Raw genomic sequence first — 144,179 nt, 5'->3', positions numbered from 1 at the left:
TATAGGGAGGTTGTAGAAAATAGGTCACTAGAGTAGAGGATGGATGAGTGAGGGATAAAGAGCACATGGAGAGCCTCCAAAAATTGAGATATCCTATGTTTTAGCAATGGAGAGTGTTGGAGAGAGAAGGAATTGATGAAGAATGAAAGTGAGATGTGTTTAGTGAAGGGATGAATGCCCTATTCATAGGCACATGAGTCACTAAATAGTCTAGGGTGGTTCCCAAGTTGTATTGGGTGGGGTATGGACACTAATAAATAATACAAATAAAGTATTTTTGGGGATCCAAATAAGACCAAAATAGGAATTAATGTAACACAATGCTCTTAGTCACTTTGGTATCTCGACACTGTTGCCTTCTTTTATAGTTGAGTATTGCATGCCACACCATCTAAAGTTGCCATCTACAACAGTTGCCTACTACACACTCAGGGAGTCTCGACCACTCCCAAAATACATTTTTTACCATAAGTTACTATCACACACATTTTTTTAATAGGAGACAACTACCCTACAATAGTAGGCGACCACCCCTGCATGCTATATTGACCTATGTTTTAAGCTATTCCGCCTTGTTTTTTGCATATTAGTGGCCATCTAACTTCACTAGTGACTCTTCCAGCACACTTGACCACATTCACAGCCATTGCATTTGTTGATTTTAAGTGTGTCTCCACCACGTGTTACTACATTTTGGTATTCAGTAGGCTGCCCTATTGGTCTTGAATTTCAAAGCATTATGCAATAGTTGGTTATCATCTTCTTCATCTCTAAAATCTTAGAGGATTGTGTTTCACTCTCTCTACTATTTCCTTCATCTAATGAATACTCCAACATTCAATTGCTTAGAGGACAACATTTTCACTTCCTCCATAGAGCAACTCTTTTTCTTGTCATTGAAACTTTTGCCCAAAGGACTACATTTCACTCCCTTCACAATGCAAATCCCTCTGGATGCTACTGCCTAACTTGTCAAGATAGTGAAGTTGTCTTCAAGCTCAACAATATTATATCATCATGATTTATACAACATGATTCAATGTTCATCATTCATCATTCTTCTTTAGTGTTTTGAGTTTTCTTTGTTGTAGTGTTTGATTCGCAGTGTTTCTCCCCCCAAACCTTTTGAAGTCACTCCACAAACTCTTGCATGGGATGACAATCTTAAAGTCTTATCCCCATATGAGAATTTCAGTTGATCAAAAGAAAAGTACATCAATTTACAAAGAAGATTAGATGTTTGTAGCTTTGTTTAAACTTTAAGTTTTATCTCCTTTTTTATCTTGTGGCATTTCATTCAAGAAGTAGACATGATTTGAAGCATTAATTAACCTATTTTCGAGATGAGTCAAGTATTGGCTCATTTCTTTCTTTTAGATGAGGTGTAAGATAACTAGTTAGGTGAGAGAAAGGATCCTAGAGCTAGGGTCTACCTTCATTAAGTTAGGTCAACTATCATCAACAAGATCATATATTTTCCCAATTGAATTTATGGAGGAGCTTGAAAAGTTACAAGCACGTTTGCATCTCATTGTGAAGATTTCTACATGTCATTATATATTGTTGTATGTTGGTTTTTAGCTATTTTGAGTAACATGTCATTAATGCATTTCACTATATTTATTTGTAGGATTGTGTCCTGGATTTCTCCTCCACACAAAGCTATGACATTAGTTGAGAGAGAGAAAGAGAGTTGGGAGAATTGATGAATTCACTTTTTATGGTCTTTGAGAAGCAACCAATAGCAACTACTGGCCTGGGACAAGTATGTTTGTTTACTTAATTTTTCAAAGTCTTACCAGAAGTGATAATTGTTAAAGATTGCATAGCTTATGTCACATTTTGCTATTTAGGTTCTAGATAACTTCTTTGCTTTTGTAGCTTAGCTTCTTTTCCTAGATGTAAAGCATCAACTTTAGTGATGAGGATTTGCTAGCTCTGTAATTCAAGTATAACAAAGTGGGAGCGATACATTGAGCTTAAGGCAAAACCTTATATAGTCTACTATCTTGACTATGCATGCAAAGATTAGTGCCCATTTGCATTTACCAAAACACTTAGTGAAAATGTATTGCTCTCAAAAGAAAGATGTATAGCTACCATGGAGTCTTGGCCTCTCACTGTCATGGGAATTTTGACCTCTAAAATGTCAGATTACATTATTGCTTGTTCATTTGCTATGGTTTTCTTGGTCCATATGATGCAATACATATGAGTTGGATTGGGATCTAAGAGAGTAGCTTTGGTCAGAGCCTCAACTATTTCCCAAAATCCACTAAGTTTATTTGCTTCCATGGCCTAGATTGTTAAACACTTGTTGATGCAAGCTAACAAGGACAAGTTTCCCCTCATGTAGTAGACACTAGCAAAGTAGAGCATCTTTATTGGGAAAAATAATTATTTGATACATACTATTGCATGGATCTTCAACACTAAATAGGGTGTCAAATCTATGTTTAGCTATTTGGGCTATTTGTCCTACTTTGAGCAAATAGTCCTAGTATTTAGATACATGAATGGCATGTTATTGTGTGTGCTATCTTCTATGTAGCATGGGCTACTTGTCCTATACCCACATATTCAGGAATTTGGGGATTTTCATAAATTTTGGGAATTCCCATTGTGATGAATATTTGGACACATAGTCAAATCTTATCCCCTTAATTGAAAGTGGAAATTTCCCTAGATACTGTATAAGTAATCCCCCCAAGTCCCACTCTCAAATATGGGATTAAGATTTAGCCACTTGGTCAAATATTTACTCCTTATTTGAAAGTGAAACTTGGGAGATTCCCAAATTATCTAATATGGTATTCTATTGTTGGGAAAGAGTAGTCCTTCCATGTTGCTTGCAATGGACTAGTGATTGGTGGATAAATCTTGGGTTAGTTGTCCTATTGTATTCATCTTTTTTGAGGATGCTCACTTTTGTATAGCATGGGTTAATTGTCCTACTATTGGGCAAGAGTAGTCCTTGTGTGTTGCTTGCACTAGACTAGTGATTGGTGGATAAATATTGGGTTAGTTGTCCTATTGTAATCATCTTGTTTGAGGATGCTCACTTACCCTATGTCTTACCTTGTTATTCTAAAGCAATGTCCTTCCATCTTTTTCCTTTTTTAAGCATCGAAAAGGTAGAAAATATTTTTCTTATTAAGGTTCGGTTTCTCTTAGCAATGGGCCCCTTGCATGTTTTCAGTAGGCTCTAGTGGGTAGTTGGGCAACTCTTTGTTTCACTAGGCAATTGCATGTATGACCAACCTATCAGTTATTAGGTGCCTAGAAACTAGCTAGCCTTATCCTCTCAAGTCTCACCCACCACTACTTATTTATAGGCTCCCACTCCTTTTTATCAACATGGAATTGCTTGGCACCCTTGGAGAGAGGGAGACTGGAGGCATTTTGTTTGGTTATCAAAGTGCTAGTTACCATATTAGTAGTGTACTCATTCTCTTGCTTTATATTTATGGATTTCATTACTTGTTCATCGATTCTCACCAAGGTTCTTTCTTATCCACTATTTTATTGTGATGTGTTTTGTGCCTTGAGCTTATTTCTTCTAGTTCCATGCTACAGTCTCACATGATATCACATGTTTAGCTCTTTGGATCTTGTGCTCTTTTTTGTTGCATTTTGGGCTATTTACAAGTCCTTATTAATTGCAATTTGACTTATGGGAGCTATTGAACCTTGTATTTCATTCTCTCTAGCATCAACTACTACTAAGCTCCTACCCAACCAATTTTCCAATTTTTTTGTTTAGGATCCTATGCTAACATTTGACTACTTTTTAATCAATGCTTGCTAGTCAGGTTGCATGCCATTTAGCCAAAACTCCTAAGCCTTACATTGAGTCAAGTCTCTACTCATGCTACTTTAGAGACATGCTAAGAGGTACATGGCTATGATTATTTTGAGGGATTTGGAGGGAGATTTTTATGTGGCTAGCAAACTTGTGGACATGTACTATAAATGTTTCTCCCTTATAGAAGCATAACTAGTGTTTGACAGTGTACTAGTTCAAAATGTGGTCACATGGAATGTAATGCTCGTCAAGTATGTAGAGCATGGGAATTCTAAAAAAGCATTGAGATGCTACAAAATGATTTTGCTACAAAGCATACCTATAGATGTTTTTACCTTTGTCATGTACTTGAAAGCTTGTGCACCTCGGGGGCATTAAGAGTAGGCTAAGAAATCCATACTCAGATTAAGAACTCAGGCTTAGGAAATGATTGTACAATAGGAAATGTGTTGGTGGACATGTATGGGAGGTGTGGTTCTATTACAAAAGGAGAGAGAACTCTCAACAGCATGTTGACACAAGGTGTTGTATCATGAATTGCTCTAATAAGGGCATATTGTGAGAATCATGAGGATGACAAGGCTTTACAATGTTTTGAGGAGATGCAAGAGTAATATATGTTTGTGGAAACCCTAAACGTTTTGTTCTCTACTTGAAGTCTTGTGGTGTTTCACATGCCTTAGATAAAGGATGACAAGTGCATGGCAAAGTTCTTTGGAGAGGGTTTGACAAGGAGCTATTTGTGATTCATGCAATGGTTGTTACATGTGGCAAATGCAACTCTCTTGTAGAAGCACAACAAGTATTCGATAAGGTGTCATTTGCAAATTTAGTCAATTCATTAGTAAAGCATAGAGGAATTCCCTCGTCCACATGTATGAGATTTGATATAGTTCATCCTTGATTATTTGCAATTGTGGAATAGCCTACTCAACCCTTGATCAGGTAAATGTACATGATCATTAAACAATTAGGTATCATAAACTCAAGGCAACTACTACTAAATCTACATAGAAAGTGCAAATAGAAATGAGATGCTACTAACAATTATGCCAGAGATTCACAGAATCAATCTTGGTATCACAACTTTACATATGAAAGCTATAGGCATTAATGTTTTGTTATCATTTGACTTTATGATTGTGCCCCCCCATCCCTACCTCAAGGCTTGGATCTCTATTATGGAGTAGTTCCAATGAGCTTCCTTCTAGCCCCTCATGTATAATGATAATGGAGGAAGATGATAATGGTTCTTCTCAATGCCCATTGAAAAGGATGAGCTCTCTAGAGGGATGGGTGGCTAAATAAATCATCGCATCTAGGGTTTTGGATGTGAGGGAGGGATTATCCCAACTATTACCAAGATGGTGGCCCATCCCCAAATATTTGAATTAACCTTGGGAGGATCCAAGATGGGGGAGAGGCATTTGGCATAGGATCTTTGTGGTGTTTGCCTTTCTGCCTACAATGTGTTTGTGTGGAAGAAGGATGCATTTGGAAAGCACCCACTTTTGGTTGGAGATCAAAGCTTTCAATTTAGGAGTAGATATAGATAAGTTAAAGGATGAACTAATATAGAAAATTCACGAGACAATCAGGTGCTGGTGGTGATTGGGGAGACAATTTTAGGTACAACAACATAGGTCATGTAGTACCTTGCGAAAGTATGGTACGCAACCAGAGAAAAAGTTGAGAGTGCCCAATGTTAACCTCAGCACAAGAAAAAGTAGAAAAAGTGGAAAAGCACAAGTCGAGAGCCAAAAGAGGCGGCCTAGAAGAAAATTGGACACAAAGAAAGAAGCAAGAAGGAAAATGGTTGAAAGCACAAGGGTGGCTTCAAAAGTTAAGTCAAAGGCAAAAATGTATTTTTAAATGCAAGGCACCCTAAAACTTCTATAAAAGAGGACGAAGCTTCCTCTTGTGCAAATTGTAAGGATAGACAGGCAGTACAAAGGAAGCTAGGAAGATAGTAAGACAATAGGAAAGAGGGCGTAATGGCCACCCATGTAAAAAAGGGGATAACTGCCCAAAAGGGAATAGGATTTGGTATATAAACTCAGAGGGAGTGTGAGAGTGTGAGAGAGTGAGTGTGTGAGAGTGAGGGATTGAGGAGAAGAAGCTCTCCATCATCCCCTCTCTTCTTCTTCTCTCTTCTCTTCTCTTGTCTCACGCGCGGCTATGGAGGATGGAGCTAGAAGGTGGAGGCTTGAGGTTGCTTGAGCTTGCATCTAGAATTGTGGAGCTACTGGGCTGCTTGAAGGAGGAGGCTACTCGTTCATTCAAGCATCAAGGTAAGCTCACTACACCCCTATAGGAACGAAGGCGCGTCAGCTAGGTGAGAGATAGCCATTTGTGCTTACTTGAAATTCTTGAAAGAAGAAGTGGTCCATGGGTCTTAACGGTTGAGTATGAACTCCCACTACATTTTAGTTTTGTTGTCGAGACCAAGCGATTCAAGCTTGAGCAGTTGTGTGCCTCAAATCGAGCGATGAAGTAAGTTCATCCTCAAACTAGAGCTTAAGATAGGTAGGAGATTTTGGGGTTTTAATCTTTGAAGCAAGTATTTTAGTTTTTTTACGATTAGGCAAGTAGGAGGAATCATTTCAGTATTTGGGTTTTGATTTTTGTTGCATTTAGAGTAGGATAGGAGTAAGATATCAAAGGAAAGAAAACTTTAGGATTCTGCTGTAAAATAGGCCCAAATAGGACACAAACAAGGAAGAAATGAGGGAAAAGAGTCCTTAGATGTGTTAATGTCTCAAGGGGAGTGATCAAGAAATTCCATTAGTTGGGCAAGGATTTGAAACCCAAGAGGACAAGGGAGAGCTCATTTGCAACAGTAGCATTGAGAGAGAGAGAGAGAGAGATGTTGGAGAGACCAAACCCTTGCAGCAGATCGATCGATTTGCTCCAAAGTTTTTTTATCACATCAAGTATATACAAACCTCAACCTTTGTCCATTGATCTATTTCAAAAGTGTTTGCCACCTAGCATGCTATAGATTCATCCCAACTAGACTCGACCACCTAAAATTCAGCCCACTTCATCTAGCCCCATCTCACTCGGCCCTCAGCCACTCGGCCCAAAAGCCAATTCGAACTAACTACCACACTCAGACCACCATATTCTGCCTGACTGATTCATATGATCGACCATTTGGCCCACCTTTCCATATGGCATTCAGACGGTGGCCCTCAAACACTCAGCCCTTAGATTCGGACCCTAATATCATTTAGTCCTAGGCCACTCAAATGGGCCGAATCTGACACTCAGACCCTGCAATTTTGACCAACTGGGCCAAATCTAGAATTTGTGTGATTTGATATCTATGGACCTTGACTGACCTGGACCATAGCCATACAAACCCCTGAGAGTGATATAGACAAATAAAACACCTTTTTGGTGCAAGAAACGAGAGAACCAATGAATTGAAAATCTAGCAACGACGCTAGCCAAATCTCTAGCTATCCACCCTACTAAGAGCACCAAATTGAGCCATAGACCCTCAATTAGACCTTGATTGTGTGACTTAGATGGTAAAGAGAGCCACTAGGATAAGTGAAAGGACTAACTTTTTATTAGTAGTATCCATTTCTCTTGGGGACTGAGGAGTGGGGGATATGCCACTAAGGTGACAATGTGTACATACCATGTCATTATCACCTCATCTTGTTTTTTTTCAAAAGAGAAAAGTCGCTATAAGTAGATTGTTGTTTGGGAGTTCATCATTTATATCTATAGTTGGTTTTCCAATCAATAATTTTGGCAAATGGTGTGTTACAACATGTGCTTACTAGGGCAAATATAGAACTCAAAGTTAAACTCATTACAAAAGAAAAATCTTGTGCCATGTTTTGTCTACTACAGGGCCTTACTTAGCAAATATTTCAAGGGTTAATGATCTAAAAGCAGTGTAAAGTATGTACGGAGATAGTGTCTAGATTTTTTACATGTGTAAGCAATTGTCAATCCTTCTTTTTTGTGGTAGAGTAGTCACATTCTAAAAAAATGAGTGTACTATAGTAAGGAATGGGGTGATCCTTATTTGGAAGTTTGGTCATGTTGGGTCAAGGATGTGCCTATAACATTGAGAGTAGCATTCGTGTGTACATGAAGAATTTTTCACTTGTCCAAGGTGATCTATATGAGGGCTTGGGTAAGTCAATTTTAAATAAAGAAATTCATTAATGACACTAGGTGTGCAACTAAAGGGGATGGAAATATTATTGAGTTTTGTAGAACAATTTCTAGAAAATTGCCTAAGTCCATATAAGTACTCAGCTAAAGCTTTTTCTTTAGGTATATTGGATGTACCCGAGAAACATCAAGAGAAGAATATTTATTTATGGATTTCTTCTTTTTTTACTACCAAGAGGAGGTGAAGGACCCCTTGGTACAAGCCATCTTCTTTGAGGCCATAGATTGGCTAATCACAATGGCCAAAAAATGGTGAAGTGCTCCTTCTGGACTTCAAGAAGGCCTATTATAAGGTTGATTAGAAATTTTTGGAGGCACCATGGCATGAATAGGCTTCTCTTAACAGTGGATTAGTGGTGCTTTTTCTCTATACAAATTGTCAACTAGTAGAGTGATCATAGGGGGTAGAGAGTGGAAAAAGTTTTTTTTACTAGAGCATTCTATTTATTAAGAATGCCTTGTATCTCCTTATCTCTTCTTCCTCTTTGTAGTGGTGATGTCTTTTTTCTTCACTCAAGACTTAGTGACCTAGAAGGCCTTGGGCTATTAGTATGGGCTAAGATAGAGTTTTTGGACTTGAAGTATGGAGACAACATGGCTCTCTATGAAGAGGATGATGAGATGACACTAGAGAAAGTGAGACTGGCACTAGAGTTCTTCTATATGATAGCATGTGAAAACATCAACTAGTGGAAATAAATTTGGATTTTCTTATAGAGCCAAATTTCACTATTGAGTGGTGTATCCACTTGGTTCTAAATGTGTAAGAAAGGATCGGATAGTTAGGTACCTTGAGTTCTAGGTGCGATTGGATATCATGGCAACTAATAAGCTCATCACAATGCTTGGTCCCATCGAATGGAAGCTAACCTTTCAAAGCATGGAACACCTCTGCATAGCAAGTTGGGCCCTAGTGCTCAACTAGGTTCTTTTAATGATAGCCTAGTACATTTGTTCCTACTAATGTTTCTCTTCTTTATATGTGCTTCAACGATGCCACCTAATGCAAAACTTTTTATGGGGGCTAACACTGATTAACGTGACTTGGAAAAGTACCACTTATCATCACTCCCAACTTGGCCTAGGGACCATTGATCAAATGTATAAAATTCAAGACCTATTGCTATCTATGGGGTCCTTCTAGGTGAGTAGGTGTAGAAAGTCCTTCAAAATGGCTTTCAAGAGTGGACCTTGGGTAGATAGGGAGTGGAGACCATCTTTGAGATGGATTTTCTCTATAACACTACCTTCACTCTATAGATCTTCTGTCATTCACAATCTCCTACTATGGGTTTGGTGGTGTATGTGTAACACCCTATAGCATGACCCCCCACATGCTAGGAGGAGATTGACAAATAGTCTATCATTTGAAACCCATAGATCCACAATCACGTCAAGTTGTATCTAGGAGAGAACTACCACATCTAACGGTCTAATTGGGAGGTTAGGTGTGCTCGCTCTATCATGATTTACAAGTATATCTATAACAAGTGCTCCTTCAAGAACTTTCTCAATATAAGCCAACTAGACCTCAATAGAAGATAGTAAGTTATAGCCTTCCCTTACATCCCTTGGAGGAGGAGTAATTTGATTAACCTCCAAGGAAATCCTAGCAATTGGATCCATACATATATAGTAGTCTGAGATCTAGGAGTGTCTTGTATTTGGGAGATCTAAGAGAGTGGCTCTTGCCAACCACTATAGTTGCCAAGAAGTAACAATGCTTCTTGGCCTACATGTCTAAGGTTGAAAGACAAGTTTTGATGCAAGTGGCATGGACTAGGCACCCTTACATAGGAGACACTAGGCAAAGCATAGCATGATGGATGCTTTTTATTAAACATTCTAGAAATTATTATGGGTCATAGTTGGTGGCCAAGGAAAATCTCCTACTTCATTTGGCTTCTCACACTTGGAGGCCTAGCAATAGGGAGATGGATGACCTTGATGCAATATGATAAAGTTTGTGAACATTATCTAGAGTAGTGCTTAGAGACTCTAAAGCATTTTCCTTTTGCTCATATGAGGCAACCTAACTAGTATGGAGAGGAGTCTACCATCTTCTCCATTGAGTTGCACCTAGATTGAGATGTATTCCTTCAAGGGCCTTTTGCTAGCAGTTAGTTTGCTAGGGCTTCCATCTAATTTATGAGGCAAAGATGCATGACACAATTTTTATCATCAGTGTAGGTTTAATTATGTTGCGATCAATATGGATGCCTAGTCTAGCTACCAGGTACTATAGCCTATGGCATCCCAATCAAGGGTATAGGAAATCATTTGGATCATTAAAGGGCGGCATATCTAGAAGGCACACTACTAGATGATTTTTTGTGGCAAGTTATCTTAATATATGTAACCCTAGCGAAGCTCTAAGCATGCAACATCACTCACTATGTGGCTATTAGGATATGTTGTTTTGCAAGACAACTCCTGAGCCCATGAAAGGAGCTCCTATGGTAGTTCATGCTAACCTAGGTTGGCCATGTCTTTCTTTTCACAATGCAAATGGGTGATCCTAGGAGGTGGCACATCCCTTCTCCCCCCCAATGGCTTCTATCCCCCATCTCCCCCAGATTACCTTAGGAGGCTTATACATTTGAGTTCTTTTGTAACTTCAAACAACTCTAGCTAGATTATTATTAAGCACATGTACTTCTTTATAAAATTCTTACGAGACTAATATAGTTTGCAACACTTTTTTCACACAAAAAAGATGGGCTACTATGTTCATCATCATGACCTTACAAAGTGTGTAAAGTAGGTTGTTGGTACTATAGTTAGAATAATTGTGTTTTCTAAGGCTAGATTGACCACTTTTGCCACTATTTTTTTGCAAAAGATATTTCATCACATGAAGTTAGGACCTCCATAATTAGGTCCAATTTTAATGCTTAATTCTTCATCATAATCTAACTAAATAAAGATAGGAGATGAATGACATCTTATTCATTGTTTTTTTCTCCAATGTTAGGGTCAAACAAGCATTAAATAGCAATGACATCTTTATATTTTCTGTTACTTTCATGTTTAATGATCTTATTCCCAAAATTTTAACCAAGACATAGAAAGTGATGTTTTATGACCTCTAGGTACTATAAAAATTACATGACTACATAGCAAATAGAATCTAAGCAAGGAGTAGAGAATACACAAAAATATCAGAATATAAATTTATTTAATTTCAAAAGTGAACTTGTGAAGCTTAGATGCCAATTTAGATAGATGATAAGGCAAAGAGCTTAAGACTAGCTGGATGAGCTCTGTGACTAGGTGAAAGATAATTGATAATGGCTTGGGAGGGGTCTTCCTTTCATAGCTAGCAAAGGTTGTCTCATCAACTTGTCCCAACCATATTATTAGCATGAGTACTCTATCTAATCCAGAGACTAGATCCACAAAGGTCACCCTTGTGCCATCTCATCATATCGACCTCATCTGATACACATGGATTCTCCTTATAATGGAGACCTTACAACTTACAACAACATGGATCATTGTTGGTACCTTAAAAGGGTGGGACATTGATCATTTTTAATACCCCCCTCAATCTCCACCCGTGTGTGAACTACATCCTCAATCTAATGTCGAGTCTCTAAAGATGAACTTGAAGTAGATCCTTTTTAAGAAACTTGATGAAAGTATCTTCTCCATTCATCTCTCTTAGATAGTAGGCAAGCTCTACTATCCCATCCTTGATCAAGTCATATACATTGTGATATTAGATCTCAATTTATTTGGTGCATATATTAAAAATTGGATTTTTGGCAATAGTGAAGCAACTCTAATTATCATATCTTAGTGCTATTGGATCTTCATCCTACACTCCCATATGCCATAGGATTCTCCTTAACCATACTATTTCACATGCAAAAAGACAAGCGGCCTTGTACTCTACTTTGCAATGCCACTATTGGTTACTTCTTACTAATCCAAGTGAAGATTCTTGAATCCAAAGAGAAACAATATCTAGAAGCTAATTACCTAGAATCATTGTCACATGTCCGATTTGAACCTCTACTCCCTATAAGAGAACTTTTAGAACAATATGTGATACCATAGTCAAGAGTTTCCTTCAAGTATGTGAGCACCCACATCCTAGCTTTCCAATGATTTTCTTGTGTTTTGTTTGAGAACTATTCAAAACACCACCAATAAGACTAATATCTGATAGGGTGCTACACAAACAGATGAGACTGTTAAACAATCTCCTATCATACCTCCCAATGACCACTAGTGCTAATGTATCCTCAATGGATAGCTTCACATTAACCTCCATAGGTGTAGTAATATCCTTACACTCGATCATGCCAAATGTTTCAAGTTCTCCCATGCATACTTCTTCTGAGAGATGAAGTTTTTGCCAATAGACTTAAATCCCTAAACAATAGTGCAACAAGCCCAAGTTTATCATTTCAAACTTAGAGTTCAAAGCCTTTCGATTCTGGTGGATCATATCTTCAAAGTCACTTGTAATAAGAAGGTTGTCTACATATTAGACAATCACTACAATATTTTCACCATCCCTATAAACATACATGTTAGAATTTGAGGTACATATTTTGAAATTTAAGCCTAAATGTATCTATCTATCAATACCATGCTCTAGGGGCTTGTTTTAGCCCCCCATACAATGCCTTCTTTAGCAAACTAACTTTTTCCTTAGAATGGAGAGCCTTAAACCCCATTGATTGAGCCATGTAAACCTCCTCCTTGAGGTCACCATTCAAGAACATTGATTTAGCATCCATCCAATAAATTGGACATTCTTGTGAGTAGACTTTGCAAGTACTATGCCAATAGTGGTCACTCTGGTAGTTGGAGCAAATGATTCTTGAAATTTAAATCCTAACTTTTGAAAATCCCTATGCAACTAATCTAGCTTTGTGCTTTTCTAAGCTGCTATCAACCTTATATTTACCTTCTAGACCCACTTGATACCAATAATGTTCCTCTTTTCTAGCTAATCCACTAGCTTCCACGTATCATTCTTCACTATGTTGCCATACTCAACTCTCCATGATAGATTAGTAAGTGCTTCTTCCAAGTCTATTGGCTCCATTACTTTTCTCATAATCTCAGCCATCAAGGCCATATTGACTATGTGAGTAGAAGCCTTCCTTTGTTCTTTTATTCTCTAAGACCTCCTTGGTCCATCTGTCTTTTTCTCAATAATTATAGGTATAGGATTACTGCGATCATAGAGTTGCTTCACCCATCATATCAATGGATTTTTTGGTGGAGTGATTATAGCTTGTTGAACTTTCTCCTCATCATCCGAAGATGATACTTCATCCTCCTTCAGGGTAAGGATAGCTCTTGGGACAAGCTCATAGTGTACTACTGGTTCGCTAGATGCTTTTTGGATTTTCCTTATTTCTCTTATCCTTTGGAACATGCACATAACATTCACATACAAAAGTTCTAAAGTGTGAGATATATGGTTTCTTACCAATATAGGCCTTGTGAAGGAGTTTTTTCCTTAGGATCCTTTATGTAACTCCCATTGAGAATGTAGATTGAAATATTAATAGCCTCTGCCCAAATTAGTTAGGCAATCCCTTGCTCTTAATCATGCACCTTACCTTTTCCATTATGTTGTGATTTTGGCATTCAAGAATGTCATTCTAATAAGTTGAATGAGGTGTTGTCAATTGACACTTAAACCCTTTCCTCTTGTAAAAGTCTTCAAACTCCTTTGAGTTGAGCTCACCGCCACCATCTATTTTAAAATTCTTCACACTTTGCATTGTTTCATTTTCAATCAGTTTTAGTCATTCTTTAAGCTTACCAAAAGGGTGAGCCTTATCACAAAGGAAGTATAACCACATCTTCCTATTGTAGCCATCGGCAATCAACATAAAATAAGATCCCCCAAGGCATGTGTAAGCATTTTACTATACAAGTAACCATGCACCAACTCTCGAGGAGTTTTTTCTTTGTTCATGCTTTCTTGTGGAAATGCCTTTCTCTATTCCTTGCCCATCATACAAGCTTCATATGGTTCCTTCATTTCAATTACTATAGGTAGGTGAGCAGCCATACATTGCTTATGCATCCTCTTTAATGTTTTACTTGTGCTTGCACCAACAAGGCTATAAGAGCACTTAACTCATACATGTTATTTCTTCTTTCTCCTTTGCCAAGAACTTTCCCAGTATTGTTGAGAATTTCTACATATGTCTTAGTGAACCTCACCTCTCACGGTCAAGATCAATTATGGAAGAAACCAATAATAGATTTATCTTAATCTCTAGAAAATAAAACACATTTGAAATATTTTTGAGTTCACCATTTGTAGCAACAAAGAAAATAGTGTATCTGTCCTCAGTATGCCATTTTATATCATTTCCATACAATCATAGTGATGGCTTCCTGCAAAGGCTACATAGAACTGTATTGACCTTCTTTGTTAGTCATGTGATGGGAGACACCACTATCCAATACCCATGAGTTAGTGATAGATACTTCATTCTCCAAGGCACGCACTTCCTCAATGGTTGCCATAAATAACTCTAGCTCTACTTCAACCATATTGGGTGTCTCCATCCGTTTAGTTTTTAGGGTGCCATTCATTTCATCTGCCTTATTGACACAATAATCTACAATTGCATGTGCAATACAAGCACTCTCTTTAACACTTTTTCTTACCACCCTTCTTCTTTGTGTCACCATTGGTAGAGGAACCACCTTTGACTTTCACATTCGCAGAGAATACAACATCTCCACTATTGCTACCTTCTTAGCTTTAAGCCACAACTCCTCCTTATTTAGCAATACACAAAATTCCTCAAATGTCAAAGCTTGGGGTCTCACCTCAATATTTAAGGTAGTTACTAGCCCATTAGACTTTCATGACAAATCCAAAGACACCTCTGAGCTAACTCCTCACTAGGCTTTTATATCCTAGTGCCATTTGTCTAGTCATGCAGATTCTTGATCCAAATGATAAACACTTCAATTAACTCTCCTTTGGTAAACTTCTCCACTGCTAGTTGATTCTCCAAGTTTAAAATCCTTGTTTGATTTTACATTTTGTATTAACTCCTCAGTGCATTCCAAGCCTTTGATGCCATTGTTGTATTCTAAATCAAGGTCAATACACTATTAGAAAAACTTGTAACTAAGGCACACAATGCATTTGCATTCCTTCATTTCCAAGTATGTAGAAGATATGCATTTGATGGAATCATAACACTTAAGTTTAATGGGTCAAGGTTGGGTTGTGGTTCTAGGTCAGTCCCAAGCACTATCTCTAGAAGCTCATAAGAATCAAGGACATTTGTAATTTTTAAATTTCACAAAGTGTAGTTTATACCATTTAACTTGTCTTCACTAAAGGTTGGTGAATGAATCCTTAGGGTTTGAATTATTAATACAACAAAGTACCATTGCTATCGCATACACTAGATGGCACTTTTTCTCTCACAATCTTCTCTTAGACTAGCCTAAATGAATACAACACTCCTCACTAATATGGCTAGGGAACTACACATGGTAGAGTTATATTCTTATTATCTATAGCATAAAAATCATAACCAATAGGACACCTTGTCTCCACATCATAGAAGAAGCCTTGGAATTTTTCAAAGCAAGTGAACAATAGAGATGAAGTAGACACAACAGAAGAAATGCTACAAAGAAGAGTTCGTAAGATTATTTTAGTACTCTCCAATTGATCCAAGTACATTAGAGGCACCCCAAGCATTCCTCCATCACATTTTAACATATTTGTTGAACCTTAGGTGGTTTAACACCAAGACCTTCAACAAATTCCACTTAAAGAGATCATTCTTATTGTATAGTGCATATAATTTTCTTTGTTTTTTAAAAACACAATAATGTAATATTTCATGTCAAGATGTTGATTCCTATAGTGTCTTGGTGTTATAACATGTTAGGGTGTACCTCTAGCATAGATTTAGTGTATCACTAGCAATGACTAGAGCACAACTCTAGCAAACACCACCATTGGCCTCTAGTAATGCCTTGGAAACAAGTATTTTGTGTTTCAATAGAAGAAACTTTATATTTAATATGATGGCCTCAACTTCGTCAAAATGGGCTCTAGCAATGCCATAAGAACAAGTATTCTTGGTTTCACAAGGACAATTTTATCTTTACTATGAAGGCCTTGGGTTCATTGAAATACCTCTGTATAGACATCCACTTCTTTAACTTTTTACAAAGTGGTTACTTTTACCTTGATAGAAGTGACTACTATAGTTGGTACTCAAACACCTACTTTATAGGCTTTCTAGGGCCATGATCTAGATGCAACAATCCACCCAGCTGTATTTGTATATAAAACTACCATAGAAGCGTTTGTAGTGCATTGTGTGAGAGTTAGGAGTGTATTTACTAAGGATTTGTTGAAGACTTGCTTTGGCAAGAGTTCTATCTCTCTATTTCATTATTATGAGGTGCTTGGTGTGTTCTAGAGCTTACTTTATCTTGGTGTCTTTCTAACTTTGTCTCTCCTCTTTCCCTTGTGTACTCTAATTTTGTGTATTACTTGTTCTATGATCTCTCTCTCTCTCTCTCTCTCTCTCTCTCTCTCTCTCTCTCTCTCTCTCTCTCTCTCTCTCTCTCTCTCTCTCTCTCTCTCTCTCTCTCTCTCTCTCTCTCTCTCTCTCTCTCTCTCTCTCTCTCTCTCTCTCTCTCTCTCTCTCTCTCTTATCTCTCTCTCTCTCTCTCTCTCTCTCTCTCTCACAGTTTGTCTCATAGGCCAGTTTTGGTCTTTAGAAGACGTTAATATAACTTTCTTTCTTTATTTTCTCTCTCTCTCTCTCTCTCTCTCTCTCTCTCTCTCTCTCTCTCTCTCTCTCTCTCTCTGGGCCAAGGTTAGTCTCTCTCAAACTCATCCCTCAGTCTCACACACTCTCTCACTCGTTGATAGTCTATGCCACTTCATGGTACTCAACCATCACTTTGACAAGGATAGATACATTCTAGTCTTACCATATTCTTTCTCTAGCTTTGCTCTAGCAAAACCCTACATATCACTCTAGTCTTGCCATATCTTTCCCCTGGCACATTTGCAAGAACTATGGTCAAGAAGAAGAGACTATATTAATGCAAACCTTGCACACTCTCAACACTCCTATATTGGAAAAACCCCAATTTGACCATGAAAAGTCATGAATGTTAGATTTTAGAATTGAGGATTTCAACACTTGGAGATTTGATTTACCAAAACTAACATGAAGAGTGGGTTTGAAGGGGTCAAAATACCTAAGTGACTAGGTTTGACTTGTCAAGTCATTAGATCATAGGAACTTCCTATCCAAGGGACAAGAACAATAGTCTAATGTAAAAACATTCCCAAACAATACCAAATCATTAAGAGAGAACTCAAGACATTTTCATGCATCCCAAAGCAAAAGAAAAAGTAGCAAAAATTTAGGGAAACAATGTCCACAAAAAAGAGGTATAAAATTTGGAGAAACACAAAAGGAAAACCAAGTTCAAAAGGGTCCAAGTATTAAGAAATGTTGAAGACATTGGCTATATAGATGGGACCCATTTAAGTTCATCATTTTCCCTTTAACACACAAGTATGGCTAGGGACAAGCAAAACCAAACTATAAAAGAGAGAAACATCACAAGGAAAACACCCACTCATGCATTTGAGGTCCCACATAATGATTATGGTCTCATCACGAACTAATGCTAGTAGAGTAGCTGGAGATTGCTCACCACTTTGACCATTTGTTGAAAACCCTAGTGCATTGGGGTCATACGATTCTTGATTGGCTTGGAATTTAGGATTGCCTCATGGTTACCTCGCACCATGATTGTGACCAATTAGAGCCCTTGCTCTATGTGCAGACTAACTTCTATAATGGATTAGTCACCTTCACAATGAAAATGAACATATGCAATACCCGCAAAATAGAGAACAAGGGATTGATTGTTGACACCACCATTGATAGACTATGGAGAGACCAGTTTATGGGAGCGGGAATGAAGATGTGTTGGTATGATTATTTGGATCCATGGGGACTTTTCCATTGAGGTGAGAACATGCAAACACAACTGCAACCTCAAACCAACTCCACAAGAAAGGAGAAGAAAGAAATTAAATCCTTCCCTTTCCTAGAAACCCATTATAAAATGATTGGTAGGAGGATTTAATCTTTGTTGAGGAAACTTGTAGAGAGATGATTGTGGAACATATGCTAAAAGGACCCACACTTGGAAAGGCCACATGGGCACCATAAACATACATTGACTTGGGAAAGAGGTGATTTTCTCGTAAGCATGTTACTAGGACAAGGACTAATAGATTGATAGCGGAACGTGTGCATTTTGAACCTTGACCCTAGACCATTGATCATACCAAGAATCTATTGGTTGATGGAAGTGCCTAAAAATAAAGACCCAATGCAACTTTAAAGGTGTAGTAACGTCCATACTTAGAGGCCCAATACCTTACATTAAGCTTATGGTTGAGAGATATTGAGAGTATCATGAGAGATGACTTCAAGATTATGTGACCCTCTCATGTGCAAAAACAAAAAAAGATTGAATAGGAAAGGAGACACTTATGACCATGTAGCCCAAATCTTGGGAAGTGTTATTAATTGAAGGAGTATCAAACACTTACATATGGCTTGTGAGGTCTTAATAAAGGCCTCCATAGATTTCTTCACAAGAATGGGGATCAAGCACAATCCAATAACTAAAATCCTAGCCTTTAAACTAGAAGACCATAAGATGGCAAGGGAGAGCATCAATAGTGTTCAAAGAGTAGAGAGAGAGAGAAAGTGAAAGACTCCATATCCATGAGCCTTCAGGCTCTCAAGCTCATTCCTTCATTTCCACACACTCTAACTGAAAAGCACACACTCACTACAAGATAAAGTGACCTAGTGTAAATGTAGACTAGACTGACTAACTCTAGTCAGGTCACTAACTGACTACTAACCCGACTTATTTAATGTAGTCACATGTAGACAGCTATACACACTAGCTGTCATAGATGTCGGTCATAGATGAAGACACACTGACGGTGAGCTTGATTTCTAACACTCCCCCTCAAGCTCAAAAACAAAACTCAAATCATCTGCATCACTCCAAGTAGCTGTCTAAAGTGAATGAACTTATCTTTACCAAGTGATTTGGTAAAGATGACTGCTACCTGGTCTTCAGTCTTCACATGCTCCAAGTCAATCTGATCTGCTAAAACCATTTCCCTAATGAAATGGTAGTGAACCTCAATGTGTTTTGATCTTGCATGATAAACAGGATTGATTGCTAACATAACACTACTCAAATTGTCACAGTACAGCTTGACTTTGATGTCCAAGTGTACTCCCAAGTCATTCAGTAACTTAGCTTCACAGGCCGCTAAGGCCGCACCACGATACTCTACTTCCGTACTGGACAATGCAACTGTAGGCTGTTTCTTACTCTGCCAACTGATCATGCTACTACCAAATCCAAATGCATAGCCACTGGTTGACCTCCTGTCATATGTGCAACCAGCGCAGTCAACATCAGTATACCCCATCAAGTCAAGGGTTTTCCCATATGCATAAAACAGCCCATGATCTGTGGTACCCTTTACATATCTCAGAATTTTTCTGACTGCATCCAAGTGTGGTTTGCGAGGCTTCTGCATGAACTGACTGATCAGCCCCACAGCATAAATCAAGTCAGGTCTAGTGATCGTGAGATAGATCAAGCTGCCTACCATCTGTCTGTACATAGTAACATTCTCAATCTCTGTCCCAACATCAATCTGCAGCTTGACATTCTGCTCCAAAGGCGTATCCATAGGCTTGCAATCAGCCATACCATATTTCTGTAACATGTCATGAGCATACTGCTTCTGTAGCAGCCATATGCCTCGAGGTGTAGAGACAACCTCAATCCCCAAAAAATATTTCAGCTCTCCAAGATCCTTGACCTTAAACTCAGCCTGTAAACATGTCTTTATTTCTGCAATCCCATTTTCATCATCTCCTATAATGATTAAGTCATCAACATAGACAACTAGAAAAACATAGCCACTATCTGTCTTCTTCGCAAACAGACTATGATCAGCATCTCCCAATCGGAAACCATGTTGCTGTAAATAACTGCTGATGCGAGCATTCCATGCTCTGGGTGCCTGTTTCAATCCATATAATGCCTTTTTCAGCCGACGTACATGTGCTGGAAATTTTGGATGTACATAGCCTTCAGGCTGTTCCATGTAAACCTCTTCGTGTAATTCTCCATTGAGAAATGCATTCTTTACATCCATCTGCCATAGTTTCCAGCCTCTAGCTGCTGCCAAAGCAATCACAGTTCTAACTGTAGCCATCTTTGCTACAGGACTGAAAGTCTCCTCATAATCAAGACCATACTGCTGCGCATACCCTTTTGCAACCAGCCTGGCCTTATATCTTTCCAATGATCCATCTGATTTACATTTTACCTTATACACCCACTTGCATCCAATAGGTGTTTTGCCCTCAGGCAACTGTACCAAATCCCATGTACAATTTTCAGCCAAAGCTGAATATTCCTCATCCATAGCAGCACGCCAATTCTCATCTGAAACTGCCTCATCAAAATTACTTGGTAGCATAATGACGGGCTGAATATCTAGTGTAAGTATACCTATCAACAGGTCGTCTGACCCTCTCTGATCTCCTGAGCTATGGCTCACTGTGAGCTTGCCTCTCATGAGGCAGCACATAACAGCTCTGTCTAGCACCTGGCGTCATAACAGACGGAATCCCCAATTCACTATCTAAGCTGTCACTGCTAGATGAATCATAACCTGCAGTGAGTGGTCCTGTTACATCTTCAAATACCTTTTCTTTTCCCTTATCTATTCTCCTCCTCACTGACATATCCGTGTCAGTGGATGCAGTAGTGCGACTCCGTAATCGTCCTGTCCAAGGACTCACTGTAGATGAAACATCACCTGTCTGACTAGTCATGGAAGTACTCTCTACAGGAGTATTTTCAGTATGACTCATACTAGGTGAGCCATCAGTAGCACTGTAATAGGATTCCCATACCAAGATGCTAACTCATCAAATACCACATCTCTGCTTATGAGTGTCTCATGCGTAAACACTTATAAGCTTTCCGTTCCTGTGCATAACCCCAGTACATACATGACCATGTGTACCTGCAACCATCTCATCAAACCACTCTCCATGCGGGGTCATGTGGTTTGACACTCCAGAGTCAATGTACCACCTGTCATCTCTGTTCTGCCTTGACGCAGTCTTGGACACATGCTGCATGGCAAAGAGTCTATCAACTGACTCATCATGAGCACCACTGGAAGATGCATAGTGCCCATGCTGTCTGCCCTTTGCCTTCATATCTCCTTGCTTCTTGTAACAATCCTTTGCAATATGCCCATACCGGCCACAATAATGACAGTCCTTGTCCTTGTTGGATTGATCAGTAGACTGCCATGAACCAGAACCACCACCTCTACCTCGAGGTGATCTCCCCCTGCCTCTAAACCCACCAGATCCACGCTGGCCTTGTGTATTTGCACCGTGCCAATTACTCTGCTGCTGCTGCTGTCCATAATGATTACGAGTGTCACCATGACCTCGAACCGAACCACGACCTCTAGATCCTCTGCCACGCTGGCTAGAGTACAACACAGTGTCTCTACTCTGAGATGCACTAGAACCTATATTCAAACCAAGTTTAACTTCCTCATGCAGCAACAAAGCAACTAGCTCTTCCCAGCTAGGGGGCTCTTCTCTGACAGAAATGGAAGTGTCAAAAGCTTTGTACTCTTTGTCTAAGCCATTCAAAGCAACAGCAATCATATCATCTTCTGATACACTTGAGCCAATAGTAGCAAGTTGATCAGCTATGGTCTTAATCTCCGTGGTATACGTCTGGATGCTCTTGCCATTCCTAGACATGTTGTTGAACTGCTATTTCAACTGGATCTTTCTTGCATGTGTCATGGTTCCATAATTTTTCATCAGTATGTCCCAAGCATCCTTCGGAGTCTCACATCCAGTGATTTGAATTACCATAGCATCAGATATACATAAGGAAAACCAATGCAGCACCTTGCATGCTCTTTCATTCCATAGCCTGTAGGCTCTTTTCTGTTCATTTGTTAGATTGTGTGTAGGCAACTCAGGAGCAACTTCATCTCCTGTACATAAATCCCAATAACCTCTACCAACCAGAAAGTTTTTCATTCTGAATTTCCATAATGTAAAGTTCTTATTATCCAACTTCTCTCCAACTATCTGAGTGATATTGTCAATCCCATGTGCATTAGCCATGATGCAATAGACAGTCTATCAAGTGCCTGACTCCCTGCAGTCCAACAAGTATGACTGACTAAGTTCAGTCCGTAACAGTTTATGACAGTTTTATGCACTAAATTGCAGAAAAAAAACCAGGGTATTTCAGCCCACTGACACCCCAAAACAACCCTCAAACAAGTGGTCTCAACTGTAGATATAACTGTCAATACATAAGCTATGTGTTTGCTTCAACTTAAGCTTCTATAACCTCACTGCCAGGGTACATACATGCAGTCTGAAAACTGTAAACTGTGAGTAACCAGCAGCAATTTCAAGTCCAAAACTGAGTGTGTCAACAAATTCAGTTTCAGGTTGCAGTCAACCAGAATTCAGCATACCAAGCTCCAAGCAGCTCCAAAATGTCTTTTGACCATGTCATACATTTACTTTGTAGTGGCAAGTTCAATACATGAGCTGTTTGTAATTAACCAGGACAGTGTAACTGCATTTATTTCAGCTTCAAAATTCAGTTTTCAATGATGCTCGTTGCTTGCTTCAATTCTCCATGCATTCAACATGTATAGACCAGTTCATATAGATGATGGAACCCCCAAGATGACCTGTATTGCTTCAGTAATGCACAGTACTTGTCATTGACTGTGTATGACAGTTTTCAGCCTGTCATTGATTTTCAGATCTGAGTATTCTTTCATTGACTGTGTATGACAGTTTTCAGCCTGTCATTGATTTTCAGATCTGAGTATTCTGTGCAACTGTGTATGACAGTTTTCAGCCTGTCATTGATTTTCAGATCTGAGTATTCTGAGCAACTATGTATGACAGTTTTCAGCCTGTCATTGATTTTTAGATCTGAGTATTCTAAGCAAAAGATCTCAGCTCCAGGACATTTGATTCAATGTATACATGCTTTGACACATTCTTGTGCTCCAAAGATGCCTTCTGAGTGTAGTACAAGGCTCCTATGTGTCAGTAATGACTGAATGCATGCTGTCCATTCATGTTTACAGCAGTTCAGAAATGATTACAGGTCTGTGTCTGTCATTCCAGCTCATAACAGTGCTCCCACACAAGCATTTACTCCTTGCACACTTCAAATACCTTCAATAGTGAGCATACATGCTCTATGAACCTGGTCCAGGTGCCCCCACTGAAGATTGACAGGTTGCTGTCCACTCAGATCAGCAGGCGCAGATTTTCAGATACAGGTTGCTGTCCATTCAGATCAGCAGGTGCAGATTTTCAGATACAGGTTGCTGTCCATTCAGATCAGCAGGCGCAGATTTTTAGATGCAGGTTGCAGTCCACGATTTCAGGACACAGGTTTCAAGAGGCAGTCCACGATTTTTAGACACAGGTTTCAGGAGGCAATCCACGATTTTCAGACTCAGGTTTCAGGAGGTAGTCCACGATTTTCAGAAGGCAGTCCACGCTAATTCCTTCCTTCGACTATGGCTACATTTGCAAGTTGTCATGCCCATTCTCCCACAGCCTCATCGATGAAGCTCTGATACCATGTTCAAAGAGTAGAGAGAGAGAGAAAGGGAAAGACTCCATATCCATAAGCCTTCAGGCTCTCAAGCTCATTCCTTCATTTCCACACACTCTAATTGAAAAGCACACACTCACTACAAGATAAAGTGACCTAGTGTAAATGTAGACTAGACTGACTAACTCTAGTCAGGTCACTAACTGACTACTAACCCGACTTATTTAATGTAGTCACATGTAGACAGCTGTACACACTAGCTGTCATAGATGTCGGTCATAGATGAAGACACACTGACGGTGAGCTTGATTTCTAACAAATAGCTTGTGAAATAAATATTTGAGATGTCTAGAAGTGAAAGCCCTCCTAGGAGAGCCTTATCTCATGCTTCCTAAACGGATTTAGAGATAAGAAACTTCGTATCCATATCTTGGAAAACAATACGCAAACTTAAATTAGTGTTCCTATGATGCTCAATAGTATGATGCCAATTGCAAACTTTTAGGCTCAAATATTGATAGTGCTTTCATTAAGTCTAGTGAAACAAGCTTGTGCATGATTTCAAAAGCCATTCCTCATCTAATCATATAAAAGATAAGCAAGAAACTAGGACTAATGTAGAATTTAGAGGTCAAAATTCTTATCCAAAGCCATACTCTCACAAGATTTGCAAGAGGCGTGCCAAAAAATGCCGCATTCAACTCGTCCAACCATATGGTGTGAGCTTTTATGAAATATGAAAACCATAGTATCCAAGATCACAATTTTAGAACTAAGGTTCCCAAGGAACAAGGGTTCTAATCGAGGCAATAAGCTCAAGCAATTAGGATTCCCTCTTTAATAGGAGGGAACCTTGAAATGCCAAGACCCATTATAAGACCCCAATAGCGCTTTTTAAAAATGACCAAAGGCAATATGTGGGCCTGACAGTCAAGGCCGCTAGGAAAGAGCTAATGTAAGTGTTCAACTATTACAAGGAGGATTATGAGTTCAACCGATCTTCATCTAGGAGTTTCAAATACCTACTTCTCAATGACTTTGACCTTCAAGTCACAACATATGTTGATGATGATAGCACAAGGAGGATCTATACTTAGGTTGGCACTAAAACCAATGGGCCAAGAAGCACAAGTAGGACCATGCTTTAAATGGGGAGGTAAGCATTGGGCAAGATATTGTCTTTTTATGAAACTACAAATAAGCATTCCAATCACACTTAATCTTGTCCTAGAGTGTAGGGTTTCTATTCAAGCCACTATCTCAAGCACTTAAGCAAGGACTACCCAAGTAAATTTATGAAGCATTAGCCCCTCCTAAGACTAGATTATTCTTAGTGCAGATCATCCCATCACCATCCCCTTCAGACAATGATGAGATAGTCTTTCTCAAGGTAATAGTGAATGGGAAATTAGATAAGTAAGAGGGTGATAGCCCATCCAAGAAAATCACTTTGCCTTCTAGTTCAAAGCATATGTGAAAATCCAAGAAGTCTTTTTAAAGATGGTACAATGCTTCAAGTCAAAGATCAAGGGTGGTTCAAATTTTCATACTAATTATGAGGACAAGGACGAAATGAAACACAAAGAGATAAGTGTATCCAAGCCAAGTTCCAAAGGATTGATGATTTTGAATAAAGAAGATAACAAGTTAGACATAGTAGAGATTACCATGGAGAGTTGGATTATTGTCAAAAACAGACTTTCCAAAGAGATAACAAGAAAATCCATGTGCATAGGAAGCAGAAAAAGGGTTTAAGTTGAACAAAATTATGATCTTTGATACTCAAATGATGCTCCAAGAACTATCAACTCAAAAACTACTTAGAAAATCACCCTTGGTGAGGAAATTGAGGAGGTCCCTTAGAAAACATAAGAGAGTCCCTTAGAAACCATTCTAGTGTTTGATATCAACAAGGATGAAGCACCTCCCACTAAAACATCACTAGAGTGCAACCAATGGAAAAATCCCAAGAAAAAGGGGTGAAATAGCTAGATTAAGAACTAGCAATCCAATCATGGAGTAAGTCATAAGGAAACTATAGTGAGAGGAGCTTGGTCCCTAGCTTTATCAATCATTGCTTTACCACAAGAGTATAACAAGTCAAAGGAGGGGGTGCCCAAGGAAACATTGCAAAGCCCTTAGAAACCCTTGAAGTCCCTAACATCAAGGACCAAGCACCACCTACCATAACAACACTAGAAGAGTAACGAATCAAAAGCTTCCAAGAAAAATCAGTGAATGTTAGATAAACAACTAACCATCCAATCATGGAGGAAATGAAAGGGAAATTGCATGGAGGAGAGAAGCTTGTGTTTCCAGCTATCTTAAGGGTATCTTGGACTAAATGGAAATCTTAACTAGGGAATTCTAGGAGAACATGAAGGATGGCAAGAGTGATGCTATTATGTTGAAACATTGATAGATTATGTGGGGAAACATGAAGCCAAATTTGATGTTATGCCAATTCCCTCCATGATCTAGATGACTCCAAGGGGTGAAATATAGTGAATGTGCAAGCCTCCTATTACATGTGACATACCTTTGTTCAATCTTTAAAAGGTGTTCAAAAAACATGGAGAAACATTGCAAGGTTTGTGAAAAGTTGAAGAAACTTACGCAAAACATAATTTAGATGACAAGATCTTGATGAGAAAATGAACAAGGAGAAAGCATATGCAAATCAACAAGATATCCTTTTAGACAAGGAAGCAAAAGGAAATGGGCTACACAATGCTTTTGGTGAAACAACTTGGAAAACTTGATTGCAATCATAGATGAGAGTGCTAGTAATTATGGCAACAAAATCAATGTGGAAAAAGTTGGGGAAAGGCCTTGAGACTACAGTAGTAGATGGGAACTTGAAAGAACTGTTTTGACCATTGGAAAGGTTTACAATCATTAGCTACAAAATAGACTATTGAGTACTCTTTTTCTCACCATTGTTGAATATGGCAAGGACCCTAATTATGAGATTATCATTGGGAGACCTTCTATGAGACAATTGGGAGGAGTTACAAAGCTTCTGCTAAAAGGGATAAGGAAGAATCTTGATAATGTGGGCTAATAAAAGCATTTAGATCTCTTTTGCTAGGAAAATGCATTGCATGTGCATTGACTGGTTGAAACCTTTCAAGATGAATGATATCATCCTCATAGTCTTCTATAGAGTCTGATTCTGTATCTGTAGCTTCACTTGTATCTGAATTGGCAATATGCCAAGCAATATTCCAAGAAGTGTTGCTATCTTTAGAATCAGTAGAGCCGTCTACACTGGAAGTTTCACTGTCATAGGAATAACAGCTTTCTCTGTCAGAGTATTCAGAATAGTCTTCTAAAGAGGTGGAATCATCATAGTGATGCATATTGACTTTGGCAGAGTTATCTTGTGCTTTGCCCTTCTTAGGACATTTGTTGGCCAAGTGGGATGAACTGCCACAAATATAACATTTGAGGTCCTTTTTTTTTAATCATTTTCATAATCTTTTGTCTTATCAAATTTATGATATGATTTCCCTCGCCTATGGCGGTGTGAGTGCCTTGAATGTCTAGAAGATCTATGGCCATAGTCTTGCTTGTTAAAGTAAGACTTATAGTTCCTATGGTGTCGATTAGAAGAATGCTCATACCTATGGCCAGTATAACCATTTTTGGTAGTATTTTCACAACTAGACTTTTCACATCCAAAATCGGCATCAAAGTTGGAGGAAGTTTTACAAATGGATTGGGGAAACTTTTGGTTGAGCTACATCATCTTCTGATGATGACAAACCTCTTTGATACCTTGGATTATTTGCTCAAAACTATTTGTGAAATATCTATTTTCATTTTTCATTTTTTGTTTGCAATAAAATGAATTTGGCTCAGGAAATGAACATACCAGATGTTCTTTCATGGAGTTGTCATGTGCGCCAAGTCCTTCATAGAGCAGATCTCTCATATAGATAAGATACTCTTTGTACATTTTGGGATCACACAATCTTGACTTGAAGAATGCCTCACGTGCTTCAAGAACATCATCAAGCTTGTTCGCTACTGATTCACCTAGTAGGAGTTCAAAGAAAATCTGAACTAGGTCTACATGTTGAACAATTGCCATTTTTACTTGTGGGTATATAGATACCCACCATTGCTTTAAGCCACCAACAAATCCTTGCATCATAGCATTTAGAATATCTATTATGTTTGTCTGGGGCTTCTCTACTATTTTTTGTCCAACATAGGCATGGAGCTTTATTTCCTCAAGGGACTTTCCATCAATTGACTAGATTGGGAATGAGCCCACTTTTTGTGGCACGCCAATTTTCTTGTAGAAGCTATTGTATGAAGGTTTTGATGTAGAAGCAGTGGATGTAGCATTTGCAGGGACAGAAGTATTAACAGGGCATAATTGTGAAGATTTTTTTACTTTTACTTACACTATGAGCATTCACTTGAGCTCGAAGAACTAAGGTAGGAGAGCTTTGTGATCTATGCAGATTTATAGGGACTAAGTCCTCTTCAATCATGCTATCACCATCCTCATCAGATGAAGTAAGTGTGTATGCAGCATTTCTTTGGAAAAATGCTTGATCTTGGTAATAGCATGTAGGAAGCTCAGTTGAGGGAACATGTGGCGGATGTTGTTCAATACTTTCATCCATAAATCTAGATTCAAGTCGTCCTTCAACATGGTGGGTGAATTCATCCTTGTGCTTGTTCTCTAGGTCAATGTGCAGTGGCATTTGATCCAAACTTTGCTATTGAATTCGACTAAGATCATGTTCATCAATCACATCAAAAGTAGCATGATAGTCTTTCTCTAACCAATCTGGAACCATGAATTCCAGATATTTAGATAGTTCTGTAGCAGTATGACCTAGCTAAAGAGTTTTCTAGAATAAACCAGAACTAGATGTAGGCTGATTTTGCAAATCTGCTAACATAGGACAATAGATGTGTTGCATTTCCTGTAACAAATCATCCGTGTATTCTTCTTCAGTGAAATCAAGATCTTCATAACAATAAAGACCTTTATCTGGAGCTGGGGGTGTCTGAATAGATTGTGAGTTGCCTTCTCATGTAGCTATAATCATATTTTATTTGCCCTTAGAAGAAGTAGAAATTTGGTGAACATTTAAAGTACATGAAGAAGGAGATGAGAAATGTGAGGTCCATCCTTTTTGCAATCTCTTGTTGGAGAAGTTTGTCCAATCTATGATGGAATTTGTAGTAGGCACAAGTGAAGTAATTGACAACTTGGATTTCAGCAATCCAAGAAGTAGTATCTTGGGGACACAAATAAGGAGCAGCCTTTTACTAATTACTATCATATTCAAATTCTTGAATTGCATTAAGAACAAATGAAGAAGAAGAAGAAGCTTTCTCTATTAATTTTCTGCAATGTTGGCACACACCATGCACAATATGTTCATGAGAACAAGGATGTGTATGTAACTTCAAAATATTTTCCTTCAATGAAGGGGAAACCTTCAATTGTGGTTGAACAAAAAGTCTTAGAGGCACTTTTTTTGGAGTAGGAGGATCATAAGTCTGTTGTTGAGGTAGAAATAGTGTTTTACCTTTGATGTTCTGAACCTTGATGACTTTAGGAGGCTCTACACAACAGAGTGATAAACAAGATACAAAGACTAGATGCTGGCAAAAGATGAAGTGAGTGAACTAAGAAAGCTTCACCTAGGAAGACCATATGATGAAGGTGAATTACTCTTTGATTGTATTCATTGTTGAATGAAGTTACAAATGAGGTATTTATAGGATTTTGGGAGAAGTTACAAAGCTTCCGTGTAAAGAGATAAGGAAGCATCTTGATAGTGCTGGCTAATGAGAGCATTTAGATGCCTTTTGGTGAGAAACAAAGATAGTTTACCATCAATATCATGGGAATATTATACAAAGCTCTATCTTTTTCTTTTACATGTGTCAAGGTGACTGTCAGGACAAAATATCTGCAACAGTGTTTTGGATGCCAGGTACATGTTCAAATGTCACATCTAAGGTATTAAAAAAGAGTGACCACCTTAATAGTATTTTATTCCCGATTTCATTGGGAGCTTTCTTTGTCAAGTATCTTGGGACATGCTTTAAGTCTTTTCGGATGGTGAAAGGAACAAACTCAATGAAGAATCTAAAAGCTTTAATAGCTTTTATCATTGTCACTATCTCTCATTGATATGAAGGATAATTTTGCTGGGTACTGGAGAAAATTCCCGAGGCATATCTACAAGGAAATAATGTAGAATATTATTCTTCATATAGACATGCTCCCCACCCTGAATCAAAGGCATCGGTATACAAGATTAGCGGTAACCCAATTGGCAAACGAAGAGGAGGAAGGTGCTTAATTAGATTTTTTATATCTTGAATGGCCAGTGTATGAATTGGTTGCCAATGAAAATTGTCTTTCCAAAGGAGAGGGTAAAGATCCTTGGAGGAATTGGCTATGTTAGGTGTGGAGGAGTTTATCCAATTCAAACATCCTAAGAATTGTTGCAAATACTTATAACACTAGTCAAGTTGTGTGGCATATCAAGGATCTTTGTGAGAACATGGTCCTGTAGTTTAATTGTGCCTTGATTAATTTCCAAGCCCAAGAATTCCACATTGGTTTGAAACATAATTGATTTGGTTGGAGATAGAACCATGCTAGCATCTTCAACGGCTTTTGCAAATTGAGTCAAATGCTCAATGTGTTCCTGCATTGTCTCAAAAGAGACAAGAATATCATCAATGTAGACCATGCAGAAAAGAAACTTTGCAAAAATGAAGTCTATCCATTCTTGAAACTTTGTAGGGGCAATTTTTATGCCAAATGCTAGGACAAACCATTGGTAGTGTGATTGGGGGACACAAAAAGCGGTCTTATTGTGGCACAATTGAAAAATGGCAATCCATTTATGCCAACAGATTATGCTCCTTCTTGGCTTACAACCTCTTACTTTATGCACTACTTCTCATGGTTGACATTACCCCCCCCCCCCCCCCTCGTAGAGAGGTGCCAATCCCATGACACTCATCATCGTAGGTAGCATCCTCCAACTTGCACCGAAGATGTCGATGCTCAAGACAACCATGTGTTGTCCTTGGAGGAGTCCTTCAAGTTGTGCATGGTAGAAACTCCTTGGCATAAGGTAAGGAGTGGTTGGAGTGAGTGGCAGGTGACATGGTTGTTCAAGTTTATGGTATTCTTGGGATTCTCTTGGTAAATTTCAATGGCGAGTCGAGTCAAAGGGCAAAACTAGTGGGTTGAAAGCTAAAGAAAGTCAAAGGGCAAAACTAGTGGGTTGAAATCTCATGCAATCTCTCCCTAGGGGGGTTCGCTAATCTTCTTTGCATCCATAAGACATATCGGTGATTTGGGAGGTGGTTCAAACTTGAAGCAATCCTAGAGTGTTGTCATGCACTTGAGGACCCAAACATTGCATAGGTTTTGGTGCAAATATTACATGAGTGCACGTACATACTTACATATTACATTGTCTAAAGGCCTTTGTTTTGGTTCCTCATAGTTGCATTGTCAATGAAGCAAGGGGATGCAATAGGTGAGAAAAATGTTCAATGCTAAGGGAAAATGCACTTGAAGGAGGTCCTAAAGACACCATTAGTATATTGGATAAGATGTATTGTAGAACCAAATGGCATAAGGCTTTGCTTGCTTTTCATAAGGCACTGCTCCTTCAATATGAACATATTCCCCAAAAAATTTTGAAATTCTACGACTCATAATGAACCTAGCAATTGAAATTGTAACGGATCTAGGCAAACCAAATTATCTTATTCTCTTACATTTAAGGTTTTTTAAGCATAGTCCAAAGAGAGCATGATAACCATTTTGTGGTTGATTGATACCCATATTATCATACATCTCTACTATTTCATTTGATTTTGCGATGCATCCTATCTTTCACCAACTCTTTGAGAGTTGTGCTTCTCAAATCTACATCTTCTAGTTATTGAAGGATCCATAAAATGTCTTTTCTATTCATGGTTTCTTTAAGAAGCTTGATTCTCTCCTCATTTTATCATATATTAATACCTAATATTTGAGGGATATATTTCTTTGTAGAATTTAGTCTCCCCTTTTTTGCCCCACCATTTCCAATTAATTTGGTTATTTTTGTTGTATGTCTCTTACATACTCTAAAATCATATCATTGTTTCTTTTAAGAATAGCAATTTCTCTTGCAATGATTGGTTACCACTTTATAAAACCCCATTCTTTTTCATCAACTTAGAAACAATTTTTTGAACTATTAACAAAGTTGTGTTGTATATGCATAAGATGTAGAATGTAATCTTATACAATACCCATGCATACCATCAAAACCATCTCCATTATATCCCATGAACATTGAAAAAAGAAAGAGGTTTTCTAGTAGAAGGGTCCTTTGCATAAATATTTGAATCCATCCATAAATATATGTGCTTCCTCCCTTGTAATCATAGATATTCTTCTCTTCCTTATCCAACAATTCTCGATTATATAAACTTCTCCAAGACTTGGTCCCATCTAGATAGTAGGCTTATGCTTACATGCACCTATACTATTTAAAAGGTATTGGGCAATATCATAGCATAATATAATTTACTAGGAACAATATCACAAAGAAGGAAAAGAAGAGCGAAAAAGGGAATGCCATATCAAATGAACATGGAGGAAGAAATGAATGTGATTTTGCCCGAAAAATCCAAGTGATACAAGATTTTGCAAGCTTTCAAAGAAAAAAGGTGACCCTTGATATGGATTCTGGAATGTAGACATTTAATGGCCAATCCTTAAATGAACCATATGTTCTCTGATAATTCACATATGAATGGCCAAATTTTGGAGAGTCCATTCTTCTAAAATCTCAAGTATAATTGCTTCAAAATAAGATTGCTAACAAAAGTCCCAACTAGCAAAGAGGAGAACAATTTCTTTACTCGTAAATATCAAGAACTATATTAGTTTGACATATTTTTTCTTAGGGTACATGTTATAGAAAATAGATTTAAATAATTGCAACAATGCATCCACATTTTCTCAATGTTATCATCCTCTTTCAGTACATGTCATTGTAATAGATCACATGATAAATGCCAAAACTACTAGAGCATTGATACCACCAATCAACAAAAAGTTGACAACAAGAGCCTCTCTAACAATTATAGCTTTAAACAATAAGTTTGTAGCTCTAGAAGAAGTACCCAATCTATTTACCAATAAAGCCTCACTTCATTGACTAATATAACATTTATAATATTCTGATCCTTATCATCATATTATGATGAGCAATGAGCTTAAATAGATAATGATTAGCTTAAAAGAAAGAAAAGAAACAAGTAACAATACTAATGCTTTAAAAGTGATCAATACATTGAATTTGGACAATCCACTTATCCAAGCAACCAACTTTGTTCTTGTACATGGAATTACAAACAATAGTTGCACTACCTTTCCTCTAACGCACCATCCACTAACCTAGATACTCATCGAGTGCTCCTTTCAAGCAAAATAATCCCTCTACATTTAGGATGAGATTGCCACATCTATATGCTTTTTTAAAGTTACAAGGTGATAAAATCAAGATGGCCTACCATGATACAAAATTATACTTGGTTAAGAAACATCACATGAAGGCCATGCACTCTAAAAATCTTAAATACATATGAAAACACTTATGGACATTCAAACTGTCATGCATTCTTCATTTATTGAACTATAGATATACTTACTCATAAAACCTCACCCCATTGACTATTATAATGCTTATAATATTCTCTCTTATCTTCATATTTTGAATGCTTACAAAGCTACGAAAGCAAGTTTATAGCTAAGTTTATTTAACAACATTACACTAATATTGTGTTGAACATTTGTGCATAAGAACAATATTATGAAATGTGTGAAGGTAGCTACACTCGCTAGGGATTGGGGGTTTTTTTTCCTTTTATTATCAATTCACTAAATGCATGCATCAATGTACTACTCTAAGTTACGTATTCTTGGAGTTCTGCATTAGACATTTGTGTAAATATTAACACACTCATTTAGACTTGGTATAGAAGGTCATTACATAAAGGGTATAAGAAAGATTGCATAAAGGATATAAGAAAGATTCATTGACTATCAGATGTAATAGGAAATACAACATTCATCAATCAACACATATATCATAAATTGATAGACTATTATTAACTCCATATAGTAAACCTTTGGTTGTGTGTGTGTGTGTGTGTATGTGCATCTCTCATGCGTCTGAGCATGTGTACTAATACTTTTGACTTTCTCTCCAAAGATCACTATAACAATCTTTATTTGAACATCTCTCTCTTCATGAGATGGACAAGCAACAATTTTGTCATTTTCCTAGTAATTTTGAGATGGGTTAGGTTCACTCTAAACACAAAGCCTCTCATACATTAATATAACTTCATTGCCCTGAATGGAGCAAATCATACGAAAAGGAAGAAAATAAAGTGAACCCCCTGAGGTAGATGGTTAGGGCTTTAAGAACATCCAAAATAAGAGACCAAAACAGGATGCTAGCAAGGGGAAATGGGTCAAGAAAGACCCTAAACAAGACAAGTAGTATTAGCAATAAATATGTTGCCTTGCTCATCAATCTCAACACTGAGAACACTGAAAGATTAAAAGCAAACAAAGATCCTAATATAGAGGTAGATTCAGAAAATTACAATGAAGAGTCCATCAATGGAACCCATTTCTTCCAAGATACCTTATGCAGGAGGATTCACTTGAAAAAGAAAATAATGAGTTTGACTTGAGCAAAATATCAGAGGATGGTGTAGAAGATCTCCAAGATGTAGACAAGTCACAAGCAGACGAGGAAACACTAGTGGTAAGGCCAAATCTTCCCAAAGCCAACATTGCTAGTAAGGTATCCCCAACACATCCCCCCCCCCATCCCCCGGGGGCCGTTTCACCAAATTAACAACTATGGTGGCAATAATAGGAGACACTCTAAGGTGGATCCAAGTGCAATGGCCCCTTTGTTAATAGCAATGGTTCCAAAGGTAAAAACTCACAGTCCAAATCAAGTAAGAAATGATGTGTACTAAATTAAGAATATTGTCACATAATTCCAAGTGTCTAACTAACCTTGCCATGGTGAGGGTAATTAACTCTTGGCTTTATTAGATAAGGATGACAAACCCACTTAAGAGTAATTCAACATCCTAAGACAAAAACAAGCCAAAGACAAAATTCCCCTTATGCATTAAGAAGGATGGGATGCTAGCAACCAATCGAGAAGAGAACTTCGGGATGGCCTATGAACATTTCTTCAAAATTTTTAGGAAGCCTAGGACGACTATGGACAAACAAACATCTGCCAACGCTAGGATATCTTGGTGTAGAAAGAAAGTAAATCCCCCTAAGCTAGTCCCCATGCTAGAATCACATATCTCTCCTATTGATCTTACTGATACAATAGACTCCCTTGCCAAGGGGAAATCTCTAGGCATAGATGGCCTCCCCAATGAATTCTTCCAAAAATATATACACTATGGGGCACTCCCCTCCTCCATAAATGAAGAGGTGATGAGGCTTGTACATAAAAAAGAAGAGAAAGACCTCCTAGGGAATTAGAGGCCAATCACATGCCTCATTTTGGTGTACAAAATATATGTTGAGACCATTGCTAAAAGGCTCATGCTTCACCTCAACAAATGGGTCAAGAAGGTGCAGGAAGGTTTCATAAAAGGTAGGTACATCCTAGATGCTATTATAAGCCTCTAGGAGGGACTCGAATATGCTCAAAAGAAGAACCAAGATTTTGCATTCCTCCAAATTGATCTTGGCAAGGTATATGGCATACTTGAATGGGAATTTATAGTCTAGTCGTTGCTTGAGGCAAAAGATTGATCAAATATGTCTCAATTCTTTTTGGGAAAGCATCAACTAGAATAGCAATAAATAGTGAAACAATGGAGGCTTTGCCTCTAAGAAGGTCTATCAGGATGGGGTGTCCCCTTGCACCCCTATTATTTGCCATTGCTACGGATGGAATTGGATGGATGATACAAGACCAAGTGCATAAAGGGAAATCAGAGGGATGCCAAGGAGATGATCCTAAACATGTTTGTAGATGACACAAATGCTACTTTTTAAACAATGATATAGAGTCCATCACAACCTTCTAGGACTGCCTAGAAACTTCTCGTAAAGCATCAGGTCAACAGTCAATCTCTATAAAAACAAGAATCAAAACACTAATCAAGGAACCCCCTAAGGGGATACTAGAGGTTGGTTGCCAAGTAATCCTTGAAGGCAAAGTCTTCACAATATTGGGTATCCCCAATGGGATTTGGGATCATGTTGAGACAACGGTGAAACTAGGTGTTGGAAAGAATCCAAAAGAAGCTAGAAGGATGGAATAGGGCTCTAGCTAACTCTAGCTTCCAGGTGTGGCATTCTAAACCATATCTTAATCTTGACTTGTGTATATCTCCTTGCCTATTGGAGACCCCCAAAGGGAGTGATGGGACAACTTGAAGGCCTTTATAAACAACTTGCCTATTGGAGACCCCCAAAGAGGGGGGGGGGGGGGGGGGGGGGGGGTGGGGGGGAGACACACCACGATGTGTTGAGTTGGTGAAGTCGCGATGCAACGCGGCGGGTCTAGTGCTCGTTTGGAGCCTGGATGGGGTCGAGAGAGGTGCCACGCGTGGGATTCTGAGTGCCAAACCCTCACACTTGGGGCCAATAGTGCACCATATAAAAACAAGAATCAAAACACTTATCAAGAAACCCCCAAAGTGGATACTAGAGGCTGGCTGCCAAGTAATCTCTGAAGGCAAAGTCTTCAAGAGGCAATAAGGGCATATTAATGGGATTTCGGGTCATGTTGAAACAAAGGTAGAACTAGGTTTTGGAGAGAATCCAAAAGAAACTAGAAAGATAGTTAGGGCTCCAATTGACTCTAGCTTCCAGGTGTGTCATTCTGAACCATATCCTAATCCTAGCTTGTGTATATTTCCTTGCCTACTAAAGACCCCCAAAAGGAGCGATGGGACAACTAGAAGGCCTTTATAGAAACTTTTTGTGGGGGGTTCAAACTGCCTAGAGTGGCTTGGCAAACCTGCACATTTCCCAAGAGGCAAGGTGGTGTGGGACTCCTAAACATTTGTGCATTGACTGACAGGCTACCTGACAAGTGGGTTATCAGAAGCCTAGAAAATCCGAATGTGGATTAGGCATGAGAATCTCAAAACATCCAATCAGAAAGTTGCTCCAGATTTAAAAACCTACCAAGACATAGTCCTGCTACACACTGCTATGCAGTCACAAATTTAACGCCGAGTATGCTTCCCCCTCATTTAAAGGATATGGGAATCATGGCAAAAATTTTAAGGCCAGCTTACCCAAAAAAACCAGGCCAAGGCCCTCCACTGGGCACGCCAAGATTCCATCTGGCTCAGCATCTCTCTTCCCCCAATCCTGAGTGAAGAATCCAGTAAGGCAGCCAGACTATACAGAAAGGGAATTGGGATCTGGGCTGACCTCTAGGACTTTGATGCTAGTTCCTGGAAAAGGGACCCCAAATGTAAAACGACCTCCAGAATTAACAAGGAGGATCTCACCTTCGTTAAAACAGGACGTATGGGACATCCTAATACACTGCCAGAGCAAGTTCAGAATAGCAGATTTCTGCTGGTCCAAGAGGCACAAATTGCACCCACCAGAGTACGAAAGGACTCTATAACTTTCAACGAGTTTAAAGCCCATGAAGAGTGTCGTCTTAGGATGGAGAGAAGGGAAGCAATCTGGAATTCAATATGGGATGGCCCGCTCAGTCCAGCCCGCCTCATTCCAGCCTCACCCAATCCTCCTTCCCCCAAGCTAATCCAACTCTCTTAGTAGTGAATTGACCCAAATCACTGAGTAGTTTGGTAGAAAGTACTGTTAAGACTTGGAAGGGATCCTTCCCCCTATATATGATATATATATTTTTACTCATTTTCTGCAAAATCCTTAATCGATATTTAACTTCATGTGTGTGTGTGTGTGTGTGTGTGTGTGTGTGTGTGTGTGTGAGCGAGAGAGAGAGCGCAACCAGCGACCACATACAAGTTTGAAAATCAGTTCTCTTCATTTGACAATTTGAATAGCTACACAATAATGCTCTTATCAAAAGCTTGCAGCAATTCAATTTCTGTTGTTCAACCAGTGGACAAAGGATAGGGCAAGCCATGAAATAAAATGTGAGCTTGTTTGAAAGTACGAGTCCTTGCCCATGTCTCTTCCATTTGCAACTGTTTGTTAGCTGTATGGGTTTCTTCTGAACATGCAGCCATAGCTTTGTCTGGAGCTTCTCTCAGCTCCTTGCAATTTTGCACCAGCTGAAAATGAAGATATTGTACCAGATTTATTACTCTGACCCAATATGGCATCAGAATTCCACCACTTTCAGACTGAGCCACACTTTTTAATTGGGACTTGTGATAAGAAGAGCACCCACCAGATTTATCAGAGCTGCACCAGCAGTTCTCCTCTGGAATCGTGCCCTATGGTGCAGGCTTCTGGAAGACTAAATCTTCCACCATGACTAAGAAATTCATGAATATGACATCCCTGCAGGGTTCCTTCACATTGCTCCCAACTCATCTCACCAGCACTGTGCTTTCTTCTGCAAACAAAAATCACAAGCATATACATTTGAGCCAACAAATATCGCACAAACATAAAAATTCACTGTTCCTACTGAAATAAAGGGGCTTATAACTTCATCTCACCACAATCTTCACTTGCACGGTTCCATCTATTGCAATCCTCGAGTCTACCATTTATCTTCCTTTTTGTATTTTTGTAATAATTTTGAAATATGATCCGTTATCTTTCTGGTAAATCTATCCAAGGCTTAAATTTGATGGGATGCCTAATATTTCATGTGACAATTAAGTTCATTGAAGTACCTTTCATTTATTTGGATGTGTCATTTGACAGAATAAGATCTTTACCAAGATGTGTCATTTGACAGATGCAAAATTCTTTGTGTGTTTTAATAGCCAAAAACAGGCAAAACAGGCATGACAGCCATCAGATTTAGGCCTTGATCAATTTGAATCACTGAAAACAAAATTCCTCAAGGTCTTCAGCCATATAAAACATGCTCACCTCCCACTTTAACTCCTTGAAGTTTTCCAAACACTCATAAATTTCACTTTGGTTTGACAGGACAGCATTCAGTGTCTGCAGAAAGACATATAGAGTAGTTAGCTTCTTGAGCAGACCTCTGCAGTCAGAACCCACATATTTCATCTCTCTTTTCTTTCACTCTCCAACATACTTCCATCATGCCCCACACCCCCCCCCAAACCCCCCCTTAAAAAAAAAGAAGACCACCCAAAAATTGAGATCAGAAAGCATACATCTCCTCTGTAACACATACAACAATTTAGCGGGTTTCTTTGGAGATACAGATGCGGACCTTGTCCGTGAACAAGTCTTCTTCGTTGCAGGAGCACATCAACAAGCTTAGACAGCTTCAGATGCAGGTTCAGAATGCGGGGAAGCCGATTTCCTCCGAAGACATAGCGATCACACTCTTGTCCAAGTTGCCGCCACGATTCGGTGCTTTCTACTCCGCCCTTATTGCTTCGGGGCGGGAGTCCACTCTTCGGTGGGAAGAGTTGGTTTCTATGGTCTTGGACCAAGAGGAATAACTCAAGGGACAGAATGCTTCCAAGTCGGAGGCACTGACAGGTCAAGCCTCTCAGAAGAAGGGGAAGGACCAAAAGAAGAAGAAGGGGGATAACAAGTCAAAGAAGGACAAGGACAAGGACAAAGAATCCACATGTCATATTTGTGGAAAGACTGGCCATTGGAAGAAGGATTGCCCTGACAAAGACAAGAAGGACACCAACAAGGACAGGAAGGATTCTGGAGCAGTGGCTGCACCCTCATCAGCTGCATTTCTTCATCTAGTTGTCATTGAGGACTCTACACCGAATGCTTCTGATGCTGCGATGACAGCTCCCTAGGCTCGCAAGTGGATCGTTGACAGTGGTGCCTCCCGGCACATGACTCCTTCATCCAATGGTGTTGCCCAGTTGCGACCTTCGCGTGGGCAGATTCTCATTGGAGATAGCTCTTCAGTGTCTATTGGAGGACGGGGTGAGATGCAGCTTATTCTAGATGGACGTGGTGGTACCCATATCTCAGAGGTCTTGCATGTACCAGGTTTAGGGTATCATCTACTGTCAGTTCATAAGATTTGTTCCCTTGGCCTTCTGGTGGAGTTTGACAGTGATTCAGTGCGAGTCCTTGATCGTGCGTCTAGGAAGATTCTCTCATCTGGATATGAGGAGAACGGCATCTACAAATTGAAGTCTTCCACCGCCCTCTCTACTCTTCTTACCTCTCAGACACAGTCAGAGCTATGGCATGCTCGGTTTGGTCACCTCAACTATGATTATCTTCGGAGGGCGTCACGTAGACAGCTTGTTCGAGGGTTGCCGGACATAGTGGTGAGCCAGCAACCATGCGTCTCCTGCATTCGTGGGAAACAGCATAGGGATGCGATTCCCAACAAAGCTTCGCGGCGGTCTTCTTCACCGATGGAGCTTGTATCTACGGATCTTTGTGACCCTATGAGGAACGAGTCCTTGAGAGGAAGCTCCTACTTCATGTTGATCGTAGATGACTACAGCAGGATGACATGGGCTTATTTCTTGGCATTAAAGTCAGAAGCTTTCTCCCACTTCAAGGATTGGCTTCTCTTTGAGGAGAACTGATCAGCACGGAGATTGAAGACCTTGCGATCCGACAAGGGTGGTGAATTTGTTTCTAATGAGTTTGCTCGTTTTTGTGCAGATAAAGGTATTCACCAAGAGTTTGCTAATACCAACACTCCTCAAGAAAATGGCATTCTTGAACGGAAGAACCGAAGTGTGATCGAGATGGCGCGCACCATGATGGAGCACCGACAGACACCTCAGTTTCTGTGGGCCGAGGCTGTGGCTACTGCAGTCCACATTCTTAACCGATCACCCACTTCGGCTGTTGATGGGATGACACCTTTTGAGGCTTACTTTGGGACTAAGCCCGATGTTTCTTATTTTAGGGTCTTTGGGTGTGATGCCTATGTTCACATTCCCAAGGCTCATCATGATAAATTTGAAGCAGCTTCCCGAAGACAGGTATTTATTGGCTACAGCTCCCAGTCCCAAGGCTATCGTTTATATGATCCCGTCAAGCGGGATATGTACACCAGTCGAGATGTGCGGTTTGTGGAGGTTCCAGCCATAGCACCGGGTGAGGAGCATCCCGTTCTTGGAGATCCAGGGGAGAGTTGGGCTCCCGCGACAGTTCCTTTGAAGCCCGCGCCTTTTGATTCTGACTCTGTTTCTGACACAGAGTCTACTGTTCCACTGGTCACCCCCGAAGAGTTACCACCGGTGGATATTCCAGTCTTCAACTGATGGAGAGAGACGAGGAGAGGTCCGGCCTCCTCCTCATTGGGCCCGTGACACACTCCGTGATTCAGGGATCGAGGGGGTCCCTGAGGAGTGGGGACCGCAAGATGGTCCGCGGCGGTCACGGCAGCACCAGGCACATTCTTCGAAGCTTGTTTGCTCTAACTATTGTTTGATGACCCGTGTTATGCAGGATCAAGAGCCCACCTCTATGAAGGAGGCTTTACAGTCCGCACCATGGAAGAAAGCTATGGAAGCCGAGTTGGAGGCTATTGAGAGGAATGGCACTTGGTCACTCGTGCCTCGCCCCCCGAATAAGAAGGTGATTGGCGTCAAATGGGTCTTCAAGACCAAGTACCTTAGCGATGGTTCTTTGGACAAGCACAAGGCTCGCCTTGTTGCTAAAGGTTTTGCACAGCGCCCATGATACTTTTGCCCCCACTACTCGTATGGCGACTATTCGAGATGTTCTTGCCTTGGCTGGCCATAGGAGATGGCCTGTCTACCAGTTGGATGTGAAATCGGCCTTCCTCAATGGTGATCTGAAGGAGGAGATCTACGTAGAGCAGCCTCCTGGCTTTGGGTCTTCAAATGGGAAAGTCTACAGGTTGAAGAAGGCCTTGTATGGCCTCAAGCAGGCTCCGCGTGCATGGAACGAGAAGATTGATTAGTTTCTTCAGTCACAGTTGGGATATCGTCGTTCTAAGGCCGATCCGCAGCTTTATGTACACACTTCCAAGGCTGGTTGTGTGCTTTTTGTGTTGTATATTGATGATTTGATTGTCACAGGTGATCATGCACAGAAGGTCCAAGAGACGAAGGCAGCTTTACATCGGACGTTCGAGATGACGGACTTAGGTCTACTCCATTTCTTTTTGGGCCATGAGATTTATCAGTCTCAGAGGGGGATCTTCATCTCTCAGCAGAGATATGTACAAGAGCTCTTGGTTTCTTTTGCGATGGAGGATTGTCGGCCCCTTTCTACTTCTATGGATCCGAACTGGAAGGCCACTTCCCATTCAGCTTCTCCCATGGCGGATGCTTCCCGCTATCGTCAGTTGATTGGATCATTGATTTGGCTCCTCAACACTCGTGTTGATCTTTGTTTTGCTGTTGGGCTCTTGGCAGGGTTCATGAGTGAACCTCAGACGGTGCATTGGCAGGCTGCTCAGAGGATACTTCGGTATTTGAGGGGGACGTCTGATTTAGGGATTCATTATCCAGCAGGCACAGGTGGTTCAGATCTTGTTCTTGCAGGTTGGAGCGACTCGGATTGGGCCGGTGATGTGAACCACAGGCGGTCTACTACAGGTTACTGTTTTACCTTGGGTGCAGGTGTTATCTCATGGAGTAGCAAGAAGCAGCCCACGGTAGCCCTTTCGTCTACCGAGGTGGAGTATCGGGCCGCGTCTTCCACCACATGTGAGGCTGTGTGGCTTCGGAGATTGTTGGAGGAGCTTGGCTGCCTCCAGACTCGTCCTACTTTGTTGCAATGCGACAATGAGAGTTGCATTGCCTTGGCACGGAATCCTGTTTTCCATGCCCGGACGAAGCACAAAGAGATCCAGTACCATTTTATCAGAGAGAAGCTTCTGGATGAGACCATCACCATGGCGTACTGCAAGACGGAGGACAATCTTGCATATTTGTTTACGAAGGCACTTCCCCAGGCTCTCCTTCAGAGACATTCCAGATCCCTCAGGCTTCTGTCCCGCCTAGGCTCTGAGAGGGGGTGTTAGCCATCAGAGCCAGTCGGACTGCAGCCAGTCGGACTGCAGTCCAATCGGACTGTACAATCGGACTGCCACGTGGCAGTCCGACCTGCTGCCATACAGTCAGCTGACCTGCAGTTTTTGCGCCCAGGTTTTTGGCTATTTATAGCCGATTTTTCCAGCAATCTCCCACATTCTTCTGCTTGCAGATTAGAGGCTGGTGGCTCGCGCAGATTCCGTCTCTGTTCACAGATTTCAGACAGGAGACTGTGCAGACTGCAGCGGACTTTGAGGTGAACAGCAGGTTGCATCGTCGAGGTGGAGACATGCAGTCCAGTGCACTGCGCCCGTGTACATATCTGCATATCTTTGTAAACAGCACACTTTATACAGCAGATCTTCATCTTCCACTGTCTCTTTCTCTCTCTTCTCTCTACGTTCTCTCTCTCTCAGTCCTACGCTTCCGCACCGCCGCACTTTGACAATTTCATGGCTATTCTTGCTTTAGGTCAAAAACCTACATGATGGAAAAATACAGGGGCATCTGCTATAGCTTCATAAAAAAGGGGGGAAGAAAATACCAGTTAACAAGAATTCTGAGAGAGTGAACAAACCTTTTTTGTTTCAGCTAGTTCAGCTTCCAAATATTTGATTTTCCCAGGAGACAACTCAGCTTCCTCGCCAGCAGAGATGGCTTCTAGAGGCTTACCAATCTTGTGAACCACTTCTTCCAGCTTTGCCACCCTCTCAGTTACCTCTGTGCTGCTCTCGGGTGAATGATTAGATTCACAAGGCTTGGCTGGGGCAACTGCATGCGATGAGCCTCCACTTCCATGTAATTTATCTTCAAAGGTTACCAGCTTTCTTCCCATGAAAACGAAGAAATAGCCCGCATAAGTAAATATGCTCATCAGAATGACTAATACTGCCGAAAGTAGCACATTGTAGATCCTTTGCAGAGAGTCCAAAGCAACTGTTTGCAGATAGCACAAGCAATTCTGAATGAGCATTAAAATGAAAAGCACTCCTTAAAATGCGCTTCTAAGGTATGAAATAGAGAAGAAATTATATCAACTTTCTAGCATGTGAAATTGGATGGAAATTTTCACAGCTTCATTGCTATTGAACTGTTTGAACATCATCCTCTATTGCAAAACCAGCAAGGGAGCTTGTGTTATGTAGTTGCTCAAAATGCATGCTTTTTTAGCATTTCTATAGCCTGCTGAAGAAGTCATTCATTAACATAAAGCCAAGCATGCCCTCTACAGAAAGTGTGCACCATAGTGAACCAAATGAATACTCTAAACTTTCTGGTTCAAGCTTAATATTGACATCAGAAATGTGAGCATCAACTGTGGTTGAAGTCTGTCAGTATCAATCTCACAAAGAAGCTTGGCTCCGGATTTTATGTCTGTGAGTTGTTCATACTGAATTGGTATTAGTAGTTCAATGCGAAAAGGCAACTCAAAAACATTCTAGATATGCTATCAAGTTCCACATGCAGAATACATTTCAGATTGGCAAAAGCAGTTGCTATGTGTTTAGAAGTCTGCATAGAATGTAATATGGAAAGCAAGACTTGTACTTATAGATAACACCTAAGGTACCAATCTACCTGCATGTCTACATGTTCCCATGATGAGCTTGTGCATGTAGTTATGCATGTACATCTGTCCATGTGTAAAGGAATGCAGACGACCTTTTTTCAAAATCACTTGAAAATATCCATCGTTCGCTTTGGGTAAAAGCTTTGAGTTTATGATATCCACATGCTACATGAAATAATACAATGGCTTTGAGTTTACGATAACATACTTTGTTTGCTTTGGGTAAAAGCTTTGAGTTTATGATATCCACATACTTTGTTTGCTTCTTGAATAGGAATGAATAAAAAACCAACACAAACCACATGCTAACTGAGCTCATGAAAACAGAATATGGCATTGTTCACGTTTGTCAGAAGCAGCTAGCTAACTGTGAAAGACCTGTTAGAAGAGATACAACTAACTGCAAACCAACTCATTGGGATATGCATTTTATCTCCATGAAAATATATTTCAGTATCTATTTCTTCCAAAGGTCATTTCAATACCTTTCGCAAAAGGAACATGTGGAACAGACTCAATGTTTCTCCCTTCTTTTGAATTCGCACCTCTAACAACAGATGGCGAGATGTCAGTTGCAGTGGTAGTGTTGTTAGAAATTTTGCCTTCAAAATGTGCATCTATATTTTTGTCAATCACTGGATCATTGTCTATAATTTGACAACCATTGTCTGCATTCAGAGAATGTATTGGCAGGTCCTGAACAGCAGATAATAAAGCAGTACCATTGATAAATAATTCAGCACAAAGTAGCTATTAACTTTCTAAATGTTGCTGGACAGCATTGTTCACCTCTCTTGGTAAATCATTCATGCTAGCAGTGGTGGTGGTGCTTGCTGATGTGCTTGTAGCCATCGTTTCTTCATCTACAGGAACAATGCCATGTTCCTGAAAACTTTAAAAATGCAGACATCAGGCTGACTTCCAGCAATTGAAACAAACCACACATTTGGGTGCTGCAATCAATCTTGCACACTCAGCGCCAACAGGTTAGATTGAATGTACTTTTTCGGCCACCTAATGTATGTAGAACCCTATCTTAGTACTAATGAAGGACACTCATGCCTCCTTTCAAACAGCAAAATTGCTCCAAAGCAGTGTCAGTTAAGAAAACTCAGGGTGAGAACTTCAATCTCTCATTCCAATGTGATTTCTTGCAAACTTGTTGGAATTGATAAATGTGCAATTTGGTAAAAAATGTTACATTGTGCTAAAACAAGGAGCCGAGCCCTATTATCCCAGCAAGTAATTTTTTTGTTGCATTTTTTGTCTTCATCTTGAGAAACGGAATTCTATAATCTATTAAGAACATCTCAGCAACAAAAGTCCAACTAAAATACAATATAGTAAAGATCTCTAATTCTATTGCCTTCTGATTTGGTTAAGGTAGTGTTTTCCCACATGTTCTTTTAAGAGATAGTTGGGCTGCACATACCAGAACAGCTACTTTGGGGGTACGCAAAACTTTAGAATCAATATGAGAAGGAGAAGAGAGGCACCTCCACAAGGGGAAATGAGGAAGCGGGAAGAGGGAAGAGGGAAGAGGAGGATGGGTGGGTGCGTGGGTGTGGGTGGGTGATGATGATGGGATGTGTGTTGGGGTGTGGTGCTGTGTATCAATAGTTGGCCTATCAGATGACAATATGGGTCTAAACACAAATGCTCCTCAACACCTGCCATGCATAGCTTTACATCGATAGAGATTGAGAGATTCATAGATAGATGGGGAGCCATAGGCTCTCTACTAATAGACACCGTCATTCAAATCTTTTTAACATGTTAATGGCATGGTGGTAACACTTGATTCACATGAAGGCCTGAAAAGGCATCTGGATGCTTAATGCTTTGATGATGAGAAGGGGTAGGTGGTGAATTTGTGTGAGACTTTGGTGATGAACTTTGATACTTGCTACATGGGAGATCTGGTGCTTTCAAGCACACTTCCATGAGCCAACAACCAAGCTATGACTCATTGAGGCATTAACCTTGCATATACCCTCTTAGGAGATTGTACCTTGGCCCAAGTGAGTGGACAGCACTAGAAGTCTTAATGTTTTCTAGGCTGATATGGAACAATGCATACTTCGACACTGCATTATCTGCACACAATTTAGAGTAACAGCTGTGGTGATGGATGCTATTTGCTAGATGGTCTCAGACCTATACCTATAAAGACACTGGCCTATGCTCTGAAGACTTGCCAGGTGGGACCTAAAGGAGTACGTAGCACTAAGTGAGCCCACAGCCCTATAGGAGATCAGCCAACTAGCCCAAAGTGCCCCTAACAAGAAACTCTAACCCTAAGCAGTCAACCCACCTAACTCTCATGGCTCACACAAGGGATGACAAGAATTAAAACCCTTGTAACTCAAATAGGAGCCTGAAATAGAGGAATACGGAAAGCTGCTGTCCAGAAGTTCATGCCTTCCTGAAAAGAAAATGCTTGCCCACTGGCCAACTCCCACAATATGATCTTCTCAACCAGCATGGAGAGCTTGAAGCTGAACAGCTACAACAGAACCTCCAGCCAATAGTGACATAATTCCCTGCTCTCACATCCCTTGGCAACCAGGACATGCAAAGGTACCTGCTAGAATCAGGATGACCAGTCATCATGTTGCACCTCCACAAGATTGGCCTATCAATCTTGGGATCTACCTTAGCATCAGACAACTTGTTACTAACCCAGGACTATGAAGACTGGCCAAGCTATCGGATGATGGATCACTTGGTGAGAAGGTCTCTAGCAAAGGGGTTTCTATCTATAATGGGCAGATGAATAAGTAGGGCCCAACAAGTCATTGAAGAGATAGACAAATTATAGATAACTTGAATAGGCAAACCCTATCAGCAACTATGGATGAATTGTCCAGGATACATTCCCTTGCATGGGCTATGTGCTGCACAAGGTACTCAGCAATTTGTCTCGTATATTCACTTATTGGACCTCTTTTAATTTCTATTCATAGACACCTTAATCAAAAAGGGGGACAAAGGTATTCACCTTGGACCTGGATGTCTGGAAACATTGTCGAAATGATTGGTCCTGCATTCTCCCCATGCTTTGTGCACTCATGCATACTACTCATAAGAGAGATTGTTGATCTTTAACTTCATGCATTGTCTTTCAGATGTGGACACACTTAACTCATGATGTCTCAGTCACCTTCACCCACAGGTAACTCACTTTGACAATCATGGATCAAGGAAGGACAATGCTTCTTCTCCCTCTTCTTGTTCATCATTCCTAGGAAGGATGACCAACATAGAGTCCCTAGAATATATCAACAGAAAGTATCAATCTTCAAGGTCTAACTCTCCTTGTTCCCATATTCCCTTCTTCATAAGATGCATATCAGTCATGGCAATCAGCAAGGAAGGTTGGCCACCTCTCAGTTGGGGGAGAACAAACATCTTGGTAACAGCTGGTAATCCAAAATCTTCATCTCAGACAAGGCTATATATATATAGTGATTCAAATGTTAGAATTGGCCAATTATGGGCAGTGCCCAATGTTTTAGCATGTGGTGTGGACACAACTAAGTTAATAAGTTGTGTAACTTCTTCTAGAGTTAGTTGAACTCCGATTACGTTAGGGATAGGCAGGGTGGTTTTGTACATTTGGCATGATATGTTCAATATGTGAATATGTGTGGCTTAGTAGGTACACAAAAATTTTAAGAATAAAATACATTCTTTTGTACGTTCATTTGAAAAATACATATAAAATTATATATAAAATCGGCCTACACATATGTAAACTATGCAACTTAAAGTTAGATCATGGAAAGCACAAAGTTTCCATGGATTTGAGTTTAGACAACAATTGAAAGGCCATATACAAGTCGAAACTTAAAATTAGAGTCAAGTAAACCATTACATGTTCGGTTGAGTGAGAGAAAAAGATACAAAATGGCAATTGCTATGGTAGATGTTGTAGCCTATCACTCAATGCTCATAAAAAGACCAAATAACAAATACTAAATAGCCCATCACTCATGAGGACTGCCGTCAAGCCCATATACTTTGGAAGGTGGAGAGTTTCCCTCACTAGAAGAGGCCTCAGACCCCTCACTAAAGTCCCCATCATTGATAACGTTCCCATCATCATTATGTCAGAGTGCAGCGATGCAGAAGCATAGGACAAAGACTGAGAGAGAATGAAAACAGAGAGGAGAGAGAGAGAGAAAAGGAGAGTGTAAACGCAGAAAATCTGCGGTGTAGTATGTTGTATAAGAGTGCAGAAATACACAAGGGGGCAGAGGAAATATCTGCGTATGTATCCGACTTGATGACCTCGATCTCTGTCAGCCCGAGCAGAGTCTGTCTCAGCCAACAGATCTCAAGATCAGAATCTGAAAATAATGAATGCTGGAGTGTGCCACAAACCGGCTATAAATAACCGAAAAATAGGAAATAACTGCAGCAGGTCGGCTGCATTAAATGCAGCCGCTGCAGTAAAAACCGTCCGACTGCAGGTGCTAACGTGGCACCTGTTGACATGGCACTGCCGTCCTCACTGTCTAGGAAATGACTCGCTAACACCCCCTCTCAGATCCTAGACGGGCCAAAAGACTGAGGGATCTGGAATGCTGCCGAAGAAGAGCCTAGGGAAACACCTTCGTAAACAAATCTACAAGATTATCCTCCGTCTTGCAATACTCCACATCAATGGTCCCATCCAGAAGCTTCTCCCGAATGAAGTGATACTGGATCTCAATGTGCTTCGTCCGGGCATGGAATACAGGATTTCGTACCAAGACAATCTAACTCTCATTGTCGCACCACAGAAGAGTAGGACGAGTCTAGGGGCAGCCAAGATCCTCCAACAATCTCCGAAGCCACACAACCTCACATGTGGTGGAAGATATAGCCCGATACTCCGCCTCAGTAGAAGAAAGGGCTACTGTGGGCTGCTTCTTGCTACTCCAAGAGATAACACTTGTACCCAAGATAAAACAGTAGCCTGTAGTAGACCGTCAGTGGTCCACATTGCCAACCCAATCCGAGTCACTCCAACTTGCAAGAACCAGATCTAAAGCATCTGTACCTGCGGGATAAGAAATCCGTAAGTCAAAGGTCCCCCTCAAATATTGAAGTATCCGTAGGGCAGCCTGCCAATGCACCTGTTTGGGTTCAGTAATGAACCCTGCCAAAAGACCCACAGCAAAACAAAGATCAACACAAGTGTTGAGAAGCCAAATCAAGGATCCAATCAACTGACAATAGCGTGATGCATCCATCACTGGAGAATAGGAGTATGAAGTGGCCTTCCAATTCGGATCCATAGGAGTAGTAATGGGCCGACAAGTCTCCCATCTCAAAAGTCACCAAGAGCTACTGAATGTATCTCTACTAAGAGATGAAAACCCCCCTCTAAGACTGATAGATCTCGTGACCCAAGAAGAAATGAAGAAGCCCCAAATCCGTCATCTCGAATGCCTGATGTAAAGTTGTCTTGGTCTCTCGAACCTTCTGTGCATGATCCCCTGTCAAAATCAAATCATCAACATATAACACAAACACCACACAACCAACCTCTGCAGTGTGCATATAAAGCTGCGGATCGGCCTTGACGCGCCGATATCCCAACTTCAACTGAAGAAACGAGTCAATCTTCTCGTTCTATGCACACAGAGCCTGCTTGAGGCCATACAAGGCCTTCTTCAACCTATAAACTTTCCCATCGGAGGATCCAAAGCCAAGAGGCTGCTCAACATAGATCTCCTTCTGTAAGTCACCATTCAAAAAGGCCGACTTCACATCCAATTGATAGACAGGCCATCTCCTATGGCCAACCAAGGCAAGGACAGCTCGAATAGTCGCCATACGAGCAGTGGGGGAATCAATGCCTGGGTGCTGAGCAAATCCTTTAGCAACAAGGCAAGCCTTGTGCTTGTCCAAAGAACCATCGCTAAGATACTTGGTCTTGAAGACCCACTTGACATCAATCACCTTCTTGTGAGAGGGATGAGGCACAAGAGACTGAGTTCCATTCCTCTCAATAGCCTCCAACTCGGCTTCCATGGCCTTCCGCCAATGATCAGATTGCAAAGCCTTCTTCACTAAAGTGGGCTCTTGATCTTGCATAACACGGGTCAGCAAACAATAGTTGGAGCAAACAAGCTCCGAAGAATGTGTCTGGTTCCTCCGTGACCTCCGCAGTCCATCCTGCGGTTTCCACTCCTCACGGACCCCCTCGATCCTTGAATCTCGAAGTGTGTCACGGGCCCAACGAGGAGGAGGACGAACCTCTCCCCGTCGCTCTCCATCTGCTGAAGACTCGCGAACATCCACCGGCAGAAGCTCCATGGGGGTTGCCGGTGGAAGAGAAGACTCTGAATCAGAAGAAGAATCTCCATCAAGAGGCTCTGGCTCCAAAGGAACTGTCTCGGAAGCCCAACTCTCCCTTGGATCTCCAAGAACGGGGTGCTCCTCACCCCCCTCTATGGCCGGAACTTCCACAAACCGCACATCTCAGCTCGTGTAGACATCTCGCTTGACAGGATCAAACAAACGATAACCTTGGAACTAGGAGCTATAGCCAACAAAAACCTGTCGTCGGAAAGCCGCCTCGAACTTATCACGTTGCGTCTTCGGAATGTGCGCATAAGCGTCACACCCAAAGATCCTGAAATAAGAGACATCAGGCTTAGTCCCGAAGTAAGCCTTAAAAGGTGTCATCCTGTCAACGGCCGAAGTGGGAGATCGATTAAGGATGTGAACTGTGGTAGCCACTGCCTCAGCCCATAGAAACTGAGATGTCTATTGGTACTCCATCATGGTGCGTGCCATCTCGATCACACTCCGGTTCTTTCGCTCCAAAATGCCATTCTCTTGGGAAGTGTTGGTGTTAGCAAATTCCTGGTGAATGCCCCTATCTGCACAAAAACAAGCAAAACTCATTAGACATAAATTCATCTCCCTTGTTTGAACGCAAGGTCTTCAATCACGGTCCAAAGCAGTTCTCCTCAAAGAGAAGCCAATCCTTGAAGTGAGAAAAAGCCTCCAACTTCAAAGTCAAGAAATAGGCCCAAGTCATCCTGCTATAGTCATCTACGATCAACATGAAGTACAAGCTCCCCTTCAGGGACTCGGTCCTCATCAGGCCACAAAGATCCGTAGATACAAGCTCCATGGGTAAAGTAGACCGCCTAGAAGCTTTGCTGGGAATCGCATCCCGATGCAATTTTCCGCGAATGCAAGAGACACATGGCTGATGGCTCACCACTATGTCCAGCAATCCTCGAACAAACAACCCTCGCGACACCTTCTGAAGGTACTCGTAGTTCAGGTGGCCAAACCGAGCATGCCATAGCTCGAACTGTGTCTAAGAAGTAAGAAGAAGAGAAGTAAGAGCTGAAGAAGACTTCAATTTGTAGACGCCATTCTCCTCATATCCTACAAAGAGAACCTTTCTTGATCCACGAGCAAGGACTCGAACAATATCACTGTCAAACTCCACCAAGAGACCAAGAGCACAAATCTTATGGACCGAAAGTAAATGATACCCCAAACCTAGCACATGCAACACCTCAAAGGTGTGGGTACTACCACAACCATCTGATTTAGGCTGCATCTCACCCCGTGCAACAATAGACATAGAAGAGTTGTCTCTAATGAGAATTTGCCCACGCGAAGGTCACAAATGGACAACACCAACGGAAGGAGTCGTGCCGTGAGGCACCACTGTCCACAATTCACTCTCAAGTCTAGGGAGCTGTCATCGCAGCATCAGAAGTCTTCGGTGTAGAGTCCTCAATGACTGCTAAGTGTAGAAAAGCAGCTAATGAGGGTACAGCCACCGCTCCAAAATCCTTCGTATCGTTCTTCTCGGTGTCCTTCTTGTCTTTGTCAGGGCAATCCTTCTTCCAATGACCGGTCTTTCCACAAATATGGCAAGTCGATTCCTTCTCCTTGTCCTTCTTGGATTTATTGTCCTCCTCCTTCTTCTTTTGGTCCTTCCCCTTCTTCCGAGAGGCTTGACCAACCAATGCCTCCAATTTGGAAGCATTCTGTCCCTTCAATTGTTCCTCCTAGTCCAAGACCATAGGAACCAACTCTTCCAACCGAAGAGTCGACTCCCGCCCTGATGCAATAAGAGCAGAATAAAAAGTACCGAATCGTGGCGGCAACTAGGATAGTAAAGTGATCGCCATGTCTTCAGAGGAAATAAGCTTCCCCGCATTTTGAACCTGCATCTAAAGCTGTCGAAGCTTGTTGATGTGTTCCCGAAGCAAAGAAGACTTATTCACGGACAAAGTCCGCATCTGCACCTCCAAAGAAACCCTCTTTATCAGGGTCATCCGGTTGTACATTTGATCAAGCTCCAGGCGTACCTCACGAGCCACCGTCAAGTGCTCGATGTGAGCTATCACGGCTGTGGTGCAAGACAGAAACAGAAAATATCGAATCCTGGCATTCAGTTTGTCCCAATGAGACTAAGCCTTGGTCAACTCCACACGAGCATTGAAAGAGAGTTTAGACTCATCCCTCACCAAGAGCCTGTTAATCTCCTCCATCACCAATTCTGCTAAATCATAAGACTCCAAAATGGCCAACATCATCACCCCCCAGATACGGTAACTGTCACCATCAAGCTTTTGATCCGATGGAAGAGTTGGTGGCACCTTCCTGTCCATGATCGCCTGGAACTCCAAATCAGTCTCTGTAGACATGTTAACCTGCAATACCTGCACAAACGCAAAATCAGCCCCCTCTGACTGTGAAAACACAGCCTTCTAGGGCTGGTTCCTCCCCTGCCCAAACCTTCTTCACACGCCTAAGGCGATGAAAAGGTAAAATCTGCAATGGAAGGCCTCAAACACAGCCTTCCTTCCCTTCGAATAGCAATAACTTGCAGCAAATTCACTGATTAGACTCCTTTCCTGCACTCCCACGCTCGCTTCAGCCTTGATCTGATACGCAACCCTCCCACTCGCCCTCGACCCCTGAAAACGCAGCCTTGTGTCACACTGAAATCTCCTCTTCAGATAGGTTCAACCCTTAGTCAGTCCATCTTCACCGATCTAATACCATGTCAGAGTGCAGCGATGCGGAAGCGTAGGACAAAGACTGAGAGAGAGTGAACACAAAGAGGGGAGAGAAAGAGAGAGAGAGAGAGAGAGAGAGAAGGAGACAGTGTAAACGCAGAAAATATACGATGTAGTATGTTGTATAAGAGTGCAGAAATACACAAGGGGACAGAGGAAATATCTACGTATGTATCCAATTTGATGACCTCGATCTCCGTCAGCCTGAGCCAACTATCTTTGCCAACAGATCTCAAGATCAGAATCTGAAAATAATGAATGCTGGAGTGTGCCACAAACCCGCTATACATAGCCGAAAAATAGGAAATAACAGCAGCAGGTCGGCTGCATTAAATGCAGCCAACTGCTGTAAAAACTGTCCGACTGCACATGCGCCTTCAAAAAACAAGCAAAGCTATCACACACTTTACTAGGATAAGTGCCTAAGGATAATGTAAGTGTGTGTGTACCAATCATATGGGGAATATGTGAAGAGAAAAATAATAATAATAAATAATAATAATAATGATGGTAAGCTTAGCAACACAAGCAAAGCAAGTAAGCATGCATGGAGAAACCAAAGCAGAGAACTACCATGTGCAATGCCATGAATATGGTGGATCTAGAGTCGATCACTCATGAAAAACCGAAAAGAGATAAATGTGCACATATGCATGTTTGCGTGAATACATAGAAACATGAAACGGGAAACAAGAACGGGAAACGGGGACGGGGATGGGAACGGGAACAGGAACGGGAACGCTAAACCTAGGGAACGGGGACGTGGAAATGGGAACGGCATTTAAAAATTTAAAATTCATGAAAAAAATTTGATATTTCACTTGTAATCCATGTGGACTCTGGAGTGTTAAAACTTAAAACCAAGGTATATAATCCACAAGGACAAATCATTTTAAGTTTTAACTTTAAGATATCATGCATTATTCTAAAACTACTCATCAAAAATTGAATTGCAACTTACAAGGCTCAAGAGGTAAGCTATTCAATTATAAATAATAAAATCCATAATGCATATGCCAAAAAGGATAAAACAATGAACAATGAACTAAACTTTAAAGTCTAAGCTAAAAGAACATGCCTATGGTACCATTGCCAAAAAACTTAAAAGATTACAAATATGAAATTGAAGTCTAATCTTTGAAAGAACATGCTCATTGCCCCAAAAAAGACTACAAATATAAAGTCTAATCTCTAGACTAAAGGGAAACGCCGCATGCCAAAATAGCCCAAAGGGCAACTGGAAGATTGCAAGACTCAAGTACAAATATAATATCTGCATGGCACAACTGTCAACAGCCCAAGTGTCACACTTTCATCAATGATCATAATATCATATATAATGTAAATGTGTCATGTATCATGAGACACATGATAAGTAAACTAAATCAAAGATCATGATCATGATCTGAGGCTGCTCTAGCCACTCCTGAAGTGCCAGCCTCATCATCATGTGTACCATGAATTGCTGCATCTCCCTCAACATCAGCATGTGTCTCCTCTTATTGCTACATCTCCCACTCTGTGAATGGATTGGGCTTTGTTGTCATACGGTTACATAACGTCCTCAAATTAGCACTAACGAATACTAGATCGTTTGCTCTCTCCGCACCAAGACGGTTCCTCTTCTTTGAAGCAATGTGAGCGTATGTACTCCACAATCGCTCCAAACAAGAGGAGCTAACTGACTGACTCAAAATACGGATGGCTAGTTGCTGCAACTCAGGACCATCCGAACCATAGTCCTCCCACCACAAAGCTGCCCCAATCTTACAGCGATCTTCCTGTGCATCCCCACAACCAAAAGAACCCCGAAAGGTCCTATAACATGAAAGCTGATCTCCGATCTTTCGTCTAGTGCCATGATCAGGTACTAGACGAGACAATATAAGTCTCCATGCATCCATAGCCTCAGTGTTATTCTCCTGACCCTTGCCCTGGAACTCAGGATCCACAACAAATGCAGCTGCATGCATGGGTGAGCTATAGGAGTTCCACCTCGTCACGACTAAATGGCATATCTCCTCATGCGCCTCATCATTTGGTGCCAACTCCTGCAACTTTTCATTCAGCCTATCCATAGCCTTATATACCTTGCCAATGCAAGGTTGCATAGCATCCATAACCCTCAATAAATGTACAATAGGTGATACCATAGCATCTATCCGCTTTACATCATCCCAAAAAGTGGAGTTATTTGCTTTCTCCAAGCATAAGATACCTATAGGAGTATCCGCCAATGTTGATGAGGTAAACTCATCACTAAGAAATAACTGCCTCAAGGCACCACTGCATTCTCTTAACCTGCCTAGCATCAAGAAGTTAAAGGCAAATCTAGTATCAAAGTATTTTAAAAGTGTCTTCTTCGACCGCAAAGATAAGTAATGGCGAAGAAACTGGTGATTCAAAACAAAGCTAACCATTTGAGCTCCTTGCTTTATGACAGGTGCAATCAGCCATACAATATGAAACTGTGATATGCAGATAATATCTCTGAATAATAGCACCTGCTGCCCTATTTGCAAGCTCTCCATCTACAACAAATCCCACAACATGCTCTGGACCAATAAGCTCAACACCTATAACCCACTCTGCTGCAAGTACATCTGCTGACTTTCGTATCCCCGATGCATCATGTGAAGATATGAAATACATTTCCCCACGAGAATAAGCAACCATACCATGAATGGATCGCTTGCGTATATCACTCCAACCATCAGCAATCAAGGAAACTCCATTTTTAGCCCACATCTCTTTCTAGTCACTGTTGCTTGCTCAACAATGCGCTTTTCCTTGTCGAGAAAAGTGGTGCGTAAGGTCTCTGATGATGGAGGTACATACGAAGGGCCATACTCACCAATCTTCTTGCACATCAATTTAAAATACTCTGACCTGGCTGCACGAAATTGAATGTGGTCATGATAAAAAAAGCGTACCACTGATGTATCCACCTCTTCCTTCTTCTTGGAATCCCAACTAGCATCAAGTGTGCTTTGTCTACGTGCAACATGTAGCGTTGTTGATGCCATAGCCGATGCAATGCCTGCAGTAGGTATGGAGGTAGCACTTCCTGATACTGACCCTGCTCTAGATACATCTGATAGGGATGGTGTCGCAAAAGTTGCAGGGTCAACTGCAAAACGTCGTAGTCTAGATGCAAGATAAGCTTGTTGACCTACTACACGATCACGAAGCTCCCTTTGCTTCTCCAAGGTCACATTCGGACAAAACTCTACCTCTGAATTTGGTTCATGTAGGAGATGAGCTCGAAACTGGTTATGCATAAATATTAAAATGGAACAAGTGGCAATTGGTATTCCATATTCTAATATTTAAGTAGCTTTGAAAAATTAAAATCAATAAAAATTTGAAATATAAATGCTCGACTCAATGGATTACCTTATTTGCTCCACTAGTTCGCTTGCATGGGCAAAGCTTGCAAGTCCATGGTCGAGATCCTCCACCACTCAAAGGGCGTTCAGCATTTGCTTCTTCCCACCATAACCAATCATCGAACCTTCTTCCTCAACCACCAACCCAATGAGCGGGGCGGGAAGATGAAGCCATTTATGATTTCAGGCTGAAAATTGAAGGCTCAAGAGTCGAGATAAGGAAAAATTGAAGGCTGAAAATTGAAGGCTTGAGAGAAGGGAGAAGGCTCAAGAGTCAAGAGAGAAGGGAAAAGGAGAGAAGGGAGAAGAAGAAGAAAAGAGGAGAACTTGGAACTTGGAAAAGAACTTAGAAGGAAGACTCAAGAGAAGAGGAGAAGAAGGAAGAGAAGGGAGAAGGTTCAAGGAAGAAGGAAGAAGAGAAGGGAGAAATGAAGAGAAGGTAGAAGGAAGAAGAGAAGCAAGAGAAGGAAGAGAAAGAAGAAGGAGAAAGAGAAGGAAGAGGTTGGAGGTGGGAGGAGAAAGAAGAGAAAGAAGAAGAAGGAAGAGAAGGAAGAGAAGAAAGAAGAAAAAGGAAGAGAAAGAAGGCAGTTGGGACTGGCACAGGCTGCAACGCAGCACGGAACGGGGGGGGCGCAGGCGATCTGGAGCGGGAGCAGGACGCGGTTGCAGATCGTCCAGGTGGGATCAGCGGCCGGCCGGCCGCAGGTAAGTGTTGCCACGTGGCGTTCCCTATCTGAAACGGGGCAGGGAACATTCCATCAATTCAAAATGCGGTCCACGACAGATACGTGCCGGGGACGGCGATTCCACGTGCCGGGGAGCCGTTCCGGCCATTTCCTGTCACTATGCATGAATAGAACGCCAATGCATGGGGTAATGCAAAGGGGTATGCAAGATTTCATGCTCGTAAAGAATGCGATGCAATGATGCCACTAGACAATGCCCTCGCAAGGGAATTCTTCACTTGTCCCAGTGCCCTTTTACAATCATGTCATCCTAACAATGCAGATGAAGTTACAAATGTCCTTAAGTACAATACAAAGAATAAATGTCTAAAATGAATAAAGTGAAACTTGAAGCATCATCACTATCACTGATCAAGAGAAGAAACCATCCCCTCTCAAATTGGAGAAAAAAGCAAAAGGGAAGCATCCCCTTCCTGTTAATCTAAAGAAGTAGAGGAGGGTGGGAACCTAAGCCAATACGAGGTAGGATCAGTCGATTAACCGCTTTGGTCAAAATATCTATAAAATTGTCACTTGAAGGCGCAAACTCTAGGCGAATAGTATCTAGCTCAACCTGCTCTCTAGTGAAGTGGAAGTAGACTCCCACATGCCACATCTAAGGTGTGACCGTCGGGTTGCTCACAAGGACAATGGTTCTCTGGTTGTTGTAGTAGATAATTGTAGAAGAAACACAAGAAAACTGAAGCACAATCAGCAAGCTCCTTAGATAGATGGCCTCAGTAATATCATCAAAGAGAGCCCTATACTCAACCTCCGCCATGAAAGCCGCCATCGTCTCTACTTACGGCTTGACCAAGAAATGGGAGCCAGGCCCAAGGAAAAGAGGTAAACACCATGGGAACGCCAGGTGTCAAGACCTCCCACCCAATCAGAATCGATGTAACCCTAGAAGCATAAACCATGTCCATAAGTTAGTTCATAATGAAAAGTACACCGCAAATATCCCAACACATGAAGACAAGCAATCCAATGTGATATCCTAGGTGCTAACAAATACTAACTAAGTACACTAACTGAGTATGCTAAATCTGGCCTAGTATAAATTAATCAAAGAGACTTCCCTACAACAAATCAATAACTATGTGCATCGAAGGGCTGACCTAGTGTATCCTTCGACAAATGGACAATGGGATCAAGAGGTATGGCCACAGGCCTTGTCTGATCCATGCAATACTATTCCACCAGGCAGCTGAAGGGCGTACTTCTACTATGAGACAAAAATACGTCCCCCAAAACGAACTACCTCCATTCCCAAGAAATAAGATAATAGACCGAGGTCAATCATCTCAAAGGTAGCACAAAGCTTGGCCTTAGCGCACATATAGAGATTTGGATCATAGGGGGTAGAATGGTATCCATGAGTCTGTAAGAACTCATCCATCCTCTGAAACCAAGATCTCGTAGCTTACTTTAGCCCATAAAGAGCTTTCCACAAACGGAACACCTTATCCAAACGATCTACAGAAGGAAACCCAGGTGGCTACTCCATATAGAATTCCTCCAAATAACCATTCAAAAAGGCGCTCTTAACATTCATCTAGTATAACGGCCAACCGCGGTGAGCGGCAAGCACAACTAGCAAACGGAAAGATGTCATTCGAGTAGTGGGTATAAAGGTCTCCTCATAATCAATACCTCGATTCTAACCAAAACCTTGTACTACAAAGTAAGCTTTGTATTTGTCTACAGTCCCATCAACCTTTAGCTTGGTCCTAAAAATCCACTTCATTCAGATTACCTTCTTGTAACTAGGATGATCCACCAAGGTCCAAGTCTCATTCTCGTCAATACTATCCGATTCCCTCTCCATGGCCTCATGCCACAGAGGGTGTTGGAGAGCCTTCTGCCAACTATCCAACTCACAAAGTGCAATGTAATTAGCCATAAATCCTGAAGCATATGAAGCCTTAAGGGCAAGCCAAGCAGATCTTCTATGGTCCTCTGGAGAGCAATATGGTGAAAGGATCTCCAAATCCTGCATAGTTTGGTACTAGTGAGATAAAGGGTCTCGCAAAGGGAGCCTAGGAGCGGAAGAATATGCATGAAGGTTAGGAGCGAGCAGTAGACCCAGCCTAGAAGGCATGATATTTGATGATGTGGGCTAAGGAAGGCCTTAGAATCCGGTGCATAAAACTACACTATGTCCCTCTCATCAAAGACGACATCCCTCCTAACGATCACCTTGTTAGCCTAAGAATCAAACAAACGATAGGCTTTCGCTTTAGAAGAATAAACCACAAAGATCAACAGATTAGCTTAGGGAGTAAGCTTTCATATCTTATCGTTAGATGTGTGCATGTATACACAACTCTCAAAGACTAAAGTGGAAAACAACAGGCCTCTGGCCAAAGAATGTCTCACAGGGAGTTCATTGAGGGACTGTTGCAATCGGGCATCAGTTGAAGATGTACAATGCAATGCTAACAGCCTCAACCCATAAACGATCGGGAAGCTCTACTGCAAACAGCATAAAGTGTGTCATGCTCAAAACTGTCCAATTCCTATGCTCTATGACTCCATTCTGGGAAGAGGAGTTGGTAGAGGTGAGCTGATGAGAAATGCCATGCTCCTATAGAAACTCAAAAAACTTGTGGGAGATAAACTCACCGCCACTATCACTCCTCATGGTACCTACACGACATCCACTCTGGTTATAAACCAATAGCACCCAAGCACTGAAGTAGGTGAAAGCATTAGACTTCTTCTTGAGAAAGTACACCCGCATATATAATGAGAAATCATTCACTATCAAAAGAAGTAAAGCACGCTACTTAAGGCGACAATGGGCGTCGTGCCGCCACAAAGATCAAGGTGAATCAATCTCAATGGAGTCTCGACTCTATGAGTGGACTACTGTGGAAATGAGGTACGGTGCTACTTACCTAGCTAGCATGCTTTACAGACCTCTTGAGATAGCTTCAGGTGGGGAATGCCATCAACCATCTAGCGACGCGACAACTCATAAAGAGAGTTGTATTCAAGATGTCCTAAGTGGTAATGCCAAAGACGCTTAGTGCTCGAAGGCTCTCGTGCAATGGCTAGATCCTAGAAGCAATGGAACTCCGAGTTCTCGGCTGTCGGTATGGTAAGAAAGTATGTCTTGTAATAGAGGCCATTAGGTTGTGCCTTACTGCAAGCAACAACTAAACCAGTCTTGGCATCAATGACTTGAACTACAATCGATGTAAATAAGACTGCTCACCCCAACCGATAAAGCTACTAAATAGACAATAAGTTCACTCCAAGTTGGGGGACATGATAAACACCATCCAGTGTAGCGCAATCCTAGCCCTCATTGGTGGCAAAACTAATGTGATCACAAGCTTGGATCTTGACTGAGGAGTTGTACCCTACTCTGACTCTCCTAGCTGCAAGATGTCTAGTGAGAAAAATGTCATCTATAGGGGTCATGTGATGAGTAGCTCCACTGTTCACAATCCAAGTGACTGTCTTCTCGAATGACAGCTCGCAGATATGGACGAGACTCATAACTAATGCCTCTAAAGAGACGATGTGGACCTCTGCATACTAATTAGATAAGCCCTCTGGCGTTGAGAACGTTGTTGACTATGATGTCTGACCGATGGCAATGTAAGACTGAGCTTTCCACCACCCCTCAAATTGGTTGCCACTACCCTATTTCCCTTGTCGCTGGGGTACGAGGGTCTGAGACTTGGATTTTGGTTATGTGCCTCTTGCCTTTGATCAACACTCATCATCAAAAAGGCTAGCCTTCTCACAATGTTAATAATATTTATACTTCCTAGGTTACATTTTGCGACCCTCGTTTAAGAGAGGATTGGTTGTTCCCTTAGGTCTCACTAAATGAGATCTGAGTGGAATTTTGAGGTTTCTTACCCTTCCCTTGCTGCCCTTCTAAGAAGTACCAACAAGAGCCCTCACTACAGGAGATGCCCCATAAAACTAATTGAGCAGCCTAGCATAACGCAAAAGCTCACACTCAAATTCATAGAATGTGCGCATAGTGGACTGCAAGATGACCTGCTGCACCAAGTTTAAGTATTTCCTTAGCAACCTGTTTAGGAACAACGTTGGTAGGTGAATTGGGCAGTCGGCCTCTAACAACCCCCAAGACAACACCACAAGATAAAGACCGAGTATCTCACCTCAACAAAACCCACGAGATAGCACCACTGAACGCATGATCCAAAATTCGTAAACACTCACTCCCCACTGAGACTTCAACTCAACAACGTAAGTAGTTCAAACCTTCAAGATCCGAATTTACCATTTTTAGAGAGAATCTGATGCTGAAACAACCATGGCATAGACTCTGACAACATGAGCTTTCAGATGATTCACACAACTCCTATTTTTAGGGATGGCAACCCCACGCAATAAACTACCCCACAAAGCATGGTTGCATCAATCAGTGTAAAACCAGTTGTAGATCCTTTCTATTTTTCTTTTCTCAGAGCACACATAAATACAATCCAAATACACAAGTAACCAAAGCTTCATATGGCAAATTTTCATGTCAATTCAACGGCTACAAGCATTTCACTGTTATAGACATTCCATTACTGCATAAAAGCAGAGCTTGCACTGATATAGCAATGGAAAATCATGATTACTTTCGTGGGAAACCGAGTTGGTGACATAGATACTGCTAAATTCACATGTTTCCTCATAGAGCACAGAAATTGCCTCAAAGAGCATTACACAAAACAATTCATAACTTTCTAACCAGACCTCGGATCGCCGAGCTTTAAAAAGGAAAGTTGTAGCTCTCTTTCCCATCTATAACTCTTCAGAACAACTCAAAGTCAAATTCCTTGATCTGCTGCCCTGAAACAGCTCTGCACAGTTTGCAGTCCTAAATTCCTGCATGCTCTATATAGTAAACACAACTCTGTTCCGAAAGCACAAACTTGCAAATGGGAAGACGCATTCGACTTCAAATTGTCATTTCAACATACCAACAAATACATCTCAACATATCTTACATTGATGAAGAGTTGCGGAAGCTTCAAACTTTATGAACTCTGATCCATCATTTCCTCGGCTGCAAATCCTTTCAAATTTCCACTAACTCGAACCCGTGCATTCAACACTTGCTCATAATACATGTTCCGTGCCTCATACCCAGTTTCATATGTAGAGGCCCTTTGCTTCTATTCTTCTCTGCTGACGGGAAGCCTCATGCAACAACTAACAGACATCACTCTCGTCATGAAGAAAAACAGCCCTCTACTGTCATTCACTCATATCCATACACCAAAACTGATCTGCAAACTCTCAGCCCCACAAAGTAGTAGAAGAAAACAAGACAAAAGGAAGACTCTTATTACCATCATCTGAGAACTCGCATCAGCCCATTGACTTCAGCAACCCTGCCATCATGCTCCATGGCTCCAATTACTTCAGCTTCACGTTCTCTTTCTTCTAACAATTTATTCTTCTTCGTCTGAGCTTCAGATTTCTCCCTTCTTTAGCCTGTAAGATTCTTCTTCTTCTTCTTCTTCTTCTTCTTCTCTCTCTCTCTCTCTCTCTCTCTCTCTCTCTCTCTCTCTCTCTCTCTCTCTCTCATTTGTTGTGTTGTGTCGAACACTTCTCTTCTCTTTTTCCCCAAAAAAACTACTCACGTTTTTGCTTTTTTCCTTAATTTTTCAAGTTGCCCCTTGCTTTCCCTTAATTGTTAGATGGCAAACATGCCCATTGCCACGTAAAATTCCACTCAGAGACTCAAAATTGGAAGCAAGAACACATTTTCTTCTCTTCCTGCATGAAGCACGTGTCTCAAAACTGAAATATCTCAACCACGTGTCGAACATGCATGATACCACTAGGGATTTCCATTTATCAATCCGTCTCCCGCTACGGGTAAGTGTTAGAAAGACAAAAAAAATGATATTTGCATGTGTTACCCCACTTGACTTCACGCAACATCATATCCCTGGTCGCTCATTTTCACTCACCAACGTGACCTAGTCATCAAGGGACTCAGGAGCCCCCGTCATAGAGAACTCAACGAGAAGTTGTGAGATCATTCTTATCATTAATGGTAAAAATCTCGAGCTCATGGTCAAGATTAAAGCGATAGGTCGTATCCCGAGCCGCATAGCAATCAGTCAAGTGTGCCCAACGCTCTGATGCTAAGTCAAAATAGTGAAGCTGAGAATGAAACTCAGGCAGTAAGCCTGCATCAGCTCAACTATAGTGAAGGCATTTTAGGCCTTCCATGAACGGAAAACCTCGTATGGAACAAGTCCAGGATCAGATTAGGATTCCAACCCCTGCACAAAATCCCATAAGTTCTGGATGTCTAAGACATGCCGCATCAAATTAGACCAAGTGTTGTAGTTAGACCCGTTGAAACAAGTCTTGTCATTGAATGAGTTCTTGGCAAAGGAGTTAGAACAATGGTGATAAGTGTGATGTGGTGGAGGATAAAGAGGGGGATAAGAAGTAGGGTAGGCACAAATAGACTGTCGACATCCAATGAGTGCCGATTGCTGCAAAGACACTGAAACAAGAGTGTTTCCATAAGGTACCGAAGGTGGAGATGGAGGCATTGGGATACGATAGCCCTATCTAAGAGTCGGCTAGGGTACATCAGAATGACTAAAGGTCCACTAGGTAAAGCCATAGAGGCAAACTGTAGTACCAAATGATTCACACTAGAAGAATGCCTTAGAGAGGGAAAACTCGAAAGTGTGTGTGTGGAAGAATGAGCTCCCATCACGAGCACACCATCAAATAGGACTAAAAAAAAATCCTAAAAGTTGTGCCTAATGGAGGATCCCCCGATGTGGTGTGTGGTGGAAACATAGGTACACTTAATGGAGGCTGAAAAGAATATGCAACGAAAGATAAGGAAGGAATGGGTGGAATCCCAAATGGATTTGTGATAGGTATAGATGTGGGAAACATCATGGGTTCTTTTTGTCCATTAAAAGCAACAAAATGAGATGTAGCTACTCCAGTATGACTATGAGAAACAAAATTATTTGAAGAAAAAGTAAGAAAAGGGATACAAGTTCTTGCTTCTTTTTCTTACCTTGTTTGAAGTTTTCAAAGAAACATCTATCTTCCTCATTACTTCCAAACCCAAATATGTTATGTATTATCCCTTCTTCAAGAGGATCTCCCCAACCATAAGGTATAGAAGAATCAAAAACAAGATTGTGCATACCTGGCATTGGAGCAAAGAAGTAAGATGGAAGTGGTGTGTAATCCGTGTCAATTTCCACTTGATGATGGCCAGTCTGAAGTGGAGATTCGGTCGTACCTACATGGTCGATGAGATCGTACTCCACAACAGAAATCTCGTATGGTCGATAGACTCCATGGTAGTCTGAAGTTTCTCCACCCATGCCACATCTAGCAAGGGCAAGCTGGGAGATCCGCTCCTGCTCCTTTCTTGACATGCTTGGCTATGGAATCTAGAGCGGTGTGTCGGTGTTCGAAGTCATCTAAACCTTCTATTGTTCTTGGTTCTGCAGATGAGCTCTCTAATCAAGTCCAAGGTTTCTCAAAAAGAACTTGGCTATAATACCATGTGTGATGAGAGGCTCTAAATACAAAAACACAATACCAATCGTACAACAAAGCATGAACTAATAACATAGAACACAATTAGAGTTAGGGTAACTCAAAGACAACGAACACAAAGAATAATGAAGTGAATAACTGCCAAATATACAACACTCATGCAGCAAACACATTATGCAGTGAGTGAATACTATACTACAAAATCTTGTATCTCAAAGATTAGGGCAAGAAGTGAGCTAGAGAGAGTGTCGTACTCCAAACGGATCCCGAAACATAGCAAGGCAGCCCTTGGATGTCGAAGACTAGCAAATGCAGCAGTGTAAGTGTTGGATCTGATGCAAACGGTAGAGAGAGGACAGAATATGCAGTAAATGCAGAGTGAGGAGAGAAAAAACAACAAAATGCAGCCTGTGAGGGCTGGGTGGCAGCTTGAGGATAGAGAAAACAGCTGATTGCAGCCAGCAGAGGCCGGCGGCAGCCTACAAAAGGTGGCAATAGCTGAGGAGAGAGAAAATCTGATCAGTGATATCTCCAACTGCAAAACGCAAGTACGATGATGAAGTGGCAGGCACGTGGCAGCAGAAAACAACTCAGCAGTAGTCACCTGGCTAAGATCAGCTTCGAATAGCATGTAGAAGGCTGGAAACAGGCACTAGGTTGATGTAGACAGCAATGGCCAGCTTGGACCACAATGTCCTCCATGTCAAGGGTGTGGGCAACAAGCTGAAAGACTTGAAAGGTACAAAAACGAGATAGGAAGAGTGAAGGGCAGACTCCCTACTTATAGAAAGTTTGGGAGCCCCCACTTAACTCTCTCAAACCACGCCCCATTTTCAGGTTTTAAGTAAAATAAGCCTAAAATAGGCATAAAATAAGTTCTTTTGGGGTTGTTTAAGTGGCTAATGACATTTCTTAGTTCAACAACTACAACAACTGTATGTACAATAGAGGAAATTCTTGAGCCTCGCCTCACATAGGTCCTGATGGGTGGTGCAACCATGGTCCTAGTGTTCTCAACTCGAGCAACAACTAGACGCCCCTCCCGGATGTATAAGACTCGATGATCAATCTCCTCCAACTCCATGTAGATTAGGAAGATGTGAGGGAAAGGGAGAGGAAGAGGGAGAGAGAGTAGGGTGCTTGAAGAAGATTGAAGAAGATGAGCAAACTACAAACCGATTTGTGTGGTAAGATATGGGGGAGGGGGACCGCCCTTTTATAAGGGCTGAGCCTTGAGGTGAGGGAGAAGAGAAGAGGAAGTATGATTCATGGAGGAGGGAGGAGTATGAAAGAAAAAGTGAAACCGGCATGTTCACTGGAAAGGGCGGTAGTGTACAACCAAAATACATAAATGCTTTCACCCAATTTACAGTCGTCCACTTTACCTGAACTTAAAGACACAGAATCAAGAAGAAATACAGGAAGCTAGAATACTCCTGTTGTGACATAGACACCCTGTTGACCCCTAAGTTAGGCGCCCCTTGCGGTATTTCTTTATTTTTAAAAAGAGGGAAAATACAATGGGCTGTCTTTCACCAATTCTGGGTGAAATTTGGCAGCATAACAATATAATTACTGACCCAAAACAAGCTGACCAGGAGGGAAAACTCTGCCCAAGTCTGAAACTTCTGGTTGGAGTGCAGAATTGACCATTTCAGCCTGCTGTAATTACTGGTTCAGACCTGTTCTGAGACCTGTTTTCAGCTTATATTGTTCCCTGTACTATTCAGCCCACTGTAATTACTGGTTCAGACCTGTTCTAAAACCTATTTTCAGCTTGTACTGTTCCCTGCACTGTCCTGCATCATCTGGGCCAAGTGCCCCTTGATTCTGACATCAATTGGGCTCTGAAATAACCTCTAAACAGTCCAGAATCAGTTCTGATTTAGTGCTGTTTCAGACACTTGCTTGGTGAGGTTACCACCCTCACCTATTCCTGCTTGTGGGCAGCAAACAACTGCTCCTGTTCCTGGAGAAAGGAGGCTCTTGCCTCATGCAAAAACAGCATATTCCACACAGTTGTACCTGAATTAGAAGAAAGGCCCTTGATTCTGCAGCATAACCATACTGTCAGGGAGAGAGAGAGTAGGAAGCAAGCTCAAGCCTCTGTGCATCATGGACCATGTAGGCAAGCTCTCCAAAACCAATTCTGCATCAGCCACTTTTCCTCCTCCTCAAATGAGCCCTCCAAGACCCAAAAAACTGCACGCCAGCCCTCTTTAAAGAGGTAAGTGCACAACTTTGTGCCAAGTGGCAGCACTAGAAGATATTTCCCATTCCAGCCTTCCGGTCTAAAATTCTCCATGCTCGGTGCAGAATTTGACCTCGGCACAGACCAGAGGATTGGTCCTCGTGCAAATACGAAGATAATGACGCGAACAGATTCTGGGGTCCGAAAATAGTAACTCCCTAAGTTTTAGGAGTTGCTTCCATTGCATCCCCACAAGTCTTCTGACCATCTTTGCAGACTATAACTACATCCACATTTGTAATGTAGCTCAACTGAAAGTGAATTTCCACTGATGACCCCACATGAACTAATCTCATGCAGATTTGTCCATCTTTACTTTGAACTAGTCTCTTCCAGGCTAGTTCTTCAACACACTTGTCCATATACACTTTAACAAGTCTCTTCCAGGCTTGTCAATCTACAGTGCCATCAGTCTCTTCCAGACTCGTACTGGACCTTAACTGTCCAGTCTTGACTCACTGGACATCCTTGTCCGATTCACATACTGGCCATGCAACTCGGGCGTTTAGATTTCAAGAGGGATACTTCCAAAAAGGAAAACCAAATAAAATATGTAATAAAGAAATCAACAAAAAGGTAATAGTTGTCACAATCTGGTGACAAAAAGTGAAGTTCAAACTTCAAACTCCAAACAGTCCCAAAGGATCAAAAGGCAGCAACAACGGTCAGATTCTGTATACATGCAACAATCACCCTTTCCGAACAATTCGAATGCACAAAATGTAATCCTAGGGACATGTCTTGTTAGCAGATCAGATCCTGTGCAGTCGGCTGCCACGTGGCAGTCCGACCTGGCACAGTACACTCGGCTACATTTAATGCAGCCGACAAGCCTATTTTTGGCGCCTGTTTCTTGGCTATTTATAGCCGAGATTTCTGCAGTGTGGCTACACTCTTCTGCTCGCAGTTTACAGACTGGTGGCTCCCGCAGATTCCGTCTCAGTTCGCAGATTTCTGACAGGAGACAGTGCAGACTGCAGCAGACTTCGAGGTGAACAGCAGGTTGCATCGTCGAGGTGGAGACACGCAGTCCAGCGCATTGCGCCCGTGTACATATCTGCACATCTTTGTATACAGCAGATCTTCATCTTCCACTGTCTCTTTCTCTCTCTTCTCTCTGCGTTCTCTCTCTCAGTCCTACGCTTCCGCACCGCTGCACTCTGACATGGTGCCAGAGCAGTGTAGAAGGGCTGACTGAGTGTAGAACCAACCTGAAGAGGAGTTTCTATCGCGACACAAGGCTGCGTTTTCAGCGTTTGAGAGCAGGCAGGAGGGCTGTGCCTCGGAACAAGGCTGAAGCGAGTGTGGGCGCGCAGGAAAGGAGCCCAGGTGGTGGATTTGCTGCTGTTTACTGTTGTTTGACGAGGAGGAAGTTTGAATTTTCAGCTTTCAAGTACAGGTTTTGCTTTTTCATCGCCTCCGGCGGGTGAAGAAGTATCAGGATGTGGAAGAGCCCTAGCAAGCTGAGTTATCACAGTCAAAGGGGGCTGCTTTTGCGTTTGTGAAGGCATTACAGGTGAAGATGTCTACCGAGATTGACTTGGAGTTCCAAACGATTATGGACCGGAAGGTGCCTGTCTTACCGGCTCTTCCCGCAGATCAGAAGCTCGATGGCGACAACTACCGTATCTGGCATGTCATGATGTTGGCCATCCTTGAGTCCTATGATTTGGCGGAGCTTGTACAGGAGGAGATCCACCGGCCCTCAGTGAGAGATGAGTCCAAACTCTCTTCCGATGCTCGTGCGGAGTTGGCCAAGGCTCAGTCTCACTGGGACAAACTGAATGCCACGATTCGTTCCTTTCTTTTTCTGTCTTGTACTACAGCCGTGATAGCTCACATCGAGCACTTGACGGTGGCTCAGGAGATATGGCTGAAGCTTGATCAGATGTATAACCAGATGACCCTTATGAAGCGGGTTTCTTTGGAGGTACAGATACGGACCTTGTCCGTGAACAAGTCTTCTTCGTTGCGGGAGCACATCAACAAGCTTAGACAACTTCAGATGCAGGTTCAGAATGCGGGGAAGCTGATTTCCTCCGAAGACATGGCAATCACACTCTTGTCCCAGTTGCCGCCACGATTCGGTGCTTTCTACTCCACCCTTATTGCTTCGGGGCGTGAGTCCACTCTTCGGTGGGAAGAGCTGGTTCCTATGGTCTTGGACCAAGAGGAACAACTCAAGGGACAGAATGCTTCCAAGTCGGAGACCCTGACAGGTCAAGCCTCTCAGAAGAAGGGGAAGGACCAAAAGAAGAAGAAGGGGGATAACAAGTCAAAGAAGGACAAGGACAAGGACAAAGAATCCACATGCCATATTTGTGGAAAGACTGACCATTGGAAGAAGGATTGCCCTGACAAAGACAAGAAGGACACCAACAAGAAGGACACGAAGGATTCTGGAGCAGTGGCTGCACCCTCATCAGCTGCATTTCTTCATCTAGCTGTCATTGAGGACTCTACACCGAATGCTTCTGATGCTGCGATGACAGCTCCCCAGGCTCGAGAGTGGATCGTTGACAGTGGTGCCTCCCGGCACATGATTCCTTCATCAGATGGTGTTGCCCTGTTGTGACCCTTCCGTGGGCAGATTCTCATTGGAGATAGCTCTTCAGTATCTATTGTAAGACGGGGTGAGATGCAGCTTATTCCAGATGGACGCGGTGGTATCCATACCTCCGAGGTCTTGCATGTACCAAGTTTAGGATATCATCTTCTGTCAGTTCACAAGATTTGTTCCCTTGGACTTTTGGTGGAGTTTGACAATGATTCGGTGCGAGTCCTTGATCGTGGGTCTAGGAAAGTTCTCTCATCTGGATATGAGGAGAACGGCATCTACAAATTGAAGTCTTCCACCGCCCTCTCTACTCTTCTTCTTACCTCTCAGACACAATCAAAGCTATGGCATGCTCGGTTCAGTCACCTCAACTATGATTATCTTCGGAGGGCATCACGTGGATAGCTTATTCGAGGGTTGCTGGATATAGTGGTGAGCCAACAGCCATGCGTCTCCTGCATTTGTGGAAAGCAGCATAGGGATGCCATTCCCAACAAAGCTTCGCGGCGGTCTACTTCACCGATGGAGCTTGTATCTACGGATCTTTGTGGCCCTATGAGGAACGAGTCCTTGCGCGGGAGCTCGTACTTCATGCTGATTGTAGATGACTACAGCAGGATGACATGGGCCTATTTTTTGGCATTGAAGTCAGAATCTTTCTCCCACTTCAAGGATTGGCTTCTCTTTGAGGAGAACTGATCAGGCCGGAGATTGAAGACCTTGCGATCCGACAAGGGTGGTGAATTTGTTTCTAATGAGTTTGCTCGTTTTTGTGCAGATAAAGGTATTCACCAGGAGTTTGCTAATACCAACACTCCTCAAGAAAATGGCATTCTTGAACGGAAAAACCGCAGTGTGATCGAGATGGTGCGCACCATGATGGAGCACCGACAGACACCTCAGTTTCTGTGGGCCGAGGCTGTGGGTACTAGAGTCCACATCCTTAATCGATCCCCCACTTCGGCCGTTGATGGGATGACACCTTTTGAGGCTTACTTTGGGACTAAGCCCGATGTTTCTTATTTTAGGGTCTTTGGGTGTGATGCCTATGTTCACATTCCCAAGGCTCATCGTGATAAATTTCAAGCAGCTTCCCGAAGACGGGTATTTGTTGGCTACAGCTCCCAGTCCCAAGGCTATCGTTTGTATGATCCCGTCAAGCGGGATGTGTACACCAGTCGAGATGTGCGGTTTGTGGAGGTTCCGGACATATCAGCGGGTGAGGAGCATCCCGTTCTTGGAGATCCAGGGGAGAGTTGGGCTCCTACAACTATTCCTCTGGAGCCCGTGCCGTTTAATTCTGATTTTGTTTCTGACACAGAGTCTACAGTTCCACCGGTCACCCCCGAGGAGTTACCACCGGTGGATATCCCAGAGTCTTCAACTGATGAAGAGAGACGAGGAGAGGTCCGGCCTCCTCCTCGTTGGGCCCGTGATACACTCCGTGATTCAGGGATCGAGGGGGTCCCTGAGAAGTGGGGACCGCAGGATGGTCCGTGGTGGTCACGGAGGCGGCGGTCATGGAGGCACCAGGCACATTCTACGGAGCTTGTTTGCTCTAACTATTGTTTGATGACCCGTGTTATGCAGGATCGAGAACCCACCTCCGTGAAGGAGGCTTTACAGTCCACACCATGGAAAAAAGCTATGGAAGCCGAGTTGGAGGCTATTGAGAGGAATGGCACTTGGTCACTCGTACCACACCCCCCGCATAAGAAGGTGATTGGCATCAAATGGGTCTTCAAGACCAAGTATCTTAGCGATGGTTCTTTGGACAAGCACAAGGCTCGCCTTGTTGCTAAAGGTTTTGCACAGCGCCCAGGGATTGATTGTCATGATACTTTTGCCCCCACTGCTCGTATGGCGACTATTCGAGCTGTTCTTGCCTTGGCTGGCCATAGGAGATGGCCTGTCTAATCAGTTGGATGTGAAGTCAGCCTTCCTCAATGGTGATTTGAAGGAGAAGATCTATGTCGAGCAGCCTCCTGGCTTTGGATCTTCAGATGGGAAAGTCTATAGGTTGAAGAAGGCCTTGTATCGCCTCAAGCAGGCTCCGCGTGCATGGAACGAGAAGATTGATTCGTTCCTTCAGTCACAGTTGGGATATCGGCGTTCTAAGGCCGATCCGCAGCTTTATGTACACACTTCCAAGGATGGTTGTGTGCTTTTTGTGTTGTATGTTGATGATTTGATTGTCACAGGTGATCATGCACAGAAGGTCCAAGAGATGAAGGCAGCTTTACATCGGACGTTCGAGATGACGGACTTGGGTCTACTCCATTTCTTTTTGGGCCATGAGATTTATCAATCTCAGAGGGGGATTTTCATCTCTCAGCAAAGATATGTACAGGAGCTCTTGGTTTCTTTTGCGATGGAGGATTGTCGGACCCTTTCTACTCCTATGGATCCGAACTGGAAGGCCTCTTCCCATTCAGCTTCTCCCATGGTGGATGCTTCCCGCTATCGTCAGTTGATTGGATCATTGATTTGGCTCCTCAACACTCGTGTTGATCTTTGTTTTGCTGTTGGGCTCTTGGCAGGGTTTATGAGTGCACCTTAGACGGTGCATTGGCAGGCTGCTCAGAGGATACTTCGGTATTTAAGGGGGACGTCTGATTTAGGGATTCATTATCCCGCAGGCACAGGTGGTTCAGATCTTGTACTTGCAGGTTGGAGCGACTCGGATTGGGCTGGTGATGTGGACCACAGACGGTCTACTACAGGTTACTGTTTTACCTTGGGTGCAGGTGTTATCTCATGGAGTAGCAAGAAGCAGTCCATGGTAGCTCTTTCGTCTACTGAGGCGGAGTATCGGGCCGCGTCTTCCACCACGTGTGAGACTGTGTGGCTTCGGAGATTGTTGGAGGAGCTTGGCTGCCCCCAAACTCGTCCTACTTTGCTGCAATGCGACAATGAGAGTTGCATTGCCTTGGCACGGAATCCTGTTTTCCATGCCCGGACGAAGCACATTGAGATCCAGTACCACTTCATCAGAGAGAAGCTTCTGGATGAGACCATCACTATGGAGGACTGCAAGACGGAGACCAATCTTGCAGATTTGTTTACCAAGGCCCTTCCCCAGGCTCTACTTCGGAGACATTCCAGATCCCTCGGGCTTCTGCCCCGCCCAGGCTCTAAGAGGGGGTGTTAGCAGATTAGATCCTGCGCAGTCGGACTGCCACGTGGCAGACTGACCTGGCACAGTACAGTCGGCTGCATTTAATGCAGCCGACAGGCCTATTTTTAGCGCTTGTTTCCTGGCTATTTATAGCCGAGATTTCTGCAGTCTGGCTACACTTTTCTGCTCGCAGTTTACAGACTGGTGGCTCATGCACATTCCGTCTTTGTTCGCAGATTTCTGACATGAGACAGTGCAGACTGCAGCAGACTTCGAGGTGAACAGCAGGTTGCATCGTTGAGGTGGAGACACGCAGTCCAACGCACTGCGCCCGTATACATATCTGCATATCTTTGTATACAGCACACTTTTATACAGCAGATCTTCATCTTCCACTGTCTCTTTCTCTCTCTTCTCTCTGCGTTCTCTCTCTCTCAGTCCTACGCTTCCGCACCGCTGCACTCTGACATGTCTAACTTACTTAAGGCCATTGTACTTTCATTCTATTATTCTAGTACTTGAATTTTGAGTCCGAGACTACTAGCCACTCTTGCTCGTTGTCTTGCGTTCACACACACGCACACACACACACACACACACACTCTCTCTCTCTCTCTCTCTCTCTCTCTCTCTCTCTCTCTCTCTCTCTCTCTCTCTCTCTCAAGTAATTGTATTAATTATGAAAAAAATACAAGATTACATGATTACAAGATGCAAGATGGCTCTAGGCCATTGTGTATAAACTCGCTTTACAAAAGATCAAATAACTAACAAAGTCGCAACAAAGAACACACACACACACTCACTCTCTCTCTCTCTCTCTCTCTCTCTCTCTCTCTCTCTCTCTCTCTCTCTCTCTCGGGCTTCGAGTTGCTATTGGACAAATCCGCACCTCATCACATCAGCTGATGATTGAGACAGGTCAATGGAGCTGTGCTGCAACAAATAAGAGGATGTGTCAACTTTATGGATGAGAGGCAGAGACAGAGGAACGCTATATTTGTAGATGCATTGTATACTATGATATTCGAGGCCACTACTATTGCCTCTTTGAGGAGGGCTTTGGACAATTGAGACAGGTGATGGACTATGAGAACCAAAGATGTCTGGGCCTTTTCTTATTGGAGCTCCAACAGCATAGAGCAGCATTGTTACAAAATCGAAGGCAACCCCAGCCGTATCCACCCTACTAGAGCGCAGTTACAAACTTTTTCAATATAGCTGACCCCCCGTCCACTGCCACCTTAGACATTACATCTCCTACTAACAGGCGGCATCAAGGGACATCATCAAGTGGCATCATAATAGACACAGCTACAACGTTATGCAAAGCATGATGCCCTAGAGTTTTTGCTTGACAACATAGGCATGTTCATATGCGACACATTCACGTCATGATTGCTCGTTATAGATGAAGATTACCATGTCGAGTCAGGTGGGGGTAGCTTGCAAAGTCTTGGTGGATTCTATACACTAAGATGGAGATATTCTATACTCTTTTCAGTTTCTCAATTTTCCATATTCTTCATTTTCCATTTCAATTTATCATGTAGAACTAGACATATTTTTGTTTTCTTCTCTGATGAGTGATGATGATGCCGGTTCTATTAGTTATGGTCTCATAGGCCATTCTAGCCTTCTAGAGACATTAATAGATCTCTCTCTCCAACAATTGGTATCAGGGCTAGACAAGTGGATTCTATCTCGCCCCACCGCTCGACCAGTGCCACCTGTGCAAAGTCCACTCAGCCAACAAAGGAAGAGAAGTTGTTAGTTAGGAGGGAGGAGTTGCTGTTTTGAAGGAGAAGCTATTGTTTTGAAGGAGTTGTTGTTGTTTTGAGCTTACATGCAATCTCGTATGCAGTCTTGCATGTAGCCCTAAACACGCAGTCTCTCTCAACCCTACTCATGATATTCTCAACCTTGCCCACCATTTTCTACAAATCTGAAAAAAATGCAAAAACCCAAATTTTTGAACTTAGGACTTTTTGGAAATTTGGGCAATTTCTCATCCATCTTGCTCATTTGATCCCTAATTTTAAATAAATTTTCAATTTTCTCACTCGGTGCCCAAAAATTTAGGGATTTTCGATCAACTTGCCCAATTTTTAAAATTTCCACAAGAAATTCAAGACTATTGTGATCTTTGGGTTCGAGATGCATCGGAAGGTGCAGTGAAGTTACTTGAGGCAACAAAGAAAATTTGGAGCTTTTGCATTTCACACATCCCAAGGCAGCAAACAAGTGTAGGTACAACATTTATTTGTTAATTGATACAGATTGGGCATGGAAACTTGTGCGAATTTGGGGATTTACAATATTAGCTGACATTGTCTTTTTGGACATGCATTTTAAGATACAACAATGTATTGCTGTTTTGAGCAATATTGGCACACTTTGCAAAGCATTTAAGGCAGGTTTTGCTTTGTTTTGAGACTATTCTGTGATTGAATTTTCAATCCCATGTTCAAATTTCAATACTCGTGTGAGTACATTTTGCACTTCAGCTTGGAGACGTTTGGTTGAAATTTGTGCATTTTATTGCAGCAAGGGCTCAACAAGGTGTCACAGTGATCATAGCAACATGTCGGGCGCCCTTACTCAAGGGGACAAATCGAATGGCACCGATTACTCCTTGTGGAGTTTCATGATGCGCAATCTGTTGGTTGCTAAGGGACTTTGGGATTTTGTGACCGGTGATTCGGCTAGACTAGGAGGGTTTGCTCCTCAAATGCCTCAAAGACAGGCTAGAGAACAGCAAGCTACCCCTATTGCTTCCCACATTCCTCCTACAAAAGAACAAAGAAAATGTGATTCCAAAGATGCAAAAGCCTTGTCTTTAATTGTTCTATCAATCAAGGGAGCAATAATACCTCATATTCCGTCTTGTAAGACCTCAAAGGCAACATGGGATATCATTGAGCAAATGTTTACAGCTAGAAATGAGGCCAAAATCTCTTACTTGAGGAGAGAATCGGCAAATGCACATATGGATGAGGGTGATGGCATAACAAATCACCTTACCTACATTCATGATTTGAGAGAGCAACTGCTAAATATTGATGGGGTGATATCTGATGAAGAGATGGTTAATATCACACTTAACTCTCTTCCAAAGTGTTGTCTCGGTTTCCATACTTCATTGAATTTGTCCTGGAGGGGACCACAACAGCCCCTCACATCTCTTATTGCAAGAGGAACGTACTAGGAAGAACATGGCTATGAGATCACGTGATGTAGCCATGCTTTCAAGGTACAAAAGAAAAGGCAAAAGCAAGCAACAAGTGAAAAATCAGCCCAAGGCTGATGTGGGACAACCGTATGGCAAGGCTGCCCAAGAATGTCACTACTGCAAGAAGCCCAGCCATTATATAGAAAAATGTAGAAAAAGGTTAGCAAAGGAGAAAAAGAAGGGCTGCAGCTTGGCTATCCATGAAACATCAGCCACTCAGTCTTTGGATGGTGATGCTACAGCCAACTTGGTTGAGAAGAATTATGCATTTCTCACTAGGAGCTTTACTAACCAGCCGATAAACCATTCATCATGATAAAAGTCCTTCCAGAAAAGTAAAGCTCCAAATTACATTTTCTCCCTCTGCTTCCTAGGGCCAGGCTTTTACCCCAAGACAACTATCATGATGCACCTCATCATGTAAAAAGAAAAACCAAGCTGCTGGTTTCTCTCCAATTTTGAAATTTTTCCTTTCTCAACATGTCCTCATACAATACCTCATCCATCATGAAGGTTGCCTAGAGATACAGCACAAAGGCCCCAAAGAACATCAAGTTAGGGGGAGAAAGAAAAGAAGTCTCTCCAACTTTGTGACTTTAGGAAAGAAAGAAAAGAAGCCTCTCCAACTTTGTGACTGTAGGAAGTTTGATTATCTGATCTATGTACAGAAGTTTGATTATTTGCTAGCATTGCATGTAAAGATCATGCTGTTGTAATGGTTGAACTGATGAAGCCAAGCCATTAACTTTTTTGGAGTTCTTGTTCATGTTAAGCGTTTGGGATTTCCTATTTCATTTTGTGGGTTTTTTCCCCCTCTTTTTCATTGGAAGGCCTCAATTGAAACCCAGCACAACCCAAAGAAAAACCCAGAATAGAGCAATGCTCCAATGCAACCAGCTCCCAATTAACAATGATCCCTTTTGATGCACTAATTGAGAGCACATCAGGCCTTTCACATACATGGGCCAAGACTCCGAACAATTCTCTCTGAATGAACAAACAAACCTTATTATATAAAAACTCAAAGAGCCTCAATAGCCTCAGACATTGGCCAAGATTCTGAATAATGCCCTATCAAGAAAAAACTCTCTATATCTATCTATCATTTTCACAGCAGAACAGAGGGAGACCTTTGAGCTTGAAGATGATACTTCACGATCTTGCATCTTCCCAGAGACAACAATAACTCTTCTCATTTGCTTGACAGCTCCAGTCATCACCTTCTGCAAGAATAGAGATTTTCAAAGATGCATACTGAGTACACTTCTTTTAGCCTCCACAACCAATTACAGAAAAACGGCACTCTTATTTGCATTTTCTCCCTGACCTTCATAATCTCAGGATCCTTCCAAGGGCCCTTGTCTGACATCATGCAGCCACCTTCAGCTGCACAAGTACATGTTCCACCTAGGAAATCTGGTAGCTGACTGTTTATATTCAAACAGTGCAGACAGTATATGGGTAACACAGTCAATTTTTCTGTAAATCATTCCAATAAGTCTCTCCCAAACAACTAACAAAACAAGAACGCTCATTAAATTCATCTCAATCAGCTCCTGAAGTTATAAAAGGCATACCTAGAGTCTATCACTTCCATAAGTTTCTTTTGATAATCACTCCCTAGCACCTGCAGAACAAGAAAGATGGTTTTTTATATCAACAAGAAATGGCAAATCCACAGCTTAGAAATCCATAAGTAACCCCTAGGATAACAAAAAACTCGCCCTGCTATTTCCAGTCATAGGAAACACAAAACTACTCAAAAGCCTACCTTTCACATACAGAATTAGAGACAGCAGGAAAGTTACATGTATCTTAGATGCAGTCTTTGGGTCGAGAAAACCTTTAATGGTACTCCATAGAAATTTGAACCCAGATCCAGCATTGATTATGTATAGCTTGTACAAAGTCTAAACAAGAAAGATATTTCAACTTCTTTACAGCACAACTTAGCTTTCAGTAACAAGCTACCAAAGTCAAAAAAGACTATAACAGGATCAAAACTTAAAAGTATACCTCCGGATAGTTATCATTGTCCACTTTCTGAATGTTGGTAATCAGATCCCTGGCATTCTTGCTAAAATTTTTCATTCCCTGGTCAAAGATAATGAAAGAAAGTATTTACATTCTGTGTGCACCGAAATATTTATAGCACCTACATATGATGTTCATAGGTGTGCTGTATGCATGTGCATTGCTGCAGGTGTTTACAGCATGCTCATAAGCTAAAAAGAAAAGCAATTGACTTCCTACAGAATCAGTGAGGTTAATGGTCAAGGCTTCAAGATCTCATGATTGATATTGCTTCAAAAGGTTTACCAATGCTTAATCTCCACCACACACATCAGCATAAAACATTTGGACAGTACAACCAGTGTCTCATCCACAGAAAACACTTGGAAACTGCAACTACAGTGTCTCATCCATACTTCACAACAGAAACAAGCAGCCTAACTGAACATCATGAATTTGTTGGTCATTTGGGGTGTTCAAATTTACAGGCTCAAATGTATTACACCAAAGCCCTTGCACACACATGACAGGAGTCAATGCTTGCACATCAAAGTCCATTGCTCCAAAACAATCTAGTCTTTCACAGAAGTCACAGCTAGTAAGATGAAGCCTCTTTAGCATGCACCTATTGAAGTCTCTGCCTCTCTAATTGTACGCTAATTTCCACCTGAAACACTGTCTTAAGTACAGATTTCAATCATTAGGGCAATCCTCCTTTTTACAATTTTGGTGAAATCTCTGCTGCAGTTGGGGACATGCTGCTTCTGGCAACACTTCAAGGTAGCACACGTGGCTAGGGAGACAGCAAGGATTTGTATGAGCAACAGCAGTTGTTGTACAACCTAGAAGACCACAAAGCAAAAGCTAGTGATGAAAGATTGTACAACCACCATTTGGAGGAGAGAGCCGGCATGGAGGCAATGACTCAGATGGCAATTGGCTGAGTGTGGAGCTCAAAGGCAATGGTTGTGATGGCAAGTGGTGGTGAGCAATTGGGGGCCCTGATACTACTGTTAAGATTTGATATCACCACTGGCCTAGGTATAGAAATGAATCAAAGTACAATCAACAAAATAATGATTGCAATCAGTGATAACAACCACAGTGATAAAATGCCAAGCCTACTTGCAGAAGAAGAATCCTTTCTCAAAGTTGCTTGTTACTTGGCCACAAGCCTTCTAATGGCCCATCATGATATCCAACTTATTCAACTCCATGATTGGTCTGCAGTAGGTGGCCTGCCAACGTCAGAGCTTCAGAAGAAAAATTTGCTCCGTCCAACTCAAGAGCAGGTGACCAGGTCGACCCCGACTACCCGCACGAAGTCACAAGTAAGTCATGTCGCCGAGAGCCGAGTTCAAGCTCCAGCAAGGATTATTCTAGTGGATATAGCGACGACTCTTCGGAGTCAGGCAGCAGTGATGATAAAGACAACTCTGAGTCAGGTTCTGATGAAGATGACTCTACGGAGTCCAGCAATGATGAAGACAACTCTGCGGAGTCAGGTGCTGCTGAAGAAGAAGATGAAGAAACAGATGAAGAAGAAGATGGAAAAGAAGACGAAGATGCAGTCACGGGTTGGTGACCCTCAATATGGCACAGAGTCAGGTTCGAACTCATGTGGCCAAGTTATTGTTAAGCTACCGGAGGCCATGGGCGTGTCAGAAGAGAATGAGTCAGAAACCGAAGATCCAGATCCATCTCGTGATGTGTTGGAAGACTCCTGGAGCCGGGAGGATAAACGAATGGCCACATATCATGTTGAAGACTCCTTGTGCCGGGAGGATAAACGAATGGCTTGTGAAGACTCCTAGAGCTGGGAGGATAAATGAACGGCCACATACCATGTAGAAGACTCCTTGTGCCGGGAGGATAAACGAACGGCTCTTTTCCATGATGATATCTTTGAAGACTCCTTGAGCCAAGAGGATAAACGAATGGACATTTTCCACAATGATCTTTGTGAAGAATCCTTTAGCCAGGAGGATCGAACGGCCCATTTCCACATTGATTCTTTTGAAGACTCGTGCACCAGGAGGATAAAGAAAGGGCCAAGGTTTTTACAGAGACTGTAGATGACTCCTTACCGCGGGGGAATAAACAAACAGGCAATTTCCATGCACATGAAGGCTATCTAGCAAGCTTCTTGTGCCAGGAGGATAAACGAAAGGCCACTTATCCTGTACCCCTATCGAAGATCAAAAGGATGATAATCCAGAGGATGAAGACCTCCTTATGCCAGGAGTATGAACGAAAGGCCATTGTTCAAGCTGCCAGACGAGCAGTGGAAAACTCGCAAAGCCAGGAGTATAAAAGAAAGGTCATTCCCCTTTCCAATCGTGCTTTACGCACAAGGAGAAGTACTACCTTCGCAAGTTGGCAGTATACTCAAAAGATTTGGGCTTATCAGGCCCAACTTTTTTCAAGGGGAGGTACATCTGCAAAGCACATCTCATGCCAGTACTGTATTCCTGGATTGACAGATCGGGCCAATTGGGGCCATCTTTCCTACTTCGTACAAGGATTGACAGATCTAGTCAATTGGGGCCATCTTCCACAGGATGCCACTTCTTGGACCCTTGCATTCATGGCGTGGCATGCTCCCTCTTGAGCTACTCGCCTCGCCTCCGAAGTCCATTGGCAGATTCTGCACACTCATACTGTTAGGACCATTCGTTATGGCAAGTGAGCACAACTTGTTCTTAACTTGGTTTTCCTCCATTCTGTGATTGTAAATCTGGTCAACGGATGGACGAACTGAAGTGTTTCCAATATTATTTGTCTTTCTAGTTATCTTATCTGGATCACTCCACACTTGTAAATTGAGTCAGTGGGTGATTACCTGCCTTTGAGTCTGACAAGACCATGTTCCACATTTTTAATCGAGTCTGTGGGCATGGCACCTAGTGGGTAGACCCTGGTCGGCTTGACAGTGAGTCGACAAAGACCCCCAAAGTTTTTCAAAGTAGGTTAGGTCTAGCGGGTAGACACTAGCCATCTTGACAGTGAGACGTGTTTAGACCCCCGAAGTTTGAGTCTCATATCACCGCCCCCTTGGGCTCTGACTATGGTTGTTGTCAGCTCAACGAGGACGTCGAGTTCTTTCAAGGGGAGGTGTGTATGAGGGTAGTCCTCCTTTGAGCTCCCTCACCCATGTGATGGTGTCGTGGGATGCGCGTTGATAGCTCCACCCTCCGCACGTGAATCTAGCCCCTCAAGCCTTCCGGCTTTCTTGTAAATATGCTCGTGCCTTAATTGCACTTTGGAATACATAATCGGGCCTTCATATGGACCAGTGGTTTTTCATGTCGTGTTACCTTGTCCCGTGACATGTTACGCTTCCGCAATCTCGTGACGTGTTACGCTTCCGCGTTCCGTGTCATGTCGTGTTACGCTTCCGCAAAACTGTGGGACCGCTGATTGTTGGGTGATACCTCATGAGGCGGGTTCAATGGGGTGGGTGTTGCCTGCCCCATGACGGGCCAAAGAAGGAGGGTCCGTCACATCGACTGGTCACAGCAACAACTAGATCCGGCCCACATTCTTGACCAAGACCTCCAATTTTTTTGTGAATCCCTCATTATAACCTCTCAGCTCTCCTCAATTTCTACCTGCCACTTCTAAATGTAAACAAAGTATAAATCCAATTATAACAACAATTGCCATATGGGAAGAATTCACCATTAAACAGTCCTAAAAGTTGCTAAAATGTTGCCATCAGAACATAAAAATAAATTGTAAAAATGACCCCCTTTAAGCAAAGACATGAGAGTAGTTTTTCAAAAGAGTAAGGCAACCAAACAATTGCAAGCAATATAAATCTAAGTCATTTGAACTATAAAAATTCTATTACAGATGTTGGACCACTAGAGGTTGTCAAAAGATAACATACCAGCGAGACAGTAGGGTTTGCGGGGAGGAACACGGAGTGAACTTGGCAAACATGGAGAAGAGAAGAGAAGAGAGAAGAAACTCTGATGAATGGAATGATGAAGTTTTGAATCATGGAGTGAATGTGATACAAGGAAACAAGGGTGTCGTAGCACAAGGAAGATGATGAAGACAGCCACGAATCACGAACCGCAATGTCCTCTTGAAGGGGTGTGAGGGTAGTGGAGAGGCTGGAGAGAAGAGGTGACGGACTAAATGAATTAGCCGGGAGGAATGAATGAGAGAGTGGCCTATAAATAGGCACAATCAGTCTTCTCTTTTTGGGGCTGCAAACCCTAAACGCAAAACGCAAAAACGCAAAAACACAAACTGCGGGTGAAGGGTGAAGGGTGAAGGGTGAAGGGTGAAGGGTTTCTCAACACCCCCTCTCAGGCCCAAAAAGGGGAACAAGAGAAGAGTGAAGTGGAGATGCAATGCTACATGCTGAAGAATGCTCATGCAACAGGTGCCACTTGGACAGTGTCCCTCGTAGGGAAATTGTTCACTTGCCCAAGTGCCCTAGTACAAAGATGATGAAAAGATGCAATGCATAGGAGGAATGTCAGACTTTGTGTGGTGGCGAGAACCATAAGGATATGCCCGTACTCGATCTTGGGAGTTGGCTCCATGCTGACCAAATGACCAAGGCAAGAAGAAGAGGAGGAAGAAGATGTAAAGGATCCCTAAGATCCAAGATTTCCACCGGAAAGGGAACCTGCAGTAAAGAACAGTAGATAGAGTGAGCTGGAGAACCCGAAACACAACCTCGGGAGAGAAGCCACTAGCTCCGTGCATCCATGCTGGAAGGAATACGAAGGCCCCATCACCAAGTCACGGCTGAAACTCCGAGGTCCCGATCTAGGTGGTACCTAAAGATCCTGGGTATCAATAGAAGAGATGACTGGTCGAAGACCACCACCCCAAGAAAGTAGAGGATGGGTGAAGAGCTTCATGTGGAGTAGGTTCCCCCTCTGAGGTGGGAGGTGGAGGGGTCCCTGCTGAAGTCAAAGAAGAAGTAGATGCCCCCTTTGAGGGCAAAGAAATAACATCCCCCTTTGAATCCCCCTCTGAAGTAAATAGGGAATCCAAAAACACATGGATCACGGACTCCGAAATGTCTAATGACGGAGAAAGTACCGCCGGTCATGCCAAAGAAGGTATCTGGGGTGCCGAAGAGGTGGCCTCTTGAACTTGAGTAGTCGAGGATAGGGAAGGATGGGGCTCAGAATGAGCAAGAGGTGGGCAACAGTCATCGTCTCTCAGTGGAGCGAACTAGGTAGCCGAAGAATAGGAAGGAGTCGAGCAGCCACTGTCTCTCAAAGGAGCAGACTGACCAGGAGACAGTATCAAACAATCGCTGTCTCTCAATGGAGCGGACTGCAGAACCGCGGGCTATGGTAGCCACTGTACCTGAAAATAGGTGGAAGAAGACTACCGCTGGCATTGCGACGATCTCCAGGAGGTCCTAGTGCCAATCGATCCTCCGTGTGCTTGAAAGGACTTAGTGCGCATCGGATGCATCTTATTGCCTTGAGCATAGTACTCCGATAGCCAATGCAGAACGATCTCTGTGGCCCAGAAAGAAGAGGTGGCACAAGGAGTGCCTGGTGAAAGATGCATGTACTCCGGAGGGGTGGGGAGCAAAGGTCGAAGTCGGAAAACATCAGTGGTGTGTCCGATGATGCCACAATAGGAGCACCCAGTAGTATGGTCATCTGTTGGTAAAGAAGCCATGGATACCAGTGTGCCTTGCCGAAGAAGGAAGAGGTCAATCACCATGAACCACAAACCGCAATGTCCGCCTCAAGGGGTGTGAGGGTAGTGTGAAGCACGAACCACAATGTCCACCTCAAGGGGTAGGAGGGTAGTGAAAGGGCTAGAAGTGAGTTGCCAGTGGGAGGAGGATGTGATCAGCAATAAGAGATTGCAGCTAGTAAAAAAACGTAGGTGAGGAGAGAGAAAGACTAAAAACGTAGGCAGCAGGTGAGAGAAAGACTAAAAACGCAGAAAAAAACAACAGCAGCAATCAGTATGCTGAAATCAGCTCCAAACAGTGTGTGGTAGACTGGAAATAGGCGCCAAACTGTTGTAGACACAATGGCCAGCTTGGACTGCGATGTCCTCCGCGTTCGGGGTGTGGGTGGCAAGCTGAAATACCTGAAATCTGCAAAAACGAGATTTTGATGCAGCAAAAGGAAAAGAGAAGTGGATGCCGAACCCACCACCGGTCTTTGCCTTCATTGGAGTGGAGGATCTTTGCCACAGTTTGAGTAGATCCAGCTCTGACACCATGTCAAAAGATGATATACCAACGAGACAATAGGGTTTGCGGGAAGGAACACGGAGTAAACTCGGCAAACATGGAGAAGAGAAGAGAAGAGAGAAGAAACTCTGAAGAATGGAATGATGAAGTTCTGAATCATGGAGTGAATGTGATACAAGGGAACAAGGGTGCCGTAGCACAAGGAAGATGATGAAGACAGCCACGAACCACGAACCGCAATGTCCTCCTGAAGGGGTGTGAGGGTAGTGGAGAGGCTAGAGAGGAGGTGACGAACTGAATGAATCAGCCGTGAGGAATGAATGAGAGAGTGGTCTATAAATAGGCACAATCAATCTAGGATGGAGCCTCTTTTTGGGGTTGCAAACCCTAAATGCAAAACACAGAAACGCAATAACGCAAATTGCAGGTGAAGGGTGAAGGGTAAAGGGTTTCTCAACAGAGGCTAATTTGCACAGGCGCCTTAGTATGACAACTAATTTTTTTTTATTTGGCATCGAAAGCTTTTGAAATCTATTTAAAATTGGCAAAATAAACTTCGAGAAATGACTCATTTGTGCTAATAGCATTGAACCTAGCAATACACATATTCCAAAGGGACCTTCCTTTTGCATCTAAGGCACTCAATCTTGTACTTTTGCAAGAAAGGCATAAGAAAACATTTCTTACAAACTACTAGGTCTTCCATTTACCCACTGTCACAATGCTCAAAATGACTTCAATAATGTGCTAGAATGCACAAAATGCTTCAAATGGAAAACCCTAGGATTAATTGTACTAAGCATCCTAAGGACACTCCAACCTAACTATGCTAGGTGTACTAACTAAATCAATTTCCCTTAAATGACATTTAATGGATTTAGGAAGCCCATATGAAGAGACAAATGACATCAATGGATAGCCCATGAGATGGCCAAGTTGAATCAACAAATATTCATGTAGAATGCAACCTAGAGGAATGGCATCAAGCTTGCTCCTAAGCAAGCTCGATATAACAAGCCACACTTTGTGTCACAAGGGCTTACATCCCATATCACCAATTGTGATATAGGGACAGTAACTTTGATGCTTTGCTTAGCATTTGATTAAGTTGATAATCAAATGTGCAAATGTGAGGTGCACATGTGATGTGCAAGTTACTTATTTCACAATGACGGACCAAGGACCCTGAGAAGCAAGTGGGTGTCAAAGGCAAAAGTCATAATAAGTTGTGATCGATACGTACTAGGTGGTACCTAGCGTTAGTTTAGGGCCTAAGGCATTTATTTAGCCAATAAGTACCAATGGTAACACTAGGGAATGGGCATTAATTGATTAATCAATGCCAATTCACAAGTCAAATAATACACTAGACCACTTGGGCGTCAAAATTCCCTAGCAGTTTTCCATCAATTTTCCAAATTCATCATCAAATTGAAGAAATTAGCCGTTGATCTTTATCAAATTTGGGGTATTTAACCGAATTGGTCAAATTTCATTCCAATTTTTCTGCCAATTTTGGCGGATTTCAAGGATCCGGTATTCTTCATCGACATTGAGGCTCAATTCATCACCAAAAGTGACATTCTGAATCTTTCGTATAAATATTTCACAAAAAATCTTTGAATTTCTCTTCAAATTCTTGGTAAATTTTGGGGCTTTTCATCATTTGAGCTCAATTTTACCCAATTTCTTCATAAAATTTGGGGCTTCTCTGAAATTCATCAAATTTCATCAATATCAAGGCTCAATTTAGCTTGAGGCACGGCATTCAACAATAATTGGATAATAATTTTATCCAATTTCTTCAAATTCTCTTTAATTTTTGAGTCTAAATTGGGGCTTTTGCCTCACTTCATTTTCTTTGGCCTTGATATGCTCAAAGATCATATTATTTGGCTGTTGACCATGTTTTTTCCTGACATTGAAGAAAAAATTTATTATTTCGATGCATTTATTGGGAAAATTTTCATCAAATTCTACTAATGTTCGCATTATCAAAGCATTTTCAGCCATTAATTTCTGATTTCAGCATATTGCTGATTGCCTCCTTGATTGGGATATATTTCATTTCTGAAAATAATTATTTTTTGCATATTTTTCTCTCCTCAACAGGAAAATAGCCTATCCACATTATCCTTCTTACAGGACTACCACTCCTATTGCTATGGTCAAGAATGCCTTCACAGATAAGACTCATTTCAACAAGTTGAACTTCACCACTTGGTTGAACTTCATGCAACAAGTGCTTGAATCTTAAGGACTTTGGGACTTGGTAGTTGGTCTTGAGCCTATGCCAGATTGGCTCACCCTCATCACATCCATTAATGGAAAGCCCACAATGCCATAGCCAATGTTGAGTTAATGCAAGGGTTGCCTCATAAGTTCCACTCTCAATTACAACATTTTCCCCTCACATCTAAGTGTTGGAGTCATCTCATTAACCGCTATGTGACCCGAGATCACATTGGACATATAAATCTTGACTTTGAGCTTCAAGAGCTTTCCAATAAGGAAGGGGATAATTTGAAAGTCAACTTGGCCAAATATCGGTAGTTACTCACTAAGTTTGCCACTACTAGCTCTCCCAAGTCAGCAATTAGGTTACGTTCTTTTTGAATAAGCTGCCTAAAAAATACTTCCACTTCATTCAGCACTTTATCTCATTGCTCGGTTATTAATCTTCTATGAGTTTAAGTGTCAATTCATGCGCTACGCGAGGCTACAAGATCAAGCCCACAAGAAGTCCTCCACATACTCTTATTCAAAGAGGGGTCCAGTTGCCTCTTCTTTGCAAGGGAAAACTAGAGGTGGCAAGAATTCACAAGATGCAAAGGCAAGCCAAAACCAAGGGCAACACCCCTTCCTTCAACGAAAACAAAGAACCAAAATCCATCTAGCAACAACTCCCTAAGAAAAATAGGTTTTGCACACACTGCCAAAGATCGGGCCAATGTGGACGAGGAGTGTCGTACCAAGGCCCAAGGTCTACCTTCTAAGAAACCTCAATAAACTGTTGCAATTGTCTCCACTCCTGCTAGACAATCCAATGGGACTACCCCATTTGCTCCTTCTACCTCAATGGCCACTAGACGTGGCACACAAGCAATCCCAACCACCTATACCTTTCAATACCCCTGAAGGATTAGTTCATTGGTCTACTAGCTCCTCACCCATTGTGCTCTTTGCATCCATTCCTAGGTCATCCTTTGCACCTCCATCTAGGAGCACTTCTCCACCTCATTGAGCATTTCATTAGCAGTAATCCACCGATTAGACATAAGCAATGGTGGCCACATCCTTAGTCTTTTCTTCTTCAGTCTTCCGCAACACTCACTCATACATGCACACCCACATCATATTGCTCATCCTCATCTTCATCTATCATTATGGTTCTTAGCACCACACGTAGACTAACATTAGACTCCTCTTCCTTCTTTGGCCTCAACATCCAAGGTTGAGAGGGGATTCCTACCCTTTCATGGTATTCTATAGGTTTTGGCACTTATCTTTAACATCGCCTCCCCACTATCTCCCACCCCCTTCAGTTGTACCTTCTCCTTTACATTGCATAATTTCATCATCTTTGTAAAGGGTACTTAGGCAAGTGAACAATTTCCCTACGAGGGACACTGTCCAAGTGGCATCTACTGCATGTGCATTCTCATCATGTAGCCCACTACTCTATGCATCTCATTGTGCAAAGCACACCTAGGCAAATCCCAAGTTGTCTCCACCGACAGTTCTTCACTACCTTACCACCACCTCACTATACTTCATCACCCTTTCCCTCAACATCGACACCCTCGAGTGGTTGGGTTAGCTCGTTTATTTTGTTGTGTATTGGATCTAACCATCCTTTTTTCATTCTCACCATGGGGCACAGTTACTTAATAGATTGTAAACCATTGCTTCTCATTATAACACCCATTAAAAAAACAAAAAAACCAAAAATTAAAAAAAGATTTAATGTAGTTTCATCTTCCTTTGCAAATCCTAGTAGGCCACTGCACGCAGCCAATGTACACTCTTTGTCCAATGCCTTGACCTCTCTAAACTATCGCCTCTATAGTCTTGGCACGTGGGCAGCTATCACAGGGACATGAAATTCTGAGATGCTTTAATCTTGTTGATAACATTTATTTGAGTCATTAATCAAACGTGCAAGGTTGTTTAGCACACATGATGCACATGGCAATTATTTCATGGTAACAAGGCTCAAGGACCCCAAGGATGCTATGGGTGTCAAAGACAAAAGTTGTCATAAGTTATGCCAACTAGGTTTTGGTGGTTAGTTGGTGTCAATTTTGACTCTACGACAATTCTTTGGCCAATAAGCATTAGTGGTGACACCAAGGACTAGCATTAATTAATTGGACCACTCCATGTTAATGGCCAAGACAATTTAACTATGGATGGGCACATTTAATTTTGGGCAAGGCCAGAAGGGTTGAAATCAATTTTTCAAATTATTTAATTTTAAAAATTATTTTAATGGTTGGATAAAGCTAAAAATTGGGCTTAAAAGGCTACCACTTGGCAACAATGCCCATGAAAACCTAAAAAAACTTTTTTGGGGGCTAGGTCTCAACTATTCATGCAGTTTTCAACTAGTGCGATAGAGAAAGAAGGCTATTGATCATTTTCTAAGCAAAGAACCAGCAATTGGCTGCAAGGGCGACAACCATTTGGGACCTTCCAGGGCAAGTAACCACAGGGAAACACCTTCCAAGCACCGGCAACAACATTGCTAATCAGGCAACAACATTTTGGAGATGCCTGATAGTAGGTGACTGCATTCAATGCAGGGTAGAGCAAGCAGCAAGCAGATTTTAGGGTTTTCTCGCAAAGAAAATCAAACTTCTCTCTCATCTTGATTTTCTCTCACCTTCTCTAGTCTATTCTCAAGAGATCTCGGCTTATCTCAGCCATTTGGAGCAAATCTCAGCTAGATTTAGTAGACAATAAAGAAAATTTTGCTATAAATCCTAAATTTCTACAAAAATTAGGATTTAGCATCCACCTCAAGACCCGTGCCATCAATAGAAGGCGTTGTACACTAAAATTTGTGAATTATCAAGGATTTCATATGCCTAACCATCCATTGTAAATATAGGGCACAATTTGGTCGATTGGGGTTCAATTTAGAGCAAGTCTAGGGTGAAATTCAAGGGGCATTTGGCCCAATTTCTTTGCTCATTGTTGCACTAGCAAAGTGCTTTTGGATCAGCCAAGGAGACCATGGAATCTCGGCTTGTAAAATCTCAGCTTCTAATACATCCATTGGCAATTGAAGTTAAAGAAATACCAAAAGGGTTGCAATTTTGGGACCAACAAGGTGTCTACAGTCTGAGATTATTAAGTTAAATTGTGCATTTCAATTTATGTTTATTTGTTGATTGTTATAATAAGTGCTTAATCAAGGAATTACCACCCTTTTCAAGAAGGACCCATATAAGAGGGTAGGAGGGACTAAGGTGTCAAATAGCCATAATTTGGTGCCGGATTCTTGAAATTATATATGAGCGCACAAACTTTCAAGGGCCCCAAGTGTTGCATAACCTCTTGCCAATCGCGCTGCAACTGTGCCCCTCCATGAAAATCTCAGGCCTGAAAAGGTGACTCCCAAGTATACATGCTCCACTGCATCTCCTCTGAATGTGAACTAATACATAGATCAGGTCTCCCATGCTACCGATGTATTGAATACCGTCACTTTGGTTTTACCAAGGTTCACTATGAGATCTCTATCCTTGCAAAAAGCGTGCAATGCATCCAAATGGTGTTGCAAGCCCTCTAGTGAGTCAAAAATAAGTACAATATCATTTACATAAAGTAGTATCGGTATCAATACTCCAACTAAGTTAGCTCCATTCCCTCCTCCCCTATTAATGTATTCAAACACCTCATCTATGTGTAATCCAAAGCGGGCATCCTTATTTTACTCCTATGGTAATGTCAATTCTTTCAAATATCCCTCTAGATGTGCATATATGGTCTATCACTTTCTCATACAATGCATAGATGCTCCACTTCATACCTTCTAGCACACCAATTTCCTGTAATCCCTGCATGAAACGTACTCGAGATATTGTGTCAAATGCCTTACAAAAGTCTACAAAAAAACAGTAGATCTTCTTGCCTCAACCCCATCCTTCCTCAATGATCGCTCTCAGTATGAGGATATTATCCAATGTGGTGTATCCACGTTTGAAACCAGCATGTCCATGTGCTCTTCTATCTTCCCTCTCAGCCCATGCACTCAACTCATGTTCCAATATGGAGCCATATATCTTGGCTAATGTGTGCCCAACCATGATGGTCTTGTCATTGCTAGGGATCAAGGAATCACTGCTTTTAAATAGTGGAATTATAGTATGGCCTAACCAAATCTCAAGGAATCCCTCACAAATAGCCCTATTGAACATTTGTGACAGTATGGGTGTATGTCACATGCATGTGCAAAGTGTTCTACTACTCAACCATTCTCATCCTGTGCCTTTCCATTTGGCAATCTATAAATTGCATCTTTGACCATCTTACTAGTGAAAAATGACCTACTTTTTGGCCTGCATACCTACGGAGGCTGTATGGATATCTATCCCTATACATCATACAACTATCTCCCATAATGCAGACAAGCATCAAGCAATGCAATCCTCACCTATAATGTTTAATGGTTACATACTATAATAGCAAATCATTCACATCATGATGATCGCAAGCATGATTAGGAGTAAGCCCTCCACCCCACATCCCATTGTCAGAGCAGAGCTAGGGGCAACACCTATAGTTACAGAGGCACTCTTCAGGGCATTAACCTTTTGGCACAAACTATGGGAACTTCCATGCCATAGATACTCTAGATTGGCACTAACCTCATCTAGACAACTAGCAGCAAGAGGCGAGAAGAACTGTTGGTTTTCACAGATGGCTATTTGGATGAGCCTACATGGTTTGGATATTTACCGTCTTCCACCTTTGGATTATAGCCTTGACTGCCCTACACTTTCTCTCAGCCGATCAGAGTTGAACCGAGTGATCAGAGCTCATATCTTGAGGATTGAGACAACAAGGACATGGATCCATCCACCACTCCCTCTAGGATCGAGGATGGAGTTCTACAGGAGTCATTTCTTGTCTCTCTCTGATGATGGTTTCACTATTTGGCCAGCATATATGGACACCCATCTCTCCCATAGTTTACGGGTTGCTATCAGACAGATTCGCACCTCCTCACATAGGCTTCAGATGAAGACAGGCAAATGGACAAATACCCTAGCAGAGGATAGGACTTGCCAGCTTTGTGGTCAAGAGCCTGAGACAGAGGAGCACTACATATGCAGATGCATAATATACTATGACATACGAGGACGGTACCACTACTTCCGTGATGGATTTGGACCCCTTCGTCGCATCATGGAGTATGAGGACTAGAGATACCTAGGTCTTTTCCTCCTGGAGCTCGAGAGGCGCTGAAATGCACTACTGCATGACCAGAGGCCAACTCACCCAGAGGGACACACACAGAGCAATGACAGACTTCTTCTACAGAGCCAACCCTACTAACACTACCAGCCTAGCAGAGACACCTTACAGGCCACGCCGTAGAGTCACATTGGATAGAGCCATTTCTATTCGTCGAGCACGACAAACCCGTCTACCAGGACCACATGTCCGAGGAGGCCACAACACAGTCGGATTAGAGCCATTATCATGAGACATCGAAGACTCACCACAATGCATATCAATGAAGCAGCTAGGGACCGCATCATAGCTGAGATCATGTGCAGATCTTGAGATCAGCTACAGCCCATAGTCTTCACCAAACTTTTGTACATGATTCTATCACATCTAGTTCTCCTTTCCTTTCCTTTTCTTTTCTATCGATGGAACAACACCACACATGGTTCAACCCTAGTATAGTCCCATCGTATAGTTATTTTTAGTATTGTTTCATAGGCCATCCACTTATTTGTAATGTTATCTTTACCTTACTAATGAGATGACATTAGACATGGATGTACTCTAAATTTTGTCTCCTAGGCCACATTGGCCTTATGTAGACGTTAATATATCTTTCTTTCTTTCTCTCTCTCATAGTTCTAATGAACATTAGTATCCAAAAAGTAGTAAGATATTTCACACTCCAATGATGGGGGGGCTGCGCCCCCCCCCCCCCCCATATAAATTGATCCCATTAAAGTCTAGATAATTTGTTCCATATGTATTTTCCAAAGCTCAATTGAATTGATCCCATAAATGCTCAGATAATCTCTTTTCATAAGACCACAAGCACATTGGGAGCCACATCATGTATATGCATCAAGATGATATAATAGAAACATGAGCCAATGTGGATTGAGGATTGAGGATGAAGTGGAAGTGGCAATGTTAATGCTAATGTGAATGACTTATGAGCATAAACAGCTCATCATATGTATACTTTCTTGCATGCGAGAACATGGCAACCAACATCTCTCTAGTTCTCAGCTTACTAGCAATGGCTAATGACATTGATGCAACGATCAATGCGTGGAGAATGGATGCAAGGTATGAGGATGAACGGGTAGCCATCAATATCAATAGGATGATGTTAGGCACCATGTTTGGGATTATTGTGCCTATCATCCCCATCCAGAGCTCCATAGCCATAGCTTTAGCCCCACAAAGACAAGCTTGCAAAGCTCATCGTGCCACCCCCCTTCTCGGTCTCACCTCCTCTTGACCATGAACGCCTAAAGCATTAAAAACATGAATCCAATGTTTGAATCTATGAAAGAAGAGAGACAAAGAGAGAGAGAGAGAGAGAGAGAGAGAGAGAGAGAGAGACTTCTACTGCTCCTAGGCATTTGCAAACAACCTCAACAATACATCAAGCTGCCTCTGAATCATCGGCGGGCTTTGTCCTGTCTTGCTACAGCTCCCTCCATACCAAATTGCATGCCACCTTTTTATTGGTCCCGTTTGCACCATTTCTACCTCCATATTCAAAGTAGGTCATCTGGCCCAAACTGAGGTTGCCCAACTGAAAAAAGACTCCCCATAGGAAAGCAAGGTGAGAAACAACCAAAACAGAATGTTCAAAAGCTACCAGAGTAGTAAGTGCAGCAATTGCAAAAACACAACAAAAACAACACCAGAATCAAAGATTCTACACATCTAAATACCACATGAGGATGTGCAAATGAGCAAAAGCAAGAAAACACAAAGCATGTAACACTAACACACAATGTACAATGAGAGAAGAACACAAGAACTCAAACTTTGAATAATGTGCTGGAAATGGAATCAATTACTCAAACACTTTGGAGTGAGCGTTGAGTATGCTACCTTGGTGGCCCTAGGACCTTTTTCTTCCTCCCGAACCAACCTTGATCTGCAACACCTGCACTACAATTGTGTGACACCTCCACTCCCAATCCCAATCGCATCGTCTGTCCTTAAACACGGGTATAGATAGAGAGAGGGTTTTTCCCTAGGGCTTCTGCACTTCCCTCAGCGTGCCCCTCCTGTGACTCGTCAACATCCTGCTCGTTGTGCCAAGCACGTGCCCTATGCGCCAACGTCCTTCTGTCCACCTGGGGGCCTGCGTCCTACCCACCTCCTGCCTTGCCATGATGCCAGCCATCCCTAGCCTGTGCCACATCTACTATGTGCCCACCTTCAACTTTTGTCACACTGCCTACTGTGTGCAGGCCCTGTTCACCTACAACGGCTACTTGCAATACACATAGCTGATGCCTACCTAGATTATGCATCAACTTTCACTCCGAATCTGTCCACTTCGAATCATATCATTTGTCCTCAAACACAGGCACACAGAGATTGACTCATATAATTTGTCCACTCTGAATCATCTCTCCTCAAATGCAAGCAAAGAGAGAGAGAGAGAGCTACCGATATGTCCTCAACTGCGCAGGTAGAGAGAGAGAGAGAGAGATTAAAGGTTGGGCACCGTCATCTTGGCCCAAAACTCCTAGTGCAAAGAGATTAAAGGTGGAACGAGGAGCACCATCATATTGGCCCACTTGTGTACCCCATATTCACCCACATGCACAAACTCCAAAGTGGCATAAAGCGCGCGCACGAGAGAGAGAGAGAGAGAGAGAGTATGAGAGAGCCCAGGATCGCGATGACGCCGCCTGCGTGCCCTGCCCTGCCGTTGACTGGATGACTGTCGCCCCTCACCCGCCATCATTCCTGCTCCTGTCGCGTGTCACGCCAGCGGGTCCTGCTCGTCGCGGTCCTGTTCGCCATCGCCAGCCTGAAGCCTGACGCCTGTCAGACGTCTGCCTGCCCCAGCCACCTGTCAGACGCCTGTTCTGTCCGCCGACTGCCTGCCCCTGTCGCGTGTCCTCTCGCCTGCCCCTGACGACTGCCTGCCCTGTCCTGCCAGTCGACAGCCTGCTCTGTCGCCTGTCCTCTCGCCCGCCCCTGACGGTTGCTGCCCTGTCGCCTGTCAGACGCCCTAGTCTGACCCCTGCCGTCGCCTGCCAGATCTGTCCGCCCTTGCCTGTCGGACGCCATCCTCACCTGTCGGACACTGCCCTCGCCAGTCAGCCGCCGTGGTCGTCGCCCCCGCGAGAGGTCGTATCCCCTGTTCGTGCCTGAGCCTGCGCCTCTGGGCTCTGTGACCTGCACACGGAGGCAGTGCAGCCTTGTCTTTCCACAGACACCGAGAGAGCGAGAGCGCGCGCGCGCGAGAGAGAGAGAGAGAGAGAGAGAGAGAGAGAGAGAGAGAGAGAGAGAGAGAGAGAGAGAAGCCAGAAGACAGCAGTATGGCTGGCCTGGATATGGATTTTCTCGACCGGACGGTGGCAGCCCTTGGCCCTGATTCCGATACAGAGGAGCCGGAGGATATGGTGCCCTGCACGGAGGAGATGCCTCCGGGCTCTGAACTGCCGCCTGCGGCAAACGCTCCAAGCATACTCCTGACGAGCCAATGGGTCCTCAGGAACGTTCCGATGCGCAGGTTGCCTCTGATCCTGTGGATTCGCAGGAGATAGACTGGGAGCATTTGCTGGACTTTGCCAATACTCTGCTTGGCGATTATGTCCAGCACAACAATGAAACTTTTTCTCATGCGGGAACTGATGATGTGCTGGAAGCCACGGTGGACCCGAAATCAGTCTTGCGGTCCTTCTCGGTGTTTTATGACCGTGCAGTCATACTTTTCTTCACTGGCAGAATCCCAGTGCTTTCACATATTCGCCAGTGGATGCATCATTTATTGCAAGGGGAGTGTGTTGAGGAGATCTTCCTTGGACCTCGCGGCTTTTATGAGGTGCTGTTGAAATCAGAAACACATCGCGCTGAGCTCCTGTCCAAGCTGCCATTATTCTTTGATCGCCGCTTGGTGCATGTTGTACCATGGCGCCCGATGGCCGATTTCCAACGTCTGCTTCAACGAGAATGCACGGTATGGGTGGAAGTGGAAAATTGTCCGGCAGTTTATTGGCCCTTGTTGCAGGATGCGATGGCCGTTGTGGGCACAGTGCTGGTGCCCCCAAGCCTCAGGGCTATGAATCGAAACCGTTTATGCATGTTATGGGACACAGCCCGGAAAAGGCCTGCGTGGCTTTGCCTCAATTGTTCTGGCATGCATCCCTTGCATTTTCGCTTGAAATGGGGCAATTTTGCAGGCCACTGCTTTTCATGTGGTAAATTGGGGCATTTCATGGCCGAATGCCCTGAAAGGCAACCGTCTTCCGAGGATGCGCAGGTTGTGCTGCCTAAGGATGACATGGTGCTTGATGCCCCGACACAGGCGGCCCTTCAGCCGCCAAATGTCGTGAATAAAGGCAAACAACAGGTCCTGGGTTTGGACTCTCGTAGCACTGATTGGATTGAGGCCCGTCAAAAAAAAAGGTAACAAGTTGGATGCAGGCATGGCGGATCCTGGGCCTACTACTTCACAGGATTCCGTGCGCACGTATATGCGCAGGAAAGAAATGTTCACTTCACCGCCGGCTGCGCGTACTATAGCCCCGTCTGCCCCCCGTAATCAGTCTACAAGGAAAGCCTATACAGACGGCCCCAAGGGCCCACCTGCTAAGCTGGCGTTTGATACAAAAGGTAATGTGATCACACCCTGGGATCGGCATTATCCCCGCCCTGCTCGCAAGGCAGTGGATTTTCCTTCTACCTCTAAAGCAGGTCGCCAGAATTCATTTGCAGTATTGGCTGATTTTCTGGATGAGGGTGTCCTAGATGCTCTCGCGGAAAAGGTGAAATCGAGGCAACAACCGCCTCGTTCTTGACTTCCTTTTTTTGAAGATATATGAAGATAGCCACGTGGAATGTGCGAGGCATTTGCTCTCGCCATAAGCAACATGCCATGTGGACTGTCTTGCATGAGAACCAGTGGGATGTATTGTGTGCAGTTGAGCACAAAAGTCCCGCTGAAGCAGGCAAAATTGTGGATTGTCATGGATTCCGTCTGTTTTATGCAGGGACACATGCTACGCACTATTCGGGCGTGCTGATGATTGTCCATGAAAAATACCAACCTGTTCTTGTCAAAAATGATGTGCAGGGCCGCTTTCTGGTAATCGAAGTCTTATTTGAAGGAGAAATTTTATGGTTGCTGGGCCTCTATGCTCCAAACGATCCTGAATCCCGCCGGGATCTTTGGTTGACTTTGCAGGGCTCCATGTCACTTGGCCGAAGGGGATTTTTGATGGGAGATTTCAATATGTGTGTTGACTCTTCTCAGTCCACTTCGGGGCATTCAGTAATGGATACGCCGGAAAGCCGGGTGTGGAATTCCTTTGCTTTGCGCGTGCTTAAGCAAGATCTTTGGTCGTGGCTTCACCCTTCTTTTTCAGGCTTTACTTTTCATTCCGCACAATATACCACTACTTGGTCGCAATTGGACCGAATGTATATCATGCAAGGGGATGATTTTCTTCCCGCAATGCTGGAAATGAAGGTCTTGCAGCAATATGCGTTGTCGGACCATTTCCCCCTCCAGTTTGAGATGCGGGCACAATCTATTGCACCTTTTACGCAGTTGCTGGATAGGCTCCCTTTACGTTTCAACTCCTCTTATTTGACGCATCCAATTTTTCAAGGCTATATGCAGCAATTGATTGAGAGATTCTTATTGGACTTCGCCTCTGACGGCCTGGCCGCATTTGCGCGCCTGCTTTCTAATGTGCAGCGGGTTGCTCGGCAGTATGGGATTCATCATGCCTCTCTTTGTCGACGACGTCGACATGCAGCAGAGGCCTTACTGGCTTTGGTCCGTTCCTTGCTCGTGGATTCCCCAGATGATGATTTTCTGCTGTCATTGGAAAGGCGTTTGGCCCATCTTATTCAAGTATTTCAGTTGAAATCTTATCAGCAGGCCAAGCTGCATAACTTGACTGACACATTGCAAGATAGTGCCTGCCAGTCTCATAAGTTCTTTCGCACCTTGCATGCTTCTCCGGCTCGCGAAAATATGACTAGGCTCCCGGATTCGGAAGGTCGCATGGTCACTAATCCGCAGACCATTGTCACTATGTGCAGAAATTATTTTATGGAACTTCTTGGTTCTTCTCCCTCGCCTTCTAGCCAAGTTACGCATGCCCGCTCGGCCTTCTATCATCTGGTCCGTCAGCAGGTTCCACTTGATATGCAAGCCACTTTGGAGGCGGATATTTGCGAGGAGGAGGTTATGGATGTTTTGTTGCACCTGCCTAAGGATAAAAGTCCTCGTTGGGATGGTCTCACTAATGAATTCTTTGAGCACTCGGCCGCGCAGTTGGTGAAGCCATTGGCGGTCATGTGTCAGCAGGTTTGGGAAACAGGGGTCATGCCTTCCTCATGGAAAGAAGGCCTTATCAAATTGATTCCCAAGGTCCCTTCGCCGTCAAAACTGCAACACTGGAGACCAATCTCTTTGATGGGCTCGATGTATAAAATCTTCTCCAAAGTGCTGGCGAATCGGCTTCACAAGCACCTTCCAACTATTGTGCATCCTCTCCAATATGGTTTCATCAAGGGCCGCAACATTCTCCATAATATCTTGAATGTGCAAATGGCTATTGACTATGCGCGGCATTCCAGTCAGGAAGTGGTATTGATTCAATTGGACTTGGAAAAGGCGTTTGACTATGTGGACTGGTCTTTCATTGCAGATCTTATGTCTGCTATGGGCCCGATTGATCTACACCATTAGTGCTGCGGCTTCTTCAAGAGTTATGCTCAATGGTGGGGTTACAGAGCCATTTGTCCTTGCTCGCTCGGTCAGACAGGGTTGCCCTTTGAGTCCTCTCTTCTTTGCCCTAGCGACTCACCCGGTCCTTTCAATGTTATCCTCAATGGCGGCTTCTGCTCAGCTGGCCGGATTGTCTCTTCCTTTGGGGCAGCACTTCATTAGCCAATCTTTGGCTGATGACACCTTTATGATTTTGCAAGCAGACAGGGACAACATTCGAAAGGCATTAGATGTTTGGACGCTCTTTGGTCAGGCCTCTGGTCTTCGCATCAATGCCTTTAAGTCGGCCATTCTCAGTTGCACGGAGCCTGATTTACAGTCCTTAGGCTGGCAGGGTCAGGTGGTTTCCCGTGGATCCATTGTCAGGCATCTTGGATACCCGTTGGGAGTGGATGTACGGCCAAAGGACCTACTGGAGTGGATTTCACAAAAACTGGCAACGAAGTTTATGTATTGGAAGTCGCAAGCGTGGCCATTCCATGTGCGCCTCAAAGTGGCTCAGACAATTATGCTATCAATGCTAACGTATTTCCTGCCATTGCTGCCATGGACGCCTACTACCTTGAAGGCTCTTACTCATCCTATTCGTTTCATGCTATGGAAGAAGGACTCCCTGCAGGCAGGCATTTCATGGATTTCATGGTCGCATATATGTACCCCTAAACGCATGGGTGGTGGCGCTATTTTGGATGCAGAAACTCATATGGTGGCTCTTCGTTGGTCTCTTTTTCATGCCATGTGTGTGGATCATCACCCGTGGACCATCATAGCCCGTTATTTTCTTGAGGACAGCGGGCTACGCCATGGTAACACACGGCTTCGGGCCTCCTGGTGGCATGTCCTTAATTCTGACTCTCGATTTTCCAGTCCCTCTTCCTCTTTGTTACTGCACTTGGTCGGCTCTTGGAAAGTGGTGCTCCAAAAGGCCCGTTGGCATCCAGTAGGGGACCGCGTGCAGTCTAACTCCTTTCAGCTGGAATTGTTGGCAGTATCCAGATTACTTTCATGGGAAGACAAACATCAGCTCATACCGAGATTTAACCGCATGGCCCGTTTAGGTCTGACTTCGATTGCGGATGCTACCCTTGCCACTCGCAATGTCCTCGCATCGTTTCGGACTGCTAGGAGACTTTTCAGGATCCCGTGCGGATACCGTGGTTTATGGGAAAAGCTTTTATTGGAGCTTCAGGGTAGGCAACCCTTTCCTGCCCTAGCTGTGGATCGTCCTTGGCAGGACTGGGACCTTGCAGGCAGGTTGAGTCTGGAAAAGGCCTCTACTAATCAGGTGTATCATCTTCTCATTCGAGATCACCACTGGCTGGGTGTGAAAGCTAATACTGTTTGGGGACTGCGGAAATCGCGGACATGGTGGCAGGCAACGCTGATGGAGGGCTGGCTGAAAAAGGCACCTTTCAAATGCAAGGTCTTCCTTTGGCGGGTAATGATTGGTGGTCTTCCTCTTGCATCGGCCCTTTCCAAGCGTCGAATCTCGAATGGCAATTGTTTCTTCTGTACCACTACCGTGGAATCGGCCCGACATCGTTTTCTTTCTTGCCCGCTCACCAAGAATATCTGGTTACTCTTGTCGCAAATATAGCAAGCGGTGGTGGGGTCCTCACTAACTCCTTTCGATTGGGTTTTTGTGCGCCCAAAGTACCCCACACCGCCACAGTTACATATGAAGATCTTATTTCACTTTTTCAGATACTGGGGATGCTGGCACATTTGGACCACGCGCAATGCTTTTCTTTTTGATTCGGCCTCCAATGTACCGAGACATATTGCCAGGCTTAAAGGGCTCTTGCATTGGCAGCTAGATCTCATTCGACACTCCGACTTGCTCCCTCGGGAGGATTTGCATCCCTGGCATATGGCAATTGCCTCTGGGTCGTTGCCATGATTGGTGTAACCTTTTTAGTGCATTAGTACGGGGATTTCCCACACGTTGGGCTAGGCCCCTCGTGTCTCTTGTAATCATGTAATCATGTAATCTTGTACCTTTTTCGTAATTAAAACAATTACCTTTTACGAAAAAAAAAGAGAGAGAGAGAGAGAGAGAGAGAGAGAGAGAGAGAGAGAGAAGTGCATTAAAGTTCTAAGTAAGTACATCTAGGGAGAAAAAATAGACAGAGAAAAACAGGCCATGGAAAAATGAAAAAATATAATCAGGTTTGGGATCATTGTATGGATGCCATGTAGGTTCAATCTTAGATTTGAGAGATCCATGAAGTATAATAGTAAATAGATTTTGTAGCTTAGAGCAATTGCATCTTCTTGTGGGATACCTTTCTTGACCCATCCCACCACATGGATTCAGAGTACCCAACTCTTTCGTCTTGCTTCTTCTTCTATGATTGCATTATCTATTCTATTTTGTTTGCATGTCCCCCTTTGTTCTTATTTGCGACCTAAATCTATTCAACATTTTCCATAATGACATGTTCCACTATTTCCATTTTATTCCTTGCTCCTTAAACTACATCTGCCCATGTGTGCATGTCTTTCTTGAGCATTCCATCTCTTTTTCTAGTTTTGGTGCATCCTGTGATGGCCTTTGCACATCAAGTTTCTCTTTATATGCTGCTAGGTCCTTCTTGCATGCACTAACTCCAATTTAAGTTGAGCAATTTCTTCATCTTTGATGATTATGCAAGCGTTAGCATATTTCTTCCAACTTTCCATTTCCGTTCTCCAAGTTGTATCCAGTTTCACAAGGTTGTCTATCATTTCAGCCTTTAATTCTACCTTTATGTTCCCACTCATTAATGCATGTTTGCATCCGTGTTTTCATTTCTTGCTGTATTTTGTCATAAATTGATGCATATATTGATGCATGCATCTCTTGAATTTCAACTCATTTGAAGGATTTCATATCCTTCATGCCTCCTATTTTTTTCAATAATTTTGCAACCTTTGAGCATCTTTTAATGCTCCTTGGTGTGGATGCATCACGCATGCATCTCCGGTAAAGTTTTAGGGGGGTTTGCAAGAAAATACTTCATCCAGGGTATCACCCTGTTTTCTTGGGGATGTTGGTTCACCCATGTTTGCTGCAGCAGATTCTGTACCAGAGCATGTACTATTGCATTCACAATACCAGCATATTTTCTGAGTCCTGTCAAACACAAACTGTCACTCCAAACTGTCATGTCAGTCACTGCAAACATGGATAATCTGTCACAGGATATCCTGTCCCATCAGTCACTGGAGGCACAGACTGTCACAGAGCATCAGAGCATTATTGTCGCAGCATGTAAGTCAGAGCATCACTGTCGCAGCCTCATTACAGTCATGACTGAAATCACAGTCGTGCAGTATCACTGTCACAGTCTCAGAGTATGCAATGCCACGTCTAGACAGCATCACACCTGCAATCTCACGTCTCAGAGCATTACTATTGCACCTGCAATCTCACGTCTCAGAGCATCACTGTCACAATCTCAGGTCTCGTCTCTTTCCCACCCATCAGGACAGTGTTGCTCCTGCAATCTCACGCCACAGCATTCACATCACAAATTCATGTCACTGCATCACTTCTGCCATCACTGCAATCTCACGTAAAGGCCCAGTAATCCTAAGAGATCAAGAAGTGAGATAACAATAAGTCTGCTGCATGACTCATCATAGGAAACAACAAAAACATATACCTTAAATGAGCTCAGTGGTATAAGAATACCCTTCCAAGATTAGGAACAGTTAAGGAAAGCGGCTGCACCACAAGTCCCAAAAGATAGAACAGAGGGAAGGAGAACAGTCACAAGCACACAAAAGAGAAAATGAAAAATGTAAAAACAACTCAAACTCATAATAGCAGATCAAGACAAAAAATTTATCATCGCATGAACATAGATGCATGCGTGTCAGAGATATTGAAGAATTCTGATTAATTAAGGGAGCTAAAACACCAAAAACGTGCAATGATCTGTTGCTGCAATCTTTGGTATGTGGGGATAGCAAATTTTAACATGGAGTACCTTAGGACTGGTGATGTGCATTACTGCTACAACCTATAAAATAAAATTTGACCTCATTAAGGACCATAAGCAAGCCATAGGAGTTTTGCCACCAAATGCAATTTAGGAACAACAGATTAAACAAGGAGCACCAGCAACCAGCCCTAGAAGGCTTGCTCAAAGCACAGGTTAAAAATAGCACATTTCCCAGGCAATTATTTTTGCATACATCAGTATGGGTTAACCTCTTTTGCATCTAGTACCTTAGACCTACAGTACATGTTACAACTACAAAACTTCAAAAACATGCCGGAAAGCACACACTATATTAGTTTTACTCAAGAATTTTCCATTTTGAAGTTCAATTTACACACAAATGTGCGCACTCTTGTGATATATTTATTCATTTCTTCAATGTCATTGAAACTATCCAGCTCCCAACATCATTACTTGCTTACAGTAGATTCTAACAAGAACATGTATTATTATGACATGAGCATGTAGACTTACCACACCAGCAACATCCAAGATCGAAACAGAGGAATCCACGTATTTCCCTGCTGCAATTGAACAAGCTGGGAATTTCTTGTTCAAAGTCCTCTCAAATTCTAAAACATGGTACTTCACATATCTGTCTATTGTAGTTATTTTTATCAATTTCTGTGGATCTACTCTTCCAATTAGCTCAATATAGATTGGCCTTCCAAACTTATCAACGCCATGATGACCTTGCGGATAGCACGTTTTGACTTCATCATATTCTTCAAAGACAAAATTCTGCAAGGTGAGTTGTCAACAGAATCAGAAACCAGTAAGGCAAAACCAAGATGGTGTCAGGCAAAATGTTAACTAACATGAGAACATACTGTTTAATGAGAAGTACCCAACTTAAAGAGAGGAAAAAGCAAAACAGGAATAACAAAACTTACAGATAAAACCACAAAAACTCCCTTAAAATATGTACAACTAGTTTCGATCCACAAATGAGATTTTGGAGCAAAAAATCTCATGACAAAATCCAAAGTTCTGAAAACAACCAGCCCAGTCAGAATCCGAAAAAGCATGTAAATCTGGTGGTAATGATCTCCCCTTGGGATAAATAGCCCAAGGTGCCAAGTACTGCTCAAGTAGCAAAATTTATGCTTCACTGCCTGCCAATGCTTAATGCTTGGGCTATGCATAGGCCTGCCCATCTATGAGCCTACAAACTAAATGTCAAGCCTCATAATGCATACATAAATCAAGCATCCAAAAGCCTATTGATACAGGAAGACATCAAAACTATCTCTAATAAAGGCTCAACTTCAAACCTCTCTCTATATTCATGCAAGAAGACCACGGGATTCATAATGAAAAGAGAGGATGATGCACGATATTTATGGATTAGGATACATGCAGGAAGACCACGGGATATATTCATCGCAATATGCTACTTTCCTCCTGCAAATTCTACCTATGCCACACGAGATGGATCTCCCTTTGATGTACTTTATGATGATATCATGGCATATGCTAGCATTGGGGACATATTATTAGTAGGAGATTTCAATGCACGCATTGGAGATAGACAGAGTGACTTTTATATGCATGATAATGCCATGTTCAAAGAGATTGACTAGATGAAATAGGCCTACACAGGAGAGCCCAGGATAAAGAAGTGAGTACCTATGGGACACACCTATTGACTTCGGGAAGTGCACGTAGACTAGCCATCTTTAACTGTCTGCCACAATGGCCAGGTTCTGACAATTTGACATGTTGGAATCACAAAGGAGGGGCAAGTACTATGGACTACTTGATAAGCTCACCAGCATTGATACCAGACATCCAAAACTTTAAGATATCTGAGAGACCAATTAGCATAGCAGCAGATCTTGGTATTTTGGCATTCATGCTCTCATGTACATATGAAACATGAAACACCGTGCCTCCCTAAACATCCCAAATACTACTTTATAGAAGACACCTCACACATCTACAGTGGTTCTTTGCAGACCAATTTACATATATTGGACTTGAGTAGATCGTTGGAAGAATGTACAAGGGATTTAGTAGAGGCCATACATGGATCAGCCATGTATGCATTCCCACACGCCTTGCCCCGATGTAGACCCACACGATCTACTACTCCCCAAAATAGCTAGTATGATGATGAGTGTAGAGTCACCCGAGCTCGCTTACAGAGGGAAGTGGAGCTAGGCACTCAGACACATCGTACGGAAGAAGAAACGAGACTACTTAGCAAAAGCAGAAGTAGAGATATATCAGCTATTTTTGGGGCGGGATAGCAAGAGTGCATGGAAGATGTTTCATGACAGTCCCCCCATATAGATTACATCACCAGATGCTTGACTTGACTATGGGAGACAGCTGTATGACCTACCAGGACAGTCACCTATACAACCCCCCCAAGCTTGTAGGCCAACAGAGTGGTCTTTCTTCACATGGAAAATGGTTAGGGATGCAATTTATAGATTACAAAATGGGAGGGCTCAGGATGAGGATGGACTAGTAGCAGAACATTTCTCACATGCTTGTGACATATTAGCACCCATATTAGCACATATGTTCAATAGAGCAGTATGTGAAGGTTTCCCTATGAGTTGGTCATACAATACTATAATTCCGCTATTTAAAAGTGGTGATCCCCTGATTCCTAGCAACTACAAGACTATCATGATCGGTCATACTTTGGTCAAGATATATGGATCTATACTGGAGCATGAACTCAGTGAGTGCGCTGAAATGCAAGGCAAGAGAGCACAAGGACAGGCAGGTTTCAGACAAGAATATACCACGCTAGACCATATTCTCACACTTAGAGCCATTATTGAGGAGGGTCGAGCCTGAGACAAGAGGATCTATTGTTGCTTTGTAGACTTTCGCAAAGCTTTTGAAATAGTGCCTCGTACACACATCATGCAGAGATTGCAGGACATTTGAGTACTAGAGGGTATACAATGGGGTGTCTATGCATTATATGAGGCAGTGACAGGTCATGTACGAGCACCTGGGGGGCTATCAAAGAGGATTGACAGTACCATAGGAGTGAAACAAGGATGTCCACTTTCACCCACATTGTTTGGTCTATACATAGATGAAGTGTCTGATTACATAGACCGAGGAGGAGTTGGAGCCAGCCTAGTAGGGGTGCTGATACCGATATTACTATATGCAGATGATATTGTTCTCATTTCAGATTCACCGAAGGAATTGCAGTGTCATCTAGATGCTTTGCACATCTTCTGTAGAGATAAAGACCTCACAGTGAACCTTGGGAAGACCAAAACCATGGTTTTCAATACTTCGACAGCATGGGTGACTAGATCTATATACAAGTTCACATTGGGGGGAGACATACTAGAGCATGCGAGGGAATATGTCGATTTGGGAGTCACCTTCTTTGGCCCACGTTTTTCGTTGAGAGGGACATCAAAGGCACATCTAGCATGTGGATATGCAGCATTAGGGGCACTCGAAAGTCAATGTGCTCGCATACAGTTCCAAGAGCCCCGCACCAAACTCTAGTTGTTTAACACCCTAGTCACACCTACATTACTATATGGAGCAGAGGTATGGGGTTGCAGCTTGTACCATAGGCGTCTTAGCCCACTCACTGATCAAATTGGAGTAGAGAGGGATTATTATGATGGTTGGGATAGCATGGAAAGGCCATTGATCATGATGATAGCACATATGATTAGGAGTAAGCCCTCCACCCCACATCCCATTGTCAAAGCAGAGCTAGGGGCAACACCTATAGTTACGGAGGCACTCTTTAGGGCAGACCTTTTGGCACAGACTATGGGAACTTCCACGCCATAGATACTCTAGATTGGCACTAACCTCATCTAGACAACTAGCAGCAAGAGGCGAGAAGAACTGTTGGTTTTCATCGATGGCTATTTGGATGAGCCTACATGGTTTGGATATTGACCGTCTTCCACCTTTGGATTATAGCCTTGACTGCCCTACACTTTCTCTCAGCCAATCAGAGTTGAACCGGGTGATCAGAGCTCATATCTTGAGGATTGAGACAACAAGGACATGGATCCATCCACCACTCCCTCTAGGATCGAGGATGGAGTTCTACAGGAGTCATTTCTTGTCACTCTCTGATGATGGTTTCACTATTTGGCCAGCGTATATGGACACCCCTCTCTCCCATAGCGTACGGGTTGCTACCGGACAAATTCGCACCTCCTCACATAGGCTTCAGATGGAGACAGATAGATGGACAAATACCCTAGCAGAGGATGGGACTTATTGCCAGCTTTGTGCTCGAGAGCCTGAGACAGAGAAGCACTACATATGCAGATGCACAGTATACTATGACATACAAGAACGGTACCACTGCCTCTTCCGTGATGGATTTGGACCCCTTCGTCGCGTCATGGAGTACGAGAACCAGAGATGCCTAGGTCTTTTTCTCCTTGAGCTCGAGAGGTGTTGAACTGCACTACTACGAGATAGGAGGCCAGCTCACCCAGAGGGATACACATAGAGAGCAGTAACAGACTTCTTCTACAGAGCCAACCCTACTGACACTACTAGCCTAGCAAAGACAGAGCCACCCCGCCAAACACCTTATAGGCCACACCGTGGAGTCACATTGGATAGAGCCATTTCCCTTCGTCGAGCACGATGACCCCATCTACCAAGACCACGTCCGAGGAGGCCACACCAAAGTCGGATTAGAGCCATTATCACGAGACACCGAAGACTCACCACCAGGCATATCAATAAAGCAGCTAGGGACTGCATCATAGCTGAGATCATGTGCAGATCTTGAGATCAGCTACAGCCCATAGTCTCCACCACACTTTTGTGCATGGTTCTATCAAATCAGGTTCTCCTTTTCTTTCCTTTTCTTTTCTATTGATGGAACAACACTACACATGGTTCAACCCTAGTATAGTCCCATCATATAGTTATTTTCAATATTGTTTCATAGGCCACCAACTTATTTGTAATGTTATCTTTACCTTACAGATGAGATGACATTAGACATGGATGTACTCTGGATTTTGTCTCATAAGCCACATTGGCCTTATGTAGACGTTAATATTTCTTTCTTTCTTTCTTTCTTTCTTTCTATAAAAGTAGCACCAAGCTTGCAAATCCCTGCAATAATATCTCAGCATCCTTTGTTTGACACAAAATGTCTCTATCACACTCCTTAAATTGAATGCCCAAATATGATATAGTTGGCCCAAATCTAACATGTCAAAAGTTAAATTCAATTGAGTCTTAAACTCAATAATATATATCTCATTAGGACCAACGAGCAACATGTCATCAATATAAACTCCAATGATAAAAGGCACATCACCCTCATGTCTAACATAAATGTGCTCTTAGTGGGACTATTCTGAAAACCACGAGGCTGAAAAACATAATAAACTTTCTCATGTAAATCACCTCGCAAAAATGTAAATTTGATGTCTAACTAATATAAACTTCAACAATTATGAGCTGCTAATGCACAAATGCTATAAATAGTTGTCATACAACAAGTGGAAGCAAAAGTCTCATCAAAATCAATACCCTTGTACCGAGCATAACCCTTCGCTACAAGTCTAGTTTATAGCAATCAATACTACCATTTGGCTTGCATTTTAACTTGTAAACCCACTTAGTACAAATGACCTTCTTACCAAGAGGCAAATCACATAAGAACCAAGCACCATTTTTTATAATAGCATCATACTCAAATTACATAGGAGTCATTCAATTGTTTGAATTTTTTGCCGCTTCAAAAGTCACAAACTCATCCTCATCACACAAACTAGAGACAACCAAGGCAGAACAGTCTGATGCATAGGACACACTATGAGAGCCCAAACAAGTATGACTAGGCAACGATATATCCAACTTACTATCACATAATGTTTGCACCAACCATTTTGACATAGTCCTGAACTCTTCAATCTCTACTCTCTTATCAAGAACTACATCATTTACATCTACATCAAAAATAGATTGATCTGCATTATCATAAGAAACCTACAAAGGTTGAAAAGGTACCTCATTTGACATTGCATGTGACTGTACACCACTAAAAAGAGGCAATAAAGTGTAATTGTTAACTTGTAAGCGTATATCTATCTCTTTCGTACGTGAAAGTAAAGGCTAAATAATATCTTCCACAAAGATATCACAACTAACTAAGATACATTTACTTTGCGGGTGATACAACTTTTAACCTTTGCTTTCATCATTATACCTAACAAAATACATTTTATAGCCTTGTCATCCAACTTCTTGCATTTTTAACACTAGAATCAAAGTATAAGCCAAGAAACCAAAAACACGTAAGCGAGCCACAAATGGTTTTTTAGTATGCTAAGCCTCATATAAGTGATAGACTGCAAAGCCTTTGTGAGACACCTATTAAGTACATAGGCTACAAATAAAATAACTTCAAGCCAAAAACTATATAGCAAAGCTTGACTCTTGATCATGCTTCATACCATCTTCATTAGTGATATGTTTTTCCTCTCAACTACAATATTTTGTTGTGGCATATATGGCATTGTACATTGATGTTTTATCCCACATTCAGCAAGATATGCATTAAATTCCTTGAACATATACTCTCTCCTTTCCCCCCCCCCAACAAATCAAAACAGAGGATGCCCACTTTACATCCTAACAAATTTTTAGTTATGCTAACAAACTACTTGAAGCACAAAAACACTTAGGACTTAGCTTTTAAATAGAGTAGTCCTCAATGAAAGTCACAAAGTACAAGTAGTTGCCAAAAGATGTTGTTTGCATTGAATCGCAAGCATCACTGTGTACAAGTTACAGTTTGTGAACATGTCTCACTAAACCATCTTTTTGAAATAAAGCATGCTACATTTTACCCAATATGTAGCATTCACAAATGCGTTTTCTAGGTGCCTCAAGAGTAGGCAATGAATACACTATATCAGATTTCTATAGGCATAACAAACTAGCAAAATTCAAATAACCAAAATGCATAAACCAAAGTTTTGCATCTAAAACTACCTACAAATCTACAACAACACGTACCATGTCTTTCACACTAACATAATGAATCAGATGCAATAATCGTATCACTACAAGAGAGATCATGAACTATGCATCTATCATCAACAAACTTCACAATCAAGCCAATCTTGGCAAGTGCAAATCCGACAACAAATTCGTTTTTATCTCGGGTATATACAAAGCATCCATAAGTATAAAAGTACTACCATTAACACTAGCCAACACAATTTTTCCAACTCCTTTGACGAGATAAGAGAAGGTATTGGTATATGTCACAATGCTACTCTTAGGGACAAGCTCAAGAGAAGTGAACTAACTATGTGGAAAAGTTATATGCCCCATGGCACTACTGTCAAAGTACCATACATGTAAATCCACAACATACAAAAATCGTGTAAACAAGGTGCATTGCATACTGAAAGCCCATTCTATATCCTACATAATATTTGCAAATTCTGACTCAAAAGAAGAGGCATTTGCAACAATCATACTAGTCTCTTTCTTCTTAGCCTCTTTCACAACCAATTTAGAAGAGTCCTTTATAGCATAATCGTTTACCTTACCATATTTACAAAACATCTGACTCTCTTTTTTCTTCTCATCCTTATTAGCCTTCTTTGACTAAGCAACATTTGCAAATTTCTGCTTACTAAGCGAAAAAGGAAGCTTTTTCTGTATCTTTCTAACTATCACAAAGATCATTGAGAATAATCTGCACAAGTGAACTGTATGGTAAAATCTCATCTACAACAATCAACTGCTCCTTAAGATCTTTAATCTTTGTCAAAATCCTATCCATGGAGTCATCTTCATCCATATATACACTTTCTAACTACTTATGCAAGTAAGCAACACAACATAGTAATAGAAAACAATTGTCCCAAGTCCCCCTCGAACACAAAAATGCTGTCCCAAATGGATCTACCAAAGGGTATGCCAAAACAAGATGGGGTAATGTCCCCTATCCCACACCTAATAGTTGTCCCTCCATCCTGGTCATCCCCTATCCCAACCCCTTGTCAAGAATGGCTGCTAGAGGATGTTTTTGGCTAGAAATACTTTTTTTTTTCTGGGTTTTTGTATTTTGGGGTCTTCAATCTTCTTCCAAGGAGCTTATCAAGTTAGCTATCTTTGTTTCTTCCCTATTCTGTCACATGTACACACATACAAAATCAGCATACTCTTATAGCAAATCATTACGAATGTAGTTCTTCTACAATACAAAATGCATGTATACATACATACATGCACATGCATATGATCTTTGATATTAAACATTTACCCACATCCACCAACCACATCACATGCATATATTTGCTAACTATGAAATTTAAAATGTTATATATGTATGCCATCCCCTCCCCCATCCCACCCCCGCTCCCCATCCCTTACTTCCAGCCATTCTCCATCCCCATCCATGTTTTCGTTCCCCCTCCCATGTTACTATGCAATACGAGTCCCATTTCTTCCTTGATACAAACATGTAGATTATCCCAAGCATTCTTAGTTGTTTTAGTATTTACATTATGAATATGTGGAATCATGGTACATTTAACAGACAATGCAATCAAAGTATGAGCCTCAGCATCTCTACCATTCCAACAAACCTACTCAGAAGTAGGTAGTGGTGATGCTCTAGTATTAGCTAAAGCAAAATATAGACCTACATTATCCTCAACATCACCTGTTTTTGTTACTTTTGTTGTACTCGCAACTTTTGAAACACCACCACAATGTCTTTCAATTCCATATACAATGTTTCAAAGCCCCTTTGCAACCAAAACGTGGCCCATTATGTAAGCCCATAGCAAACAATTGGTTCCATCGAACTTGTCCTCAACAGCCAATATACAGAATTGTTTCTAGCCATGGCCATTAACTGTAGTTGATGCAAAAATATGCACAAAACCAACACATGCTATGTAACACAATATAAAGGAGATTATGAGGGCTCTTGTTCACAAAAATCACTAATGTCAAAAATTCTACATAAAAGGATGAAAGGGTAGTAGTACAAACAGAAGCCAAAATGAACCTGAACTTTCCATAGTATTTGTCAACAAATGAATGCCGAACATTCATCAAATCTCATCTCAACCTAAGGAAATCAAGCAAAGGGCGTTGACAACTTTGCCCAAGAGTTCAAAGCCCACTCTAATACCAATTGTTAGATCTAGGTTTGCAGAAATGCAATTACATAGCTTGGAAAAGAGAAAGCTCGAGAAAGCACAACTCAAAGTATATTAACAAATATTGATAGAGAAGATTTACAAGACTAAGTATTCCCTAAAAGTGAATAGATATGCATATAAGGTTGGGGAAAAATAAACCATCTAAAGAGGAAAAAAAGTGTCCCAATGGTCCTAACTATGTTCACACGCATCACTACCAAAATATAACAGCAGACAAAATGCTAGCCCACTCATGCCTTCCCCACAATGTGGGCACTTTAGTTTGGACTTCTTTTCACCCTCCTTCTCATCGTTTTTATCATCCTTCTTCTTGGTATTGTCCTTTTCGTTTCCCTCTCCTACACTTACCATAAAAGCCTTGGAGGAGCCAAATCCATTCGCTCCTATCTCTTTGAGTCTCTCATCATGCTCCAAGATAAGCAAAGCTAGCTCTTCCCAAAGAAGTGTGCCATGAACCCTAGAGGTAACCAAGCTAGTGTAGAAAATATCATATTTTGGAGATAGCAACTGAGTAAGGAGAATCAACATCATGTCCTCTGATAAGATATTTTGACCAAGGCATGCAAGCTTATCCCACATATCATCCAACTTATTAATGTGATCCTTCATAGGAGTATCATCAATAGAGAGCATCATGATTTTTTTCTCTAGGGTAATACGGTGGGCAAAGATCTTCTAATGGTAGAGAGAAGAGGGCTTCATCTATACTATTGTGGCTGTTCGAGGTCTGTGCACATGGACAAGAACAAAATCTTGTTGGCTCATGAAGAGAAAAGATTGGGCTTGAGAATTAAGTTGATCCCATAAGGCAACCTGGTCCATCATAGAACCAATCTTAGGATCCTCCACTGGTCAAGAAATACGGGTAGTAACAAAAGACAATAGATCAAAGGTGTAGAGAATGAACTCCACTTTGCAAGACCAAAGGGAGTAGTTTGACCCATCGAGTCGATCTTCCTTTGGTAATGAAGGAAGAACTAGCACCTATACATAGAGTGCTATGACATCTATAGACAATTGCGAGGGGGAAAAGGCTCCCCTTCAAGACCTGTCAGAATAAGATGCCTCTACTCTTCTATCTTCATTTCACTCATTGCGACAATCTAACAGTTGAGAACATATGTTTTCTAAAAAATAGACCTACAAACACACTACTAGTCTAAGTCATCAAAACCATTAAACTGGTGGTACTCCATAACTCTTGTAGACCTGCAAACACATTCAAAAAACTGTGTTTTGATACCAGGCAGACCAAATGGAAGGTAAATCAACTACAGCTTGCAAGGAGTAGTTGTAGATGCCCCACACACTTTGAAGAAGGTATGAACAAAGTAACAAAGCCACATTCTTTGCAGCAAATCTGCTCCAAACAGCAACCTAAGGGTGGTCTTCTCCTCATAGATTCTCCAATACAATGCAATAGAAACACAAACAAGGAAAGAGAAGGGAAGAGAAAGACTACAAAGAAAGAAGAGAATGAAGTGATAAATCTACATTGAATCTGAATGGAAGCTAAATACAAAGAGTGGATTGATAAGTCCATACACAAAGCCCAAGGCGCCAGTGAGGGCACCAGATCAAGTTGATGACCAACAGCAGCACCAGAGATGGAGGAGAGGCTGAAGTCAATGTGTGCTAAAGCAATCTATAGCAGAAAACCTATAAATGATAGCTGCCACCAAATCACCCTACTATAAATAGCAAGAAATGTCCAAATCTGGCCTACCTGATCAAATAGGGGGTGAACATGCTGGCTGACCTGAGATCTAGGAATAAAATAATGCTGGCAGCCAGTAAAAATGCTCATCACAGCCTGCAACAACTAATCACCACCTAACGAGTGTGAACAGATCCTCGATCCACTGAAAAAGTCAGAGCTCCTATGTCTCTGTCAGACTCTAACAGAGCTCACAGCCAAGGGATGACACTGGACAAAATGCAGGCTGATAGACTCCAGCTGTTGTTGCCTTCGGTCCTTCCAAGGGTTTTCATTTCCAAAGGTCACCTACAGCTGCTAGACATCTATGTTTGCTTGTGTGACAGGCTGCACTGCTGCTGTCCAAGTGTTTATGGCCTATTCCAAATAGTTAGCATCATTGTCAACCACACTAATCTGCATTTTCAGCCGTCTGGGCACCCACACTGCTGATGCCTACACTCACACATCATCAGAGACTGCCTACACATGTTTTGGGATCCATCCAAGGTATGACACACTCTCAGTGTTCCCATCGGTGTCTCTGACTCCTCTTCCAATCACCTCATCCCTAGTCCAACCAAGACACAGAGGTTTAGGCCCATTGTATCATACCAGCATAGAGTTTGATCATTCATTCAGCACTCTGAGTTCTCTTCTTCTTGAGCTCTATTGCTTTCACTAGGTTTGTTGCACACTTTGAGAGCTCTCTCTCTCTACTGAAGCATTTCTTTACAGCTGAATCTGGAAACCCCTCCTGACAGATGACCTCCCACTTGAAACAGGCTGAGAACAAGGTTTGGCATCTCATACTTAGGAAGAACATAAGCTCCAGATCTGCAAACTGCAGAGACTTGTCGGTTAGGTGGCTTGTCTATTGCCTTATTCACCTACATTGTGCCCTTTTATGAAGACAATCCTCTTAGCATGCCCTTGTACAAAAGACAGACCAATCACCCTTTTTTCATCATGCTGTCTAGCTCATTCTGGGGAGCTGCCTGGACTTGATCTTACAGTCTATGTCCATAACCTTTTTGTCATCTTTTTACAATCTCACAATTATTTGGACTGTGACTGTGCTTTGTTCCATTTGCAGAAAGGAGAATGATGAAGCCCTGTCAATAGAACATCGAGAGGTAAAATCTAAAGTGGGAAAAACTAAAAAGAAAAGAAGATGGACAAAATTTGTAGTGCCTGAACTCACTTGTCTTTTCCTTAGCCTACTCACTCTTTTCTAATCAAACGTTCTGAAATTGTCATGTAAAGTGTCAGACTCATCACACTGTAATGTTTGCTCGTGTGGTACACAAAGTGTCAAACTCGTCACATTGTAATGTTTGCTCCTGTTTTCACTTCTCGTTCTCCTTGGTACAATGCACAAAGCAAGTGTCTCTATTCTATAGATGGTAAACTAAAGAATGTGTGCACATGTCATGAATATTCCCAGTCATTCGTCACAAAATCACAGGAAAGCCTAACAGCTTTAAGACCTTGAGCATGTATACACTTTCCACAATATCCTCTATCAAACACTTAATTTTGTTTTGCAGTGACAGCATTTATACAACTTTTTCTACAAAACCTCATCAATATGGTCTGTGCCGTATTCTTTTCGCCACTGCAGCATGTTCCTCCACATCTCTTTAGTCTTCTCAAGATCGAAATTGCGAGCTCGTAAGAACCTGAATCAAAAACACTTAATAAAAGTCAAATTTACCAAGATTTGCCTATGTATTCTACAAAACCATGGATTACTTGTTTGATACCTACTAGTCAAAAGTGCACAAGAATTACCTGATAAGGTTATGATAATCATCGTGCCTTTCTGGAAGAAGATTTTCAGCAAGAAGGATCTGGCGAAACTCCTCAACAGCTGTCTGCTCCTCAGCATATCGGATATCCTCTATTGAAAGCAGACATAAACTACCACTGCTTGTCCTCCTCCTCGAAAATGAGGACCGCAGCCTTGCAAGAAACTTACTTCCTCCAGTCCTGCCACTCTTTCTCCTGTCAGAAATGCTTGGTCTTGCCATTATCCTGTCATCTGTTTCCAAAGGTTGACGTAGACAGTCTCGTAGAGAAACGTACTCCTTGCTTGCATCGTACTCCTTGCTTGCATCCGATTGTCCATTTATTTTCCCTGCTGGGTCTCCTCGTTCATTTGGTTTTCCCTCCATCTTTAGGAAGGATACGGTATACCTCTTATTGAACGCACCGCCCTGAGGTAATGTTTTTGTTGAAAAGTACCTTCGACTGATGATGTGCCAGCTTCGTCAAGATGAGTCATTTCCTGAGATATCGAGTATGAAAGTACTCATTGCGCACCTATGTAGGCCAAGCGAAGCATCAACCTGCATTGTTGAATGGCGGAGTTCACAAACGAGACCCTATTCTATAACAAAGGTTGCCGAAAGCACAAACAGTTTATCGCAAGCACCTCAGAGCATGATCTTTCTGCGATTGAAGGATCAGAAAGTTCATCGGACCGTGCAGATGTACAGAAGCCAAAAACTACTATGACTAACAATGGAAGCCACACGTTCAAGCGTTGTAATGAGAGAACACGATGGAAGGGAGCAGTCTCACCGCATTGAGGACAATTTCTCTGTCGTGTTCTGTAGATTGCAAGCGACGAATGCAACGAAGACGTTTAGGCAAAGAGAAGCAACGGTACCGTCATGTGGCGGATTACAGAGGAAGCAAATTTCCTGATCACACAAGACAAGAAGCGGATCTGCCTATTCATCGGACACCATTCTACAAGAAACTGGAAACCTGACGCTCAATCAGCCGTGTAATACAGGATGTCTTGTTCTGTCTGGCATGGATGGGAGCTTTAGCCGGAACTCGTCTAAACAAGGAATGCAGAAAGACAGTCAATCCCATTGTCTGCCACGGAGAAATCGATTGATCATTAGAACATGAAAATTTTCGGATTTCACATGTTGTAAAGTCAAACGTTTAAAAATTTTCACCTTTAAAAAACTTTAATTTTCACAGGTCGATGCCTTCTAGGCTTATGTGTTTTAGGTTGAATCACATGGCTTTCCCAAGGGTAGGGAACCTTTTCATAGGCTTTAGCTTTGGAAAAATAAAGGAAAACACACTAGCAACCATGCAAGTTTGAGAGGAGGAGAAGAATTCTAAATGCCCCTAAGCCGTAAGGCAAGTGAGCAAGAGATACTTAGAACTTTCAATTGATAGAGCCGTTCAAAGTTCTTTTCTTTTGTCGCATGTTGTTATATTAAGGAAAATATATTTACAATACCACCATGAGTAGGGCGTCTGGTGTAGGTCAATAATGACTTTAGACCCTTTTCAAAACTTTGGATGTTACAACCTTCAAAGTATTACATTCTTTTCCATCATTCCTAAGAACTATTACGATTTCCTTTTTGAGGCAAGGTCATCCCTCTCAAAGCCCATAATACTACCCTTCCTACCAAAAAGTTTGTCATTTCTAAAACTCCACATTGCTCCAATCCACCACCGCTTGGATGATGTTCCTCAACTTCAATGATTTTTTATTAACTAATCCCTAGCCTCGAAGCAAAGTGTTCATTGGTATAAGATTAGCATCAAATCCTACCTTATGTAACCAGTCTTTTGCACGCTTCCATATGGTCCTAGTTTCTTTACACCTCCACAATAGGTGCATGATATTATCATGCTCTATTTTACATAGCAAGCAAAGAGGGGAGAATCTAAAGGCTTTCCCTAACCTCTGTCTTTGGTTGGGAACTTGTTCATCAATAGCTTCCATAATATTAAGTTGAGTTTCTGATCCGGCAATGACTTCCAAATTCTTGAGACTCCTCTTCCAAGTCCTCTCCTTGGTCCTTGGATACATTTCTTCCAATATTCCATTGCTTCCTAAATGTGCACTTGGGACTTTCTAAATAAATCTTTCCTTTCTTGCACTTTTAGACTAGCACTCTTGCAAGTGAGCTCAAGTAGTTGGCAAATATTATCTTTATTGATGTGTAATGGAAGTCAGCTAATTCTCCCTCTTTCTTCCCAATATTCGTTGGAGCCACCTAGCTTCCTCTCACTTAAACCCAAAGGCTTGATTAATCTCCCTTGTTGTAAGTAGATTTGTGGGTGCCCCCACATCAACCCATCAAATTACCCCCTTCAAGGACAACTTGCAGACCATACTTGAAATCCCATCCATTGGGCAAATGGCAACTCAAAGGCCTACTTGAAAGTCCATAAGTGTTGTACTAGGGAGGGGTCTCCCCTCTTGCCATCATTTCCTAGCCATTTTACATTAAGAACAAGTCACTCCATGAATTAGCAAGGACCTAGGCTACTTGTGACTCCGTGATTTTGATCATTTGGCCTACTGTGATTACATCCAACCAATCCAAGTTGTCCAATGCTTTTTTTTTTAACTTTCACTTTAGTTAGTCATTATTTTATCAAAATGGCCAGTGCTTTATATCCTCTTGAAGCGAGCAAACAATAACATTAGAGATTTTTGTTTTAGGTTTGGGAGGCCAAGCCCTCCTTCATCCTTTAGGGTTGTTGTCACCTCCTATACAATGCTTCTCCACCTCTTTGTACCTACATTTTTCCAAAGGACCGTCCCCCAACTCCTTTTTAAATCTCTACCATGTTGCATTGTTAAAGAAAAAGATGATTGATAAGTAGACCAACATAGAGATTAGTAGTGTCTTAATGAGTACAACTCATCTCCCAAAGATCAGGAGGGCATCCTTCCAATGTTTGATCTTCTCCATCTAGCCCACTCTCTACTTCATGAGACACCCAACCCCAAAGGGTAGCCCAAGTATCCAAATGCCTTGCCCAACCTAATCATGTTAAAGTCAAGTCTATGTATCCATTGAGATGGGTCACCCCAACCTAGATAGACTTGCTTAGGTTGACAATTGAACCTGATAGAGCTAAAAAGTCTATGCATATCTCCAAGAGATTGGCCATCAACTCTTTCTCTACCTTTTTTATGTTGGAATTATCATCGATGAAGAACTAGGAAGCAAAGAGAGCTCCTTAAGCTTACCCTAACGTTGATGCTTGTTTGAGTCCAAACACTCTTGCTAGCACTAATGCCTTGCTTAAAAAGACCAATCAAGATCCTATCAAATTGTTTTGAGGACTAACCAACTTGGAGAACATGCTTTACGTTAGCAAGAATTTGCCCTTCATCTAAGCCTTGATGCAACCCAAAATAAATGTAGTGTGATATCCTTGTTCTATAGGATAAATAGATGTTCCCTAAGCTCATGTTGTGGAATACCACTCAATTTTCATATCCCTAGCAAGGCATCTCATGTTATTTTGCAAGTTGTTCATTAGAAGGGATCTAGGGATAAATGAATGTTTCCCATGTTGATAACTACAGTGTGCACAATGGGACCCGGACATGATGTGTTTGGCATCTCCAAAACAATGTTTGGGGGGTTGGAAAACTATGTTTTGAATTGTTTAATCTAGCTTTTCCTTACCAAACAAACCTTTCTCATATGTATCTCTCTTTCTCTATTATGTAAAAGCCTCTAGTGCCTATAGCTTGCAATTTTTCTTAGCTTGTACAAGTCAAAGCATCTACAAATACTTTATCTATAAAAAAACTTGCCACATGACTAGCTAATTTGAACAACTCAATGAAGAATTCCATGATTGCATCTCCCCACTTGTTCATCTTACACTAAGCATTCTCTTATCATGTAATGCAAAAAATATGGATCTATATGTTACCATTGGCAAAGCATTGATAACTCGTGTGCTTAGTTGTTATATTGGAAGTCCTAAAGAGTTGTGGTTCTTCACCAACTCGAGGGTAGCTTCATGTGGTACTTGTTTATGAGTTATTCCTCATCATTTAGAACCTTTTTCTTATCAATATGTTCAAAATGTGTACTGTTGAATGTGGATTTGTAGATGACATATTCATCATTCAGAACATTTTCTTCTTAAGGTGTTGAAAATGTGCGTTGTGGAATGTGGATTTCTCCTATACCATGTCTTCTAGTCAAATTCTATTTCAAATATCAATGTTTCATCCTCACATTTTGTTGCATGTTAAATTCCAAAATGCCCAATCTATAAGAAGATGGCAATTTTTGTATAGATAAGGTATACCTTGAAAATGAGCTTCCAAGTCAAAATGGCATAAATAGACACTAGCATTCCTTGCACACTTCAAATGCAAAGGAGTGTTAGGCCACATTACAGTAGCTTCATACTATCACGCCAAATTGCTAATTGCGAGGCAACACTCGAGGGAAGTGACATTTCCTCACTTTGCAACAACTTCGCACTATCATGCAAATTTGCCAACTACGAGGCAACACTCAAGGGGAGTGACATTACCTCACTCTCTTTGTCTCTTATTTTCTATCTTTGATCTCTCTCTCACCCCTTTCCTCTTCTCTCTCTCTCTCTCTCTCTCTCTCTTTGTGCACATGAGGCCTTCGATTTAACTTCCAAGTACTTCATTACCTCATAGACTTTCAAATTTTGGGGCACATTGCTACCACTTTTTCTTAAACTGTGTTAATATAAATGAGAATTGCAACCATATGACTAAAAAGAGCGTGTTAAGTAAATAACTTAATGTGGCCAACTTTCATTGGATACTAGTCTATTTCCAACTCTACCTTTTAAAGCCCCCATAAATGTTCTATTAGAAGCTCCTCCTATTTGGTTACCATTCCCCAATGGTGAGCTCCTTTGCATTAATGGCAACACATCATCCCTTTGCCCCCATCCCTTAGCCTAAAGGGCCTCATGTGCCCTCTGTGTGTGTGTTACTCATAAATATATGTGTGCATCACGTGGGTTCAAAATAAAGTAATTAAAAATACTATTTTTATACATTTTTTTACATACAAAAGGGTGTAATGTGAAGGGGTTGTTTACAGATTTAATAGAAAAGGGTAATGATTTATTCAAGAAAAATTCACGGATAAGGATATTTATAAATAGTCCTTGAACGCACATGATGTAGAGGATATATATATATTTATATTTATATTTATAGTAACTTTCCCAAGGTGTGGGTGTGTATGTGTTCTTTTTGCCTCTCTCTCACACCCCACACACAAAGTAATTATATTAGCTACCATTTATGAAGGTATTCTCTTCTCTCTCTCTCCCTCCCCACCTTCTCTCTCTCTCTACACACACACACACGCACACACACACACACACAAATGTAATTAGGTTGGTTACACACCAACTACCAGATGCCCACTTTGCAAGTCTTAACCAATCAAAGTACTTCTTTAGGGTGTAGTCCTTTAGACACCGAAGAGGACATGGCATGTTTACTTGCTAAACAAGTGAACTCCCCATCCATTTTTGGATAGAGAGTCTCCCCTACCTAGTTTGTAAACTGATGGACAAGGGTGCATTTTTTGTATGTGCAATCAATCAAAAAAATGGTAAATTGATCATTTTTCACATTTTATAAAATGTGTCCTTTTGGTGTGCAAAGGCTTTGTGCCTATGTCTATGTCTTGTTTCAAAAATTGCATGCCCACACTCTAGGTAAGGGTTGGGTGTCCATCATTTGGCGTGTAACCACCCTTATGTTAGCTACCCTTTATGAAGGTTCTGTGTGTGTGTGTGTATGCATGTGGGCGTGTGTGCTTTGCTTGCCATGCATGCTGCATGTACCTCCCCTTGCTAGTTGTGCCCACCCTCTTCTAAGCATTTCAATTGCCATTGCCCCCTCTCTCTCATTTTGCACCTTCCCACCCACCTCCCTTTCACCGTTCATCTAGCCATTGCAGTGTCTCTCTCCTCCACAAAGTTACATGGCAACAATAGGCACCTGTCACGATGATAAGATTGTGTATCAATGCTCTGGCAAGGTAGAGTGCCCTAGATTCTTCCATGGAGAATTGTTATTTATCATTGCTATCATTAGTAATGTTATAATGATGGAGGCAAGGCTAAATAAATATTTGACTACTGGTGTACATGGAAGCAAGGACAAGCCCTGTCCTTCATGGTCCAAAATAGTAAGTTAATATAAGGGCATGCAAATGAGATATGAGAAATTGAAATTATCTAAACATGCGCAAGTTAGAGATATAAGTCCACATGTTAAAATGACATTATTGCCAGAGGACCTTTTGAGCAAACATACCAAAAAATTTATATTAAGATTATATAATCCGACAAAAAGATGAAAATCTTTGTCTTCTTGATAGTACTTGCAACAAAAAATGTAAAAGACTTTGTAGCTAGAAGGAATCAACCTCGACTCTTGGGTCATGGCTAAGGGATGTTGTGGTGTTACCAATAAAACATAAGCCCATATTTCATTTCTTTACATCATTAACAATTTTAGATATGTAGAATATGGTCGACATTTCCAAAAGACCAAATTCTAATTGGCATGGTGGATCTCCTATTAATAGGACCTGCAAAGGTGCCCATGCCATGGATCCCTTGAAAACCATACAATGTGTAAATGTGAGGAGTAAAACCCATGCATAAATGTACCCTTAGCCAATTGTAGGAGCCCAAGGAGGAGACATGTGTCACATTTGTATCATCTTTATTAGGAAGAGAGAGCCAACAATAGCATGAGTTGCCAGTGGCCCCTCAAGCTGGTGGCCAGCCTCCCACACATGGATGTACTGGTCAGAGCTATTGAAGTAGAGGTCCATGTGTCCAGTGTCATGGACCTCAAGCGAACACGACCTTGTAACCATCATGATGGCATTGGCCATGTCACTAGGGGTCCATCATGATCGCATTGGTCGTATCATCCTACATAAGTAGCACATGCTATGGAGGCTCCAAACCTTGATGCACATGACATACATTCATGCATGTGTTGCAAATATTATTTCTAAAAAATTGGAGAATGCATTAGTTTAGGTGCACCTATGCTACAAAAAATAGGTTTTGAAATGACCAATCAAGATTATGAAGAGAAAAAAAATGGTATAGCTATATTTCTTCTATGCCTGTCATGCCACTATGCAGACACAGTGTGAAAAACTCTAGAGTACATCATCATCATACTTTATTATTAATGTAGAGAGTCAATGCCATATTAGCCATTAGTGTCACTGTCCATAGTATGGACGGCTCAAAAATACTAGAATTTTGGACAAGTTTAGGCTATCTTTGATATTTTGGATATTATTTCTTATAAATATCCTAAAAAGCTATGGAAACTTCTAAAATAGGGTGGCATGCAAAAAGCAAGTTGCTTTTTCAACTAGTTTTGGAGATTTCATGCAAAAAGAAGGATTGGCAAAATCGTGTGCGTCACAATCGCAATTTACATGCAGCAAATAACACTCTGAACTGGGAGAAGGAGTGATCTGGGAGATTTTTGATCAGGTGTTCTAGGGTTTTACACCCCTTTTGGAGCCAACAGAACTATCAGATGTGTGGTCTGAGCAGTAGAGAAGAAGTTAATGTTTGATGCACGTTTTTGGGTCTACAAGGGAGCTCCAGGAGATCTAATGCTTGGAGATTGCTTCTGAGTAGTAGCAGACATGGAATTTATGGTTCTATCAATACACAGTACTTTGATTCATTATGCTTTATATTTATCATGTGTACCTCTTATCTATTCTTTTTCTTCTCTTCTATCTCCTATTCTCTACTTCCTTCTATCTCTGATCCCTGGTGGATATGACCTTTCGACTAAAACCCCTCCGACATTGGTGAACTCGATGTGAAAGGTCATTAGAATGAAAGACAAGATGGGAGAACCTTTGAGCACAATTTCTAGTGATGTTTTGCAATAGTTAGTGCTGAATATGAACATGCTTATGTAGGTACAACAATAACAAGTGATGCAAGCTTTTGCTCAAATAGAAACTGTTGTGATGAATGCTCTGCAAAGCAGTAGAGTGTGAGATGAAGTTGTTCAATGGCAGGAATGTATCTGCATATGTGCATACCTATGCTCAAAAGATGGAATTCTTTGGGGGGTTGGCTCAACTCGCATGGAGCCAGTATTTTGTACGGGTTACTGTACATGAATTAAAAGTGCGAATTACTAAATTATACATGTAGGATGCTAACTAGGTAGCTTTCAAGAAGACACTCAGGGAAGAATTTTACATTGAAGACACCAATTTGATTACACACAAGACTTTCCAGGAGTGGGTTCTACAACCCAATAAGAGTCTTGTGGCTACATAATTATTAAGAGAATTTGAAATTTGATTTGAGTAGTTAGATCTTGTAGAACAGCAAGCTCTTGCAAGTCAGAAAAATTAATTGTTTCTATAAGCAGTAGATCCTGAGCTTCAAGAGAAGCTTGATAATTTGTTAGAGGATTGAACTACAGAGACATGTCCTTAAATAGAGTGGGGCATGTTAAGGAAGTTGTTACTGCACTGATCAAAAGCATAGAAGAAGAGAAATATTGCATGTCTCTAGCTTACCCACTATTATGGGCAAAACAGTTGATGTATCCAGTAAGCCACCCACTTTTTTGGTGGTTGTACGTGCTGTTCCCATTGTTAGGGAAGATGTATTAGATGAATTGGTCAGAGGCATGTGAGATCTTCAGTTGAAGGTTGCAAAGTTGGATTAAAAAGGACAAGAGGAAAGGGGACGAGCAGTAGCCCCTAAACCAAGGAAAAGATGTATGTGGTGTGATAGTTTGCTTCATGAGAGAAAGGATTGTGGTGCTTATGAGGAGGCCTTGGCATGACAACTCATCTCTTGGAAATATGGCAAGATCCATGCACAAGAAATGTGATTTCCTTTTGCTTTGAATTTTGGAAAGGGAGGTATGCAGAAGTTGTTGGAAGACTTGGCTATTTGAAATGCTTATGTGACTGTACATGCTTCTACTTTTGGTCTACAGTTGGATAGAATGCTTGACCAAGTGATGGTTGGTCCAAAGACTACAATATGGACACATGCTTTGCATGCAATTGAAAAGACAAAAAAGTACTGATAGTGAAATGTCTCATGCAAGGCAAGACATTCGTGACATAACTGGTTGGGAATCACCGATAGATGCATATTCAGTGTATGCATATTTAGCAAAGGTGCAAAACACGGATGTACTTGTGGAAGAGAAATTAAAGAGATTTTCATTAAGCACTATTGTAATGTGGGGCTACAATAGTGCTATTCAAAGGATGTACTTGCCTCTTGATGGAATGAAGCATGTATTTACTATTGGTTATTCTCAGTTTACAACAAACAGTTAATGTTGGTTTAAGCCTATGATGGAAGCTATGTGCAAGGCTGAACACATATCTATGAAACATGCTACTAAGAGACCGAGAGCATGGAAAACTAAAGGACTAGGCATGGAAAAGAATTTGCATTTTAGCCAAGTGAAAGAGGTTGTGTGGATCCAAATGTTGTCTCTCCTATGGTAATATTTATTGTGCCACATGTACCATGGAACTTGAGGCCTATTCCAATGCCTAAAGCTTACTTGCCAAAGCTAATGGATTTGCTAAATGAAACGATTTGCATGAAGATCTTGGAGCCCTCTTCAGCTCCGTACTCAAATCGTTTTTTTATTGTACCCAAAAATAATGGGGCTTTGAGATTTATTCAGGACATGCTGCTGGTTAATAAAGTGACCACAAGAAATGTGGGTGTGGTTGATAAATTTGCATAGGCTTTTGTAGGTAGAGCGATCCATTCTTTGGGTGATCTTTACTTAGCGTATGATTAGTTTCAAAAACTTGTAGTTGATGCCAGGAGGCATATGCCACGGTGGATTCCGTGAGGTTTTACGGTGGATTTCGTAAACTTTGATGACCGGGGCTCATACACAAAGTGGATTCTTTGTGCGAGAAGTTGATGGGGACGTCTGTCCTTTTCGGGTGTTTCATTAATTTAGTGTGTACATGGGTGATTCCATAGCAGGTGATTCCGCAAAATGCATATTAAATTAATAAACGTTTATGAGTTTAGAGTGCGCACTCGTAATAAATTAAGGTTAGGATTTATTTCTAACCAGTTGATTTATTTATGTAGCTGAAGACTGCTAGGTATTCACTTTTGTCGGTTTAATTGTATTATTTTACTAACGATTGTGAATGCTTCAGTTGATGTGTAGAGATAGCAGCAGTGGCGGAGGAAAGCATTGGAGTCTAGCCAGTATTCGACCTATGGATTATATTTTGATAGGTGCCACGCCTATATTTTGTCATGTCTATTGAGGCATCGATTATTTATTATTATTTTGTATGGGTCTATGCGCACGGATATGTTATTTCTATTTGGACATTGTGTTGGGCGTGCCAGACTCTATGGGCATCGTCCATTAGCTTTATTTGCTATTTTTGTAAAAGCAAACTCAAAAGCTAAAAGCTTGTCATATTTTTGTAAATTGGGCTATTATTGAGTATGAAGATGGAAATATACATAAAATACATGCTTTGTGAAGCGCTCACACAAGGCATGGGGGGAGATTGAACCCAATTGGTCTCTTGCTCTTATCGTTCATGCTTTTTACATTGTATTTTGTGCAAAAAGGTAGAGTTCATTGTTCTTGGGGACCTTCCGGGATTCACTACGTGAGCATACTGCGACCGATCTGCGCATCAATGGTATCAGAGCGGAGCTGAGATCAAGAGCTTCCAATCGCTACCCATCTCGTGCGAAGGCAGAGCTCCTGGAACGATCGGGCTCTACAGTCAATCTCGTCGCGAACCGTCGATACATGTAGACTTATGGCGATCAAGAACCCCTATTTCTGTTATCAGATCGCGAAGGACCAGGCAATACAGGCGGAGGACCACTCCCTCATCTCCATAAACAATTCGTGGATATACAGTAAGGAACCTCCATATCTAACTTCTTCAAAAGCTTAGTATTAAAGCTTAAAAGCTTAAAGGAAGCTTCATAAGCTTCAAAAATTGTCATCGAGGTGTAAGAGGAGGTCTGATTTTTCCGCGTGGCGGGAAAAAACGGCCCCCCCCCTCACGATTGCGCCGTTTACTTATTCAAAAGCCCCCCCTTATCAAGCTTAATCTATTAAGCTTAATTCCTTAAGCTTAATCAAGTCAGACAAGACAAGCAAGTCAACAACTCCAGGTCCTGCACTCCAGAAATCAAGTTCTACAAGTCAACTGTGATCAAGTTCTGCAAGTTCACTAAGTCGGCTAAGTCTGCAACTCTGCAAGTCACCTAAGTCTGCAACTCTACAAGTCAGACTAGTCAACTGGAGTCAGAACTGACTTGTGCTCAAAACTCCTAGAAGGGCTGTTCCTGCGCAGAAACTCTGAACTGCAAAGTTGTTTGTTGGAAGGTATTCTACCCATACGCAGGTTCGCTGAAGCATTTTCAGCATACGAAGAAGGAAATATCGCAAATTTTCTGAAGATTGAGAAAGAAATACCCAAAAACACATAGCCTTGTAACCCCGAATTTGAGCTACGCTCATCCCGCTAACATGATTTTGAGTGAGAAAGGTCTTTTGAGTTTTACAGGATGACGGAACCACATATGGATGATCCTATGGCTGAAGATGACCTACCTGAGCCTACGATGGAGTAAAAGCTGGACTTAATCATGATGCAATTGGAAGAAGAACAAAGGGCTAGGCAAGCATTGCAAGCGCAATTGGCAAAATTACAAAGAGCGTCTACCGACAAAGAAGAACCTCAAGCTGAAGATTTGATTCGACGTATCATCGACGCCACTCTTGAAGCTCAAACCATTCGCAAGGAATCAAAGATAAGTAAACAAAGTTTCAAATTTCGCACTTTCAATGGCATACCAGAATGAAAGACTGTTTTATCATTCATTAACCAGTTTGATGACTATTTCCATGAGGAAACTTATCCAGAAAAAGATAAAATCAAGTGTGTTACTAATCATTTGGTAGATAGAGTATCACTTTGGTGGACTGTCGTACGCAAGAGCATAGAATGTCCTGCTACTTGGGAAGATTTCAAGAAGAAGTTTATGCAGAATTTCCTTCCACCGCAATTTCATGAGAAGGCTATCAAGGAATGGGATCTACTTCAACAACGGGATCGTGAGCCTATACCACAGTATACATAACGTTTTTGGAATGCACTCTTACAGCTACGCATGCTTGAAGACGTACCAGAGATGACACATAAGCGGAAGTATATGTCTGGACTCCTTGGACATTACTACGCTGAAGTGAACATGTTCAAGCCTGCTACTCTTGAAGACGCCATTTCACTAGCTCACGACACTGAAGATAAGTTACGTGGTAGAGACAGACGACCACAGCAATTCCAAGCCAATGGTAATTATGGATCTAAATAATTCAATTCCAATTTTAGAAGATTTAATCCAGGTCGTTTCTCTTCATCATCTTTCCGCAAGAATTGGGCTAAACCACCTGCATTACCATCCAATGTCAATCCAAATCCTAAGCCTATTCCACAGCCAAATCCAAATGTACCTAGACTTCCCGCCATTGCAAATAATGTAACCAAAGCCAAGCCAATAGTATGCTATAAATGTCACCAGCCTGGACATCTCGCAGCAAATTGTCATTCAAAGAAGCCACCAGCTCATATCAACTATCTTGGAGCCATGGACGAAGACGAACATGAGGATATGCATGATTTCACTGAAGATGAGGACGACACTACTACTACTTCTGATACTTTACCAGGTATGCCTACTCCACATTCATTATTGACTATGAAATGTTTGGTGCATGGAAAGGAAAAGACTATTTTGCATGATGACGGTAGTATCATGATTTTATTTCAGCAAAATTGGTAAAAGAATTGAAATTACAGACTGTACCTACGCATTATCGCATAAAAGCTACATTTTTAGGCACTAGGTATAATGGTACACAGAAAGTGTAAGATTTAGAGATTCAAATTGGTTCATACATTGAAAGAAGAAATTTCTTAGTTGTTCCATTACAGTCGAGTGACATTATTCTAGGAATGCCTTGGCGACACCAGCATAACCCAGATATAGATTATTCCACACACACAATGAATATTAATTTTCAAGGAAAATCTATTACATTATATGGTATGCATGCATCTAATGTTTTTCCACTGCTTTCGCATACTCAAGCAAAACGTGCATTATGCAAGAGTAGTAAATCATATCTCATTTGGGTGAATGAATTGCAAGTAAAGGAAAATCATATGCACCCTAGGCATAAGGAATTTCTTGCATAATTTAAGGACTGTTTTGCAGAAGACCTACCAACAGGTTTACCTCCTTCACGACCAGAAGACCATAAGATAGATTTGATCCCTGGCACACAACCACCTTGCAAAGCACCATATAGGCACAACCAGATAGAGCAAAAAGAAATCCAGAGTCAAGTTGAAGAATTACTAAATAGAGGTTTGATTTGATCTAGCAGTTCTCCATTCAGTGCACCTGTATTGTTAGTCAAGAAAAAGAATAATACCTATCGTATGTGTATTGACTACCGAGCTTTAAATAAGATCACTGCAAAGAATAGGTATCCTATTCCTAGAGTTGATGACCTTATGGACAAATTGCAAGGATCTTCTATATTTAGTAAAATTGACCTTAAGTCTGGTTATCATCAGGTGAGGCTAGATAAATCTAACATATTCAAGACTGCATTCTGAACACAGTTTGGTCATTATGAATTCTTAGTCATGCCATTCGGATTGACTAATGCACCTGCTACCTTTAGTAGAATGATGAACCGTATCTTTCTGAAATATCAATATTGTGTAATTGTTTTCTTTGATGATATTTTGGTGTTTAGTCAAAATGAGAAAGAACATTATGAGCATTTGTCATTGGTTTTTCAGTTATTGAAAGAAAATCAACTGTTTGCAAATCCTGAAAAGAGTGAATTCTTTAATACATAAATTGAGTATTTAGGTCATATTGTATCATCTGAAGGAATTAAAGTTGATCCTAAGAAAATTGATGCAATATTGAATTGGCATGTTCCTAAAAACGTGCATGAGTTACGCTCATTCCTTGGTCTTGCTAGTTTCTATAGGAAGTTTGTACATAATTTTTCATTACTTGCTTTACCATTAACCAAACTTCTCAAGAAAGGAATTGTTTATCAATGGACCGAAAATCAACAGAAATCCTTTGACTTACTGAAACATGCATTAACCAATGTCCCTGTTCTACATCTGGTAGTGACCGATGCTAGTGGATCAGGAATAGGAGCCATACTAATGCAAGACAATCATCCTATAGCATATTCTAGTTGTAAGCTGAAACCCTCTGAACTGAAATATTCCACATATGACAAAGAACTATTAGCAGTTGTACAAGCATTAAGACAGTGGAAACACTACTTAATGGGTTCAGAATTTATGATAAAGACCGATCAGCAAAGTATTAGACATTTACTTAGCCAACCCCAAATCTCTGACCGTCATATCAAATGGGCTTCCTTCATTCAAAGTTTTCATCCTATCATTCAATACCAACCTGGAAAAGAAAATGTAGTGGCTGATGCATTGAGTAGAAGACCTGCAATTCATAACATTTCTGTCATATCTTTTGATTCTTTGATTGCTATAAAAGATACATATCACCAAGATATTACTTTTCATTCTGATTGGAATAAATTAGTTCAAAATAATTTCATTCATGTTGATTCATTGTCATATAATGATGGATTTATGTTTTATGAAAAGAGATTGTGTGTTATTATTCCATTCCGATCTTTTGTTTTGAATGAAATTCATTGTCCCCTATATCAAGGTCATAGAGGTATCATATCTACATTACGTATGTTAATTGAAGATTTTTATTGGCCGCATATGGATGCAGATGTATTTAATTTCGTTTCTGAATGTTTGATTTGTCAAAGAGTTAAGAGACATCATGGTAAACAGTATGGATTACTTATGCCTTTGTCTATTCCATCTTAACCTTGGGAACAAATTTCTATGGATTTCATTACTGGTTTACCAAATACTAAATCTAACCATGATATGATTTAGACAGTTGTAGATAGATTTAGTAAACAAGCATATTTCATTCCATGTAAGAAAACTTTAACAGCATCACAGGCATCATAGTTATTTTTGAAAACTGTTTTTACTAACCATGGATTGCCAAAAGTTATCATTTCAGATCGTGATTCTAGATTTTGTAACAATTTTTGGATTACCCTGTTTGCTAATTTAGGCACAAAGATTGATTTCTCATCTGCATTTCATCCAGAAACTAATGGACAAACAGAAGCCACAAACAACACCATTCTAGATCTTTTACGTGCATATACTATCTCTAAACCACAGACATGGGACACTCATTTGCATTTATTATAGTTTGCATATAACAATACACCGCACACATCTACAAAGAAAGCACCGTTTGAAGTCATTTATGGATATAGATTATCTACACCTGTTGTATCTTTGTCTAATAGAATTCAGAGTGCTGATGATATTGCTACTATGCATAACAGTATTTTTGATGAGGTTAAAGATATGATTGCTAAAGCCCAGCAATCATATACCAAACAAGCCAACAAGAAAAGACAAGCCATGAATTTCAAAGTTGATGATTATGTTTGGCTAAGAATAGAAAAACATAGACTACAAAGTGTAGATAAACATCCAGTTGTCAAACTAGCTCCTAGATTTTATGGACCATTTAGAATCATTCATAAAATTAATGCCAATGCATTCAAGTTAGAATTACCATCTCATCGGAAAATTCACAATACATTTCATATTAGTTTATTGAGACCATTTAGAGGCCAATTACCTGTCCACCCTGTTTATGAAAACCCACCTTTATTAGAGGAAGAGACTGAAATACTTGAACCAGAAGCTATCATAGACATTGACTTTATGACCACTAGAACTGGCTGAAGGTATTCTAGATATCTCGTTAAATTTAAGAACCATCCTGTAGAGGAAGCACAATGGATGCACGCTAGAGACTTAAATGCTTTCCCCACTCTGTTAGCTCCACATTGAGCTAATAGCAATTGAGGTCAATTGCTATCCCACCTCAGGGGTATGATGCCAGGAGGCGTATGCCACGGTGGATTTCGTGAGGTTTTACGGTGGATTCCGTAAACTTTGATGACCGAGGCTCATACACAAAGTGGATTCTTTGTGCGAGAAGTTGATGGGGACGCCTGTCCTTTTCGGGCGTTTCATTAATTTAGTGTGTACATGGGTGATTCCATAGCGGGTGATTCCGCAAAATGCATATTAAATTAATAAACGTTTATGAGTTTAGAGTGCGCACTCATAATAAATTAAGGTTAGGATTTATTTCTAACCAGTTGATTTATTTATGTAGCTGAAGACTGCTAGGTATTCACTTTTGTCGGTTTAATTGTATTATTTTACTAACGATTGTGAATGCTTCAGTTGATGTGTAGAGATAGCAGCAGTGGCGGAGGAAAGCATTGGAGTCTAGCCAGTATTTGACCTATGGATTATATTTTGATAGGTGCCACGCCTATATTTTGTCATGTCTATTGAGGCATCGATTATTTATTATTATTTTGTATGGGTCTATGCGCACAGATATGTTATTTCTATTTGGACATTGTGTTGGGCGTGCCAGACTCTATGGGCACCGTCCATTAGCTTTATTTGCTATTTTTGTAAAAGCAAAATCAAAAGCTAAAAGCTTGTCATATTTTTGTAAATTGGGCTATTATTGAGCATGAAGATGGAAATATACATAAAATACATGCTTTGTGAAGCACTCACACAAGGCATGGGGGGAGATTGAACCCAATTGGTCTCTTGCTCTTGTCGTTCATGCTTTTTACATTGTATTTTGTGCAAAAAGGTAGAGTTCATTGTTCTTGGGGACCTTCCGGGATTCACTACGTGAGCATACTGCGACCGATCTGTGCACCAGTAGTTGAGAGCAGGGATATCACAATCATGAAGACTCCCTTGGGGTTAGTACGGATGTGTACTCTCCCGCATGGTGCAACAAACTCAATGGCACACATGACAAATGCTATGAATAGGGTACTCATAGGGATTTTGCAACACAATTGACAATGCCCTTCTTAGATGATGTTCCAATCAAAGGGTGTGCAGTGGATGAAAATAATGAAGAGATGGATGCTCATGGGTGTAGACAGTTTGTTGCAGAACATATTTTTTGATTGTGAAAGGATTTTGATGCATCTAGAAGAGACGCATTTAATTCTTTTTGGACAAAAGTCAATCTTTGGAGTTGAAGAGGTTTTTATTGTTGGGCATATGTGTGGGCCCTATGGGCGAAGACCATCACTAGAAAAAATAGATGGGATTGATAGAATACAAGATGTATGCATGAATGTGTATGAGATGCACAGATTATTGGGTGCATGTGTGCTTTATTTGATATGGATCTCTCACTTTGCACATGTAGCTGATGCTCTATATCACCTCTTGAGGAAAGGTCAGAGGTTTCACTAGAAAAGGAAACATCAAAAAAGCAATGAAGAAATTGATGCAGCCCTTGAAATCTACTCCTACATTGAGAAAGGATGATTATTCACATGGAAAGCCTATCATTATTTCTGTTGATATTACGAGCCCAATTAGGATTGGATGGGCAATTGGGCAAGATGATGAGGAAGTGCAAAGATATATAGTTCGCTTCAGTGCTAAAGTATTGACTAAACAACAGAGAAGGTATTCACAAGTAAAAAGAGAACTATGGTGAATTGTGATAGCCTTAAATGTGGTATAATTACTAATCTGGTCCCTACACTGCATTCATATTCTAGGAGTGCTATTGAATTGGCTAAGGATCTCGATTTTCCATGGGAAGACAAAGCAAATTGAGGTGCATTACCACTTTATGAGATAGATTATTGAGGATAAGTCCATTGGGCTTGTCAAGATCTCAACTAACCAAAATCTTGCTGATCTGCTCACTCAAAGTCTCTCATGAATACTTTACCTTTTTTGTACTCTCTACATTTGTACTTTACACTTTTCATATTCTCTCCTCAATAGAGGCACATTCACGTTTAAGTGGGAGATTGTTGGGGATAAAGGCACTTGTGTCTATGCCGCCCGTGTATTCACTACACTTATAGTACATGCACATATATACATTGCAAGTGGTAGATGTCCATTATTGTCACTTCATTCCTTATTCTTTTAGTGACTAGTGAATAAGGGAAGGCTAGTCACACATTGTGATTGTTGGACTCTCTTGCTCCATCCACCATAGCTCATACCTCCCTTGCTTCAGCTTGGGCCCGTGCTCCCACTTGAACTTCTCTCTTCACTCATGAGACAAGATAGGAGAGGTTGAAGAATCAATATAAAACCAAAAGATAATGAATAAACACTTAAAGAAGACTCTATAAATTGTAGTAGCACACACATATTATAGACTCTGCGCCCAAGGTGATGGCTCAAACAAAACTATGTCGAGAGGATAGCTTGACCACATTATGCAACTTGTAATCTCCTTACTAGTTCCCCATTAAAACTTTGTGAAAAAGATTCTATTCTAGTAGTAAAAATCTTCCAATTTAACTCCTATAGTAGTAGGTATCTCTTTATGCAAAATTTTCCTAAATTATACTCCTGAGTAAGCCTTTTTGGGCTTAAGGCACCTAGGAGGTGGTAGGTTTACTTTAACTCTATGTAGTACAATAGTAGATCACTTCTATGATTGCCTAGAACTTTATATATCAATCTATGCATCTTATATAGAAGTTCATTGCCTTTCTTTCCATGCTAAAAACGTAGGCTTTTACCTTCTATGCCTTGCATTTTGCTTTTTCATGTTTTTGTTTTTGTTTTTTATGTAGGCATTGAGCCTAGTTGCAACTTGTTTCAGTCATAAGTTTGCCATGCAAACTTTGAACAGGCTTTTGCAATTACTTAAAATCATCAAAATCAACATGATCGATAAGCCAATGTGGGCAAAATTGCGAAAATCCATTGAGGATAGTCTAAAATGATACCTTTTACAAGGTACATTACTTTTTGACATTTTTGGGCTTGGACACCTTATACCACTTAAGATAACTCCTTGCATGTATCAGAATCCACCCAAACAATAAGTTATTCAAATTTAATAATGGATATTCATATTGTTTTGGAGACTAGTTCTAAACCTAGAAAAACTTGTTTGCAGCTTGATTAAATCTTCCATAGGGATATCTAAAATGCTTGTATAGGCATCTTTTCCTTATTTTTCCTTCACTCAACATGTAGCCACACGACAATGAAAATGCATATAATGCTAGCATGGCCATGCACCTATATCTATCACTTGTCTTTAAGGACATGTTGCTGTCATTGAAGGGAGATTCCTCTGCATTAGCAGAGACACAGTGACAACCATCATTGGTAGTAGCAACATTGACATCCTTCCATGTGGGTGAAGTGAAAAGGTGAGAGAAGGGATTGAAGACTATATTCTATTGCTCATCACCTACACCTCCCCTAAAGCCACCAGTGTTGCCAAGTCCCATGACACACCCTTTGGCCTAGTTGACCATGTCAAAGTTGATGGCACCCGTTGGCCTTGTTGACCACACATAAATTTTTTGGTAGTGAGAAGAAGGAGGGTGCCTCCACATGGTTCTATTGGTCCCATTTCTAGTGCATCATGCACATTGCCTCCCTCTTGACTGACTTCTCCACCATTGCTCTCATGGCAAGCCCCTACACAACACCTTGTGTATTAGCCTCTTGCTTTAGGGGAGTGTTGTTGGCCACCATGCTTGATCCCACGTGACTGCTTTCTAGTTCTATAGACACATTACCTATGCCATTGAGAGCAAATTTTAAAAATGGAATTTAAGTGCAAAAAGACATCGAGACTCGTAAAAGAGGCATTTTTAGTGCAAAATGAAACGGTTGTGGATCAAGGAGCCGGAGAATCAGAGTTCATTTGACTCCCCATTTAATGGCCGCAAGGTTAGGCATCATGAAGTAGTTATCAGATTTGGAAGTTGAAAAGCATGTGATGGAAGCTAGTGCGATAGATTTTGATACCAAAAAGCAACCCATCTAGTTGGATCATACTTTGAAGATCATTGGCCCCCTTAACTGAGCCGAAACAACTTTGGGTCAAGTGAGAAAAGGCTAAAATGAGCCAGATAATTTAAAGCTTGTAATTAAACTTGAAGAAGAGGCTAAAAGCCACAAAATGAAATGACATGGGGGGGAGAGGGGGCACATTTTTTTCGGTGCCTCCTCCATCCCCCCCAAAAATGTCATTTTCGGGCTTGCAATCATTCTCTTCCTGCTCGTGGGCCTTGAATGCTTCAATTTTTTGCTCTTCAATGCTTCGATCTGTGCAGGGAATGATGTAGTATTTAGCAAAATCAATTTTCAATATTTCTCTCTCCTCTTTCTCTCTCTCTCTCTCTCTCTCTCTCTCTCTCTCTCAATGTGGTTCATATGGGCTGAGAGAATGAGGAGGAATGGGTGTTGGTTTGCAATGACGAAATGCAAGGAATAGATCAAGAAAGCACCAAGGAAGTGTCAATGGTTGTAAACGAGTGTCAGTGGCTTCTCGTTTTCAAAATATGATGCGTGAATATGCAAAATTTTGAGTGAGTGATTGTTATTTAATTTTAATGATGAATCATCAGTGCATATGATGAGAAAATGATTGCAAATGATTGAAACATGTTTGCTAATGTGTGCAATTTCAAAAATTCATTCATTTTTCTTTTTATATATTAAAAAAATAAAAGTGCAAATCTCAAAACCTAGAATTTAATGAAAAATTGGGTTGTTTTTGGATTTTAGGGGTTCAAATGATGTTCATATGGCATGAAAATCATTATATTGATGGATTACACTTCTCATAAGTCATAAAAATAAAAAAAGTAAAAGTAAAAAATAAAACAAATGACAAAATTTAGATTAAAATAGTTTATATTGAAATAAAAGCATGAGGGTTTGCCTCAGTTTGCCTTTATTTATTGTTAAAGTGCGTTCTTTAGAGTTTGTTTCTATGAAAATTTGTCACAAAATCTCCTTTCATTTGCACAATCAATCTAAATATAAACGGTAGGGGGTGTGGGACTAAAATGGAAATATATTTGATTAAGGTGCTAGTTTCTTTGCATATTTTAGCATGTAGGATGGAGTTCATATAAGTTTTAAGAGGTTCAGTAGCACGCATGAAAAGATTGTTCGTGCACTTCACCTTCGCTGGCTTTTAAGTTAAGTTGTTTGAGCATGAAATGCCATATATTTTGCATGTGCAATTTAAACATGGTATCAAAATATAAATTCATGGATGCATGGCAATTGTATATTTAGGTGATGACCAACATTGAGAATGTAAGATTCCCCTTTGCTGTAGGTTGGTTTTGATATCATCGGAAAAATGATCAAGTGAGGAATATATATAGTCTCCTAGATTGTTACGTTTATATTATGAGAGGACTCTATTATGTTCCTATTCTATGAGTAAGATGCCACATCCTAGGGCCAATCCCCGGGGTGTAGGAGAGCCATAGGGGCCACAAAAATATGATGGGGGGAGCTCTTTATGTATGTGAATCAGGGTGCTAGCCACTTGTATGTTTGGGCACTCCCTCTGTGGAGTTGAGGGGAAGGGAAAAACCATTGCATTGCAATTGATACAAACACGTTATCTATTTATTTAGTGTATTGTATAGCCTTTAGACACTCCTGGCTATGAGGCCATGAGGGTGGTTCGGTGAGCTTAGGAGGCTCGACTAGAGCCCTAGAGCCAGTGTCAGGCCCGTTTTACATCCCGACAGCCACTTGCCATAATGCCCACATTCTTGTGAGTGGTGCACCCTTGCACACTACACTCACTATATGTCTATTTATTACATGTTACCTTGCATAAAGGCAGAGAGAGAGAGAGAGAGAGAGAGAGAGAGAGAGAGAGAGAGAGAGAGAGAGAGAGAGAGAGAGAGCAGTGAGCATTGAACAACAATTTATTTTCAAATTTCAAATTCGAAATGGCCAAAGTGGTTGAGGGGGTTTGGAAACACCTTGGAGGTTCGGGTGAAATTATGATTGGCTTAACCTATAGTAAAAATAATACAGTATAGATATATGCTTTTTTATTTTCCAAGAATGCCTTTATTTGCTACTATTAGAACTAAGATCTTACAAACTTCTCAAGGTTGGTGAGGAAGCAAAGATGGAATAGTTCTTTAAGAATTGGAGAGAGTAATGAAGAAACAAAAAGAATTTCATGAATTAGAAACAAATGGAAGAAACATGTTTGCATGATTTATTAATAATCCGAACAATCACTTTTGGAGAAAGTTAAATAATTTAAGTGAACTTAGCTAATCAAGCAACACTTGTAACTTCAATAAAAACAAAAATCACACACAATGAAGTTGTAACATGTTGTTGATTGAAAACTCCCAAAAATTTTGTAAACTTTGTTATATTGGACTCAAAGAATGATTAATTAACTAAACTAATAATCATAATAGACATGAGATAATAAAGTAATATGTTTTATTCACCAAGAATTACTCAAGGCCATGTGTTTCCAACCCAAAGAACCACATTTGGAAAAGAGAAGTTCATACTACAAAACTTGACAAAATTTGATTAGGTCAAGATAGAAAATCTTGGAAACACAAATTCAACGGGCAAATAATTAAGAATGTATAGCTTTAACAGATAGACTTATGCAAATTTGTGTATTAAATATGCAAAGGTGTCACATCTTTTTGTATGGTTTGATAAAATCTATACAAAGCATATACACAATAAGTGTGAACAATAGAATCAGAGGTCAATGGTGTGAACAGTCGAGCAAATCAATATGATTTGCACACAAAAATCAAATATAAACTATATGCAAATCAACCACAAATATTGTTAAGAATCTATTGATAGCATGTGTTAGTATAAACCTCAATGGACAACCATAGTATTGTGGAACACATTTTAACAAAGCCTTGTGTATTTCACACCTAGCATTAGGTGATTTTAAAAGCATGCAATGTTGTATTTCTTTATAAAACAGATGTAGACATATTGGATGTAGTGTAAACAAGAATCAAAGGTTAATGGTGTGAACAATCAAAACAAATAGATATGATTTGCATGCAAGAATCAAATATAAACTATATGCAAATCAACTCCAAATACTATTAAGAATCTATTGATAGCATCTGTTAGTGTAAAACCTCAATGGATAACCATAGTATTGTGGGACACATTTCAATAAAGTCTTATGTACACCACACCTACCATTAGACTATTTTAAAATCATAGAATGTTGTATTTTTTTCACAAAACAAGCATAAACACACTATTAGTAACATTTGATTACTAAACTTTGGCATTAAAGTGTTACCAAAGACTTTAATGGAAAGTTGAGACATTAAAATTTATTCATTAACATTGCACATCAACATTAAAAAGTTATAGTTAAGATTGCATCATTGGCATGCCATAGCTACTTTTCTATAATGTAATTCAAAACTTCAAGAACGTGGATCATTATTATAATAAGGTAATATTCAACAAGTCACTCTCCAAACTAAAATAAAATTTAACTTAGCTCAAGGAGTGTGACATGAAATAAGTGTCACTAATTTTTGCAAAACTTATAACATTCACCAGAACAAAAACGTGAACAATAACCCTGAGGCCATGCACAAGGATCCTTGGGCTGCTTTGCGAAGTGGTCATTGTGTAGCAGTTTGCACATTTCACTTGCAATACTCCCTTCTCCAAGCTTGGTTTTCCAAACTAGAACAAAATCACTAATAAGCAATGATGTCATTAATACACACAATGTCATTATATGTTAAAGAAATGTGCATAAGACAAAATTGTCAAATACTTCAAAAGCATAATGCCAAAAACTAAAATTTTAAAGAAACAACTAAATATCAAAATCAAGTAAATTACAAGCTCTATGATCTTCTGAGATTATGCAAGTATCTATATTTTATATTAGCTTCTAAAGTAATATATTTGTTTAGATTCTTTTGGTGCTTCAAATCGATGTTCTTTCTATGCTTTGCAATGGGGTTCAAAAGCACATTGAAAGAGGGTTCATGGGAGGTTGATATAAGGAACATAATCCAAACCTTAAAAGCTTTGGAAACTTAGACTAATACAACATTGAGTGTAAAAAATGCAATCATTAACAAGATCAAACCTAAACTATATCTCCAAAGACCCCTTATTTCATTCTTAAAGTTTTTAGAGACAAACACATTTAGTGGTTATTTCTATTCACATTGAGGGTATCATGGAATGCTGCATATTATCCTCACACATTGAGCCCATCATTTGATGGTGATTTCTATTCACATGAGGCTATTATGGCATGCATGCTATCCTCATACACTAAGCCTACAACCCATTAACTATATTGATCATTACTCTTTCTTCTTCTTGTTCCTCTCTCTCTCTCTCTCTATATATATATATATATATATATATATATATATATATATATATATATATATATATATATATAAGTATGTATATTTTATTAATAATTAGTTGATATATTAATAATTAATGATTAACACCTAATCAATCATACTATTACCTCATTATATATATTCATTTTTATACACATAATCAAGTATACTAAAGTATTAATAATTATAATACAAATATTATAATTATATTTAATTTAAATAATACATGAAGGATAATGATACATAATAATAATTAGTCAAAATAATAATACATGAAGTAATATTGTAAACTCTAATTATATATTAATATATATAGAAAATATATAATATGTATATGAATTAATCTATTTATTAATTATATATATATATCAATTATATATCTTTTATTAATAGTTAATTAATATATAATTATTACAATTTATTATTATACACTACAAAGGCAAGAAGACATCGATTGTCGTTTCTAATGAAAATTGGTGGTGTCGCTATCTACAATGCAAAAAGTGTTGTTGCTAGCGACCCTTTTTGTGACATAGATTGCAACACTATTTGTGATGCAAATAACAATGACATTCTGGGAAAAAACATGACCAAAAATCACAATGAAAATGAGTAAAAGAATAGAGAGAGAGAGAGAGAGAGAGAGAGAGAGAGAGAGAGAGAGAGAGAGAGAGAGAGAGAGAGAGAGAGAGAGAGAGAGAGAGAGAGAGAGAGAGAGAGAGAGAGAGAGAGAGAGAGAGAGAGATGGAGGAAGGGAGAGAAAGAAATAGAAACAAAGAAAGAGAGAAGGGGAAACTGAGAAGCAAAAATATAGAGGGGAGAGAGAAAAAAGGAAATGCAGAGAGGGGGAAGATAGAAAAATAGGAGGAGAGGGAGAGGGGGAGAAACAAGAAGACAGAGAGAAAGAAACAAAGAAAGAGGGGAGGAGAGAGAAAATGAGAGAAGCCAAGAGAAGGGATAGGGGGTGGAGAAATAAAGGGATAGAGAGAGGAGGGAAGAGAGAAAAATAGAGAGATGGAGGGATGGAGAGAAAGAAATAGAAACAAAGAGATGGGGGAGAGAAATAGAAATGTAGAGGGGAGAGCAAAAAATAAAAGAATAGAGGAATGGACGAAAGAAACAAAATCAAAAAAATAAAAATTTAAAACATAAAGAAAGGGAGGGGGAGAGAAACAAAGAGAGAAGGGGAGGGAGAGGGAAATAAAGATGTGAGAAAAGAGGGGGACGAGAGAGATAAAGAGAGAGAGGGAGAGAGAAAAATAGAGAGAGGGAGAGAAACAAAGAGAGAGGGGGGAGAAATAAAGTTGTAAAGGGAGGGAGAGGGGAATATAAAAAAGTAGAGAGAGGGAGAGAGAAACAAAGAAAGAGGAGGGGAGGAAGAGAGAGAAAAATAGAGCTAGGGTGTAGAAACAAAAATAGAGAAAGAAAGAAACAAAAAAATAGAGGGAGGGAGGGAAAGAAACAAAAACAAAAGCAAATTAAAAAAAAAGAGAGGAAGAGAAACAAAGAAAGAGGGGAAGAGAGAGATAAACAGCAAGAGGGGGGAGAGAAACAAAGAGAGAGCATGGGGGAAGAAATAAATATGCGGGGAGAGAGAGAGAGAGAGAGAGAGAGAGAGAGAGAGAGAGAGAGAGAGAGAGAGAGAGAGAGAGAGAGAGAGAGAGAGAGAGAGGTGTTTTACGAAAAAAAAAGAGAGAGAGAGGTGTATTTGTCTCCCATGACATAGAGAAGATGGATAACGATGAGGGCTGTGATGTTCAAGATTGAGAGGCATATCTCAATCAATGTGTTCCATGTCCGTGTATTCAATGCAAGCTTGTAATTCGACAAAAATGTCACTTGTCTATAAATTGCATGCGATGCTTTGGCAAGTTTCAATCAGAAATCATCAATGAAGTGATCTTAGACTTTGAGTTAATGGTGAGCAAAAGTTGCATCGTTCATGCTTTGTTGAAATAAACTTCGATAATATTGAATATGCCCTACAAATGTCCACAAGGAGGTGCTGATCCATCTCAAACAACGCACATATTACGGACCGTAAGAAGAGTTCGTGGCTGTAATATTGGGGATTGTTTAGACCTTTCTCAAATGTGGGAGCATGAGATGGAGACTATGATCGATGCATTACTACCCATAGATACGGGGCCATTTAATCCATTAAGAGAGGAGGCCTCCATACCATTATATGATGGGTGCCAAGTATCTCACTTAAGGATGCTCCTTGCACTCCTAAGTATACATGCAAAGTACAAATAGAGTGATGCAAGTGTAACCAAGTTGTTTAGGTATAGACTACACTCAAATACCTTGATGCATAAATAAGGACAAATTTTTATTTTTTCAAAGGTGTTTAGATTTTTTTCGAGCTACTAAAATGTCACATACTATCATTTGAAAACACAATGTCCGAGTCTTGTGATGATATGCGATAATTGTTGTGGAAGCTCGATATGGATTATAGCAACATTCATGTATATGCTAATGATTGTGTGCTCTTTCGAGGAGAATATGAGTCCATGGAAACATATATGAAGTGTGGTGCTCATAAGTATCACCATGACCTATAGGGACAAACCATCCCTGAGAAGATTCTCAAACACTTTCCACTTATACCACACATCCATCACATGTTTCACATAGTAGGCATGGCAAGTTTGATAATGTGGCATGCGCAAAATAGGTCCACAAATAGAATCTAGTGAATATCAGTAGACTCACAAGCATGGGGTCACATTAACTCCGCCTTTCCAAGCTTTGCACGAGAATTAAGAAATCTTTGGCTTGGTCTTGCTATGGATGGCATAAATCCATTTGCGACTTCTTAAAATTTGTGGCAAAGAGTCCATAATAATAATTATAAAACTTCTAACATGGAAGGTAAAGTGGCATCATTCTTAGTAGTGTTAGCAGCCATACTAACAACAAGAGCTCGTGACAAGGAACTTTGTTGAGGTGATTTTGACTTTGAGCTTGTGGGATTCCATGAATTATTTTCTTCTTGAAGAGAAGGTGAAGATCTCAAGGCTATCTGTTTATCTTGGAGCTTCATTCTTTTGTTGGGGCGATCACATTTTCTTGATAGGGAAAGTAGCTCACTATTTTGAATAGCTTGGAATGCTAATATAATGTTTTCTGTGCCCTTTACCTCCTCAAATAAGGTCCATCCCATTGTTTCAAAGAGTATTCTTCATCCTTTTTAATACGAGAAGAAAGAGTAGATTCTCCTAGAGATTTGGCACCCGCTAGTCGCACATTGGGTTGAAATCCAACAAAGGGTGGAGTGAGACTTGCATCGAATTTGCTACATTCGCACATCACAATTTTTTTTTCACTTGAAATGCACATGGAAAGTTGAAAGCTTGATTTCACACTGTGCACAATCAAGAGCACTAATCACAAGGCAATTGCTTTAATTAGAGGACTGTTTGGAATAACAAGGAACTCATACAAGATAACGTAAATTGAACAAACCTACCATTAGGAGAAGACCCCAAGTTTTTGGAGCAAGAGACTTGAGGAGCCAAACCACTTGGAGAAAAAGAGGAACACCACCATTAAGGACTTGACATTGCTTGACCTAATTAACCTAATCGACACCTTAGTGGCTCAAGAAGTTGACTAGCACCAATCACAAAAATGATGAGCTTGACATGGCAGATTTCCTAGTCGATATCCACTAGATGACCAGTTGATATGACTTGCAAACCAAGATGGAGCATCATGGTAGGCCAAACGAGGATATCATTACTGACCTTGAGGAAGAGTGGAAATAGGCAAGGAAAGTATTGCAAGGCATAGCTGCTTACAATCAAGAATAGGGAGCACAAAGGCTAAGGCAAGAAATAGAAATGTGAGAGGCCTAGCACATCTTAGCGCTTGCTAACTGCAATAGGACAAAACACAATGTAGAGAGGGAGAGAGCACTAGAAGCCGACCTAACGATGCACCATCCTTGTTTGGCTCCTCTAAATACTCGAGGGTCACAAAGGGTCTATGTAGTCTAGGTATACCTATGGGGTTAATGTTCATCGTGGGAACCGTTGGCTTGATATCATTAGCTGCTGGGAGAGCTAATGGAGCTCCCCTTCCAAAGTAAGGTGGTCTATTTCCCAAGTAGTATAGCTGGTCGTATCATTAGGTGGTCTATTTCTGTGCTTAACCTCCTAGCTCCTTTTGTTCCCCCACTTCACACACTTAGGGCACATCAAGGGTAGTGTATGACTAGGGAGGTCACACTCACCTATGGTTAGACCTGTCTCCCTAAGCTACACCCACCGCACCTCCCCTATGCACGAGCTA

The 144,179-nt window shown here is 41.3% G+C and overlaps 1 protein-coding gene across 3 annotated transcripts; it reads right to left on the bottom strand.

Annotated features, from left to right (window-relative positions):
• Positions 1–37,819: 37,819 nt before the first annotated feature.
• On the bottom strand, positions 37,820–116,510 carry LOC148030106 (uncharacterized). 3 transcript variants are annotated; one of them, XR_015692131.1, is made up of 15 exons: positions 116,189–116,509; positions 115,397–115,953; positions 115,185–115,284; positions 103,208–103,474; positions 78,352–78,429; positions 78,144–78,245; positions 77,913–77,962; positions 77,663–77,762; positions 77,466–77,558; positions 45,267–45,362; positions 44,963–45,173; positions 43,485–43,843; positions 38,859–38,933; positions 38,203–38,370; positions 37,820–38,083 (listed from the first exon to the last, which is right to left on the bottom strand). XR_015692131.1 is itself a non-coding variant. In XM_087686367.1 (14 exons), the coding sequence occupies exons 2-14, from the start codon at positions 115,777–115,779 to the stop codon at positions 38,350–38,352; spliced, it is 1,935 nt and encodes a 644-aa protein (XP_087542493.1). In that variant the 5' UTR covers positions 115,780–115,953; positions 116,189–116,509; the 3' UTR covers positions 37,820–38,349. The 3 variants fall into 3 exon arrangements, 1 of the variants encoding a protein (XP_087542493.1); XM_087686367.1 differs by having other exon boundaries at positions 37,820–38,370; XR_015692132.1 differs by lacking the exons at positions 37,820–38,083; positions 38,203–38,370 and adding an exon at positions 39,172–43,387 and having other exon boundaries at positions 116,189–116,510.
• Between the last annotated feature and the right edge of the window lie 27,669 nt (positions 116,511–144,179).

This window comes from Lygodium microphyllum, chromosome 10 (genome assembly GCF_053477565.2).
Source record: "Lygodium microphyllum isolate KBCC chromosome 10, Lygodium_microphyllum_v1.1.10, whole genome shotgun sequence".
NCBI classification, from domain to species: Eukaryota; Viridiplantae; Streptophyta; class Polypodiopsida; order Schizaeales; family Lygodiaceae; genus Lygodium; species Lygodium microphyllum.
This window is presented reverse-complemented; position numbering and strand designations above follow the sequence as displayed.

What these genes read in the sequence shown, in the direction of transcription:
- LOC148030106 (XM_087686367.1), bottom strand. Translation starts at nt 115,779, where the DNA reads ATGGAGGGAAAACCAAATGAACGAGGAGACCCAGCAGGGAAAATAAAT. An exon ending in GATTATCATAACCTTATCAG is followed by an intron (nt 115,285 to 115,396) that starts GTAATTCTTGTG and finishes TTTTTGATTCAG; the next exon opens with GTTCTTACGAGCTCGCAATT. An exon ending in ACATGTTCCTTTTGCGAAAG is followed by an intron (nt 43,844 to 44,962) that starts GTATTGAAATGA and finishes ATCTGCAAACAG; the next exon opens with TTGCTTTGGACTCTCTGCAA.